At 45.3% G+C, this 137,155-nt stretch overlaps 3 protein-coding genes across 7 annotated transcripts in view; 1 reads left to right on the forward strand and 2 right to left on the reverse strand.

The window, feature by feature from the left end:
• Positions 1-11,198: 11,198 nt before the first annotated feature.
• Positions 11,199-53,369, reverse strand: LOC123029836 (unconventional myosin-Ia-like). Its single transcript, XM_044443177.1, has 27 exons — positions 53,250-53,369; positions 51,495-51,610; positions 51,301-51,395; positions 49,653-49,757; positions 47,232-47,278; positions 46,015-46,078; positions 42,927-43,025; positions 41,290-41,393; positions 39,917-40,064; positions 38,810-38,928; positions 37,332-37,418; positions 36,143-36,208; positions 35,775-35,879; positions 34,382-34,444; positions 32,565-32,765; positions 30,563-30,789; positions 27,406-27,606; positions 26,315-26,408; positions 24,455-24,604; positions 23,137-23,205; positions 18,719-18,793; positions 16,618-16,752; positions 15,333-15,439; positions 15,112-15,247; positions 13,424-13,576; positions 12,397-12,524; positions 11,199-11,322 (listed from the first exon to the last, which is right to left on the reverse strand). Exons 1-27 carry the CDS (start codon positions 53,367-53,369, stop codon positions 11,199-11,201), a joined length of 3,138 nt encoding a protein of 1,045 aa, XP_044299112.1.
• Positions 53,370-88,799: 35,430 nt separating this feature from the next.
• CSAD (cysteine sulfinic acid decarboxylase) lies at positions 88,800-107,582 on the reverse strand. Its single transcript, XM_044443261.1, has 14 exons — positions 107,454-107,582; positions 106,177-106,303; positions 105,284-105,374; positions 101,953-102,059; positions 100,509-100,624; positions 98,273-98,352; positions 97,035-97,089; positions 96,240-96,356; positions 93,259-93,323; positions 92,327-92,408; positions 90,816-91,015; positions 90,625-90,676; positions 89,827-89,916; positions 88,800-89,006 (listed from the first exon to the last, which is right to left on the reverse strand). Exons 1-14 carry the CDS (start codon positions 107,574-107,576, stop codon positions 88,833-88,835), a joined length of 1,479 nt encoding a protein of 492 aa, XP_044299196.1. The 5' UTR covers positions 107,577-107,582; the 3' UTR covers positions 88,800-88,832.
• An 8,163-nt stretch (positions 107,583-115,745) lies between these two features.
• The window catches only part of ZNF740 (zinc finger protein 740), a 29,414-nt gene continuing 8,004 nt past the window's right edge, over positions 115,746-137,155 (forward strand). Inside the window, exons 1-7 of one of the 5 annotated variants that reach the window (XM_044443135.1) lie at positions 115,756-115,832; positions 117,074-117,493; positions 123,457-123,684; positions 125,807-125,938; positions 126,122-126,208; positions 131,540-131,663; positions 133,515-133,633. In XM_044443135.1, coding sequence (XP_044299070.1) covers positions 123,667-123,684; positions 125,807-125,938; positions 126,122-126,208; positions 131,540-131,663; positions 133,515-133,633 — 480 coding nt within the window. In that variant the 5' untranslated portion in view covers positions 115,756-115,832; positions 117,074-117,493; positions 123,457-123,666. The other 4 variants (XM_044443136.1, XM_044443134.1, XM_044443138.1 and 1 more) reach the window with 4 other exon arrangements.

Below are 137,155 nucleotides of genomic sequence, written 5' to 3' on the forward strand. Positions count from 1 at the left end.
CCGGTTCAGCACAGGCACTGCCTCACCTGGATTGGTGGAAAACGAGAAGTAGGGCTGGGTATCATCAGCGTACTGATGATTCCACAGCCCACACCTCCTGATGACCTCTCCCAGCGGTTTCATGTAGATGTTGAATAGCAAGGGGGACAAAATGGACCCCTGCAGAACTCCATGGCATAACTGCCATGGCGCAGAGCCATAGTCCCCCAGCACCACCTTCTGGAATCGGCCATTGAGATAGGAGCAGAACCACTGCCACGTGGTGCCTCCAACTCCCAATTCCGCTAGCCTATCCAGAAGGATACCATGGTCGATGGTATCGAAAGCCACTGAAAGGTCCAGGAGAACTAACAGGGACACGCTCCCCCTGTCTCTCTCCCTGCACAGGTCATCGTACAGGCAGATTCAGTGCTGTACCTGGGTCTGAAGCCAGACTGAAATGGGTCCAGATAATCAGTTTCATCCAAGAGTGCTTGGAGTTGTCCCGCCACCACCTGCTCTAGCACCTTGCCCAGGAACGGGATGTTGGCCACCGGTCTATAATTGGCGGCCACCTCTGGATCCAGGGATGCCTTCTTTAGGACTGGCCAGACTACCACCTCCTTTAAAGGGGCAGGTACCTGACTGTCTCTTAAAGAGGCGTTGACCACCTCCAGGATCCAGGTCCCAATCCCGTCCTTGGCTTTCTTAAGTAGCCAGGATGGGCATGGGTCTAGTAAGCAGGTGGTAGGGCGTACTTGTCCAAGCACCTTGCCCACATCATCAGGCTGCAACAACTGAAATTTATCCATTAATTGGGGACTCGACGGCATCGTTGGCATCTCCCCAGTAGAATCTGGTTCAATAGTAGAGTCAAGCTCGTGACGAATCTGAGCGATTTTCTCCCTGAAATGCTTGGCGAAGTCATCACAGTGGGCCTTCAAGGGTGGCACGAGATCTTTCTTTGGGCCCAGATGTATCAGCCCCAGCACCACCCGAAAGAGCTCCGCCGGACGGCATTGTGAGGAGGCAATGGAAGCAGAGAAGAATTTCTTCTTCGCCATCCTCACCGCCACAGCATAGGCCTGATAGTGGGCTCTTAAGTGTGTTCAGTCAGATTCATCCCGTGATCTCCTCCACCTACGCCCTAGACGTCTCCCAACCCGCTTCATCGCCCGTAATTCAGGTGTGTACCAAGGAGATGAACGGGCTCTGCCAGGTGGGAGAGGACGCTTGGGAGCGATCGTGTCAATAGCCCTGGTCATCTCCCCATTCCACAGTTCAACCAGGGCATCGACAGGATCACCAGCCTTGTCAACCGGAAAATCCCCCAGAGCTTTCAGGAATTCATCAGGATCCATCCGGCTCCGGGGGCAGACCAGCACAATCGGGTCTGCACCCTTACAGAGGGAAAGGCCGCTCTCAAGCTCAAACCTTATGAGGAAGTGATCTGACCATTTGTGGCTATGCCCCATGCCTTGGGGAGTAATAAGCATATTCCCATGTGACATAAACAGCAAAGCCATGTTTATCAAGAATCCTGTTTTAGAGTAGTGTGTGCCTTAAGTTCAGGGTGTAGCAGTTCTTCCACCCATGTTGAGGCTACTTGCTTGAAGATTTGTTCTGAGGGGAAGATGAGCCCAAGCCAGTGGGCATGTGCCCTTCGTTTGCCTGTTTTTAAAATTTTAAAATTCTTTACAACATTCATGTTCTTGTTCAAATATTAGAAATAGTTAGAAACAGAGAGGTGATATAAAAGTGCAGTGTATACGATCCTGTGTCCTTTTGACAGAGCAATAACAACTTGAAGAAGTGGAAGGAGGACGGTAGTCCTTGCCAGCTGATAGTTCTTATCAGCTGTGGGAGGATTCAAGGAAAAGATACACCAGTAGTGCTATCTGACACTTTCATAAATAAGATGAAATTTGAGGTAATCAAGAGCCAGGCTTGCAGGTGATAATCAAATTATCCAGTCTAAGTAAACCAAGAAGAGCTCTAAGAGGCTCTCTCCCAACTGGTTTGTGGATCACAAAATATCTCTATCAACTAGTACAATGTTACATAACGTGAGGTAAAGTATAAAAGTTCTTTTACGTACAGATTGTAGATTAACTGGGAATTATGGGAACTGTAGCCTAACAAATCAGTTTTGATATTCATGGAGATGTACATAATACATTAGAATGTAAAGTTACCCTCTATGCTGATGACCTATTATCATTTATGCTGGAACTCTTGTCATCAGTTCCAGCTTAGATGCAGACAATTAATGATTTTGGACACTTACTTGGTTATTCTATTAACCGGCCAAAGTTGGAACATGCCTATTGGAGATAATACACCTAGGGGTGAGATGGCCCTTGTCGTAATCCTTCCCTGCAAGCATTCACAGGCTTCCTCTTGTGCTCGGCCCGATCTTCCAAAGTGAGCCGATTCCACGAACACTCACAGAGCCCTGGTTGTGCAAGCAGCAACCTTCTCCCACAGCAGCTGCAGCAGGAAAAATGCCAGGCCTGCAAAAGCTGGGAAAGCAGCTGTAGCTGGCGCAGAAGAGGACTGCTTGCCTGGTGAGTGGAGTCCCTCCTGACCAGTCTTCTTCAGTACAAGTCACAGCTGCACAAATGGCTTACGCAGCACGTGGGACTTGATTCCAGGCAAGGTGCATGGGGCTTGCTTGCTAGGAACTTGAGTTCTGGGCTGCTACAAAGCAGATTGGAGTCTGGGAAGCTGAACCCAGGGGATCCAGTGGATTCCCCCACCCACCCCCCAGATGAATTCCTAAATACACCCCTCAGAGTGTTAACTATCATTTTATACTTTGTGCTGAGTTTATTAATTATTTGAGAATACTTGTTCCAAGAGATATATAGTCAGTGATTAAGTACATTTGAATAAGTTGAGAATAAGGTCTCAAGAGACATTGACAGATGGGCATCTATAAAGTTAAGTCTATGGGTTAGGATAAATAGACTTAAAATGAATATTAATGCCTCAAATTGTTTATGTTTTACATGGTATTACTATATTTACACCTGGCAAGTATTTCCAGAACCTTAATGTTTTGTTTTCTTGGGAATCAGTGAACTAAAATGGAAAGGAATTGGTGAATTTATCTCAGATGACCATCATATATACTACTGCGGGCAAGAATCCCTCAGAAGCAATGGAGTAGCCTTCATAGTCAATAAAAGAGTAGGAAAAGCAGTACTGGGATACAATCTCCAAAGTGACAGAATGATCTCGGTTCGAATCCAAGGAAAACCATTCAACATCACAATAGTCCAAGTCTATGCCCCAACCACTGGTGCTGAAGAGGCTGACGTTGACCAGTTCTATGAAGGCCTACAACACCTTCTAGAATTAACACCAAAAAATGATGTCCTTATCATCATGGGGGATTGGAATGCTAAAGCTGGAAGCCAAAAGATAACTGGAATAACAGGCAACTTTGCCCTTGGAGTACAAAATGAAGCAGGGCACAGGCTGGTAGAATTTTGTCAAGAGAATACGATGGTCATAGCAAACACTCTTTTCCAACAACCCAAGAGATGACTCTACACATGGACATCACCAGATGGTCAACACAGAAATCAGATTGACTATGTGCTCTGCAGCCAAAGATGTAGAAGCTCTATATAGTCAGTAAAATCAAGACCAGGAGCTGACTGTGGCTCAGATCATGAGCTTCTTGTTACAAAATTCAGGCTTAAATTGAAGAAAGTAGGGAAAAGCACTAGGCCACTCAGGTATGACCTAAATCATATCCCTGATGAATATACAGTAGAGGTGACAAATAGATTTAAGGAATTCGATCTGATAAACAGAGTGCCTGAAAAACTATGGGTGGAGGTTTGCAACATTGTACAAGAGGTAGCAACTAAAGCCATCCCAAAGGGGAAAAAAATTCAAAAAAACAAAATGGCTCTCTGAGGAAGCTTTAAACATAGCTGAGGAAAGAAGGGAAGTGAAAAGTAAGGGAGAAAGGGAAAGATACACCCAACTGAATGAAGAATTCCAGAGAATAGCTAGAAGAGAGAAGAATGCCTTTTTAAATGCATAGTGCAAAGAAATAGAGAAAGACATTAGAATGGGAAAGACTAGAGATCTCTTCAAGAAAATGGGAGATATCAAGGGAGGAAAGATATCTTTCCTTTGCAAGATACCATGCAAAGATGGACATGCTAAAGGACAAAAATGGCAAGGACCTAACAGAGACAGAAGATATTAAGAAGAGTTTGCAAGATAACACAGAAGAACTATACAAGAAAAATTTTAATGTCCCTGATAATTACAATGGGGTGGTTGCTGACCTCGAGTCAGACATCCTGGAATGTGAAGTCAAGTGGGCCTTAGGAAGTCTGAGCAACAACAAAGCTAGTGGAGGAGACAGTATTCCAGCTGAGCTATTCAAAATCCTAAAAGACGATGCAGTTAAAGTGCTACACTCAATAGGCCAGCAAATTTGGAAAACTCTGCAGTGGCCACAGGATTGAAAAAGGTCAGTTTACATTCCAATTCCAAAGAAGGGCAATGCCAAAGAATGTTCAAACTACTGTACAATTGCACTCATTTCACATGCTAGCAAAGTTATGCTCAAAATCCTACAAGCTAGGCTCCAGCAGTATGTGGACAGAGAACTACCAGAAGTATAGGCAGGGTTTCAAAGAGGCAGGGGATCTAGAGATCAAATTGCCAGCGTACGCTGGATCATGGAGAGCTAAGGAGTTCCAGAAAAACAACTGCTTCATTGACTGTGCTAAAGCCTTTGATTGTGTGGATCACAACAAATTGTGGCAAGTTCTTAAAGAGATGGAAGTTCCAGACCATCTTATTTGTCTCTTGAGAAACCTATATGCGGGTCAAGAAGCAACAGTGAGAGTTGGACATGGAACTACTGATTGGTTCAAAATTGGGAAAGGAGTATAGCAAGACTGTATACTGTCCCCCTGCCTATTTAACTTATATGCAGAGCACATCATGAGAAAGGTGGGCCTAGATGAATCACCAGTTGGAATTAAGATTGCTGGGAGAAATATCAACAACCTCAGATATGCAGATGATACCACTCTCATGGCAGAACATGAAGAGGAACTAAAGAGCCTCTTGATGCGGGTGAAGGAGAAGAGCACAAGAGTTGGCTAAGAAAACTGAGATCCTGGCATCCGATCCTCTCACTTTCTGGCAAATAGATGGGGAAGAAATGGAAGTAGTGACAGATTTTATTTTCTTGGGCTCCAAGATCACTGCAGACACTGACTGCAGTCAAAAAATTAAAAGACATTTGCTCCTGGGGAGGAAAACTATGGCAAATCTAGACAGCACACTAAAAAGCAGAGACATCACCCAGCCAACAAAAGTTTGTATAGTCAAAGCTGTTTTCCCATTTGTAATGTACAGTATGTCTGTGAAAGTTGGACCATAAGAAAGGCTGAGCGCTGAAGAATTGACACCTTTGATTTGTGCTGGAGAAGACTCTTGAGAGTCCCTTGGACTGCAAAGAAATCAAACCAATCATTCTTAAAGGAAATCAACCTCTTCAGAAGGTCAGATACTGAAGATGAAACTTAAATACTTTGGCCATCTAATGAGAAGGAAGGACTCACTGGAGAAGAGCCTAACGCTAGGAACGATTGACGGCAAAAAGAGAAGGAAATAGCAGAGGTTGAGTTGGCTAGATGGAGTCACTGGGGTGGTGGGTGAGGGCTTGGGTGAACTCTGAGGGATGGTAGAGGACAGGAGAGCCTGGAGGAATGTTGTCCATGGAGCCGTGATGGGTTGGCCATGACTTTTGAGACTAAACAAATGTTTTGTTTGGTAAATTTTTATGGGGCTCCACACTACCTGGAATATCTGTGAAGAAAATGAAACTTTCAATCAAAGAGGATGGATTTGAACTTCCTGACTTTTCCACATAGACATGCACTAGATCTTGCTGTTTCTCATTTAGATTAGAGTCTGCCCCCTGGTCAGTTTTAGGATCTTCTTTTCTGGATCCTCTTCTCAAATGGATTGCATCAGGCTCTCATTATAGCAAAACAGATTTTGCCGCTGCTCCAGTTGAGGCAGCTTGAGAGCTGTGGCATATGTTTTCTTGGCTATTTGCAGTTTGACATATTTTCATGTGCAAAATTAACTTCATGGGGAAATCTGGATTTAAAGATTGGCAAGAAACATTAGTTTGGCAGATCTGGATGAACAGGCTGTGTTTTACTTTGCATCAGCTTGTCCATCCTGAGGACAACTGTGTGTGATTTTTTCATTGCATGTTAAACACAAATTGCCAGCAACGACTGCATGGCAATATATGCAGTGGAAACTGCTTAGAATCTGGGTCTGCTCCTGCTCTTTTTAAAGCTTCAAAGCTGCCTGGGCTATTGGGATTACTGACTGAGCCCAAGCAGCTACATCGTTCTACAATGCATGCGTAATAATGTCCACTGTTGGTGCATAAATACGAGTCACAAGATTTCATCCAGGAATTGAATAATGAACTACAGCATCCCATTTTGTCCAATCAGTAGAGTGCTTAGTTATCTCTCGGGGGATCATGGATCTTAGGCTACATTAAATTCAGCTGAACATGACATTGCAAGTATACCAGGTGCCATAATGTCTCTTCATTATGGACTTTATTAAATCAGCCAATTGTCGGAGGTGCAATGCTTCTTCTCTTCGTATGGCTTGGCCATGCCCCAGTGGCAGCTTCCTTTTGAAAGAAAATCATAAGTAAGTGAGACAAATCTTGTGGTGGAAAATTCTTCAGTAGTTAAGGATACACATGTCCTTATCTACCCACCTCTTGGAATTTAATGAGAGGTCAATTTTTATTTTATTTATTTTTATTTATTAAAACATTTTTATGCCGCCCCATTCACCGAAGCCTCGGGGCGGCTTACAACATTAAGTTGTAATTCAACTGTAATTCCACTGGATTTTCCACACCCTTTTGCTATCTAAAAGACTGATTCTACAACACAGGAAGAATGAACTGCCACCTGCAAGAGCATAATAGGTGAAGGATTTAATGAAACTTTTGATCTTTGAACATTTTGGTTTTGTATTGCACAGTGAGCTATATGCCACAGAGAGCCAGTGTAGTATAAGAACTGGGACACAGGTGATCTGGGTTCTAGTTCTTGCTCAGCCTTGGCGCTCACTGGGTGTCTCTGGGCCAGCCACAGACTCTCAGCTTGATCTACCTCACTGGGTTGTTGTTGTGAGGATAAGATGGAGACGAGGAAGAGAATTATGTAAGATGCCTTAAGTTCTTTGGGTGGAAAAAAGGGTGGGGTATTAATATAATTAATTAATTAATACACCAGGAGTCTGATCATCTGAGCCCAGTTCCATTATTGTATTAGGGTACCTTTAAGTAGTAACCCTCTGTACGATGGATGGAGCACAATAGTGTAAAGAAACAGTAAACACAGATTTTCTGGGGCTAAACAATCAAAGAGCATCTTCAGTTTATTCAGACATACAGGAAATACATGCAGCATGTAGGGACCCCCCAAAGGGGCTACAAAGATGGAGTCGGTACAGGCCACTTTTATAACTTGTCAGCTGCATACACAGGTCGGGGCAGGGTGGAGGATCACCAGGGCAGTTTGCTAGAAGAAAAGAAAGTGGTACAGGCTTGCATATCTAAAGTGTAGGTGGGGAGCAAGGCTTGCAACATGGATTCCTGATCAGAGCAAGGTTCCCACCTTAAGTCTAAGGTTCTTAGAGTGTCAGGCTTTCAGCTGCCTTATCATGGAAGAACTTTTACTCATTCAGAGAGAGAGAGAGAGAGAGAGAGAGAGAGAGAAAGGGAGGGAGAGATCTCCTGCCTGCTGGCTCCCCTGCCAGGTAGGTGGATCTGGCCAATCACTTCCCCCGCCCCTCGCTGCCACCTTCCCAACTGTGCCGGAGGTCATCAGCCCTGTTTGCACAGCCACATTAACAGAGCCTGTGAAGTGAGGGCCTCATTCCTCCTGGTGGAGTCCCCTGGAATATTGCCAGGGGAAATGAAAGGGAAATGCGAAGAGGCAGCAAAGCATCTGGGATAACACCAGGCTCATGGTGGGTGCTTGAGCAGCCCATCTTCTGAGAAGGAAGTGGAGCTCCCCAAAAGGGAACCATTAAGTCATCAAGACTAGGCCCTCTGGAGAGGTGGCACTGCCTGGAAGAGGGAGCTGTGCCTGCGGGGCAGAGGCTGAAGAACCTCCTGATTCCCGCGGGTGTTGGCGGAAGTAGCAGGCAGATGGGGCTTGGGTGAGCAAGAGTGCTCACTTGTTAAGGGGAAGGAATGCCTCAGGAGCAGGGTCCTGAAAGGGACCTCTGATGGGCAAGGGTGGCTCAGCAGGCTCGGATGGTGCAGATCTTCCATGTGTTCTTAACGAGTGCTTGAAACAGCCACCAACACTGCTCTTCAGCTCCTGGAACTGCTGCCTTGTTTCCGAAACCTTGCCTTGCTGCCAGATGCTCTGTGCTCCTGACTGTGGGATTGTCTGTACCAGACTGCTCCACTGTGTTTGTGACCTCTGCTTATGCTTGGACTGCTCCTGCCTGTCTCCTCCTTGACTGAAACTTGGTGCCTGATCATTTGCCTGCACTGTGAGCTTGCTTTCTGGACTGCCCTTTTACCCCATCTGTGGCTGTCAGTTTTGATATGGACTGATCCAGGTTTAGCAATACTACCTGGTTGTTAGACCAAGCACAGCAATTCAGGAGAGATGCGTGCAATTTTCTGCAGAGAGCAACTTTCCTCCAGGTGTGATGCAAGTGCTGACAGGGCATTTCTCTGTCTTAAACACTAGAACTTTGGTCACAATCCTGCTAATCTCAAGGTAGCCTTTTCAAGATTCCAGGTGGTCTTAACACAAGGCTGATCTCAGCCTTGTGTGGCTAGCCAAAAGCAATCTTGACTCTGCTGGAGAGTTTTCTTCCCCCTTTCACTGTTGTCATTAGATTTAGAGTCTTTCAACTCCTTTGTTGTCTTTGTTTAGCCTTTTAAAAAGTCCAGGCTTCAAGTTGCCAAGGGTTCTGGTGCTGCCAGCCGATTCCTCTTTGCTGAAATCAATTATTTGGTTCCTAGCTACCCCAAGGCAAAGCATCATTTTCCCACTGAAATTTTTGGTTGCATGACAAGTACAGTTAGTCCTGGACTATTGGCTATTGTACCCTTTGGCTCTTGCTCTGCTGAAATCACTCCAAGTCATGGAGCCCCAAGTTCTGCCTGACACTTTCGTAACCACTGCATTTGCTCTGATCTTCCAGTTCCGTACTCTGCCTGAAGCTGTGATGACCCACCCAGAGCTTCTTTAGAGATATCCTTCCTTTTGCCAAAGCCTTTGGAGTTTCACTGCACACCAGAGCCATCTGCAGAGAATATCAAATGAGATTTCAGGAAAGATGTCTTTCAAGCCCTCCTATCTTCTGGAGGTACCTCCACCTACAAATTGTAGCCTCTAGCTCAGTACCCACTTTCATATGGCATGCTTCTATGAGGTGCAGAAATTTGGGCCATTTTTGAATGAGCTTTTGTTTGTAAGACCAATTTACTACACCTTGTCCTGGTCATCCAGTGAGAAGAATCATGGCCAGACTTCCTTTCTGGAGTAGATTGTTTCCTCTACACGTGTGCATGTGCAAACACAGCTATCAGGTTAAAGCTCCCAGAGAGGCTGGCTAAATACACTGGAGCCCACTTTTTCTGCAATGGAGAGCAAAACTGGAAGGGCGAAGACAACCTGGGCTGCAGACAAGTGGCTAGAAATCAGCATGAGTGAGGAGGTCGCATATCAGCAGCACACATTCTTCCTTCCCCTTTTATTGCAAGCTGGAGGACTAGCTCTGATAACACCACTGCTGCTGAAGAGCTGAAGACCAGTTTCTGTGAGATCTTTTCTCATCACTGCTTCTCCAGTTCCATTCGGCCAACCTCCTTCCCTCCCTTCTTCTCATCAGCATTAAGGATCCAATCTGCTTATCTCTGGCCTAGGCAATTCCCTTAAAGGTGCAATCCTAGGCATGTCTGTATCACCAGGTTATCTCTGCCCAGGCATGGCTACAACCAAAGAGCAAAGTTGTCTTAGCTGGATGTGCAGTGAGATGACACAGAAAGGGAGATATTCAGCATGTTACCTGAATCTTCTACGCACATCCTTCAGGGTTGCTAAGCAGATCGGGCACACTCCACTTCCATTCTCTTTCAAAATGACTACATGGATGCGTGCAATGCATCTTATTAGTCTTCTGAGGTTTTACGATTTCAGTTCTAATCCCTGCTGAAATCCATCCAATTCCTCCTACAATGCAATTTTTTTTCATGGATCAGGAAGTACAGGGGACAAAAGCAATGGTACACACATCTTGCATTTTGTGTTGGTTCTCTTTGTATTTATTCAAATGTCATTTCTTTTTAAAGGCTTTTTTGGAAAGATTTATCTCACAGATATAGGTGTTTGGAAGGAACACTGTGGGTAGGAAAGTGTGTGTAATAGCAAGGGAGAAAGTTGCATAACAGCCTCCTGAGGGCTAACCTCCTCTTCTGGAATGCTGGAGGTCTGGCAGGTTGTACAAATTCAACCAGCAGAGGTTGTTTGAGGACTAGGGGACCTCCAAATAACTGAAATAAGCCATGGATTGCCTTACCTTTAAAGAAACCCTGCCACCTTGAGCTTGCACAGCACTGCAAGCCAGGCTTCAAGCAAAAGTGATGCCCACAGGGGCCTGGTGCAACATGGCAGCCCCCGTGGGTAAATTAAATCATAGTGGGTCATTTGTGTGGTGTGTACCAGGTCAGTGCGACTCACTCTAAGTGGAGCCCCTGAAGGCCACAGCCTTCAGGAGAGGACATACTTTTGAGATTGCTTCTCATGTGAGGAAATTACGTATGCATAAGAGGCTTTGAATGAAGCAGGCAAGGCATTTCATTTCAGTTGGCTGCTTTATTAACTCTTTCTGCACATTTCCCAATGAAGGCTTAAAGTTTCTACAGCAGAAAGGCCATTTCGGAGGATGTCTGTAATAATGCAGACACTTTTCTGTCTTCAGCAGAAGGAAAAACTGGCACGTGTTGATCGGTTTCGGAGTGTGTGTGGCTGTCCCTGAGGAAAGGACTCTGGCGGGAGCAGAGGCTAAGCAGGACTGAAGTGAGAGGTGGGCCAAATCCTCCAGCTCCGGGGTCCCAGTGCAGCTGCCTCTGGACAAGCAATGATCTTGTGCCCAGATTTGCCTCAGTGGACCAAGAGCTCCATTCTGTGGCTGCCCTTCTTCCGGCAGGTGGGCGCCGTGCCCTGCTCCCCAGCTCTTGCCATCACATTGACTGTGATCTTGCTTTGTTTAAACCTCACTGAAAACCTGTAGGAGGCAAAAGAAAAGAAAAGGCAAGGCTAAGGGAATAAGAGATCCATCCTGGCTCTAGCAACTTACCCAGAGAGGATAACAACTTACCCTCAGGCTTGTACTATCTAAACTTCTGCAATTTGCATCAACAAAACAGAAATAATTTACAGAGGCTGTAATCTTGCAACAGCTTGTCCATGACGTCACAACTTTTGTTCAAGTTTTGCTGAGAACTTACCACTGTGCTTGCCACTGAACTTTGGGGTGAACTTTGCCGTCTTGCTTAGTCTCACATGGCTGGTCTATTAGTGAAGCTTATTTGCAGTCCTTTTACCACAGAGGCAGCTGGGGACTTGAGCTGTATTATTTTGTTATTAAACATCCTGCACGTGTCCTTTACTCCAAGTCTCAAGTTTTGCCTTTCAAGTCCAATCAAGTCTTGAGTCATTGCAAGAAATTTTCAAGTCAAGTCTCATTTCAAACCTGCCCATCCCCTTGCCCCTGCCCCCTTGAAACTCCCTCCCTCCCACTGCCTCTGCTGTGTTCATGCCTGCCTTCCAGGATATTCTGCCTCACAGTACGCTCTGGAGTGACTCAGGCTCGGAAATCACAAGTTAAGTTGAGTCACTCACTCACTGCTCCCAAGTCGAGCCTGAGTCAAGTTGCTGATTTGACCTGAGTCAGACTTGGGAGTGAATTGCTCAGCTCGAGTCCCAACCCTGCACCTGTTTAATGGGGAATTATCTTGTTGCTGCTCTTGTTAAAAAGCTGGGAGTCAGAATTGCTTTGCGAGATACTGCAAATTGCCCAGGCAGCAAATCTGCAGCTACCTTCAGTCCATTCCTGCTGTACATAACCAGCGCACATTCCAAATCGGGTAAATTCACAGGTGGATTAGTTGGTGAGGACTGGCTTTAGCCCTCTGTGCATCCCTTTCCTTCCCTGCCTGAACCATTTTCCATAGCTTTTCAATTAACAAAAGGAAAGGAGGGCAACAGTCCTGAGAAAGAAAAACATCCAAAGAAAGGCCCCAGTGCTTGACCCAGACTCTCTCCTCCCTCCCTCCAGCCTTTCCCACTTTGCCCTTACTCGTCAGTCACTTGGAGCTTCAGTTTTTGCTTGGTAACCTCCAGCACGGTCTGATGGAGCCGAGTGACCAGTTCAATCAGGTGGTCGCTGAGAAACAGGAAGTCCCCTTTGGTGCCCGCTGTGGAAGACTGCCAGAGGAAACATAGAAACATAGAAATAGAGCGAGTCAGAAGGGGTCTCCCGGGTCATCTAGTCTAACCCCCGGCTCCAGCCAGCTCCGCTCATGACATGCCCACCATGGAAGAGAAGCAGCAACCTGTTTCAGGCACTTGCGTGATGCTTTTTGACTGTTGCTCAGTCTCAGCTAACCACTAAACAACTTATTTGCTTGCCCAGTCTTTTATCAGCTTGGTGCCTGCTAGATATTTTGGACAGCAACTCCCAAGATTCCTGACCATTGGCCATGCTGGCTGGGGCTGATGGGGGCTGCTCCAAAAGACATGCTTATGCTGCCTGATAAGGTCTGTTACCTCTGCACACAGCTGAAAACCGGCCCAGTCATGCCCAATAAGGGGCACAAGACCTGAAGCCCAACAGCTGTGTACACAGGCAAGTGGGGAATGCAAGTGCAAATTCTTTCCGATCCTCCTTTGTTCTCCCAGACCAAGAGGATCACACCCTCTCCATTCTATTGAAGCTTGCAGGGCAGGCACACGAATCTTATTTCTGTGCTGATGATGGAAAATATCCCTCCTCTGAGCCAGAGGAGAGCAGACGAGCTTAAGAGGCTGTGTGGTCTCTGACCTAAGGAAGCGGAGGGACAGCAGCTCAGGAGGAACTGGTGATGTGGGGTGGGGGGAGAGGCATTTGCCGTGGCCATCCTGCAGCATCTGCTGCCTGAGATGGTTGCCTCCCTCTGCCTGGTGAAGAGGCCGCCCCTGCTCAGAATGCAATCCAGTGGGGGTGCCTGTAACCTTCTGAACTGAGATGCTCTAATTTTCTGGGATGCTTCCTGCAAGCTGCCCTTCCCCACCCAGTCTGGTCATAGGTGGTGCCCCTGGCAAAGTTCTCCCCACTTGTCGGGTACCTCTTTGATATGCAGGACGAAAAACCCATCTGAATAGCGGCTCAGGGAGACACTGTCGATGTCGCTCAGGGTGATCACTCTTTTGGCCTGATCAGCCTTGTCATCCGAGAGGATGATGTGGCTCTTGGTGAGCAGGAAAGCAAGGCTGTGTGTCTGGAACAGGGAAAAAAGGGAAAGACAGCTGCCTTCCTGACTGTCCCATAGGAAGAACATTAGAACAGCCCTCATGCGAGTAAGTCACATTGCCACCATGAGCACCTTGTAGCTCTTCCAAGCAGAATATTTTCCAATTGCTTGTCGCCACACAGTCCCCGGGATTTCACAGCATGCTGCCTCTGAACAGGGAGACCCTTTTTTTTTTGGCTACCGTGGCTTGTAACATTGTATTTGGGACATATTGAAGCTAGAAGCAAGGCACTGCTTTCTTTGGTCCTTAAGAACCGCTTCGTGGGATGCTGACGTTCAGGCTATGTTGGCCTCTGCACTCAGAGAATGAGTTCTTTTTAGGATATGCTAGAATGCCTTTTTGTAAAGAACTCCAGAATAAATTATGCACAGAATTATTGTGCACTGTGCTCAAGGAAATGTGCCACCAGTTGCATGTGTCAGCGTCTGGGTTCACATGACATGGTAACACACTCATGCTGTGCAAACCGTTATTCTCACATAACTGCAGTCCTCTATCAGCTCCATTGGCTTCCCATTGAAGTCCGGACCCAATTTAAAGTGCTGGTTATGACCTATAAAGCCCTAAATGGCTTGGGACCAGGATACCTAAAGGAATGCCTTTTTTCCTATATGCCCTCCCACCCCCTGAGATCGGCAGCAGAGGCCCTCCTCCGGGAACCCTCTTTGAAAGAGGTCAGGAGACAGAGTACTCGGAGGAGGGCCATCTCTGCGGTGGCGCCCCAACTGTGGAATGTGCTCCCCAGAGAGGTCCGCCTGGCACCGTCATTTATGTGCTTTTCGGAACCAGGTCAAGACCTTTTTATTTGACCAATATTTTAAAGCTAATTAATTTTAATTGTATAGTTATTCATTTAATTCATTTTAACCATGTCATTTTATACTCAGTCATGGTGTGGCCAATTTATTTAGTTTAGGACTGGATATTGTACTTGGGCACCCAGAGAGCCCTCTGGGCTGTTGGGGTGGTATATAAATGCAATAAATAAATAAAATAAATAAATAAACCTGGGCTGATTCCCCCAAGTGGTTTGTTTGGGTGCCCACAAGCTGCCCCAGTGACAGGGTCTTGCATCCACAGTGGACTGTTGTGTCATCCAGCCCCAGGTGACGGACCCCATTGTGGCCAGTTGCTTGGCAAGAACAGCAGAAGACGCTCTCTGCCCTTGCCAAGCAGCTCCCAGGGGACTGTGGGTGGCAGCCACTCGCGGTGCACGCAAGCAGCACGTGGGGGAAGCTGGCCCAGCTTTCCCCCCTCCCTATTGCAAGCGTTTCTGTGCTCACTGCAGCTATTTCCCCTCTTAAGCTTTTTTCTCTTGAAATCCCTGTTCTGACACCCATGGGCCGTCCCCTCAGAATGCTCCATTCTCAAGAACAGCAATTTACATTTTCTCACAGGAATGAAAAGGGAAAAGTCACCCATACATCAAGCCCTGCTCTTGTTTCGAGCCCTCTCTGTTTGGAAGGGGGGGGGCAGATGGGGATAGTGAGAGGTTTTTTACCTTTCCGTTACCTCGGTTCACTTTCTTCAATCTGTCGGCCATCACCAGCTTTCCACTGACGGCGGCCTGCTGGAGCTTCCGGTATTTGGCATTATCCTTCAGACCCAAGTAGTCTGCTCGGAAAGGCTGTGGGATGCTGGAAGGCACAAAACATGGATTGCAACCTGCACCGATCCTGACCGGTTGTCCGGGAGGGTGTCACCTCCAACCTTTGCACTCACCTCACGGGGTACAAACTTTTCTTGCCCTTGAAAAGTTCGCTAGCACAGAGCTTGTCCTGTAAGGCTTCTTTTTTCTGGGGTGGCAGCTGATCCCGATATTTCTTACACTGTACCAGGAAAGGGGCCAGTATGTGTGTCGCGTGGCAGAGAGAAACAAAACAAAATCAGGCATGCAGGCCAGAAGAGATGCCTGGGAGACGCTCGGAACCGCAGGCAACAGTGTCACAGTGGCTTTGAGTCGACATCCTCCAGAGTCGATGGCTCAGTTCATTTGACATGCAGCCCACTCGGGCGCTACTGGATGAAGGGCTCTCAGAAGAGCCCTGGCAACTGAGTCTGGCAAGCCAGGTCATGATCCTGCCTTCTTGCTTAGAGGGCAAGAGGAGGGGCCAGTCCTGGAGCCCAAGGCTGGCCGAGGCGTTCTGGCGTTTGAGAGGAGACAGCTAACAGTGCCAGCCCATCCACCCGTACCTGAGGCAGGAAAAAATCTGACAAATGGCCCTCCTGGCCTCTGGCAGTAAAACTGCACCAATAATGCATTTCATGATATTCCAAATCAGCTGCCTTAGGTGGCCACCTCACTCTGCCTAATGGTAGGGCCAGCTCTGATTTTTGCAGCTGGATCACAAAGCTAGAGGGCCAGATAGGCCTGACCACATCTAGAAGGTCACAGGCTGGTTTTCATTTGCAAGGTATTCGAGGGGGTCTGGCCCCAGCAAGCCAGACAGCCAGATCTAGCCCAGGTGGATGTCTGGAGGTCCTACAAACACCTCCAACACGAATCACCCAATGATATTTGAAATATGACTTGGCTCATCCTGGGCCCACCTTGATCACCAAATGGTGAATGGACCTGCCAAGCCATACTCTTTTCAGCTGTAATCCTGCTTCCTTTTCACACTAGCCCAGCCTTTTTGAATCTTGACTGGGCTTGCAGGGCAACTCTGCTGCAGCCCGTATGCTATCCATGGTGCTGAGGGCAGTGGGAGTGGCAGCCATGAATGTGGCCATGATGCATCCCAATGGTGAAAAGTGATGGAGGTGGCCCACTGAACGTAAGGAAGTCAGTAGGCAAATGGAAGCATCGAGAATCTCCTCCCTTCTTTTGCTCCAGCTGGTCCATCCTATCACAATTTATTGGAGGCCCCCACCAGTATTCAAACACATTTAATTTAATTCCACATTTAATTCTGGAAACCCAACATACATAGGCAGCCCTGCCTCTAAGACTCCCAGATAGGTCAGGAAGGATAATAGAGGAAATGAGCAAGGATCCAACTCTAACCCTCCAGTGGTGGAAAATCTTCTTCAGCTCTTTATCTGTTTCTGCAAGAAACTTGTATGGGACAGGAGGCCAGCTCTGGTCAGTCACTCTCATAGAAGGGAGATTGCTTTTCAGGCTCAAAAAATATTTCTTCAACTATAAGACAGAAAGCAGAAATACTCAGACATCCAAGAAGGTCACTTATAGATTATGTTGTGATGATGCACTGCATTTACAATAGACAGCTGTGGCTCCTTCTTCACTGAAAGATCTATAATGAGTTCTTTCTAGCATCTTGCATTATAGCATACAGATCATGTTCCCTCATCCTGCTAGGTGTTGTCAGCTCTGTTACGGAGCCTGATGACATACAAGAGGATTAGATTATGTGACAAAATCCATAGCAAGGATGGCCATGCTTCCTTCTTCACAGAAGACAGTTCTCTGGTTGAAAGCATCCTCTCTTGGGAGGGTTTCACTGTTCAAGTCTGGTTTAAAGAACCATGAGGCCAGAGAGTCGGGAGGGAGCTTGTAGTGGCCCATCCCAGTGAACACCTGGGTAGCAGACTCAGCAGGCTGCACAGGTCACCTGGTCACAGTCTTCCCCATTATGGTGTGATATGCTGTGCTTGTATTTAGATTGCAGCAATTATTTCCTCACATGCAAACATCTATATCCATTAGCACATATAAATCATATTGCATAAATCTTATGCAAATCAGAAACTTTTTAATGATGCGCAACCTATTTGATGACCCACAGTCCAGTCTGAAAAATAGCATGACTCTCAAGCCTATATAAAGTTGTTCATCCTGTTCTAAAAGCAAAAGCCCTGTGATATTTTGGGGTTCTCTCTAACCAAGCTAGGTTCAGCACCATAGATTGTTCTTTAGACATTCAGACTGAAATCTGGAATGGATACACTATGCATTGGAACTGCTGGTAGTTACAAGAGTTACTCTTGTCCTTATCACAAATATTGTCACTTTACTCCAACATTCCTTACCCCAGGAGAATGGGAAAGGGCTTGATGGGGGGAAAAAAGGGTAAAAAAAGTAAAGATACTTGAATAATTGCAGTATCAGTCAATCTTAGTTTGCTTTCTAATGGCAAACATGACAGTGTTTTGAGGTACCTTAAAAGTCTTATGGTGCATGTCCTTTGTCCCACCCCCACCCCATCCTCTACACATGTAAGTCTCCAAAATCAGAGGCCTCCATGCATTCTATTCCCAAAATGAGGCATGGCAGCAGCCATTTCAACTAGATATAGATTTTCAAGAAGATGCAGAGTGCATACATAGGGGGGAATTGCAAACAGGTGGGAAGGGAATTAAATGCAGAAAGCAGTGACACTGAAAGTAGTCACAGTATTTAAAGTAGACACTGCATTTGGCAAAAGACCCCATTCTCTATTCCAGAAGTTATGTGGGGACAGACTTATGAAATCTTTGTTATTTTTAACTAGAACCCCATTATCCACCAGCTGGAGCTCAGTGCAAAAGATGTCAGGGGTTTCCAGACAGAGGGTTCCTAGTGTAACCAATCAAAATCCTTTGTACAGCTATTCCATTCTTTTCTCTTTCACAGTTTATGGAACGAAATGGGGGCAAGGAAGGTGAAAGCCACCCAGAGAGTTACACCAACCAGAGTGGGAGAAAAAGTGTTAGGTTATATCAAAAGGAGCCCTTGTGAAATTCTGTGAATGAGGCAGGGTGATGGCACAAAAGGAGTTTCACCTGGAAGCACCCATAAAATGCTACCAAGGGTTGAGGGAGCCATAGCCCAAACCATCTGGAGAGCCACAAATTGCCCCCCCCCCCCCGCTCCCCCAGTCTACCTATTGAGTGGCATTGGCTCTCTAGAGTTTTAAACAGGACTCTTTCCCAGGCCAGCCAGTCTTCCCATTGCCTTGCCATACCTCTGTTGATAGAGGTATTTTATATTTATATTTATTGAGCTGTATTTCTGTAAGTCATGTGGACTGGGGACAGTATCCCCTCACAGGGGATAAGTTACCACCCCTGACATCCATCATACACCCTGATTCAAAGGCTTAAAAGCTCTTTCTTTCTTCTAGCTATACTTTTTCCATCTCAAAACTGTGCAGGGAGAAACTTACCAGACTGAAGTAGATAAAATTGGTGATGCACTTTGAGGCCCCAGAGCGGAAACACTTCTGGTATTCTTTTCGTGTCTGTGAGAGGACCAAAAAAACAAATCATGCTTAGCAACATTCTATAACCTGAGTGACATACAGAAACACTGGAAGCTCTTCTCTCTTGGGATGGACGGTTGGTTCCTTTTGTTCAATCCTGTCTGATTCACTGTGCTCTCCATGGCCATGCTGGCTGAGGATGATGGGAGCTGCAGTCCAGCACATCTAGAGGGTGCCAGGCTGGGGAAAGCTGATGTAAAAGCCTGATGTAAAGGTCCGTATACATGGCTGTATGGCTCCACTTTCCACCAGGCTTTCCTTACCTAATGCTTGGGATCAATTAAGGGATAGCCTCTTACTGTAACTTCAGTTCTAGAGCCTGCTAGCATACAGCCAAACAAAAGAACACTGAACTCTAATTCTGGATGCTACTGACAGTGAAGTTTTTGGGTGTGATTAGCCTTAGATTAACAGATTAACAGAAGATTAGATTAACAGAAGATATTAAAGCTATCTTGCTACACGCCATGAGGCTTCCAGTTGAAGTAGCCAAATCCTCTGAAGAGAATAAGATGCTTCCAGGCTTCTGCTTGGAGAAATCTGTGCCACGAACTGAAATGAATGTTAATGGACATTCCCACTGGGGTGGTGATGTGCACTTTTTAAAGGCAACCTCTGAAGGGCTGGTCACTCTAAGAGTCCTGGGTGAGCACCTGCAAGGCAGACCAAGAGCAGGGAATACAGTTCACCTGGTCACAGCCTTCTCCACTCTGGTGAGACATACTGAATTTCTGTTCCAGATTTTGCATCTATATCTTAATCCTTGCTGCCCGGTGGCACAATGCAAAGAGACCAATAGCAGGAAAAGATCAGCACCCTGACTGAATCGCAACTCCAATAGCACTTGGGGAATGGCATGGCAGCACTGTAGTCCAAACAATATCAGTTTGTTGCTGTTAGTACACCCTTTGCTTCTATTCTTGAGAAAGGGAGAACATTATCTCTCTTCCCCTCTCCACTGTTCAATTTCAAACAGGGTTCAGACTCTGGAGAGGAGGCTGAAGGACGCTCTAGGCTAAAGGGATAAGAAGGCAGGAAGGGGCAAGCAGGACACATCCAGCTGTTTTTCCACAGTGGCTAAGACAATAATCGATATGTAACAGAACAGACTAGATCATAATAGAATAATAGGTACTGCAGCCTTCCCCAGCCAGTTTTGCTGGGTCATTTTGGTTGGTGATGCCGGGAACTGCAGCTGAACAAATGTGGGGGGACCAAGTGGGGGAAGGCTGAGGTATCACTGAAATTCAAGTGAAAGGTAAGAGGAAAGGTGGTACATGTATGTTTAAGCTGAAGGGTCTTTGTACATTTATCATCTCTCAATGCACCTGAAATTTATTCTATCAGTCTGTATTGTTTTTTCACAACATCACAAGCAGTGATTATTGGGCAGATGGTTGGTTTGTGGAAACTGGACTTGTTAGTTTTCAATTCACACAATTCCTGCTGTTTTCTGCCATAAAAGCAGAGCAGCCTGGGCCTGACAAGGAAACCGCCTCTCAAGATCCGGGACAGATGCCACTGCAAGATTCCTGCTTTGGCCTCAGTTCCGGGTACATTCTCTCAACATTCCAGAGAAATTATACTGATGGAGATGACAAAGACTGATTTATGGATGAATGTGGACAGCAGGCAACTGAGGCAGCACCAGTGGGAGAGATGTACATGGCGTCTGGAGTAGTATTTGTTACCTGATAACCTTTCCAGTAAGCAGAAATGACAGTGGCAGCCTGAGTGCGGCGTCTCTGCTCCTTCAGCTCCCGTAGGAGCCTACGAGACTGAAGAGGAAGGGAAGGGATAGAGAAAACACCAGAGAAACTTTTCAGAGGAAAAGAGAAGCAGAGCAAAACCATGGAAATGCATTAGAACCACAGAACCCCCAGATGCAAGGGTGGGCCGCCTGTTGACCTGCCCTTCCCATCAGCCTTAACTGGCACGGCCAATGGTGAGGGAGCATTTTGTAGGCCAAGAGGCTAGAAAGCCAGTAGTCACCCACCCCTGACATTGCGGGACAAGATTTGAAGTGATCAATCAAGCAATCAATTCAAGTTTTAAATTGACGAACCAGAGGAGCAATTTTAATCAACAAGAGCAAATTGGCACCTGTGAGGCTGAGACAGGGCACACCTTTATTTTATTTTGAGCCCATTTTGGTTCTGTGCTGTTATTCTAATGGGGGATGACAAAAGAAGTGATCAGAGCTGGCCTTTACCTTCCCCCAATGTGGAAAGTTTTATTTATTAAATTCTGTGATTGTACGCCTCTTTGGTGTCTCAAAATACACCCGTTGAGGGTGTTTTTGCAATATGCAATTTTATTTAAGTACAACGGGTCACGTTAAAAGACTGATGATTCATTCACTCAGAAATAATTGGTTGACAGCCCATCCCATCTTGGTTTTTTACATCTGCTCTGCAATGATGGCATGCCACCATTGCACAGGCAGGAGTGCTTTCCCTCATGCATCCTCCAGTGGGAGAGGGCCTTGCAATGTGACACTTATTCAGTGTTCATCTGAATGCACCCAGAAATGCATGCGCTCAGGAGAAAGCAAGCAGAAAGCAGGTCCCAGAACAAAAAGGAGAAAAACGCTACTGGCATCTTTTTAGGAAGAGGTGATGTGTGCCACCTACACTCCTTAGCACTGGCAGTTTATGAATATCTGAGTCATGCAGCTGGAGCCCTAAGTCTATCCTGTTTCTCTCTGGCATAGTAGGAGGTTGGATGGCAATGGCTGACTCTTGACTGATTTCAGCTACCATGTTTGCACACACGCATATTTTCTGAGGCCTCAAAAGAGCTTAAGCTGCCAGCTCAGCCCTGTTCTTTGCCCCCACCCTCATTCTGTGCCGCCCACTTCTGCAAGGCTGCGCCAGGGCAGAGATTAAGCCAGCACAACTTTACTGGTGCAGAGGGGCATTGCCAGGATCCTAAGGACAATAAATGTCATTGCAAGCCTACAAGTGACTCCATTCCTGGAGGGATTTCCTGCATAGCCAGAAAAAAAAGGTCCCCACTGCATTTTATATTTAGCATAATAACCCCATTAGCCTCAATCCGGTATCCATGGAATGGGCAAAAGATAGGGCAGGCTTGCTGAGGAAGAATAATTCTGTTGCTCACTCATTACTAACACCACCACTGCAGAGACCGCAGAGCAGCAAATCTAGGTTGCCGTTTGATGCACAGGTGAGGCAAATCCAGGCAACAGCCATCCGTTCATGCTCATCTGTTCACACGTAGTGTCTTAGTCCCATTTATTCACTCCTAAACTAAATGCAGTTGAGTGAACACATATTCTGAGGCTTTGAAAAGTGCATATCTTAGCAGATGGCATCACATAAATTGGTGGCTGAATATCCCCAGGGTACCACCTTTTTGTGCTGGTGGGCACATTTGGATATTTTGGGGGATATTTTGGGTTCTCTCACAAAACGGCTGCCATGTTGGTCATGGCCAGCCACTTTGGCACCAGTTTTCCAGAAGGCAAAATGGTAAAGCTAAAAGAAAAGTAGCTTGCCCAAAAACTAAAGTTCAAGGCACAAATTGCCAAAGCACAAATGACTTTTCTAAACCCACAGTTTTCTGCTCTAGCGCTTTTGCCACAGAAAGCAAAAGCCTGATGAGCACACATAACACAGCCAGGTTCTGTGCTTTATTTTGCAGCATGCCTCCATGCCTCTCATTATCAACAAAATTTTGAAAAACTTTAAAATATCAGGAGGGGCGTGGGAACTGGCAGGTGCCATGCATACTGTCTATGGGAGTTATACTGGGATCCCCCAGGATATACCACATCAGTGAGAGTCATTAGAAAGCATACTTGTTTAAACTAGTTTTTTATTTCAATTATTTAATGCAGGAGGTATCCAGCTCCAGGGGCCCTGAATGGCTCCTGGGACAGCCTCTTGTCAGATGGGACCACACGCAGGGCTCCTCAGCTGGGAGCTCCATCTGACCAAAGCCCCCAACCCCATGACTCTTGACATCATCCGTTTCCCAGCTTGGCAATCCTTTCTGTAGCACTGAGCTGGGAAAATCCACCCCTTTTCTGTAGTGCAGCACTGGAAAGCTCTTTGTTTTCCAATGGATAAGAGGTTTCTCATAGCTTGGCCCACAAAAAATGTGCTAGAGAGACACCGCCATGTGCTAGAGAAACTCCCATGAGGCAGGCCTTGAGCATGTGTTCATGCAGGTGAGAAGATGGCAGGCTGAACAAAGAACCTCCACAGGACAAAGGTTCTCCACCCCTGATCTGATCTGACCCCTCAGGTATGTATAGACCTGGCCTAAATTTTGCTTCCTGGTTTCATGCCTCTCACCTTCCAACCTCGGACATTGGCCTGGATACGAACCGCTGATGCTTTCATCTTTGTGTATTTCTTCTTTTGCTGCAAAATAACATGTTCACCTTAGTAAAGAGGCAGACCATGGACAGAAAAGGCCTCCTTTGTGTCTTACAAAAGAGTAGACAGAAGACTTGTGTGTACATGCTACAGTTTTGCAGTATTTGCCTGGTTTTATCCTGATGAAAGTCCCATCTATTCCCAAGGTTATGTTAGGAGTAAGATGCTGTTTCCCTCAGGGAATCTTCTTTCTAAAGGAGACACCAAAGCCTCGAAAATATGTAGGAGCAGTTAAGCCTCAGAGGTAATTTGCATTGCAGACCTATCTTGTTTTATACTGGTTTAACTGTTACGGCTTCATCTGAAGAATCCTGGAAATCATAGTTTGATGGAGTTGCTCAGAACTTCTATTAGGAATTACTGGGGCCTCTCCTGGTCAGAGGTCCCTGAGAAGAAAGAATAACTGTTAAACCAGTAGCAGTCTGTGGTGTAGATACGCCTTTGGTACTTGGGGGTAAAAAAGGACTGAACAACTGAGAGCTAAAATATACCCTCCATTAAATGTGTCATGAGTAGCTGATTCTTAATGTTTTATTTACCTTGGTGCAGGGGTAGGCAAACATCTTGGGCCATTTGGGAACTTGAGAAAGTGTCTTGGGCCCCACCACAAAATGGCTGCCTTAGGAAGCATGGTGAAGAACTAGTAACCTTCTTTGGTAGCTCAGTGCAAGGCAGAGGTGGAGTCCCAACATACTAAACAATTATCTTGGTGGAACTACAGTTTTCAACACCCAACAGAAATCCAGAATTTCCCAATAATCCTAGCTGCTAGTAAGAAAATTAATTAATTAAAAAGTGGGAGGGGGATACTACCTTGGTGGGTCCCCAAAAAAGTATTCAATGGGGCATTTATGCCCACAGGCCCTAAGTTTCCTACCCCTACCTTAGTGTGTGTGGGGGTCCCTGATCTGCACTGGGACCCCAGTGCACAAGTAGGGATGGTTTAAGCCTTCCCCACCAGCCTTGCTTTTCTCATAATTTGTCCCTCTGCCCCTGCAAAGTTGACACTCCCCCTTCGATTGGTGCCAAAATGGTGAGGATCAGCAGCCCTCTCTGCACTGAGCAAGCCCTAAGAGGTGGGTCTAGCCCTATTGCTCAGGAGTGCATGTTAATTTAACACTTAAGCTGCTCTGCCACGGACAGTTAAGTAAAAACACAGAGAGCCACAAAGCTTGCCTAGTCAAGAAGTGCCCAGGCCCGTGCAAGCATCTGCCTGCCACTGCCCACTTCTTACCATACCGCCCCGGAACCAGGCAGAGATGAGGATCTGGCTCTGGCGCATCTGTTGATAGCGCTTGCGGCATTTCCATGCCCGGAAGGCTGCTTGGATCATGGCGGCCAGCTGCTCGACTCGCTGCTGGCGTCTGGCCTCCAGATCAAAAAGCTGTGGGGAGAGGGTTGAAAACCACCTGTGTGGGGGCAGACCCAACCATGCAGGACAGTCCTCCTGGCAGCTCTGATGGCAGTTTTGTCAAGCTTCTGTGGTAAAGCGCAAAGGCCTGTGAGGCTGTGCATGACTGGCTTCAGGGCCACGTGCTTCTCCGGTCCTCAGGTTCTTGTGGACCAAGAATGTGTCGCATGTGGCAACAGGGTGTGTGCTCAGATCAGTTTACAAACATCCGTATAAAACATACATTCATTTTCTCAACTGCACTCTGTCTTGCTTTCCCAGCAATCACACTCAGCAAAAGCCCCTGTGACCCTAGCTGAGCTCTAATAACACGCTCTTGAATATTTTCTGTAAAACACTAGACAAAACCAAAAAAAAAAAAAAAACCAATCGGAACACGTGACTGGATCCAGTGGTTGCTTTATAGAGGAGGCTTCAATTACAGTCATGGTGGGGTTGTGAAGTTCAAAGAACATGGATACTTCCCACTACGGCATTCTGGCCAATTCCCCTGGAAATAGAGAGCCCTTGCACAGAAACACTCTGAGATGAACCATGTCTATTTTTGTTTAGAAAAGGCCTGTAAAGCAGGCATTCCACCAAGCCATTTCTGATAAACTGCCAGCCCATCACCACCCTGGATCTGCTGCTCCTTTTCCCCAGAAAAGGGAGTGGGATGCACTTTTGCATTTTCCTGCCTGAGCAGGTGGAGCATCAGGGAAAGCTGCAAAATGTCAGCTACCCAGAGGACTATCAGGACTTCAACAACAACAACAATGCCAAAAATAAAAATGTAGATGTCACTGTAAAGGATGTATAAATCCCACCACATCTTTGCTGTGAGCAAGCATCACCTGTGCCTTTGCTATCCTTTAAGAGCTTCCCTCTTGACTAGTGGACCCTCTTTGGATCGACGGGCAGGAGTGATCCCTGCTGCATTGATGGGAGGTACCCCCTGACATTGCCAGCTGAAGGCCCCAAGGTCTGCACTCAGGCAACTGCACACTTGTGCCCATTTTTTCCTTTTTTAAAAAAATGAGCTGAAGTTGCACATCTCCTGTGCAAAAGTAATAAGTAAAAAAGGTAACTGGCCCATGAAAGCCCCTCCAAAGTACCATTTGAAGGGGCTGTCAGTGGCTGCCAAAATGGAGATTGTGCAGGCCTGCTGTCTGCTGGATTTTTTGATCTTTGGGGGGAAAGGGACAAAAAGGCTTGCAATCTTGGTAAGTTGCTCCTGCTGTGGGTCCCCCAGGATACCGAAGGAAGCGCCAAAGGGGAAGGATGCGGGGAGTGGGATGGTGTAAACCGGTCACCTGCAACAGCAGGGGTTGGACCAGATGGCCTTCTTGGCCCATTCCAACTCTTCTATTCTATGATTCTATGAGGGCCAACATCCTATGGGGCCAACAACCCTATGAAGGGGACCAACAACCTATCGCCAGGGTGGATGGCTGTGGCACGTATTTGCACTGAATCACAGGAAGGAGGAGAGCTGCAATGCTGGGGTGGGGGGAATGGTATGAGATCAACAGGGTCCTGGGGAAGAAACACCACCACCACCATACAAGATTTGGGCAGGGGAGAATATCCACACAGTGTGAGCACATTCTGGGAAAGCTTCTTCCCTGTCACTCTTGGAGAGGGTAACCATGGCCTCTTGGTCTACACCCACATACTCCCACTCCCGTGACCGCAGCAGCTCACTGTGCAGGGTGTTCGAATGAAGATCTTCGTGTGTCCATATGCCAGCTCCTTGGGGTCAATAGGCAGACTGCTTAGAAGGGTTTGAACACCGTCCCTGGTGAGGGGAAAGAGATCAAAGATTAACCAGGAAGTGGTCATGTGCCCAAACTCAGGCAGCCCTGCAGCTGTCCAGCATTCATTCATTCATTCATTCCTTTTTATATCGCCCAATAGTCAACAAAAATTTAAAAAGACATACAAACAAACATTAATTTAAAACAACAAAACCATAATAGCAATTACAATTGAATCAGTACAGAGGCATGGCAGCACAGAATAAAATGCAATTTTCAAAAACAAATTGTTAAAATGTTTGAAAAATAAAAAGGTCTTCACCAAGCACTGAAATGAATGAACGCAAAGTAGGGTGAACCTCGTTGGGGAGCAAATTGCAAAACTGGGTGCCACTACCAAAAAGACTCTCCTTCTGGCAGCCACCCACCTCACTTCCTTTGGAAGGGGCTCCCAGAGAAGAACCCTCAATGATGACCTCAGGGTCCAGTTAGGTGCATATGGGAGGGGGCAATCCTTCAGATAACCTGGCCCCAAGCTGTTTAGGGCTTTAAATGTCAGCACTAGCACTCTAAATGGGGCCCAGACTTCAACCAGCAGCCAACGTAGCCAGTACAGATCTCCCCGTAGGAACCTCAACCTTATGGACAGTAAGTGTGGCTCCAGCATGTTTGTGGGATGATCCACATCACTCCCCATCATACTCCCATCGGCAACCACATGTTTGCCTTTCAAACTGTTTCACAGTCAAGCCACCAGGAATGTTCCTTCTCCCTCAACCATCCCCAGCAGCACCATTCAAGCAGGCTCCTTCATTTTTCCCTCTCACCTCCACATCCCTTTCCCCTTGCATGTTATGTCTTTTCAGATTGCAAGCATCTTTTTAGTGGAATTGTTAGTGAATCACTCAGAGTCATTTTCGGCCAAGGATCAGGATTAAAGTACCTTATTAAACAGTCAAAATAAAATAAACACAGATCTATTAAATCCCCTGCCTTTGGCAACAACATCTCTAACTTACTATAACAACCCCATCTCACCTAGCGGTTCCTTGCCACTGTGGCCAGGTCTGCTTGCAGAGCATTTTGTAGCGCTCCAGGCATGGCTCATAAGCCTGCCGATAGGCATAGCCAGCCCGCCGAACGCGCACATTTTCCAACAGGCCGAGGTAGCGCACCTGCATCCGAACCAGCTCATCTGTGAACACAGCATGCTTTTTGATGTCATTGGGCTTGATGCACCTGGCAGCAAAGGGAGCATAAAAACACCCTTATTGAGAGTGGTGAAGTCGTCTCTTAGTCATTCATTCATTTGACTTGTTTGCAGCCCCATTAGCCATAAGGCTCTCTGGGGAGCTCACAACTTCTTCTTTGTATTATTTTATTATTAGTATTATTATTAATTCAACTTATACTCCACTGTACTAGTCCAACGGCTCTCCAAGCAGATTACATTATCACCTAAAATATTTAATAAAATAACAATTAAAAAAACAACCTACAATAAAAACAAAGAAATATGCAGCCGAGGTCAGTTATCAATAAGTTAAATATATTAAATGTAAAACCAGTATAAATATTATGCAACTATAAAATCAATTATCAAAATGTCTGGAGAAAAGGATTGTTTTTTCTGGTGCTGAAAAGATTGTAAAGAAGGTGCCAGGCAAACTATTTTTGGAAGGCCATTCCAAATGGGGCGCAGCCACTGAGAAGGCTCCTCTTCTATTTGGCATCCTGTTTACCTCCTTAAAAGATGCCTCTCTCAGAAGGGTCTCCTCACCTGATGTTAGGGACCAGGTAGGTATATATGGGAGCAGGTGGTCCTTCAGGTATCCTGGTCCCAAGCTGTTATATTATGCAATAGTTAAAACAATATAATTCATAATATGCTGGAGCAACTCACAATATAAAAACCATCAATAAAGATAACATCAGTCAATAAAAATGGACATAAAATTGAACAATCAATATACTAAACTATTTAAAATAATCTTAATAACAATTAAGATAAAGTATACATAAATAAAGTAAAAATAAAAATCTGGTGCTAAAAGTAAAATAATAATATGGCAGCAGCAGAATAACAACATAAAAATGTTAAAACCATTGAACCAGACAACTCTCAAAACAGCAGCAAAAAATGTGTTTAACTGGCATCTGAAGGAATAAAGAGATGGCGCCAGATGGAAGTGAGTTCCATAACTGGGGCACGATTATGGAGAAGGCCCTTCTCCTTGCCCCCTCCCTCGAACTTTGCTGCGGGGAGGAATGTGGAGAAGTGCCTCAGAGGACAACCACAGTGATCAGGTTGGCACATATGGAGACAGGCGTTACCTCAGATAGCCCGGCCCCAAGCTGTCAGGCCTTTCTGTGTTATTGTAAGCGCCCTGAATTGGGTCTGGATGGCAACTGGCAGCCGATGCAGCCTGCGCAGGACTGGCACAATGTGTTCCTGACACAGGTCCTTGCCAGCCCCATTTAGAACAAGCTGCAATGTCCAGACCATTCCCACGAGCAGCCCCACATAGAGTGCATTGTGGGAGGTTTCCAGTGCAAGGACAACCATGGCAAGGTTCTGTTCATCCAAGAAGGGACACAGCTGACAAACCAGCTGAACCTGGTAGAAAACGCTCCTCCTTCCAACCCCACCTGTGCAACAAGTGACAACTCGGGATCCAGTTGCAAACCTTGTCCTATAGGTAGAGCGCAATCCCATCCAGGACAGGCTGAAAATTCCCCAGTTGGATAGACGGACTCCCTACTGACAATGCCTCCATCGTATCTGGATTGAGCTTCAGAATATTGGCCCACACCCAAGCTGCTACGGAGCCCAGGTACTGGTCACAAGCAGACACTGCCTCATCTGGTCAGTTCCTAAACAGGCAATCATGGGGGCAAGAGGGTGCAACCATTTCCTTCTTTCCTGGATTCCAGACATGCTGCCATTTTGAGAGCAGCAAAACCAGCTACTGTATGGTGCTTGCCATGTCTCTCTCTGCTTGACCCAGTTTGGAAATTTCTCAGAGGCTAGATCTCCCTAATTTGGTGGGCCCAAGGCCCCTCACCTTATCACTGCTTAGTCACCAGATCTACCAGAGTTGTAGATCTGTTCCCTGATGCTAGTACGGCTTTTTAAAAATGTGCAACCATGTATAGTTGTACGCAGGGCTTTTTTTGTCATCGAACACACCGGAACAGCATTCCAGCACCATTTTTTTCAGTGGATTTTACGAAGTGATTTTGAATCTCCTGTCGGCGTAGCAGGTCAGCAGCAAACATCATTAACATAGTGCCTGCGGGCTGCTTTTATGTTCGCGCCACCCGGCTTGCGATGCTGCTCGGCTTGGGATTGGTGTGTGTGGTTGCGTGCCGGCGGTGACATGAGTTCCGGCACCTTTTTTTTTTAACAAAAAAAGCACTGGTTGTACGAAATGTACTGTTCAAGGAAAAACATGCAATTCCAAAAGAACATTGCTGCAGTTCATTCAAGCCATGCAAACATGGTGTCCTTCCGATTTCAAGTCCCATCAGCCCTAGCCAATATGGCCAATCATTCAGAATCCTGAGGTTAGAGTCCAAAACATCTGAAGCACACCAGGTTGGGGAAAGATTGCTGTAGACAGTATTTGGCAATGTTTCTAAGATGAAGGAAATCATTGTAGGACAGGGTCGTCAATATTAGAATTAAGGGTCATGATGCCATAAGCTACATCCTATGATATTCTTAATACAGCTGTACCAGGTTTGTGCATTTGGGTTTTTGTTTCTCTTGTTCCTGGGTGTGTATTTTTTTAAATTGTTCCTTTTCAAAGTAAGGTTTCTGACGGAGTTCATGATGCTTCTTGAACATAACATTTTTCAGCATTAATGGTGTTCATTTCCCAGAGCCTTGTGCTACTCTGTGTAGGCTTGTAAATGTCATGGAATGTAGTGCTAAGACACAAGAAGCACACACAGAGAAACAAAGTACACAGGCGTGTTGCTAGCTATGGGCATGAATTACAACCACAGGCTGCTGTGCAGCTTTGCCGACCTCTCCTCATTAAAAATCCTGCGGGCACCCATGAATACAGCCCTGGTTTCTCTCTCTCTCACACACACACACACAGAACGTAGACTAGCCTTGTCCTTCCTCCCTGTAAAGGCATTTGGTCCAAAGGGTCATTACAGGGATGAATGAGCATGCCCACATTACCTGATGTAATTGGGGTTCTTGGAATAGAGGTTCTTCATGAGGGTGTTCACAGATGCCTTGAACTGGAAACCCGCAGTGGGTGGCCTCTTGAGGGAAGGTTCTTCAGGGTCTCCTTCAGGAAAGAGGCTGTGCAAGAGCATGTGCTTGGCCTTCCACATGGCTTGCGACAGATCTCTGAAGAGCAGATCGTTGTTCTTTTCTATGAATCCAGCCACATTGTACGTGACCTGAGGTGGAAGAGAGTCAGTGGTGAAGTAGGACTCAGACGCATCTTGTAGTGAATGCAGAGGATCGTCAGCTGATGTGTTGTGGATGGGCACATAGCAGAAAAGACCCAAGCAGAAGATGAGAGAGAGCGAGCCTTCAAATAGAAACCAAGGGCTCTGGGCCATAACCCAACACCCTCATTGCTCCCAGGAAATGACCTTTCCTTTGCTAAAATCCCCTTCAAGTTTCCTTAGGATTGCCCAACCTTCCTTTCATTCAAGGGATAAAACCCACCACCACAACTCATGGTATATTTGTTCCAGCCAGGCCTGGTTCTCATAGAGGTGACAAATCTGTGTCTGGAATGTGTCACATCAGACTACAGGGGGGGGTTCACATGCTGAATGCTTCTCCATACAAAATAATTATCTCTGCACAAAGAAGAAAGGACCTGCCCTCTCTCCAATACCTCATTTTCTAACTGGAGCTATGCTTTTTTCATGGAGAAGCATTCAGTCAGGTCAGCCCCCACCCACAATCTGAAGTGGTACAGCTCAGACACAGGTTTGTCATCGCAGTTAGGATGAGGTGGGCAAACTCCCCCCTCCAGAACCCACTGGGGCAACATGCCTGCCCCCAGCCACCAAAGCTGTTGCAGCAAACATGTGTGAAACAAGGCATGTGTGGCATACCTGCCTTATTCTGAAGAAAGATTGTTCTCCTTGCATATATTTTTGCCACTGGGGTGGGGGGGTTGCTTCCTGACCCACCCAGCCTTTTTCTGTCCCTGCAGACCCTTCCCCTTGGTTCCTTCTCTGTCCCTCAGCTCCCATCCTCTAGCCTTGCTACTTCTCGCCAATCAAATTCCTTGCACTTTCTCCCTTTTCTTCATCTTTCTTCCTCTCCCTTCCAGCCCCAAGCCTTGTTCTGCCTCTCCCACTCACCGTTTTATGTTGCCGTTTCTCTTCACTCCCAGTCTGTAGTGCAGTGATTTCTCTTCCTGTAACCCTTTTGCTTCTCCCTGCTTGGGGTCTCTAGCCCCACCTTTTCTCTCCACCTACTACTTTGCCATGCTTACTTTTCCTGCTCAGTGAACACTTGAACAACAGCAGATTTAGGAAAATGAAGGAGAACCTGGTGCCCTAACATAGTTCATTTTTTTAAGGTGGCAGGGAGTGAAGAGTTCTGGAGGTGCCCACAGGTACCCTATCAAGGACCCCTAGGTTAACAGGTACTCAGCACCTCTCAGCAACTGTAAACTCTTAGGGGGAGAGGTGGTGAAACTATTCTGCAGTTAGGAAGGGGAGTAGTGTGCAGTGCAGTGGATTCAGTGAGTTAAGTGGAGGGCAAGCTCTCGGTGGCACCTGGGCCAGGGAGCCTTCACACAGCCCAGGCTTTTCCCAGCCAGGCAAGGTATGTGTGGAGCTGTGAGGCCAAGAAGATACACCACGAGAGATTGTTCCCCCACCGGCATCTTAACTAAGGAATCCCCAACCTCGAATTGAGGCAGGGAGGGTCCCCTCTAACATCACTCATCTGTGATTGGATAATGTTGGGGATTCCACTGCCTGCTGTTGCAAAGTCCTCTCCTTCCCCAGCTCCTTGCATGAGTGAGGCTTGCAGAGCAGAGAGGGCAGGGCTGGTGGAGGAAGTTCATGTCTTCATGGGCTGGAATAGCTTTGCAGGCAGGAGGTTTTGCCCCCTGATCTAAGCCCTATCCACTTCCAAAATGGAGCCCTCCTACATCTCGCATCCTTGCTACCAAGAACCAAAAAAGGCCCCTAGCACCACTGACCTTGCCAGCATAGTGGTTAATACGAAAGCTGTTGACAGACATGGTGGCATCCATGATGTACTTGGCGTTCTGGGTGACTTTACTCTCGTAGCGTTGGTGTTTTGCAAACACTTGGTTGAGCTTGTTCAGGAATGTGGTTTCATTCACTGCCCCTGGGCGAAGGCACTCTTCATCCAACATGGCCAGGATCCCACCATTGTTCTAGGTGAGGAAGGAACAATTACAATGCAGGATTTCCAAGCCTGACCTAGAACACACAAGGCATCTGTCCTGGGCAGCACAGAAAGAGGTAGGAAAGGCTGCATGCACACTTCAACAACCAGAGAGAAAGGAGAATCAGAGTCCCCAGATTTGAAAGGAGCAATGCACTTGGGAGAGGCCAGGTCCAACTGATCTCAAGTGAACTCCTTGCCTGGCTTTGTGCTACAGATGGACAAAACTCATCAGTTTCAGTTTCTCATGTTTCTAATCTTCAGTGCAGTCCTCCTCTCAAACTTTGAAAAATTCTCCAAAAAATTGATCCATCTCTTATTATGAGACTCTAAGCATTGCAACAGATTTTGCCTAACGCATGCATTTTGTATGCATTTTATCCATTCAGGTTTGTATGAATTAGCCCTAATATTTCAACATTTTATGTATTAGCACTATATCCCACTTTTTCCTTTTTAAAGAATTCAAAGTGGCTTACAGTATTCTCTTCCTCCTGCTCTCAATCTTATCCCAACCACAACAACCCAGTGAGGTAGGTTGAGCTGACAGTCTGTGACTGGTGTTGCATCACCCAGTTGGCGCCAAGGCTGAGCAGGGACTAGGATCCAGATCACCTGAGTCCTAGTCCTGTGCTCTTAACCACTACACCACACTCCCCCCACCAATTTACAAAACTTTGTACACATTTTTGGAACAGAGAACTCTTGCAAAATCCAGATAAATGCAGATTTTGAAGGATAACTGAGTGTCAGTTCACATAGTTTAAAAAGTAAAATAGGTGCAGTCCAAACACATTTTCCCTCATCTCTGTGGCCATCTGTAATTTGGGACCTAACCATGCCAGCCAGCTTTACAGGGTTCTGATTAAGGTTCCTGAGATCAATTCCAGGAAGTGGTTTGAACACTAAGAAAGCAGATTATTACAGTTGTCTTGGAAGAAGTCCAAAAAGAAGGGCAGAGGAGTGCAGATACAAGCCCTTATCCCTGCTGCCGGAGTCCTAACTGGCAGCCCAGAGCCTGAGCTATTGCCCTGTGCTCCCACTTATGCTTCAGCTGTGCCAACCCAGCAGCTTCTGGCAGCTCTTGCCCATGTGTGGAAGGTCAACATACTGGGAAGACCTCCATGCTCTCAACTACAATTTCTGGCATCACCCATATCAGTTTGTACAGATTTTTCTCTGGTCTTTTTTCCCCCCTTCTCACACTTGGGTTCCTCCACCCATACTGAGCAATAGGCACTTTCTTTGCCATTCAAATCATGAAGAGGTCTTTCATCAAATCATCTCCAAATCCATTCTGTATTAAGAGGAGACACCTTGATTGCACCTTTTAGCTTGTGGCTGGAAACGTTCCTTTCATTAAGCTACTTAATTTATCTTAGGATCCAACTCAAGATATCTATATTAATTTGTAGATATCTACAAACTGAACCCAGGCTGCTCAAGCTAAAGCCCAACACTGTAACGGCACATACTATTGACTTCTAGTCCCAATACCCTACAAGTATTAAAAGAAAATGATGGCTATACAAGCAGAGGGATTCCTCCAGACTGAAAGAAATCCTTGCATCACCTCACCCACCACCATTCTGAAAAAAAACTTACATCCTCTATCAAGTGGCAGATGATGGTATTATCAAAAAACTCCACAGGTGTCCAAGTAATGCCCTGAGGGGGAGAAACAGTGTTATAACAGCAGTAGAAGGAAAAGTTAAAATACGGCTTTTCAAAACACCCTTGAGCAGCCTGCTCAAACCCTGCAGTAGTGCCAATGACAATGGTGTGGTGTTTCCATTCTGGATTTCAATTTGAGCATTACAGGAAGAACAAAGCCTATCTGGGGACAGGGTTCAGCACCATGGATAGCTCATTAAAGCTATCTCATCATACTGCCCAAACTGCCCACAACCAATCCCCACCACTCACGATGGACAGTTGCAGGAACTTTTACAGGGGTGGGGGTGATAAAGCAGCACTACACAGTGGCTTGTGGTTGTGATTCATACACACAGCCAGCAACACACCTTTGCACTTTGTGTGTGTGTGTGTGTGTGTGCTCTTTTGTCACTTAGCATCCCGTGCCATGACATTTGCAAGCCTACACAGAGTAGTATAAGATCCTGGGAACTGAACACCATGAATGCAGAAGTGTCTAATATCCAAGAAACTCCAACAAACCCTTATGTGGAGTGAGGGCTTAAAAAGATACAACCTCCCTCTTTCTGCCTCAGTGTTACACAGATACATTACAGCCGTCTTAAGAATATTATATCAGATAGTTTATGGCATCACTGCCCTTCACATTGCCCTCAACTTCATATAACTCACCCAGAATGATTTCCTTAATCTTAGAAACATTGGTTAAAAACTATCCAGAACAGTCTTCCCCAATTAACTTCCCCTCCAGATGTGTTGGACTACAACTCTCAGCACCCCTGACCACTGACCATGCTGGTAGAAAGTAGAAGTCATGTTTGTGGGGCCAAGAAATGGCTGAAAAGGAGTCTGGATGACTCTACTGTCTGCCTTTAGATGGCTGGGGTTTTGGCCCTGGAGTGGGTGGGAAGTTGTACACTGACAGGGCCTGACTCCTCCTCTCCTTGTCCCCTCCCCACTCCTTGTCCACCTCCAAGGCTGTTCTTGCAGCCTTGGAGGCACAGCAGACACCATGCCTTACGTGCCAGCCATGGGAAAAATGGGAGGGCGCTCCAAGTTTGGAATTCTAGCTCTGACTCCACAGCAAGTTTCTGAGATCAGAGATGGGGCTCTGAAAAATCCAATGGCTATCTAGATTCTGTCTAGAAGCCATGAGGCTGTGTTATAAAATACAAACACTATATCCTCCCTAGCTTCACACTGAATCTAAAGGTTACTGGTAGGCGCACATTTTAAATCGTTTGTATGCATATTTCATTTGTTCTTTTGCACAGAATACTAACAGTCCTGTCTATGAAAAAAGGCCTAGCTCTGGGGCAGGGGCAGGGAGGACAATGTCTACCTCCCGAACGTATTCCTCTTGTTCCTCTTTCAGGGTCAGCAGGATGAAGATCTGCTGGAGCTTCTCATTACAGTAATTGATGATGAACTGCTCGAAGCTGTTGTTCTGTGAAGAGGAGATATAAAGAGGACTGAGCAAAGGACACAGACATCTGGGCCCTGCTCTGTGCAATATCCATGAAGCCGTGCCACAGTGTACAGTCCGTCATTGCTGGTGTTCTTCCATCCAGGCATGCGTACACAGAGCTTTGTGTGCACACACGATGGAGCTCCCGTGCGTCTCATTCTATTCCCGGCCCACCTCTCAAGACCTTTAGCAAATCTTCCTTTGCCTTAAGAAGGAGAATTCTAAGAATCTCTACTGCTTACCTGAAAAATCTCAAAGCCATAAATATCCAGAACACCCATTACTTTCTTGCGCTCCGTTGTTTCCACCTAAGAAAGCAGAAAGGTGGTGAAGAGCGGTTTCATGGGATCACAGTGTCCTGAAGGCACTTCCCAATTTTCCTCATCATTTCGTTAAGCATAGCAACCACCTTGTTTCTGTTTGCCTAATCCAAAACACAGATTAAAAACACCGCATCCCACATTGAAAAGGTAATTATTGCATCCCCTCAGAGCTTTTCTAAGGTTAATTCCTATATCTGCTTTTGTGGTCATCAGTTGAAATTCAGGATCTACAGTCTTCCCTTTTCTGCTATATACCCTCTAGATGGCAATGTGCCATAGCAGAATAATCCAAACACAAGTTGGAAACTACCTTTTGTTCTGCTTTCAGAAATAATACTCTATTCCACCATCTCAAAGTCTCCAGGTGTGTTTAAAAAAAAACAGAAGCAAAACTGGAAGATAATGGCATTCCCTAAAAGTCCTGTAAACAATTGTGAGTAAGGAATCTGAAGTGATTCTCATGTAGAAAATTATGGAGTCCCAAGAAGCCTGTATGGCATCTTTCCCCAGCCTGTATCCCTCCAGAGATTGTTGCCTACAATTGTTGCCAGTGAGCAGGTAAGCCATTACCTTTGGCTGGACAAGTGTGAGAGGCAGGTGAACAAGCAGGTGGCAGAAGAAAAAGGAAGGTTCAGGTCCAGCAGGCCATGGTGCAATGTCGGCCTTCATCAGGAGCCCAACATGCCTCCCTTGGTGAGTCCACTGACAATCCTTCTTTCTTTCTTTCTGCCACATTCTTTTCATTCTCTTTTGCCCTCTTCCGTCACCCATTTTCTGTCTCTTCCTTCCTGCCCAGCCAGCTGGACAGATTACACTTACTCTTGCTTCTGAAATTGGGCTGCAAGCTGAAGATTGCCTGCCTATCCCTCCCACTGACAGAAAAATGGGCTCCATGTTCTTTGTATAAAACAGCACTGAAAAAGATGCAGAAATGTTTCTCATCACATCACAGGTGGGAATATAGTCCTGGATCTTAAGTGAGATAGGAGCAATGCAAACATCTCTCTGACTAACCCCCTCAGGAGGATCTAGCCATGCTTGTGAAGCCTAAAATGGAGATCTACAGAACACTTCCCATTGGATCAATGCATCTACTGTGTGTACTCACTTTGATGCTCTCGTTGATTCTGTTAACAAGCCAGTTAAACAGCCGGTTATACAAGTTCTTTGCTAGGGCATCCCGCACATAGTAACCCTAGGAACCAAGACAGAGGTGGTTAGACAGTGGGAAGAGCCAGTGCAGAAAGCTAGGACTGAATGCCCTAGGACCAAGTAATTGTCACTGCATTGGAAAGGCCTTAGCCTTAGAAATTTGGTAAGCGAATTCTGAAAGATAGATCTCAAGCAGGACATTCTGCTCTCCATATATAAACCAGTTTGAAAGCAGTTTTTTGTTTAATCACTTATTCCCTCTGTACTTGTGGGACTTGTAACACTTCATTATCTGAAGGAGTGTTTCCTTCCCTATGTGCCTGCTGGCCTCTTAAGATCTGGATTGCAGGTCCTTCTTTGGGAGTCCTCTTTGAAAGAGATTAGGAGAGTGGCTACCCAGAGGAAGACCTTCTCTGCGATGGCACCTCGGCTGTGGAACATCCTCCCCAGAGAGGTGTGCCTGGTGCCAACACTTCATTCTTTTCAGTCCCAGGCCAAAACCTTTTTATTTTCTCATTATTTTAAGATTCAATTTTTTATTTTAGTCAGGTTTTTATTATAGATATTATGCTGTGCCTCTGTTGTAGGACAGTCCTGAGACTTTAATGTATAGAACAGGGCACTAAAGTTTTAAATAAATAAATAAATAATCTGTTACTACACAGAAATACAATTCCCACAATTCTTTGAAAGGGAGAAGGTATGACAGAAATATACTATGTTTGTAGATAATACCACAAGCGCATCACAAAGGCCTGGATTTTTCAATCTGTTCAGCAGGAAAGGTAGGTAACCCATTTGTTCACTGGTCCCGTATTCATAGTCTTTACATTTTCTTTGTCCAGCACCTTATCAATCAACACACACACACACACACACACACTCTTGGCCAAGCAGGGTCCAAGCCAGCTTGTAATGCTTCTCATAAATCAACTGAAGTTACATTAAAATAGCAAAACAGCCACTATAAAGCAACACACGTTGACATCAAAATAGCCAATACAGATTTAGAAAACTGCACAGAAAACAGCAGCACAAAAAAGTCAATAAAACGGTTTTTACCAGCAGAAAGGCCATACTCCTTGTAACAATTAGGCCAATTGCCTGTACTTTGATAGATTAATACTGGCAAAGGGAGTTTGCTCCACTGAGTAAATGTTTGCAGTTGAGTGCCAAAGGCAGGTGCCAGCATGCAACACAATGTGCAAATGAAAGGCCTGACATGGTCCAAACAGGCTGAAATGACTGGGCACCAGCATGTGTGGCACTTTCTTGAAGAAGCCATGTGCATTTAGCTATTTGAGAGAACAGGCTCAACCCTCTGTCGTCGTTTTAAAAACTGGCATGGAAACCTCCCCCCACAACAAGCGTCTGTACACAAACAGTGGCAACAAACCAGAAAGTAGGTGCGTGTGCACCCCTCCGCACACTCACTTGTGAGACATTCAGGCTTGTCACCACCTTGTCCTGATGGGCTTTCACCGTGCGAGAGCACAAGGCCTGCTCCAGGACAGCTTCATTCAGTTTGATTAGCTGGCAGATCTCCTGTATCACTGAGGAAGTGAAATGTGGCGTTGGTGGGGGCAGCAAAGACAGTGGAATCCCTCTTAGTTCTTCTCCCTGACATTGGCAGCGCATTGCAACTCGGAGGGCCAGGGCTGAGGGCTGAGGCAACATTTCTCAACAAGGGTGGGCAGCTTTTGTGCCTCAAAGGCTGCGTGGCAAAAGGCAAGGCCGCAGCACGAGCTGACGGACCAGGGCCACGTCACGTGAGCAGCCTCCCCACCCGCCCCACTTCATCCACAGCCTTGGGGCAGAGAGAGCAGCGTTCTGCCTCTTCAGTGGTGCCTCATGCACTGTGAAAGGGCTGTTTGGTGGGCTTCCATTTGGTGTTAGTGGGAGGAGAACATGTTCTACCACCTCATGTTGACACCCAATCTACCAAGAGCTGCTTCTGAGCTGGCCCCATTCACATGGATAACAGTGTCTGGTGGATTACAGTCTGAGGAACTATGAAATCAGGAATATGCCAAAAACTAGGAAAGGCTTTCCCTTACCACCACCACCACCACCACCACCATCACCTCTATACCACCTACAGCCAAAGTTTTCTGGGCGGTTTACAACAAGATGTAAAAACAATATAATACAATAGATAAAAACAATTAACAAGAAATAAAAATTAAAATAGCACAAAAAATTAAAACCATAAAAAGACAATTAAAGCAAAAAGATCTGGCCAAGAGTAAAAGGCACATGGCTAATTGTGCCAAATAGAAATGTCAGAGTTCTTCTGCCATTTCATTTTCACTGTTGTAAAAGTATCGTGGGAAGTAGTCCCAAGAGCGGAAGGGTGCTTCCAGATTGTGGGATAATGACATGCAAATGAGAATGTGGAGCCAGCCAATGGGGTCCATGCTGTGGGCAGCCTCAGAAAAAAATAAATCAGATTCTCAAAACGTGGGCTGTGCTGCAACTGAACTTGCCTTGAGCTCCCCACCATCACCCAAGAGATGATCCCTGTTCCGCCCCGTTCCTGACCTTTTTCATTCTGGATTTCACAAGACTCTGCCCCACTGGCCTGAAATTGCTCTGTGAACTGCACATTTCCCAGTTTGAGGACCACAGCAGTCACTTCCAGCACGGCCATCACTTCTTCTGGAGAAAAGCCAATGGCTTTCATGGCATCCTTCAAGAAAATGGGTATTGGAGAACAGCATTAAACATGGGAAAAACCTCAAATGTCCCTCCCTCCAGACCCAAGTAGCGCTGTATATACATAGAGTGTTAGGGACTTTTTGGAGAATGCTGAAATGGAATTTTCCAGCTGGAAAACTTGTGGGCAACTTGTGGCTTTCCAGATGTTTTGGCCTACAACTCCTGACAGCCCTAACAGCAAAGCCAAGGGAGAGGGATGAAAGGATTTCAAGGCCAAATTTCTGGAAGACCACAAAACGTCCACCCCTCCCCTAGCAAGTGATCTAGTTTAGCATGTATTAATAAGCAGCCAAACTAAAAGCAAAGGTACTCCATGTTCATTTCTTGATTCCATAGCACTAAAAGTATTTCATCTGAACTATTTGAGTTAAAACAAGCTTTATTTAGTGTTCATTTTACATTATATACATGGTTCATAACTGGAATAAAGAATCACCAGAAAAAAATGTTAATTACAATTTTGGAACTGCCTAACACTATATCTGCATTTGGCATCTGTCCCTTGTAGCTTTTTTCCTTGCAATGGAAAAAAATAAAGCACTGGAAAAATTTGCATTTCTGCCCAGCATCAGTGCATACCTACTGAGAACTGAAGCAAAATCAAATGGTGTTTCTATGGCAAAACTAGGGCCATGGGGAAGAGCCTCTGGGTAACAGGAAATACAGAACTGAGTTGCACAATTGTACTGACTCTAACGTGCCACAGGACTGGTCCCTGGTCTCAGAGAATTCTACCTTTAAAAGGGGGACCTGCAAATAAATGTTGCATTGTACTTTGCTCCACCCCTAGCAGGAGCACTTCTGTTTAAGGAACCAGCCTGATGTGCTTGGCTCCAGGATGTTCCACTCCATTCCTCTTCTCCATGGCTTTTCCCTTCCACTCTTCTTCCCCAACAGTTATTCCATGATTAGCAGATCTACTCAGTCTGCATTGGATTGCTAGGTGGTGTTTCCCTCTTAGGACATTTTTTTCCCACTGAAGGAAACTTTTTTCTTTTGTTCTGTACTTTTGCAATCCATAAAAATGTCCTGTGTCTGATGATGTGTTCTCCTTGTAGGTGGATAGTGCTGTTTTGATCATATAAAGATCCACAGTTGGAGAATGAGGTCTCCATTGGCATGGATGCAAGTTGACTTCCGCATCTCCTGGGCTGTCATGATTTAGCTTCCAGACCTATCCATAGCACAGCCCATACCTGAACGATTCTGAAGTTGGCTGCATCGTCCACACCCTGCAGACTTGAAGCTTCCTTGTTGAGGTAGTCATAGCGGCTGCAGTCTCGCTCCAGCCTCAGTTGCTCTGTTGAAGAGAAGGAACAGTTTTCACTTCCTGTTCCCAGCTTTTATCTCAGATGCTCTTTTGCATCAGGGTGCTCACATCTGACCCTATTATGAGCTTTATAGGAGCTATCAATGGTGTTCCTCGAAGATGAACCAACTTTAGGGATGGAGTTCAACACCATCAATAGCTCAGAATAAAATCTGCAATGAATATGGAGCCCCACTGGCATAGGGGGTCACCTGCCTCCCCAATTCTCAAGTCCCAGCCACCCCCGTCCAAAGGTCAAATGTCCCAGTCCCCTGCTCTTATATGTTCAGATCCCTTTGGGCTAGCATACAACCCTGGGAGGCAAGGGTACACATGCTGTTAGTGGCACACGTGATACAGAATGTGGACTGCACACATCACACACACACACAAGCAGTCTTTTTAGACTGCAAAATAGGAGATCTTGTGCTTTTTGTATGAGCATTTCTCATATTGCATTGTTTTTAGATGGTGTTTTATGGTGTTCAGTTTAATTCATCTTATGCTGATGGTTTATATTGATTGGAGGTTTTCTGTTATATGAATTAGGGATTTCTGCATGTGTGTGCCTAAGCCATCTGAAGGGTGGCTTTTTGCAGTGGAAAGCAACACGCAAATGTAAGAATAATATATGCACATATGTGCATGTGTGTGCATGTGCGCACACACACCGGTGCTGTTGTTACAGATTGTTCTTTCCTTGTTACTTGCCGCAACAGAGAAAAGGCATCAGTGTGAGCACTGCTGGGAAGGGAGTGCTGAACCTTCTCTCCATCTCTCCTCTAGCAATCCCCTCGTGCATAGCAATGGCAAGAAAAATAGGATCTCTCAAAGGGCACTGGAAAGAACACCACCCCGTGCATGTTTTCCACTAAGGCTCATGGGGAGGGCCTGTGGGTTGCACCCCCAGTCTAAGCCCTACCACTGCATATTTGTGTAGTAGGTGATTTAGTTCTGCTTTTTTGAAATGTGATCTGGCTTTGCTGAAATTACAGTGCAACCTTATTCATGTCAACTCAGAAAGAATTCCCATTGAGTTTGATGGGATTTACTCCCTGGAAAGTGCAGAAGTAGGACTGCAGCTTTAAGAAGAGTGAGCTGGTGTTGCTTCTTTAAGTCACTGGTTTGATATGGTAATTCAAGCAATATCAGTCCTCTTTCTCAGAGTTATTAAGGTGCAGGAGTCCAGTCCCCTTTTGCAGCTGGCTGGCCCTTTATTTAATACAAACTTACTATTTCCAATCTCCCTGAAAAAATATTTTGGAAAGATGCCTGCTAAAAGACCTTCAGCTAGGTCCTGGATCCAGCCCTCTGCAAGCTGCCAGACCCTTTTAACCCTCCAATTCTGCCCACCACCCTTGACTAGCCACACCTCACTGAGCTGACACCCATGTCTTCCAAATTCTACCAAGGGATTCTTCTGCTGAATTTCCCCCAGTTCTGACAGTTTCCAATGGGTCTCCCTCCCTGCCTCCCTTGGGACAATCCCAGGCAACCATCAGATCCCACATACGGAGGACGTACTGAGGAGCTGGTCAGAGCCTCCAGCCAGGAGCTGATAGAAGATGTGGAAATTCCTCTCGCCTTTCACATGGTGCACCACCCGGGATTTCTCGAGCAGGTCTGAGAAAAAGAAGGGTGGGGAAGAGAGTGAATGAAGACAGAAAGACTGGAAGGGCCTAAGGTAGGACTGGATTGCTGCATGTAACAGGGACTCTGCTGGTTGATGCTTTGTATTTCCCCTTCACCAAGCCATGGAAGAACACTGAGGCCTCAAGTCCTGTCTGGGCAGCCCCTTCTACCATTAACAATGTCCAGGGTCAGCCATTCCATTGGGCAAGGAGAGGCAGTCGGCTCAGGTGGCAGATGCTGGGAGGCAGCAGCAAAGAGTTACAGGAGAGAGCTCTGGGCCGCACAGACTGCTTTGCCTTCTCTGAGCCAGCCTGCAGCATGTAGCAGAACATCCTGCCCCCTTGCCTTTATTAAAGAAAGATTCAGCTTCGATTCCAGCCGACTTCTGTACGTGGAATAGGAGAATGGGGCGGGGAGGGGGTATCTTGCCATTCAGCTCAGGCAATGAAATGCCTTGAGCTGGCCCTGCCTTTAGCACAACTGTGAGGTCCCTGCAGTGTTTTGATCTCTCATTATGCCCTCAGTCATCCAATGATTTGTTACTCTAGGCCTCTCTGAAAAAGTGTATGGACGTTTACAAACCCATGTCCCTGATGCTGGGAGCCCAAGGCAGTGCTGATGGGGCACTGGGATCCTGGCCACTGCCCTAGTATTCCAGGTAACACACTAGGCCTGAGCGGAGCTCACTGGAGCCAGGAGTCGGACAAGATGGCCTGGGAGGCCCCTTTTGACTTGCTGTATTTCTATGTTTCTTTGTTTCCACTTTCTTCATTGCCTGGGTCTCTGAAAAGTATTCAGAGTCGCTAGTATTCTCTTTCCAAAATTCTGGCAGCATGCTCCCAAGCATGCTCAGGGTGCCATTTCCTTGTGGAAAGAACCAAATTTTGTTTTCAGTGGCTCCAACAGCATCTCTGGAAGCTCTTCCCTTTTTGAATGGAACCAAATTCTAAATTTTATGTAATAGAGCTAAGGGCTGAATTTAAAAATTCAATGGCTGAAAAGCAGCAGGGGGTAGCACAGTCCGAGTGCTCTGCTACGGAACCAGGGATTCTGTCTATTTTTCTGTCTGTCTATCTGATTCTCTCTCTCAACCTAGAAAGAAATTAAGTTGTGGGGGAGGAGAAATAACTATACGAAAAGCTGCCCAACCCTTTTCATTTTCCCCCTTCTCCAATGCACGTTTCTTCTCCCAAGCTACTGCCTCCTGTCCAATAGCCCCTGTTGCCAGTTCACTTTTCTACTGTTTGATGATAATGCAGCTCAGGTAGCAGCCCAAATCTGTCATCAAGTGTTTTCTCCAGCCCAGTCCCTCCCTCACCCCACAAAGCACCATGTCTGGGCCAAATGGCATGGTCTATGACCACCTTCCCTTTCGTTTTATGGACAACCCACCACATTTATTTTAATTTTAAAATCCACTTTGAAAGTGTGCAAGCGATAATGGAAAGTAGGTTGCAGTTGGGCCACTCTCCACCCGAACCTTCCACCTGTCTGTCCTGAAAAAAGGACTCTCTGTGTCTGTCTGTCTAATTTTTTTCCCCGATTTATATCCTGCCTTTTTCCTACAAAGGGCTCAAGGCAGCTTACATCTCCTCCTCCATCTTATTCCTACAGCAACAACCCTGTGAGGTAGGTTGGGCTGAGAGTCTGTGACTGGCCTAAAGTCACCCAGTTGGCTCCATGGCCGAGCAGGAACTCGAACCCAGATCGCCTGAGTCCCAGTCCCATGCTCTTAACCACTACGCCACACTGGCTCTCTTCCCAGAAAACAGTAGCTATTGGGCAGTGAACAAATAAATAAGCAATATTCTGGCCAGGGTGACTTCTTTTATATTGTCATTTATTTTATATTGTTAAATTTATATTGTTATTTTTGTATTTTATTGTATTTTATTTTGTGTTGTGAGCCGCCCCGAGGCTTCGGCAAGGGGCGGCATAGAAATGTTTTAATAATAATAAATATAAATAAATATTCCCCAAAAAAGCAGAAGCTAGATATGAATCAATAGCATAACAAATCCTCCAAGATCTCTCCACTAAAAAACATGTCATGATATTATTCCTCAGTTAAAAACAATAAAGGCAGAAAGAAAGGGACTAAATCACTGAAGCTTCCCAAGACAGGGAGGGTCCGTATATATATATGCGCTTTAATATAACATCAAGGTTTCTGCTTTAAAAAAGAATTTGGAATGTATGGAAATACATCATGTACAATGACCCAATGCTCCATTCTGTGCAATTCCTAAAAGCTGCTGCCCCTAACTGGAGCCCTGCAGATGTCTTGGACCATAGCCTCCATCATCTCCCAAGCTGTGGAAGATAGCACTTGTAATCTACCCAGATTCTACCATCCTTATCTGGAGCCTTCCTCCAACTTCCACCTCCAAGGGAGGTCCAAGAAGAGGCAAGAAGGAGAAGGGCCTTTTCAATGGTGGCACCCCGGTTATGGAACGTCTCCCTGCTGAGGGCTCCCTGAATCCAATATTGCCATCTTTTTGGCAGCAGGGTAAAACTGTCCTCTATTTCCAGACATTTTATCTGGGTTTTAATCAACTGTTTTAATTAGGTCTGGTTGTTAATAGAAATGTTTTAGAGATTAAACTCTTTTGTACATTGAACGTTTTAGCTGTTTTAAATTTGCACACTAAAATGTCATGTTTTATTATATTTGTATTTTTATTGTATCATTTGTATTTGATTAATTGTTGAGAATTGCCCAGAGAGCTTTGGCTATTGTGTGGTAAAGAAACGACATACATAAATAAAGTAATCCAGCACATGTAAAGGGCATCAGGTTAGGGAAAGCCAACTTAAAGGGCTCCTGATCCACGTTAAGCAGAGCAGCACACGTGTTCCTTTTCTGGCTTTGCTTTATAACCTGCAGTTCCAGCAACTGGCCAGGAGAGATTTCTGCCTCTGCCTGGGCCCCCTCTTATGGCTGGGAGTGAAGCATGGCAGTCCGCTATGTCTTACTCACAGTTGCTGATGACACCACCCAGTGGATCACCCTTGAAGTCAAACTCAATATCCATGTATTTGCCCTAAGAAGAAAATCAGAGTCAGAGGGAAAGCAGATGGAGCAAAATGAGATTCTTGTTGTAATCCCTTAAAAAAAAATGCTTGGGTCCACCTATTGTTGAGCGCTTTGTTCTTATTTTTAGTTTTATCTTTGGTTTATGTTGATGACCATCACTACTTCTTGTGGTAATGAATTCCACAATTTAACCATGCACCAATTTATCTTTCCAGAATCTTATTTCCAACATTCAGCTTCATGGGATGAGTCCCAAAGAGGGAGAAAAACAATTCCTTGTCTACTTTTTTACACACCATGCATAATTTAATACACCTCTGCCATGTTCCTTTACTTTCTTCCTATGCTCTTTTCTGTGTACCTTTTCCATCCATATGAAATCCGTTTTTAGGTGTGGGGGCTAGAACTGTACACAGTATATTCCAGGTGTGGTTGGTCATACCGCAGATTTGTATGAAGGCATTGTGGTGTCAGCACTGCCGTTTTATTTTCACTTCATTTCCTAGTGATTGCTAGTATGGAATTTGGTTTTGTTTTGTTTTTTTTCATAGGGGTTGGATGCTTTTGTTGAATCATCCTCTGTGACCCAGTATCTTTCTCATGATCAATCAGTTCCAGCTTATATCATGTATATGGGATTAGAATTTTTTGCCCTCAAGTGCATCACTTTAGTCTTTTTTAACATGCAAGCACATTTGCCATTTTGATGCCCATTTTTCGTTTTGGTGTACTTCACTGCCTTTTTTTTTTTTTTTTTTTTACAATCCTAAATGTGGTTTGTCAACAGACTCAACCACCTCACAGCTCACTACAGATCAGTTATGAACAAGATAAAAACACTGGTGCCAATACAGAGCCTTGAGGGAAGAAGCAAGGTCACATCTCTCCACTGCAAGAACAAAATTATTCTTCCCTACTTTCTGTTTTTTAGCCAGTTACTCATCCTCAATCCAAAGGACCTACAATATAATGTCTCACTGGCAGGCATTGAGCTTTTCTTCATTCAGCTTTTCCTCAGCACATGAGTTAGGTTACAGGATGCTAACGCTGAGGGCAGAGTGCAGCGTAGCATCCTTGCTCACCTTCCCCTCCCCAGCCCAGGTGTTCCAACAGATCCTACAAGATGCCTGACAGAGAATTCTTCCCCAGCAATTACTTACAAATCTTGAGGAGTTGTCATTGCGGATGGTTTTGGCATTCCCAAAGGCTGCAAGAGGAAAAGAGGAGGATGGTTAGGAATGTGCACACTTTCCTAGGAATGCTTGGCCAAGCTGGCCTAGCCCAGCATTTCATTGCAGGTCCCCTGAGCTACTTTCTGGAGGCAGTATAGTGAGATCATGGCCCAGAAAGGTCAACAGCATTACTTAAAGCTGGAGCAAGCTACCTGGCACACTCCAAACACTTTGGGCTACAGCTCCCATCATCCCTGACCATTGCCCATGCTGGGTTTATGGGAGTTGTAGTCCAAAATATCAGAAAGACACCAAGCTACCTGTCTGTGAATTAAGAACTGACTGGACTTAGCATCTGACTATTCTGGGACTCACAATAACCTAAACCAAGATGAGGGGCAGCACTGCAACTGTTTGTACTCCGCATTTTGCAGTGTGTCCCTCTTTCCCAGTGCTCCTGATACATATGACTCTAACTCCATGTTTTTCTTTTTAAATGGCTGGAGACGGGAGAAATGCTTCAGCACTGAGGTAGGAATGTACCGACATTGTTAAAGCTATTTCACCTGCATTTCATAAGTGTGCAAATTCACACTTCCAAGAATGTGCAGATGCTCCCAAAATATGCAAATTCCCCCCAAATATATGCTTTAGTCTATGAGGAAAATACTCATTTTCAGGTGGTGTTTTTTTAATTTGTCATATTTTTGCATAACTAAAATTGTTTAAAGTTAAAAAAACCAGGGAGGTCTGCAAGTCCATGGCATCTGCATCACTCAGAAAAAGACAGAGCGCTGTGAAATCCACAGGTCTGATTTACAGAAATCTTAACTCATCTGAATCCATAACAGATTTTTTCCAACATCCTTTTTTGAGGGTATGAAGAACGATGGGCATTATAACAAGATGAACAGGGCTAGCGGACCAAAGAGTGAATCTGCCATAGAACTGTGTTATGTCTGGGCTTGGAATTATATCAAATATTTTGTTCACTATAGCTGAAACACAAGGTCATCTTCAAGTTACTAAACTGCAGGACACTTTTATTTTATTTTATTTTCAGTATTATTGCCCTGTCCTTAACAATGTTTCAAGATGGCTTACAACATAATTAAACAAACAATAAACAGAAGTAATACAACCAACATAATGAACCAAAATGAGGTAAAATGTGACTAAGCATGACACTAAAAACTAGTTTAAAATTTAAATATTAAAATGCTGGGCAAATAAAAAGGTTTTTACCTGGTGCCGAAAAGAATATAACGTTGGCTCCAGGCAAACCTCTCTGGGGAGCACATGCTGTAGCTCAGTGAAAAAAGCCCATGCTTACCATTCAGAAGACCCTGGGTTCAGTCCCTGACAGTTCTAGGTATAGTGCAGAGAGATTCAAGGAGCAGTATATATAATGACCAGCTTCGGGCAATACAATAATCCACACTCAAGGATTGTGTTTGGGTTGCCAGGGAACCCTGGTTTACCATTTGTCCAAACTCAGCCGTGCTAACAAGCCATGACTTGTTAACCACAAAAAATAAAGAAATGCCATAGTTTGTTACTGGGTTGTGAACCCTGGGTTGTTTGCTGTGGTTTGTTATCTCAGCTGCATTCAGACAATAGCCCATGTTTTAACAACACCCCAACAACAACAATGCACATTTAAATCTTGACAGTAGGTTATTGCGGTGTCTGAAGCCAGTCGCTGTTTCTGAGATAGATGGACCAATGCCCTGCTTTGATATAAGATAGCTTCTTATGTTCCCTCTACCTCTGCTAGTATCTCATGTAACCAGCAGCATTAGTGCAATATTTTGCCTGTGTTTTAGGGAGCTTAGCAACATAAAATTGCTGCAGGCTAGTTTGCTTATTGGTTGTAATTAACAGAAGATGTGGACTTCACCACTGGAAGGATGACACATCTCTTGAAGAAAACTTTCTTGTCAGGGAAGATCCTTGTCATTGCAGAGTGGGAAGGGGACAAGTTTCACCTTTTATCTGTTTTCATTTTGAAGGATCATTTGGATACTCTGTGGCTATAATGGAGTGTTCAGCCTCAAAAGAAGCAAAATACATTGAAATAAGCACTTTTTTAAAATGGTTGTAGACATGCGGGGATGAAAGGGACAGAGCATGTCATTCCTCATTGGTAACATCACAGGCAGTGTCCAATACATGCCTGCAACATTCACACAGCAAGTGTAAGAACGGATGGGGAAGCATGGCTTTTTCCCAGCATAACCTTTGCAACAAAAGGCTTGGCCTGAATTAGGACTCCTGGACCCCATGCAAGTTAGGAGGAGCCACTGCTCAGCTTGTATGCTTAAGACTCGGCTCTGCCCAGAAAAGCCTTGATCCAACTCCTTCCCTATCCCATGCCTTAAGCTAAAGTGGGAGGTAGCAGGTACCTACCTTCTAACACAGGATTTGACTGTAGCAGCTGTTCCTTCACACGATTCACCTCCTCCCCTTTTCCACATACAGCTGCCACGTAGGACATGATCAGCTTGCTGGCCTCTGGTGGAAAACCCAGTATCGGGATCAAGGACTAGATTAAGCATTTAGAACTGAGATAAGGCTGAACGCAGCTCATGTTTCCAGCACTCATCCTGCATGCCATGGACTTCCACTTCTGTTGCAAAATGTGTGTGGCGTTGTTCATGAGTGCCTGGTGTGATTCCAGAGGAGTAAATTCAGCTGGGAGCAACCTTTCCATGCTATTCTACATGGATGAGGAGGTATGCTGGAGGGGGAGAGAACGGTGGAGCACAGCCCCTGGCGATCTGCAGACAGCATGTAGCAGAAGCAGAATGGACCTCCTGATCAGCTTTCCCAACCTGGCACTCGCCAGATGTTTTGACATACAATTCCCATTTTGACTTACAACTGGCCATCCTGGCTGCGGCTGATAGAAGCTGCAGGCCAAAACATCTGGAGGCAGCTTCTGGAACCAGAGGCAGCTCTATATCTGGGGCAAATGGGGTGGTAACCTCTCCCCTACCCACCTGTGGCAGAATCCCCTCACAACCAGGCACTTTTGTTCCAACACGCAGCGTGTACCTGCAGACTGTCATGTATGATCTTCTCCTGCCCCTCTCTGGCAATCGCCATAAACTATTCTGTGTTTTCCCTACCCTTTGCTCCACAAGTCCCAGTGAGCACCAGCCACCACTGGCTGTAGAGTTGCCATTTTATTTATCTTTTTTTTAAATTAGATTTATATGCCACTCGTTTCTTACAAATCTGACTGGCTTACATCATTCTCCTCCTGCTGCTCTCTTTCTGATCCCACTTCTTATCTCAGGTTGGAGTGGGAGTCTGCGAGTGGCCCAAAGTCACCCAGTTGGTGCCATGGCCAAGCGAGGACCAGAACCCAGGTCGCCCGAGTCCTACGCTCTTAACAACTACACCACTCTGATTTTGAAATCAGCCGCTACTTCTAAACAGGTGGTTTATTTCAGTCCCTTCACACACCCTTTTCCTCTGTGGCTTCTACAAAGTAGAAGCACATATTTGAGCAGCCTGTTTTTATTTCAACTGGGGTGAGCAAAACGCACCGATGATCTGTAGCCGAGCAGCAAGAGGTCCTGCATTGCAATGGTCTAACAATTGCAACAACTAAAATGTTTTTGCATCCCAGGGTTAGGTTACCAAATAGAAATACTTGTGGGGTGGAGAATGAGAACTTGATTTTTGTGCAAAAGGATTTTTGTGCTTGATTCTGCACAGATTGGAAATGACAGCTCCTTGCCTGTCAGCTGATGTCTGCCTGCCCAAGTGGTTGCAGTTGGGGGATCTCACACTGTTATTCCAAAGCACAGTCATTCCTCCAGCCTGACGTCTGCCCACCTTGGACTCAAGCAGCCACCCACAAAAAATCTGGCCCACCAAATCCATGCCATTTAGGCACAGAGCAATCCAACACAGTCCCTTTCCCCACATTTGCCACTGCATTGTATCCTCTGCCTTTCCCCCAGACGCTTAGATTCTCTCCTCCGTGCCAAGTGCTTCCTTTCAGAATTCCCCCTGCCTTTGAAGAACGCAGGCCGTCCTGGCTCACCTGTCTTCCCAGCCCCGCTCTCACCAGTGATGAGCACGCACTGGTCTTTGTCCCGATCTCGCAGTGAGCGATAGGCGTCATCCGCGATGGCATAACTGTGCAAACAAGAGCAGAGGAGTGTTTGGAGGACCGACTCACTCTCTCCTCCAGGGTAATGGGGAGTGTTTCGCCCTCTTTCTCACCATCTCACTTACATGTGGGGTTTCACAGCAAAGAAGTTGCAGTTCTTATACTTCTCTATGATCTCTGGTGAATAAATAGGTAGTGGTTCATACGGGTTCACGGAGATCACCACATTCCCAATGTAAGTCTGTAAGGTAAGAATGATATTCTCATTCTGAACAAGACAACAACAAAATACTGGCAGTGTTCACATTATGGGAGGGGTGGGAGGGACTTAGCGAGATTCACAAGCCCCGTTGGTTGATTCCCCTCCCAATTTCAGCTGTATACAATGTTGCAATTGCATCCAATTGCAGTCTAATTTGAGTCCCATTCATTTCAGTGGGTCCCTTTGAGATAGGACCAGTACTAGATGCATCTCTAATGCCTCCCTCCTGCCCCTCTCATTCCATTCCACATCATCGTAGAAGCCTCTAGTTTGCCACCCAAAATCATCCACCTCTAGAACACTCTTCCATCCATGTGTGACAATTTCTAGAGGTGTGGCAGTGATCACCTGAGGATTGTGACAACTGGTGGAACATCTCTCCTGACCTCAGTCTACCCAGACACGGCAATCAGCACCTGAAGCTTCCTCCAGGCTGTCACTCGCAAGACTCAGAGGGAGGCAACAAGCCAGAGGCCCTTCTCAGTTGTGGCTGCCAATTACAGAATCATCCCTGTACTGAGGCCTGCTTGGCACCGACGTTGCCATCTTTTTGGCACCAGGTTAAACCTGTCCTTTGCTCCCAGGTTTTTGATGGCATGTGATGGGAGAAGTCATGCCTATGTTTTATTGTTTTAATTGCTTAAATGTTGCATCCTGGAATGTTATGCTGTTTTATTGTATCTGTACTGCCATCCATTTTTTATTATTGTGCTTATGTTTATGAACTTTTGTGAAATGTCCAAAGAGCTTTGGATATCGGGCAGTATTGAAGTGAAATTGATGACGACAACGATGCCGTAAAAAGAGAGTCCTGTAGCACTGAAGACTGACAAATGTATTCAGGCATAAGCTTTCCTAGACTATAGTCTACTTCATCAGATGCCATAGCAGATTAAATGTGTTAGAATTCAAGCTGCCACAAGACTCTTGGCCATTTCTCCCATGCAAACACCTCTTTAAAACATACTTGTTCACACAGGCTTTCCCTAACCTGTAATGCCACTGCCCTGTTTTATTGTATTTTTTCTGTAAAATTTTAAGGTACTATTTTACATTGGTTTTATATAGATGTTTAATTAGATGTTTTAAATGGGAAGGTGAGGAAGCTGTATTGCTCAATACCTGCCTCCAGCACCTGCTCTGTTTCCATGTGGCCTAGAGGCATTCTTGAAAAAAAAAAAGGGAAGTAAATGGGCAAGATTGGAAAAAAATCTCATCTGGAACAGGAAATGGTGGTTTCAAAAGAACCATTGGTTTTAATGTTTGAAGCCCAAGGTCTGCTTTGCCCTTGGAAACTTGCTGAGAAAAGCTACTTTTCCTTTAATCTCACCAGTTTGCCTTCTGGGTACTGAAGGTACTGAAGTAATGGGTACTGGGTGCCTGGCAACAGTCGCCACAGCATTCATTGTGTGGACAGATGGGATAGGTAGGGCAGCCATTTTGTGCAAGTGCCAAAGAGATTCGCTCAGTATTCCAAATGTGTCCATCAGCCCCCCAAAAGTTGGGGATACCAGGTTTAGGTTTTGTTTTTTTAAGAAGCAATAGAAAAGTACAACTAAATAGCCAATTCAATACAAGTCTCCATCTCTGTTCTTCCCCTGCCCTGCATCCCTCTTACATAGATTTCCTTATGTCGGAAGCGTTCCTCCAGGTTCTTCAACAGAGTATCTTCGCTCAGTGGGTCCAACAGTACCAGGTCTCCAACCCCCACGGTGTCGAGTACTGCCATGGTCTCCATGGCTGTGGGATGAAAGGAATTCCAAATGCAAAGGCCAGCCTGGAAGGCAGTGGGACAACCAGATTAGATCCAGCGGAATCTCCCACAGAAACAGAGACATTCCCATTGTGGAAGGTGAAAAAGCTGCTGTAGGTGCTGGAAATGTACAAAACCAGAGACAAAGGGTGAATATTGTTCAAGCCACAAAGTCTCACATGAGGGTTTTTTTTTTTACTCTATTTAGTTAGTTTGTTTATTATTTAGAGAGCCCTGTCAGGCTATTCAGCAGCCTATAAATCTGAAAATAAAGTTTGACATAAATAAATGAGAGAATAACTATACAAGTAAGATTTCATTTTCTTTGCAGAGCTTGTTTAAACTACATACATAAATTTGTATGTATCCATTGCAAGGAACTCATATGAAATGCATGTGAAAATACAACTAACTAGCACTTACTAACATAGACTACTAAGATGACCCATAGTGTGGCCTAAAAGATCACTTTCCAAGTCCTGGCACAGAAATGGATCCTTTCCCACAATTCCTCTTTGCAACTTTTAAATCCTTCCAGAGTTTTTTTTTAATTATTCTGTTAAATAAGAGGAAGCTTCCATACATCAAACAGAAAACAAAATGTAAGCAACAGTTTAATCTGATGCATATCTCATGGACTTGCTACTCTTTTATGTGCAACCGCATTATTTATGTTCATCCCATAAGCTGCCGTGAGCCCTTTGTAGGAAAAAGGCAGGATATAAATCGAATAAATAAATAAATAAAGTGTTCTCTCTGTTCCTAGTTTGTGAGTTTGCAGCCTGACTTCCGCAAATGAGTCTTGACCATGCCTCCACCCAAAGCTGCTCTGGATGGTTGGTGTCCTTTATCAGTAATGGGCAATTCTGCAGCTTTATGACCTTTGAACCTTTTCTATCTGAGGCAAAGAGCAAGGTGGCAACCACACCCTCATTCCATGTATAGCATCCACCTGGGCAGCTGGACAGCAACCTGTCAGGGATGCTTTAACTTGGAGCCCTGCTTTGAACAGGGGCTGGGCTCAATGGCTCCTTCCAATTCCACTATGTTTCTAGACAGGCAACTGAAATTAGAATCAAACTGTAACAGTTTGCACTATCCTATGTGTTTTTAGACAAAAGTCTTACAAAGCCCAGCATAACACAGCCAGGGAGTTGTAGGACTTTTTTCTGTCTAAGCATGCATTGGATTTCACCTTAAATTATGTGGTGTGCAGTTCATGGCCCAAGTCTGGACTGGGGCCCCCAGACAGTGTGAGGGGATGTTAACCCCACACCAGTTACCTGCTTCCCATTGTTCTCCAATTCCTATGCACAAGGATTTATTAAAGAAACAAACCTCTACGGGCATCAAGAGAGTCCTTGTTTTCCTTTTTAAATTCCCTTTTCTTTTCCAAAAAGGAAGGAAGTGGCTGGGGCAGGTTAAACCTGCCTTCCCGGTGTTTGGCGTTTCAGGGCTGCTTACTTTTCCTTTATAGTTAGAGAACAGAAGTGGCATCACATCCTCATCGTAACTTGCCTTTTGATACTTCGACACTGGTGATGGCACAGCTTCCTCACTTGAAGCTGGCTTGCACAGGGGATGCTGGGAAAATAGAAGGAGACTGCATCCCTGCCCCCCAAAGCTGCCACTTGAGGCATCTGCCTCACCCTGCCTCAAGACTCTGCTGGCCTTGGGAACTTCTCGCCACGCAGAAAGAGGATGCAGTGATGCCACCAATGTTTTCACAAGCAAGGAATGGAGAGAGAGGCACTTGTCAGCTGCCCCGCGCCTGTGGGACCACCTTCCTTCAAAATCCAGAGCTGAGCCAATGTGAGCCACTTTGTTCAGACCTTTAATGTGAAAGGTAACAGGCTTGGCAGGCATGGAAAATCTCTGAGCCCTTGGGAATGGGACAGTTGCATCCAGATAAATATCTCTGTACGTGGACGTATGGCTAGCAAAAGTGCATTGAGAGATCTTTTATTATGGCATTGCATTGATAACCTACTGTGTTACCTCTTGTGGGGAACCCAAGCTGGCTTGCTTAGCTCCATTTTATCCTCAGAACAACAAGCCTATGAGATAAACTAGACTGAGAGGGAGTGACCAGCCGAAGGTCACCCAGTGAGCATCATGACAAGTGGGAACAAGAATCTCCCAGATACCCTGACCATCACACCACGCTGGCTCTCACCTCTTGAAACACATCCTGAGAGAGTGTGAATTCCACCCCCTCATCTAAACCAGACCAGAACTATTTATTTTCAATTACGTCTGTTGCACGAAACATTACAAAGAGCTTTACAGCAACTTAAGAGATAGACAGAACAATCCGCTGGTGCCTAGAAAGCTTCCATATTCCCAGTTCCAAGATGGGTAAACAGGTGCAGCCTCCAACCCTCTCCTCTCCTTGCAGGCAGCACAGAAAGAACCAGGTCAGCTGTATCTCCAAAGTCATAAAAGTGACCCTGGAAAAGGCAAAATGGGTGCAGACATGAGAGGAGAACAGCACTGCCAAGGGATGATGCTATCCTGACGGCACTCCAGCCTCCTTCCTTCTCCCTAAGAAGCACCACAGTTAAACGGCTGAAATCAGCTCTCAAGCAGGGCAGGACGTGCTTGGGGACTCTGCACTTTCTGCACAGTTTATTAAAGCTTTTGCCATGCCATGGTCTCAAAGAGGCCACAGGACTAATGACTGGTGAATTTACACTGCTGAATTTGTTATTTCTTCAAAAAATAACACAGTCACCCATGTTAGCTCGAATTTAAACCAGACTTTTGCTCCATGGCATGAGTTTTGTGCATGCACCAAATATCGATGTTTTTCTTGGGAGCTGCAGTTTGGAAATGTGTTCTGTGGCATGGGCATACACATTGCCACAATACATGCCACCTTCCTGATTCATTGTTTGGCATCTAGGCCAACCAAATCAACGCATGTGCAGAAATGTTATCATTTAGAGACAGATCGCATTTGCTGCAGAGCTCGCAATCAATCCTGAACCAATCAATTCTGAATGGATAGTGAATTCAGAAACCCCCAGTCCAGGTGTGTTACAAAGGTAAGGCTTGTGAATGGACACATTTCAGTGAGCCTTCTAATGACAAAATTCAGCTGCGCCACTTTGCAAGACTGTATGTCGTGTCCATTCAGAAACAACGCAGAGCAGCGACATCCGGTCTGTGTTTAGTAATGAAAGATGGATGGAGCAAGTTAGCATCATTACAAATGCTGCCTTTCCATCCTGGGGAAGCAGTGGCTATGCGGAACAAACCCAGGGAGGGCCAAAAGGTTGCCAGCTCAGGAGTGCTTTGTTAAGACTGCCAAGCAGCAGCCTCCCCACACCCGGCTCGCAGTGATTCCTAGGCCAGCTGACAGCTGTTGGCGGCCTAGCTTCCTGCTCTGAAACACCAACATCCGTGCAAGCCTGGGGAGGTTCTTCCTAGTGGCATTAACCCTTTCCTGCTCCTTCTGAAGCCTAGTTTATTTTATTTATTATATTTATATCCCACTTTTTTTCCTTCCAAGGAATTCAAGGAGGCTTCCCTAATTCCCCTCCTCATCTCAGTCTGATCCTCACAACAATGACTTTGAGTTGTAAGCCATCCAGAGACTCACAGCGTATTGGACGGGGTAAAAATACCCAAATAAATAAACAAACAGCCCTTTGAGGTAGGCTGGGCTGAGAGTCTGTGACTGGCCCAAAGGCACCCAGTGAGCTTCATTGCTGAGTGGGGACTAGAACCCAGATCACCTGAGTCCCACACCTGTGCTCTTAACCACTCCACCACACTGGCTCTCTTATTGCAGGAAGCACCCTTGGAACAGCTTCCTGGGCTACACAGCTATAGTGTCAGGCTCAGAGTCAAACCAGAAGAGCCATTAGCACTCAGGATGATGAGGAGGAGGAGGAGGAGAACTGCAGGTAGAGCATAGGTTCAAGCAAAACTCATTCTGCAGTGACTTAAGTGCACTTAAGACAATAAGTGCCATTAAAATCAGCAGGACTTCTTCTTGGTAAACATGAATCTGATGGAGGTGCACAAACCCTACTAATTTCTGGAGTCCAAACTCTGCACAGCACACAGTTTGCCTGTGAGAGGAAGTGACTCGAAAGAGTGATGTCAGTTAGCCATTTGGCCGCACTTCTGCATAACTAGGGTGGATGTCTTGCTCTAACCTGCCGATGGGAACAGTCTCAGGGGTCACACTGCATCTGTGCCAATGATGGAGTGGGCAGGGACAAATGTTTTTATAGCCATTGTAAGCATGTCTACTCAGAAGTAAGCAAGCCTGAATCACTGAGCAACATTTCCAAATAGCTCACCAGGTACCTTGGCCCAGTCACACATGGTCATCCTAAACAACCTCATAAGGTTGTTGGGAGGAGAAAATGGAATGACTCCCCCAAGCAACTTGGAGGAAGTCCTGCATAGGAAATAAACAATTTATGTCTGCAGTAAATTCCTGTTGTACACGCAAATATGTTTTGATGCAGCATTTTTCATAACAATGTTGTTGTAGCAGCCCTGTAGTCACACAATAATCCACATTATAGCTACTACTGCCTTCCACATGTTCTTATGGAAACTGATCAGGATATAAATATGGTAAATAAATAATATAAATTATTTTGAAAGTCTAACCCAGAGGCAGGCATTCTATGGATCTCCAGATGTTTTGGGCTGCACCTTCCATCATACCTCCCCATTTGCAGTGCTGGCTAGGATGGATGGAAATTGTAGGTCAAGGCATCTGGAGAGCCACAAGTTGCCCACAGCAGGGATAGATGCCCAATGCCTTCCTTGCATCCAGTCACCCAAGATGCATAGCTAAGTGACTATCTAAAGCTGACTTTCACAGTTCCTGACCCATCACATTATCTGGTGATTGTTAAATGGTCGTCTAATGCATGGTATACTTGTGTGGCACTACCAGGCAGTTCTCAAGAAAATAGGGTTGCCAGATTCTTCTCTGGATAATATTTAGTATATAAAACATGTTCATCAGATAAGATTCCAGGGCTGTACATGCAGCACACATAAACCACAATACAATGACATACAATAATCTCAATATAACAAAAGAAACTGCAAGTAAAACTAACACAAAAAAAATGGACTGTGTTAGCACATAATGATAAACCATGGTTTATGTTAACCAGGGTTCTTCCTTTAGCTATTGTCTTGCAGGCAAGAAAAGAAGCCTTGATTTTTCCCCCTCCTGTTTCTGGTGTGTTCCTTTCCTGAACTCAGAGAGGTTAATTTTCAGGATGCTTTTGATGGCAAACTTTGTTTCAGGGCAGTCAGCAAGCACACCAGGGATAAGCCATGGCTCTGAGTTCAGTAACCATGGCAAGCCATGGTTTATACAAGCCATACTTCATGAGCCAAAGGCTTGGTTCATACATCACTGCAGCAAACTTAGAGCTATTTAACCAACCAATCCACTGTCTGTGAGCTGCAATTGTTTACTGTAAGCAGTTGCCAGTCAGCCTGATCAAAGGTTGCCAGCATGACATGAGAACCTGTGGTTTGTCCTTGAACTTACTTACAGCTGGATTGCTAGGCCCCTAAATAACCCAGATGTCCAGCTTCACACATCTTACAATTTCTGATCAGGCTTATCAAATGTTCTTTATAGAAATCTGGCTCACAGAATGATTGTTGCAGTGAAGTGTGGGATAAGCCGTACTTTGCTGCCATGGCATCTAAAGAGACTCATTAACAAACTATTGAATATTTGTGGTTAAATCATGATTTATTTGCAGGGATGGGCTTAGGCATAACAATAAAGAAGTTTTCAACAAGCCACACCAGGGCTTAGGCTTATGGGCAAACCAGGCCATTATATACATTTTCAAATGCTGGATGAATAGGCACGCCTCAATAATAAATAGATTAAATAGTAAATAAAAATAAATAAGCTTGCAGAGCAGGTGTCAGGAGCATCTCCTTGGGGTGGGCATTCCAGAGCTGCGGCAACCATACCCCAAAGTCTTCTTTCTCATTACACAGCCACCAATGAGGAAGGCATCTGAAACAGGGCTTCCAAGGAAATTTATGTTAAAATTGAAAGGTAAAATTCAGCGAAGAGAGGAAGAGGTGTTCCATCAGATAAATGGGTCCCAGGCTGGTTAGGACCTTAAAGGTAGGAATCTACCTTTGAATTGGTTCAGAAGCAAACAGGCAACCAGTTTACTGAGACTGGAGGGCTTTGGAACAACAGGATCATGCCCTTGTAATTCTAGCAGGCTGCTGGTCTTCTGGAGCTCCATGATCATCAGAGCGCACAACAGACATTTTTCTCCCTTCTCATGTATTTCCATGTCAGGATCAGTTCAAAAGGGTATCATGCTCTGCTTAGTCTGAAGCTATCGAGTGCACAGATAAAATGCTTATTGAGCTATGCTAGTATTTTTATCCCGACTTTCCTCCAAGGTGCTCAAGGCAGTCAGCTCTCCTTCATTTTATTTTCATAGCAACTCTGTGAGGTAGGGTGGGTAAAGCCAGGTGAAAACATTTTGGTGCCTGGAAACAGAGCCCAGATCTTCCCTTCTCCTATCTGAGGGCCAGTGCTTTAAAAAGCCCCTCTACCCTATTCAGACACTATTCCTAGCTTTACTGGCACCTTCCCCCATCTCCAGTGATGCTGCCTGCAGAGCTAAGAGTCTGTGACTTGATCCAAGGGCACCCAGTAGGCTATTTACTATTAATTTACTCTTACTACTAATTTGCTATTCATTTTTACACAGCTCCATCGCAAAAGCTCTCTGATTTGCTCCCCAAGTTTCACTGCTCCTAATTTAAAACTCTCACTGCTATACCAAACCAGGTCTTCAATTAGACACCCCTAAATGACAAAAATCAAATTTCACTTAATTTCATGTCAGTGACCTCTTGGACTGCATGGTATACATCTTACTGGAGCTTCTACAGTTTTGAGTAACCTCCAAGCATTTTAAAGCAATGTAATCCTCTCAACACCTCCTTTCATCTTTCTACCAGTTCTTCCATTTTGGAGAATTTTCCTCTTTTGAAGTCAAATGTGACTTTTTGTCAACTTTCTGCTTAAATATATATGAGAACAGATAGAACCATTGTCACTGTTCCCAACTGGGCTAATGATACTCATAACTCTTCCTACGTCCTTGGGGCCACCACTTTGAATAAACCCAGAGTCATCATCCCTCCGGTGGGTTCATGACTAACTGTTCTGCAGCAGCACAGTCGCTCAGCACTTTGAGACACTTAATCTCTGTGTCATGACGGGAACATGCATTTATCCAGTCAACGTGAGCATAATTGAAGTTATCCGTTATTGCCACAAAGCCTTATTTGGAGACTGAAGCACCCAGCTGTGCAATTGCCCTTCTTCCCAGCATGTTGTGATAGCAGCTTCATTGGGTAGGGGTGGAGAGGGCAAAGACAGAAGCTGAGCTTTAATTTAGAAGCTTCTTGTTTGTCTTCCCTTTTGAAGTGAAATACAAACACATGGGTGTCCCTGACAAATCAGAAAAACAGAAGTCCTTAACAGCACAAAGTGCTCTGTCCCTTCACCCCATTTTTAGTAAGAGAGGATTCAAGTACAGACAGGTAATGAAAGAGTTCTATTATTATGATTATGATTGCGATTGTGATTATCACAATTACATTACTTTTCTATACTGCCAGTAGCTAAAACTTTCCAGGCGATACACAGCATTTTAAGGCACCCATCCAGATTTCAACCAGGCCCGCCTCTGTTTAGCTTCCAAGATTGGGCATATATGGCTATATGGCTATATGGAAGCTATGGAAGTTCTAGGTTAGTGTTCTCCCAATGTAGCCTCTGCTCTGAGTTTGCCTTCTTATAATCCATGCAGCTCATAGCCGCTGGCTATATGCTTCTTCCGTCTATGCTAGAATGGGATTCTGCCACAGGTAGAACAGCTCTTCTCTCCTGGGAATCACGCAATCTATAAATGAGAACTCCCAGCATCCAATCCATTTCCTTGCTTTCTGGCCTTAAAGTTGTTGTTGTTTTTTTAAATAGCCAGGCGAACGAGTGTGCTACGAAGGAAGCTCTCAATTAGTGCTGCTGATGCAGCTTTATCGGGAGTTTCTTGCTGAGTCTTCTCTGGAGTAAATAGCAATCTACTAACTCAGCAGCTAAAGGCTTCGTCAGCAGACGTGCATGGGAGGTAGCCAGGCAGTGCCAGGAAAAAGAGCCGTCACTGTCTCTCCATTCCCCATCATGGCCTCAGCCAGCGGCCGGAGCAGCAGATGTGCCTCGCTCTGCTATGAGGCTCCATGCGGTTCTTCCTCTCGCACAGCAGCTGCTGAAGCTGCAATCCGAATGGGAAGATGAGTGCCGGGAGGAAGCGCTTGGCGGCATTAACATTGCTTTTATTGTGATCATAGCTGAGCTTACTCTTCTCAGGGTTTTTAAGCCTGATACAATATTGCTATAAGGAAACAATGTGATTTGCCCTCCATCAGCTGATTGATTCAGCTCATGTTGAATATATCCAAAGATGAAAATCAGGTTCTTCCACTTTCCAGGTATTGTTATGGGTAGGAAGCCTTGCTACTCTGCAACCCAGGCCTTTGCTCTTCCTTGAGTTCCAGCCGGTTGTGCTCTGGCTCAGTGTTAACATAAAACACTGAGAGACTGTGGCTCCAACTCCTGCGTTTGAAAAATCAACTTCCCCCTAACTGGAATATCCTCGGCTTCTTCTGAATTGTCGAAGGGTTTTGTCATGCCAAGCTTGGTTGTCAGTCCTCTGCACTGTCCAATGACAGAGTGGACACTGCATGTTTCTACTTGCTTGGTTTAATTTGTAAAATGGGAGGTGGCCTATGGTGGGGGCAGCCCTACCTAGACAGGGTTTGATTTCCTTATGTAGAGCACTTCCGAGTCATCTTTCCCAGGAAGTGCTCACAGTGCATTCTTGCAATCCCCGTGCCACTCAGTGGGACTTATCCCCACAGTAACTCTGCATGGGATTGCAGCTGGAAGGTCATTTGGCAGTACAACTGCAATCCGCAACAAATGCAAACTCATCCAACTTTCCATAAAATGTTTCTGTATATTCTCACCCTGTTCGGGATTTCAGCCAGCCAAGTCCTCCTCTAAGGTAGTCCATCTCTCCCTTAGGGCAACCCTAAGCCTTGCATTGGGGTCCTTCATGTATGCATCTCCGTGCATGTGCAGGGAGAAGCCGTTGTTGCCGTCTGATTTTGTTTTGATGTTTTGTACTTCTCCAAATGGTGGGGTTCCCCTGAGCATATTAATATCTTCCTCTTGTTTCTCAGTGATTCCATTTTGGCTCCATCACCAATGGCCCTCATCCCATGAGTTTGCTATTAGAGGGAGCAATGAAAAAAATAGCCCAGGGCTTTTCTGCATGAAGTATTCACTGTGTCCTCTTTATTCCCTACTCACAGTTCTTTACAAATTCTTCAGGCAATGTTGCAGTCCTCCAGTTTCACTTCTATGTCTTTAGAGCAGGGGAAATGTGGTATTTAATCATGAAAAGGAAAGAAAGCCTATTTTTCAGTACTTAGTTATGCTATTACCCTATACCACAGCGCCATCTAGCGTTAATGGAACAGAAAAGGAACGGTAACTCTACAGAGTGTTCAAAACTCTGGGATGAAATGGAAGGCAGATACAGTGGATTTGGAGGTGATCACAGCCTCATGTTAGAGAAATGCCCAATCTATGTGAAGCTGCCTCATAAATTGAGTCAGATCACTTGCCCCTGTAGCCCAGTGCTGTCTACTTTAACTGGGGGCTGATCTCAGGGAATCTTTCCAAGTCCCACATCCTGCAAATCCTTTAGCAGAAGATGCCAGGAATAAACTTAAAATTTTCAATATGAAAATCATCTTTGCTCATGTTTGCTCTTCTCTGTTTCCCTTCTCCAATAGTAACAGGAAGACACAAACAGACTTAAATAGGAATAGAAGGACAGGAGAGAGAAACCAAACAATGCTAAACTGAAACAGAGTATATAGACTAACTAAAACAGAGATGTGCTAGGCAGGAGCAGTAGAATGGCCTCTTCACGGAATTTCTGTATGGAAAGCAATTCTGAGCAAGAATGGCATGCAGCCCACCTACATTGATCATCGTACAGAAAACTGCACAGGCCTGGATTTACATGCACAATCATAGCAGTAAACTATCACACATGCATGCTTTCCATGTGAAAATATTGTAGAATATTCAACAACTTGATGAGTCAAGTCATTGTTCAGAAGAAACATTATCTTCCCCTCTGGATTTGTGCCAGATTCTGCATTTCTATATAATAACAGGATCTGTAACCAAATAGCCTCTGTTGCTAAGGCCAGGAAAGCAACACATCAGTCTTTAAAAGCAACCAGCTGGAAAAAAGAAAGAAAGATGCACTACCTACCTTTATAGCACTTCATAAAAGAGCCAGCCTTCACCTTTGATTTATATGGGTGCCCATGGACTCTGCACCTCCACCATAAAATCCCAATCGCTGTATCAGTTTATCTTGAATGAAGTGGCTGTAAGAACTTTGAAACAAAGCACCCTAGCATTGCTTCCCCACCCTCTTCCCTCCCAACTCCTTTTCCTCTTATGCCATGCCTTTTAGATAGTATTTATCATTCATCTATGGAAGATGCTTTAGCAGCCTTTCTAACAGAAGAATGGGGTAAAATGCTTGTGCCCATATATGCCCTCCCGCCCCTTGAGATCAGCAGGAGAGGCCCTTCTCCGGGAAGCCTCCGGGAAGGATATTAGGAGGGTGAGTACCCGGAGGAGGGCTTTCTCTGCGGTGGCACCCAATCTATGGAATGCGCTCCCCAGAGAGGTCCGCCTGGTGCCGTCATTATTTGTTTTTCGGCGCCAGGCGAAGACCTTTTTATTTAAAACTTATTTTAATTGTTAAATTATTGTATTTATTAGGATATTAAATTAGCCAAGAATGCACCGGGGGGGGGGGGTTAAATGTTTATACACACACACACACACACAGTGAGCCGCCCCGAGGCTTTGTTGCAATGGGGGCGGCATAGAAATGTTTTAATAAATAAATAAATAAATAAATAAATCTGCTGCAAATAAATTATAAATGTGAGCAGTTCCCTTGGTCTGTTAGAGTTGGCTCAGAAGAGGCTCTAGCAGCCAAAGGTGAGGAATGAGGAAGTCAAGATTCAGCTTGCAACAGAAGCACCTGTGGCTGCACAAGCGGCATTCCGGCACAGCTGGGTTTTCCAGGCAAGGACATTGTTTCTTGCACCATCGCCCTGCCTCCTTCACAGATGTTCACTAGGGTCCAGGCAGCATCACTTTCCTCTTACAGCCCTCCCATGCTCTCCCACTGTGCCTTCCGCTTCTTCTTAGCACAAAAAATCCACTCAGGGGGAAAAGGAGCAGGAAAGCTGCCCGATGCCTCCTCAGTGGCACTGGTAAGAATCCCTCACCGGGAAGCGTCCTATTAGTGCACCACAATCCCAGTCACAAGGTAAGAGGCAGCATCGCTCGACAGGGTTGGCGCAGTGCACGTGCCCACCTCCGCCTCGCCTCTGCCTCCGCCTCCTCCTCCAGGAGGCCTTGCTGATTCTGCTGACCCCGGGGGTCAGCAAGGGGGAAAAGGGAAGAGGAGAGGGAGCAGGCTCACTTCTCGGGCAACACAGCCCAGAGCCAGGCTCCTGGTCCTAATACTAGCTTTCTCAGCTGACAGCTTTTCCTGGCCCTGCAGACTGCGGGACTAACAGACTCCCCAGCTGCTGCCTCCAGATGTCTTGAACATCAGAATCCACTGGCCCCAGCCGACATGAGCAATGGCCAGGGGTGCTGGCAGCTGTGGTTCAAGGCACTGTGAGGAAAGCCCAGAAGGGGAAAGCTGTCTGGGACCCGTGTACATGTGCAAACTGCAAAATGCATATCTCTGACCAAGGCCATCCCAGGTATGATCCCGTGGGAAATGTGCATCTCTCCAGACAGTCATCCTTCCTCACCACTGGCTATGCTGGTTGGGGATAATGGGAATTGCCATACAACCACTTCTGCGAGCCCCGAGGTTCCTTCCCTGCTTCGGGAGCCATTTACACACATTCCTGCATTGAGCCATGGACTCCTGTGACTCTCCAGCACCAACCTAAGTGTGCTTCCTATTGCTGCAGCCATGGACTGACTACTCACACGCCGGGGCCCACAGCTTGTCTCGGGCAGCGCTGTTTGCCACTGCTTCCACTAGGGGCTCTTCTACTGGGATCACAGAAAGCAGCCACAACGGCCGCCATCCCCAGGTACCTGGGAGTGATGGATGCTGTCCACTAATGCCTCTGGAGGTCTGAATGCCCATCAAGTATGTTGGGCTACAGCTCCTGCCATGTCCCAGTTGTAGGCACCCGGCTGGAGAAGGCTGCCCACAGCCAAGGTAAGCCTCTCCAAGCCTCCTGAGTAGAACGGGCCTCTGTGTCCGGGGCAGGGGGCAGGCGGCAACTGCCCAACGGGGCGAGGGCACCTCCTCCACAACCCCGTCTCCAGGACTGGTAAGAGAGGCATGGTCTGGAGGGGAGAGACGTGGCCAGGGGAGGGGGAGAAGAGGGAGAGATGTGGATGTAGGGCAAGCTGGCAGAGGAAGAAGCGGATGTGCTTCAGACCTCCCCTTATGACATGTTCTTCCAGCAACAGTGTGTGTGCGTGTGGGAGACGGAGGGAGGAAGGGAGACAGGGGAAATCGGGATCGCCAGTTGCCAGGTTCCCACAAGAAGTGCCGTGTGGGCTCTACACACAAAGACCCCTTGCAAGTGCCAGGCGTGCTTGAGGGGAAGCTTTCTGCTTTGAACAGCACAAATGGAGATGAAGCACGCTGACCGACTGTGCTCCTCCGTCCGGAAGCCTTGTGGCCGATTCGTCAGGTCGCAGACAATGGGGACCGAGGGAATTGAAATACTTAGCAAGAGGCTGGGAGGCAGCGGGGGCGAGGGACTTCCTGCCCAGAGAAGTGGCGAGACTGATCAAAAAATTGAAGTCCACTGAGAGACAGATTTATCCCACTCAGATTCAACAAATTCTTTACCTGGGGATAGGTGAGTGGGTGGGCTGCTAACATCATTCTATCCTGACTGCTTCCATTTATCAATATCACCACCATAGAGTCAATGTGGAAATAAAGCATTCTTGTTCTTGGACACAGGCGAGACTGCACTGCTGAGTTTTGCCTCGCCTTTTAACTTTGCCTCCCATTGCACTGAACTGAGCCCTATTTATTTATTTATTTATTTATTTGATTTATATCCTGCGTTTTTCTTTTTTAAAGCACTCAGAGCAGTTCACACCTTTCTCTTCCTGCTCTCAGTGTTATCTCCACAACAACCACCCTGTGAGGTTGGCTGGGTTAAGAGTCTGAGACTGGCCCAAAGTCACCTGGTTGGCTGTATGGCTAAGCGAGGACTAGAACATGGATTTCCCAAGTCCCAGATCCACACCCTTAACCACACCACCACACTGGCTCTCTGGAAAAAGTGGCTTGCAAGAAGCACTTCCTTCCTCACCCACACCGTTCTCCATGCAGAGTGCTACACGCTCCTATGAACTGATGGATTTAATTAAATCTACTCTGCCTGTGTGTTGCAGATTATCAAGTATCTTTTGTTGTCATCCACTCATTGATGGAATCAGATTTATTTTTTACCATGCTAGCAGGCATTAGCAGTAACCTCTTAACCAATTTATATTAGTGCACATGTATATCAGAACAAATCTGAACCTCAGACTGGGAGGGAAAAAAAATCAGTCCTCAAGTCCATGGAATCTACATGACTTGGAAAAAGTTGGTCCACCATGGAATCTGCATGTCAGATTCACAGCTCTCACAGCTCATTTAGATCTGCTGTAAATTTCTCCAACATCCTTCTTTGTACCTTTGTCAAACTTGCCCCTTCCTTCCCTAGGAACTCACATCAACTCCCAACAGTGGGAGACAAAAAGACCTTTCTCCACATTCAACTGGCAGCATCTAGTACAAGTGCTTAAGATTCAGTATTGGACAATGTGGTTGATATTGCATGTTCCCCATTTCTCAGATAGGTGAGCAGATCCAGGGGTTGTGTGACTTCAGTTTTGTGCTGAGAGACTGCTGACAGCTGGAGCATTTCTTCTAATTACTTACATTATTTGCACTTATACAAGCAGAGCATACACAGAAATAAACCAACATACCAGACCCCTACAGAGAGATTTTCTGCAAGCCAAAATGCTTTCAGCCAAACCTCAGCACACTAGAGTCTCTGTCCCTCTCTCTTCCAAACTGCAAACTTCTGTTTCTTTGCATGCACACATTCCTGATTTCTGCACCTCTTAGGAGACCAGCTCATCCTAGCCTCTCAGCCAATCATCTGTCCAACAAAAAAACCCCTCACCAACAGCTGCCATAGCACTAATCAAGAAAGGGTCTCTGGGAACACACAGAGTGCTTTCCCCCACACCAATATGTCACCACAGTCTGTCCTGATTCAGGGAAACTATGCAAGTTGGAGCCTCTACAAGACACCTTTAAGAAATTAAGCACAACCCAGTTTCAAGAACAAACCTGTTCTTTCCCCCAGAAAAGATACGAGCTCTTTTCCTCCTTCCTTCCCAGCAATGCTTGTTTCTTTTTTAAATTTCCCTGTCCTCAGACATCGAATAGTTTGTCTTTGTCTTACCAATCTCCCTCCATATAAGGCTCTTGACTCCTTCCCAGGAAGTGTCTCAGATGAGGAGTGGGGGTAGGAAGGGGGGGGGGAAATAATGTTCAACACTTCCTCTAAAAACAAGCTAGGCAAACTTTACATGGGGATTTCCCATAGACAAAAGCGGTCTCCCTGAAGGGGCAGAGGATTGTTTTTGTAATAACACAGAGAGGATGCCTGCCCAGAAAACAAACAACCTTTCAAAGATGCAGATTTCCTATTTGATAAAGGAGGGGAGAGGAGGTATCAGGCGCGACCGTGCTGGGTGTCCTGACTGGCAATCAGGAACAAAGTTTGCGATGGGAGAGCCGTGCTCTAGGAAGAAAACGGCCGAGGCCGGTTCACACTCACCGCCACCAAACCTGAGGAAGCAGCAGTCCGAGAGCAACCCAGTCCCGGACCGAAGGCCTCCCCCACACAGCTAGCCTGGGTCCGATCCCGGAGAGCGAGGAGGCGACTGCGGCTCAGCAGGAGCTGTCCATGGTGAGTGACTTCTGAACCGGCCTGCCTTCCGCACAGCTGCTCCTGCCACACCTACTTCCTCCCCGCACTGCTTGCCTGCCTGCCTGCCTGCCACCGCTGGCCTCCTCCTCCTCTCAGAGCACAGGGCTGCAAAGTCAACACAGTTAATGATTACATCCCAGCAAAGGGCCCATCCATATGACAGATGGGGCGCGTGTGTGCGCGTGTGCATGCAAAAGGAGGGCTGGTTTATCCCACGGCTCTGGTGGGGGTGCAAGCACGCACTCTGCACATGAAGATTCACTGCAGACCTGCCAAGTTCCTTCGCCATTGCCAAGTGGTTGAGAGCAGACTTTGGCCTCCTCATCATGGCGTCGCCAAGTGTCACACTTTACTTTTCTCCAGTCACTTACATGTTGTTGTTGTTGTTAGTCGGGAAGGTGTGTCCAACCATTGCGACCCCATGGACAACATTCCTCCAGGCCTTCCTGTCCTCCACCATCCCCCAGAGTCCACTTAAGCTCACGCCGACTGCTCCAGTGACTCCATCTAGCTACCTCATCCTCTGCCATCACTTACATAGAAGGATGCAAAAGGATGCACTAGGAGAAAGTGTTCGCGATAGCTTTGCTCCTTGCTCCTCTATGTCCCAATAACGGAGTTTATCCTTACCTGAGTAGTCCTGTATTTACAGAGCCCCATCTAAGTGACTGATCACTGACATTTATGGGCTTCTTGAGGTTTAACCCAATGCTTGACTGAAGTTTCTTCTTCCATTTTCAGTCCGTGCCCTTTCCAAAGTTTGCATTTCTCTGCCTTTCCATATATTCTATTAACCAAGCACAAGGTGGCGCTGTCCTACAGCAGCACCTTAGCTGCTTTATGACTTTTCACAAGGCATGTCTGCAGTCTCTTCCAGCTTGCAATTTAATACCAGCCTGTCTTCATTCTATACCACCCCTCTGCAAAACTGTCTGAAAAACACAAGAGAGACCCTGGAAAACAACCACCACATGAAAAGGGCTCAGAAGCTTCCATGAGCGAAGGAACACAGAGCACAGCACAAGCTTGGAGCAGAATTGCTTGTTTACTTATTTAAATAAAGAGTTGCCCTACCTCCCACCTTCTCTCCCCCTTGAAGACATCCAAGGCAAGTTGCGTGGTTCTTTCCACTGTTTTTTGCCTACACCACAACCCTGTGCAGTAGGTTAGACTAAGAGTCAGTGACTGGTTCAAGTCGCCCCCTGAGCTTTCCTGGCCAAGGAAGGACTAGAAGCCCTGAAGGCCAGCCCCAGTGCTACCCACTGTGGTACCTGCCTTTGGGTCCCTGTGTCAGTCAGGTTCTCTCAGGGGTGGTCAGCCAAACAGGCCCCTGCAAGTTAGCAGTCCTCAGACCGCTGGGCACAGCCATCTGCATCTCCACTACCAGGCCACTCTGTGGGGAGGACATCAGAGAGAGAAGGGGCTGTCAGAAAGAGGAGGGTGGCCTCACTCACTCCTGGCTCTTGTCCTGCCAACCACTGGCCTTTCTCTCACCAGTAGCATCTCCCTTCCATCCGCAAAGATTATCCCCAAGGGGATGCAACCCTTGATGGAGCTGGCAGGGGTGGGGGGTCTTCACCCCATCTAGAAGACAAGGCTGTTAGCCCTGGGTGTAAATCAGAGGCCTGAAGCAACTTTATCTCTCCTCTGGGGGTCTTGAGTGTTGGCCATGCTGTCTAGGGCTGATGGGAGTTGTAATCCCATAACATGTGGGACATAAGGATGGGGACTACTGGAACAGAATCCCTTTGGCCCAAGATTTCTTCCCAACCTTGTATGGTGCCTTGGCTCGCTCTCTTTGTAATGAGGTCAGTTCTGCTAAGTATGAAAACCTCTCTCTCTTCCAAGGAAGGGCAGATATTTGGGAGCTTCAGCTGTCAGAAACCCCTGCCAGGACTCAGGAATGTTGCGAGTTGAAGACCAAAATGTCCAGAGATCTACTTTCTGCCCACACCTGCAGTAGAAAACCATGGTGAGAAAGTGCCACCACTTCATGTTTTTTTAAGGGATACATATAAAGGCATTTTGTGTTATGAAAACTTGAAAAAGCAGTTACTTAAGTTCCTCTGCAATGCTTGAATCTCAACTTTTGAGAAAAGATCAAATGAGGGACATTCTGTAGAAAGCGTATACACTGAAGGTCTCAATGGGAATTACGGCAAAAGAAGTTAATTGCATTTCGCAGGTGGAGAAGGAATGCAATGTTACATTAGATGAAAATTTCGCTTTGCAAAAAGAGCTGCTGTTTTCCTGTTTGTGTAGCTCAGAGAGAGGCATGTTTTAAACTGCTTGCCAGATGGAATATCAGCCCTTGGTGACAGGAAAAGAATTACTCATCGAGGCCAGGATTGATGTTGTGGGCGGGGGGGGGGGGGACAACACAAAAAGTCCATATTTACACACCAATGAGCTAATTTATTATTTTTATCCTGCTTTTTTGTCTGGGCATATGCCACGTGCCTTATAGGATTGAAAACAATAAAATGTTAAAACATAATTAACAATGGTCATAAAAAACAACTTGCAAGAACAACAGGGCTTTAAAAAATCCAAACCAACATATTAAATAGGCAGGCACAGTAAGTGATGAAAACACAAGAATGTGAAAGTCTTACCAGAGCAAAACAGAATGCAATGACGGTCAGAATGCTAAAACAAACGATGCAATATTAAATGTCAAGGGGAAGAACTTCCATAGCCTTGGCACCACCACTGAAAAGCTCCTGTAGGGTCACATACCCATTTGATTTCACACAGGGACAAGTTCATGAGTAGAACCTAAGATGCTCCCCTTATACAGGAGCAGACATGTGGTTTGATTGCCCTAAAGTTCAATCTTTCTTATTTGCGATATTAACTGATTATTAGAATGACTAGTTCCATGATACTTTAGGAAGACAATTACTTTGATTAGGAATTTTAAACATTGTGTTCATCAAAACCACTATAAATTACTTTCATGTGTATTAACAGTTACTGGGACATGTATAGCATGGAAACACTCTGGAAATGATCAACAATTCCCTGTGATTCGATGGGTGGAAAATATATGGCACCTAATTTTAGTAGAACTCTTATGACACTCTTTGGACTAAAGCATGGTCATTGTTTGTTTTCTTTTAGAAGAATCACAATCATGAGTATAAATTTGTAAATACAGATGCAGAAAAAAATTGATATGAGGGTATTTATAGAGGGCTTTGCATAAATTCTTTACCTTTTGAGCAATGCTATGTAATTCATCTTCATCTTCACACAAAATTATTTATGTTATACCCTGGTAAAACATATGAATCTATATATTTTCCAAAGGAGCAGAAAATAAGGCAAAACACACTTCTTCTGTGAGATTTTTCGACTTTTTCTTTCCTATACTGGCCAATAGCCAAAGTTCTATAAAAACAACAGGGGCTTGTATTTGTTGCCCTCATCACATCACTCGTCCTCTCCAAGAGGCTGGAGGCAACATTTTACCCTAGTATCATTTTATCCCCAGAACATTTTATCCCATGTTATCATCACAGCAACCCTGTGAGGTAGGCTAGCTGAAAGATAATGACAAATCCAAGGTCATCCAGTGGGCCTCAGGGTTGATTTAAATTTGAGCCTCTTCTATCCTAGTCTGAAATTTCACCACCCTCACCCCTTCACACAGCTGCAGTTAGTGCTATTTGTTACTCTGTGCGTGTGCGTGTGCGCGCGCGCGCGCGTGTGTGTGTGTGTGTGAATCAGAAGCTTTTCCAAAAGTATTTTTAAAAAGAATGACACACACATGTGCTAGCCAAAGACAGGAAAACGATTTACTGAAGATATCGCATAAGCACATTTAGAAACCGATGCCAACAACGGCAGTGTAAGTATGAGCTCACTTTTCACAGAGGGAGCAAAGAATAAGCGATTGACATCCGAAAACAAAGAACCAGGAAGTAGTGACAAAATGCTGCATTAATGCACAAAAGGATCCATTAAATTTAACAGCTTTGTAGCCACTAAACAAGACAGTACATAGAAGTGAAAAAACAGCCATGGAATAGGGAAAAGCAAGCAAGCAGCCAGTCTTGGTTGTCTTTGGTATATTAATAAACATAAACAAGAAATGAGCGAACATCTGCATATTTTCCATATAATAAGAGGGTTGCTTGTTGCTGTATTTAAATGTGCATGTATATGCAGAATGCACATAACAATCGGTCATTGTGCACATTCACCATCCCTCTTGGAGAATGTGCAACATCTATTCATGAAGAGGGAATTTTGCACATCCTCTAGTCATGGGTCCATAATTCTTAACAGGCTCGCCTTTCTGACTGCATTTCGTATGCATATGCTCATTGAGGAACCCAGATGTATAGTTTCCAACAGTCTCTGAGGCTTATCTATATCTTTACAGTGTTTGCATATTAACCATTTGACTCCTATAACCCCTAACATATATACAAACGTCAGATTTCTGGGTGGTCTGGAAGAATCTGAACCATTCTGAAATAAACTTTAGCCCCCTCCATACATTAACTTCATTGCATGGAAGAAACAGAGGGACACATTTCTAGCCCTGCCCCCAAAGCTGCATCATGCCCTGACCCACACCTCTGCTGATGTTCACATAGTCAGGGAAGGTTGCTTCGAACGACACTAAATTAGTGCTGCGCCTGGATTTGCATCCCAGAGGTTATGACCATCTTGGACCTTTTATATAGAAGCTATTGATCCTCTGTCAAGGATAGTGTCTATGCCCGGTTTGGAACATTTTGTGATTTTGGTTCCATCTAGTGGTCAAATGGCAGATTACTCTGGCTAGCATGCTCCTGGAGTTCAGTCAGATGTCAGGCGGGCGATGCACTCAGAATAAAGAAAACCCCCATTACTGCTTGAGATTTCTGGCATGATCACCATACATTAAACGAGCATATGAGAATTCTCACATGCACAGGATGTCTCATATATACCTCTGAAGGAAAACCTCTTTTCTATACTAATTTATTTTTTTTAATATGAGCTTTATCATCTTCTCTTTTTTGACAGTGCATAAATGGCTGCCTTAATCTGGCCTTGCAAATCTGTAAATTGTTAAAAGAGAGAATCCTTCTCTCCATGTAGCTTAGGGCTTGTTTTCCTCAAGCCCTGAATAATGAAGTTGTCCTTCTTTGTATGCACTCTCCAGTACCGGATCTTTTTCTCAGGAGTAAATATATTACTAATTTTATTTGAATGGGGGCAGGAGAGAGAAAGTTTCTTGCCTGCCAGAAGTCCTGGGAGACACAGATCTCTTATAACCCTTCACCAAAGAAAGCTCCCCCAAAGTTAGAGGCAGGCAACTGTCTAGCAGAGTGCAGAGGTCACCTCTGTGGTCCAGGAGCCACCAGACTGATAAGGGTTATCTTATCACTGTGCTAATTCACTGTAAAGCTCTAATTCCAAGTGGGGACTTTACTCTTTATTTGTCAGTGAGTCATCTGAGCGAAACTGCTGAATTGAAACTCATTGATTGTGGCATTAAATGCAATCCCCACAGGGAACCTAGGAGGTGGGTACTGGAAGCCTGTGGGACAGCCCTGAAACATCAGGTCAAAAGGAAAAGGTGAAAGTGTCACCTGGCCAATGACTGCAATTGCAAGCATGCACAATAAAAGCTCCCCCAGCTGGGTTTTCTAGGATGCAAGGTGACAGCATGGGACAGTGCTTTGCAAGAGGCAGAACTTTGGTTGCAGCAGTTTTCAGGGGGAAATTAGTGGATGCGCAATTTTGACTGAGAAATGGCTGGGCTGGCAGCAAGGGTGAAGCAGCCAGAGTGAAGATGCGGGGTCTGAACAGGAGAGGGCGATGGTGGCCACTGACTTGGCAGGCCTGGGGAGTAATGTGGGCTAGTTAGCAGCCCTGATGTGCAGCCATGTGTGGTTCATGAAGGAGGGGAGGTGAAGGCGGAAGATCAGGGAGGCACCAAAGAGAGCAGCTGTCCTGCCCCACACAGGGAGAGGGAAGGGATCAGAAAGAAACATGCTTGTAGAATAGGTTCTTGATATTTGACCTGGGGTGTTAAAATGCTACCCTGAAGAGAGCAGGGGCAGGCACTGGCCTGGAGTGGTAAGACAAAAGTGGCCACATGAGCATTGCCAAGAGAGAAGAAATACATTACCCAAAAGAGAGGACACAGATTGGCATAGAAGCTGTGTGTGCCAAATTATATTTGTGGATGCATATTTGGAAATAATAGCTATAATATACAAGGGGGACCCAAAAAACAGGAATTTATTTATTAAAAATTCATGTGTTTATTTTTACATGTCTAAACTTCAGTCACCTTCAAAGTATTCTCTGTTTGATGCAATACATCTATCGAGACAGTTTTTCCACTGCTCAAAACAGGTTTTAGACGCCTCGATTTTGATGCCTTTCAGTGCTTCTGCCATTTTTGGTTTCACCTCTTCCACATCAGCAAAATGTTTCCCTTTGAGGACTGTTTTCATCTGGGAAAACAAAAAAAGTTGCACAGGGTGAGATCAGGTGAATAGGGAGGGTGGGGCACAAGGGTCATGCCATTTTCCGTCAAAAACTGCTGAGCACTCAAAATTCCACCACCTCACATTGTTCATGTAAATCAGCCATCACAAAACAGGCAAACGCGTTGAAAGAGTTTCCAAAAAAACCTTCACTGAAGTCAAACGCAGCCTCTCGCAACCCAGCTAGGTGCACGGAGGTAGATGGGTTCCTAGAACACTCACCTAGCAGGGGAAGCCTGTACTACAAGGGGGGCACCTGCAGAAGATAATTCCTGTTTTTTTGGGGTCTACCCTCATAAATAGCAATGCAGTACCTCTCACCCTAGCGGGATAGACTGAGTGGCCAGTGTGCCTGCTTACTCTAAGTTGTTGGGCAACTTCAAGAGCCCTTCCTGCTCTCTCTTCTTTGGGTGTTGTGTCCTTGAATTGGAGCTACAGCAGAAAATCCTTCAAGCAGAGGACTGCTCCCTGTAAAGGAGGTCACAAGATCACTCAAGGAGGGTGGATTTCTCAAGATACAAGGATGAAGGGATTCTTGTTATCCTGCACTTGGAAGGTAACATCCAAAGAAGGTATCCTGCACTTCCTGGCTTGGAAGGTAACAGCCAAAGAACGTCAGCTTTTTCTTTTTAGGCCTAATTCTGGAAGCAGGCAAAAGAGATTGGGATCACCAATGACAGCCTGGACTGGCACACCTTTCCCTTGAACGCAGTGGGTGTGAGTGTGGAGCAAGAACCACAGGCATGGCGGGGAGATCGGACTGCCTTCCCCCTGCCCTGGATGAAGAAGTACCGTAAGTGGCAGACAATCTTACTCCCCCACCCAAAAAATTAGGATTGCTCTGTGCAGCTGCCAGGGTAACATTCTTCTGAGGACTGTGCTATCAGTCGGTTGTCTTTTCACGCATGCAAAAAATGGGAATGGCCAGTTCCTGAGAGTCACGTGATCCCCATTAGCACCCAGCAATTTCTCCGCTTGGAAAGCAGAAATAGTTGTGCCTTCCCATCCCTGCTGCCTCCAATGTTCCTTTGGAAATAGCAACGTCTAGCTGCTGACAACTCCTGCCATAGCCTCTGTCCCATGCAGACCCTCCAGCAGCTGGGACCTCCCTGGCTGGGATTGCAGCAGTGAGCTGCCAGGGTGTATTTGCCCAGTGTTAAATTATGGTCTTGAGCATGTGCCTTTGCTGTCACGACTTCTCTAGGGGAGGCCAAACACCAGGACATCATGTGTGGCAGAGGCACATGGAACTAACAGCAGAAGCCAGTAAGACCCATGGCATTCCTTATGTTGTTGGATTCCAACTCCCATTGGTCCCAAGCAGGATGGCTGCCTGAGTTGATAGGAGTTAGAGTCCATCAACATTTGAGAGGCTGCAGATGCCCAGCAGCTTAGTGGAGTCACAGCCCCCAGGCCCTCAGGGCTGCACTGTTTTATTATCCTCAGCTTACACCTTTGTGGACCTTCTTTCTTTGGTGAATTTTCCAGCAAGGGCCTATTGATCCCTGTTGCAATGTAAAGTCTTTGGAGATCTTGAATGGGCAAGAAGGACTTCCCAAGGACCTGTTCCTGGTGGAGGTGAAAACTGCTAGAACTGGATTGTGGGCACAAATTAACACAGCTGCCTGACATTGGTGTGGAGGGATGCATGGATGCAATGAGGAGCTCTCCTGTTAAGAATTCACCCCTGCACCACTGCAGGACACTTCCCATTCATGCTCTGCAAAGGAATGAGGTGAGATTCACTGATGAAGCAGGAAAAGGACAGGAGGGAGAACGCCAGCCTCCTGAAGACATGGACCCGAGGGTTCATCGCCACAGTTGCAGGCTGCCCCAGTTAGGCACACCTCTCTGGGGAGCTGATAAAATCACCTACCACCAGTGACGAGTAGGCAGTCTCTCCTTCTGGGAGAGGCATGTCCAGTGCATACCACTCCCCTTTATACAATGGGAGTGGAGGGTGGTGGCAGCTGGGGATAAGCTGAGCAGCTGGAGCTTGCAGCAGTGGGTGCATCTGGAAAGAAGGGTAAAGGACTCCCAGGGGATAATAGAGCTGGAAAATGCGAGTCCTCATCCAGACTTCTGAAGGTCACCAGCTTGCCTTCCACTGGTACAAAAAGATCTAGCCAATCAAAGAGAGACCAAAATGTGAAGAACTTGCCCTTTCCTCAAATGCATGCAGGGAAGCTCTGCATGAGGGTGGGCCGGGCCGGGCCGGGCCGGGCCAGAGCATTACAAAGCAGTCCTCTTGTGTTTTATTGGCAGGTGGTGAAGACAGAGGTGCTGCAGCAGGCAAACGCACAACTTGGCAAGCTCCGGGGGAAAACTGTGGAAGAAGCAACATGCACATTCCCCCAGTGTCTGAGGAAGTGCCCAGGAAAGAATCAGAGAAAGCAGAACAGCTTCCCAAGAGTTATTTTCTGCCACCCTCTGTATCATCTCCCTGGGGTGGGCAGGCCAAACAGGTCTTCCCAAAACTTTTCCAGCTTGGTGTCCTCCAGAAGTTTTTGACTAAAATTCCTGTTACCACAAAAGCTGACTGGGAATGGCAGTTCAAAATATCAGCAGGGTACCAGGTTGGAGGAGTGGCAATTGGTGCCAATTGGTGCAGAGGCCAATTGGTTTGGATGTCACACATGCAGATAATACAATGCAGAAAGCTTCTTCGCTTCAAATTAGGTGGCTGTGAAAGGTACAAGAGAAGGAAAAGGAAGAGGGGGCATATTTATTTTTAAAATATTATTGATTTGATTTGGGGAAAAATGCTGTGCTGCTGTCCTCCCACATCCTAAAAGTCCAACATTCCAAAAATAAACAAGCAATCCTCTGACTGAAAAGGACAAGCAAACAACAGTGGAAGGATGACAAAAAGGATGCTTTTCTTTTTCTGCAGAAGGTTTCCAATATTACAGACTATTACCAACAGTGTAGCAGCCTTTTTCACTGAATCCCTGTGAGGGTGAAAGAGATAAGGAAATGTATTCATTCATCTGAGGGACAGGTGGGCTACATCCTCTAAAAGCACAACACAATGCTACTATGATTTCTAGCTATTCCTAAGATCATGGTGCAGGTTGAGGAGGAGCATGTAATATGTCAATATTATGTTAATGTTACATATTATGTTAATATGTAACATAAAGCATGTAATATGTACCAGAGGTCACACATTTTACAAACAAGACAGTCTATGCCCACAGACTTACAATATATAAAGTACAACATGAAAGGAAATAGCAAAGGGGAAGGAAGAGGACAGCAGGCAAACTCAAGCACCAATTCTTCAACTTTCATAGCAGTTTCAATAATATGCAGCTTGAATGGAAACTGCCCTGGGAGGGGAAGGACCACCTGGGAGGAGGTCTCTCGGTGGAGAAGATGGAGTGGGTCCTGCTGTCCCATCTCCTTGTCTGCTGCAGCCAGGGGATCCTCTAGTTAAGCAAGGGGGTCAGGATGTACTGCAGCAATTCTTTGATGTACTTCCCTTGTTTGGCTGCTTCCACCCCTTGCTCAGAAGGGACCTGCTGCTAGTGCTAATCATAGCTTGCCTTTGAATTTTGCCAAAAGGAGAAGCTACTGGAGAAGCAGAAAATCTTTGTTGACTGGTAGACATTGCTAGAGTGAGCAGGCATTGCTGCCTTGCCCAGCCTTCTGTCCTTCCAAATAAAAGTCTGGTCATCTTGGAAACCCAGAGCTTTATTAATTTCAACATGGCAAGGAGAGGGAGTTACTCTATTGCTGTTGCTAAACACTGGGGAGCCAAAGAGCTTTGTCAGTGTACTTGGAAGCTCTCAGATATCTACTGGTAAATTCTGATCTACCTTCTTTCCACCCCGATCGTAACTGTTGGTGAATCATTTGGCTTCCTGTAAATGGGTTGCATCTAATGATTGTCCTACTTAATTGACTAGGGCTTCAGCTAGTCACTCACTTAAGAAGACTCATTCATTTCAACAGGTCTTCTCTAAGAAGAACTAACATTGGAAGCAAAGTAGTGTCAATTTCCACATTTCGCAAAGAAGTGTCAAACCTTTTCATAGTTGCAAATGAAAGAAAAAGAAGCAAAGCCCAAATCTGAACGTGCAGAAGGCTCTAAAATTATTGACCACTGTGCCCAATTCTATGAGAAGTTCCCCAATCACAAGTAGCATTTCTGTAATTTAACTACTAGTGTTTGCTTGACACAACACACACCAATAATATTCAATTTTGAAATACAGTAGGACAGTGATGGCACACCTTTTAGAGACTGAGTGCCTAAACTGCTACCCAAAACCCACTTATTTATCACAAAGTGCCACCATTGCAATAAAACCTGAATACTGAGATTTTAGCTTAGAAAAAACACCTCACAGCCAGTCCAAGCAAATATATGTATATCCTTGGCAGCGCACTGACCAGCCATGCGAAAGCTTGGATGAGTCGCAGCTAATTAGTTGAGGCTCATGACATCATCACCTGGTGCCGCTACTCCTTTCCAAGCATGCGCATGGCCCCTATGCGCACTGTTATCCGATGCTCGGCTGCTGGGGTGATGCTGGGGCAACTTGGCTCGCATGCTGACAGAGAGGGCTCTGCATGCCCACTGTGGCACATGTGCCATAGGTTCGCCACCATTGCAGTAGGACCTCCTTATGTATATCACATGGAGGCCATGCATGGGGATAGGTTTCAAGCTTATACTAGCCTAACTCACTCATGTGTTTTGTTTCTTAGTAGTCATGAAGACTCTGGAGATATTTGTGGGGGTTTTTCCAGAAATTTGCAGTATTTCTCTAGATATATTTAGAGATGTTTGTGGTTTTCCACTTTCACGGGGGTCCTGTGCCCCTAACCTGTGGTCAACCGTGGTTAAGTCAAACCACAGTCACTGAGACAGGCGTACTCCTGTGGTCTTGCACAGCCTGCTGGCAAAGCGGCATGACCATTTGCTGTCAGCAGAGTGTGAACTCTTTCCTGTCAGCCCTAGAAGCCCCTCTTTTGAATCCTGGGAATGTGGGGGGACAGGGTAGGGTTCCCTGATGGTGATGAATTCTTTGTCCACATGCTCTGAGGTGCTCTTATTTATTATGAGTTCACCAATTCCCATTTTCTGTCCAACTTAGCTTCCATGCCTTACCTGCAGGACATATTCAGCCTCAGAGGACAAGGGCAGTGTTTATAGAAGGATCTGGCACTTCCAAACACAGTTGTAAAGCTAAGATGCAATCCTCTCACTATCAGAGCATGTAAGGAAGAAAAAAATAGGGAAAAATGGATAAGGCACAGGTCTGCACCCTCTCCTGTTGAGACTCACAGCATGCCCCCACACCCACACTTGAGTCCAAAAGGTCCCGTTTGGCAGAAGCACCTTGCATCACCTCTTTTTCTGCAAGTACATCTTTTCCACGAAAATTCTTCAAGTGTTCCTGCAGCCACCTCCAGTTCCTTGATAGCAAGAGAACTAAGCCCCAGTTTGCAGCCTGCTAGAAAGTCTCTGGCTGGCTGCACATCCCTGCCTTCCCAACAACCAGCAACCTTCTGGGACAAGTTCGGCAACAATTTACTTCTCCAGGACAAACAGCCCAACATATTTTCATTTTGCTGTGAGAACAGAAGCCAGGTCAGCTAGCAGGCAGAAAAGTAAGGCCCAAGGCAGAGCCATTCAAGTAGCAGTCTGGAGTAGTGGTTGATTTCCCAGGGTAAACGCTGAAGGAGTTACGTAGATCTCCGTGCGGAAGGTATGAAGGTTTGTCCCAAGGGCATCAGGGTTTTCCCACCTGTAGCGCTCAGGCACCTGTCCCTGGAGCAGGACAGCAAGGGCAACCCAGGATCACCGATCCAGATGTGTTTGTGATGCAGTCACTCACTAGGACCAAACCACTGGAAGGGAGATTCAGGGGGAATTTCTTCCTGAGCTGTCTCGGGTGAGGGTGGGAGCCCTTGACTTGGTACACCTCTTCACAGAGTCAGGACCCATTCTTCACTAGCTTTCCCAGGAAGGAGGCTGTGGGGGAAGAGACTGAAGATGTGCTTGCGCCTGAGGAAGTTCAGTCTGAGGAGCAGCCAGCAAACAGCCCAGAGGCCTGAGGAATGATCCACTGTGGGAGGAACAACCATTTGCCAATGCTAAACAAGCGGCACATCTCTGTAGCAAATGGAAAGCCAACCAAGGCAACTCACAAAGGATTGGCCAGAGCCGTTGCAGTGGTGGGGTGAGGACAGGGTCACATATAGCCTTTCCAAGGAAATGAGTGAGCAGGAACATAGAGGGCTAGTGGAGAGCCCCTGGCCAGCTCAGGTAGTAGCTCACAGCATCCATGTATTGGGGAGCTGATGGCAGCCTCAGGTGTTGTCTTTGATTGTGCACTGAGGGAGCAAGCAGCACCCACTGACAGGCAGACAGACATGAGGACCAGTGCTGCATGGACATCCATTCTGAACATCCAGTCTGGGATGATGCCACATTTTGTAGAGCCGAACACATGTTCTCTGGACCACTTTTTAAAACAAAGTGTTGGAAACCAGGCCTATCTCCCATTGTTAGACTGAGCAATGCAGACATTCATATGCAAAATCTTCAGAGAGACAGTATGGGTTTGGAACAAACTCAGTCTCACTAACATTATAAAAATGGGGGGTGAGAATTAGAATATGTGGACTTTCCCTGAAGTGGGCTGGGGTTCCTTCTGGCAGCTGGGGCCCAGGATCCTGTATATGTGCACATGTTAGTTCCTCCCAGATGGGATGAGAAGTAACACCCGTAACTGCTTGAGCACCACAGCTCTCCAGGCACTCGTGAACCCCAAAGGACGATTGATGTAGGTTTCAGGGGTCAGCCTGCCATGGCTATTTTGTGGACTTTGTCTGTGGTAGAAAAGCCAGCCATGGGACATTCTTCACCATCAACCAGTCCGCATCCCCCCACCTATAAAAAGCAGCTTTCTCCATCTTTTCAAAGACCAAGTTTAGTCTATCTGGAGCATTGCCCACATGAGTACCATCACTAAGAACTAACAACTGCAAAAGTATCTTTCCCTGTGCCTAAACCTTTTTATTTTCCCAGTATTTTAAGGTTTAAATTGCTATTTTAATTGGGATTTATGATGCTGTGCTTTACTTTGCTTTCTCGTAAAACTGTCCCGAGACTATTTGGTAAGAGGACGGTATAGAAAAATCTTAAATAAATGCATACATAAGTCTGCCTATGTTACATGCACTAAAACAGTGTGGAATAATGTGACCTCTCCCAGCATATAAGCATCTCTTCCTTAAGCAGCTGTGGAGTACAGCATTCCATGTGTAAGCATCCTCACGTCTCAGAATCTTGTTTCCTGTACTCGCACCCATCCCACAAGCCAGTGGTGCAGTTCATTACATTTCCCATTTAGAATCAGCAGCCCATCAGTGATGCCTAACAGTGCCTTTCAAAGGCTTTTAGCTGTTCTTAAAGCAGCCACAGAAGCAGCCAAAAGCTCCTGCTTCTCAATAAAGGACCTACTGGGAATTGCAACACATTTGGGTCTTCTTGGGAGAAAAACAGAATGGAATGGCAGTAGGCTGGCAGTTTTCCATGTCTCCAAAATGCAGAATTTTATTAAAAATGCAACATGTTAAATATGTGTTGGATTTTTTTCACAGCAGGTAGAATCTGCACTAATTTAAGACATACACTAATTATGACATTGGGAGAATGGTGAATGGCCTAGTACAACACTGGCAAATCAGTTTAGATAATAAAACCATTGAACCAATATCTCAGCAATTAAAGACAACAGTGGCAAGATATTTAGCTATTTTAAAGATACAAATCTTCCATTTTTATATGTTATTCACAATTGTATAGTAATTACTGAAATTGAACTTTCTTAACCTTGATTAATTTTCACAGTCTACGTATGTTTCAAGGGAAGTTTTTAATTTTGCCTTTGAGAACTGATGAAATTACCAAAGCAAAAACTAATATAGAAGTGGGGAAAGCACCTGGTCTAGATGGATTTTCAACTGAGTGGTATAAAGCATTTTCAAGTTTTCTAGTTCCTAAACATTGGTTACATAATTCTATTTCTGGATCTGATTTTATTTCATCAGCATTTCATAATGCTTATATGACAGTAATTCCTAAACCAGAATTACTCTCTGTGCTAATTATCAGCCTATTTCATTGATTAATGTTGACATTAAAACTGCAAAAACTTTAGTCTGACTGGAACAACTTAGACTAATTAAAAGCAGGCAGGGCTAGACTGGTTGCTGATCCGAATTCCTTTCCGCGGTGGCCTAAAGGGGCCTTTCGCAAGCGCCTGCTCCTCCAATGTGTTGTCCGCAACACCAGCCCAGCATCCTCGAGGAGGCATCTGGAGAGCACCAGGTTGGGTGAAGCTAATCCAGGGTTCGGAAATGGAAGGCACATAGCAAGAATTAGCTAAGTGGGCGCTAAACTAACGCTGAAGCTACAGCGAAGGAACTTTACCCCATCCAAATCAGTGGGACGTCCTCTAGAGGAAATATACTTAGGATGGACGCGTTAGGATGGCTTTTTCGGGCTGGATTCCTTCTCCTTTCGGGTGCTAGTGTGGGTGTTCATCCACAGAACTGCAGGAGCTTGGCGTTAAACTGGGGCCGACGGCAGAAGCAAAAGGTAGCAAATCTTCGAGCCCTCAAATCCGGTCTGGGGCCATCCAGACCTTCCGGGCTTCCATTTAAACCAGCCCCAGTCGACAGGCTCAGCGGTCAATAAGGCTGGCAGCTGTGGCCCGGAGCATCTGGGCAGCCACCAACAAGGGAGAAAGCTGCTCCGCGCAGCCTTGGCGCCTCTCCTACCTCCCGGCCAGGCAACGTCTCTTCCGCTTTTCCTTTCCCGCGAAACGCGAAAGAAAGAGAAAGCGAAATCCGTCCTGAGGGAGGAAGCGGCAGAGAGCATCGTCGCGCGCGCGCCTTTTGTGCGCCTTTCGAGCAGCCAGCGAGCTTTCCCGCCCTGGTCGTCGACACCGAGAGAAATTCGAGCGGTGGGCTCCATCTTGCTGGGGTTAGCGGCCCCGCGCTCCCTGCTGCTCGGGGCCCCTTCTGAGCAAGTGAGAAGCCCTCGCCTCCGGCATGGAGGAGAGGGCGCGCCTGCTGAGGACCCTCGATGAACTAACGCAGGACCAGTTCAACGCGTTTCTTTTCCATCTGTGCGATATCCCGCGCGGGAGGCGTGAGAACCTCACCCGGGTCGGGCTAGCGGAGCTTCTTTTGCAACATTACCCCAACGAGCCACTCGAGTTCACGGCCAAAATCCTTGAGAAGATTCCCCGAATGGATCTCGTGCACGAGCTCCGAAGGGAGACTGCGAAGTCCCGTGGCGCCGACAACGGGAAGGGAGCGGAAGCAGCAGCTGGCGCGGCCCCACCCGCTGGTGAGTCGAGCTGGGCTCGCTAGGCCTCGTCGTTTATCTAAGGCTCGGTCCCAGAAACTTTACTTGATGGCGTGGCGGCCTTTCTCTTCCTGTGCCCCCCGTGTAAGGTCCTGGCACTTGGCAAAGTAGGCGCGCGCAGAGTCCGAACGGGGCGAGAAAGGGCGCCAAGGCATTCTTAAGACCAACTGAAAAGCCACGAAATAGCGCTCAGACTTTGTCATTGGACAGGATCTTCATCAGAAAGGATGGGTGGGATACAGCAGGATGGGGTGTAGAAGTGTGTCAAGGGGAAACAAAGTTAGAAAATCCGTCAAAATGTTCCAGAGCCCAGGGTCTTTTCACCTCATGAGTGTGGAAAAAGATCAGTTTTAGATTTGTATCACGTCCATGCAAAGAGGGCCTAACTGAGCCTGCTGTAAAAATGATGATTGCAATGGTACCTCAGTGTGGCCCTTATTTAGGCGACCAAATGTTCAGGAGATGGGTTGCCCGGGATGCTTCTTACTGGTTCACACACCTGGCTGCCAGGGCCATGCATGACTTGGCTTCCTCTTTGAAGCTGATTTGAAATCTTAGTAGTGCTTTGAGTTTGGCTATAAATTTTATTTACTTAAAATAGTTTTCAGACTGCTTCTCAGCTGAAAACGCTCCCAAAGCTGCTTGCATGTAATCAGTGAACCAAGGAAAAGATGGCTTCACATACGACAACACGGCCAGTTTTACACAGGGACAACTGCCAGTAAGGTATCCTGCAAAAAAAAAAAAAAGTCTTGGGAGGCCTTGTAGCAGCTGCTTAAAAATTGCAGCTTATCCAGAAACAGGCCTATCCTAAGCACGCCACTTTCATGTCTCACACTGCTCTTGGCTGACCATTAATTCCAATGGTGCAACTGCCCCACTGAACATAAACAGGACGAAGTTGAAGTGATATAACAGCAAAGTCAGGCAGGAATGGGCAGATGTTTGGGGAATACAGGCTATGGGTTGCAGTCCTAGCGTTCTTAAAAGAGCCATCATCTAGCGTGCACCCAGCAGCAACGGCATAAGTAGGCATCTGGGTCACTTCTGAAACCAGTGGACAGGTACTTTCTGAGAAGTAGGAGACCTGGCCATCTCAGGGACCAAAAGTAAGTCAGCCTGTGACAATGCCACACTGCCTCCTTGGTAAAGTTATGGGATAGTACTCCTCAGAAATGAGCATCAGGAGTTCTGGGGAAACAGTATATAATGAAACAAAGAATTAAAACATTCTAACAAAGACTTGAATCTGGTGATAGTCCCAGTTAGAACATACCCTTGAAATGAATGGGACTTAAATGATCTAATGCCGAATGCAACCCCAACATTCCTTCTGTAAAGCTTTGTTGGCTGCATTCTTCCTTTCAGTGACCAGGCAAGTGGTTCACTATTTATTTATGTTTATCTTCAAGTCTGGGCTATAGCAAAGAAAAGATTTGACAAGTCCCATCTTACCCACATGTAAAGCAACCACACTAGTGCACTGTTAACACAACCCATGTGCTCTCCAGAGTCCTGTCCTTCCTGGCTAATTAAAGTGTGTGGGTGGGGGGAGATAACTGAGTGAATCCAGGGAATGGTAAGTGTAACTTGGCATGAAGGAGTGGTTCCTGTTGTTCTTAAGGAGACCACAGTGTGGCACTCCTGCAAAAACCCCTTCTGGATCCAGTGGTATTCAGTAACTACTGCCCAGTAGCAAATAACTTGTTTTTGAGCAAGGTACTTGAGAAAATACTGATTATCTAGACCCATTTCAGTTTGTGTTTCAAGCTGGTTGTGGACTGAATTAGCCTTGGTAGCTCTCTTGAATGACTTTTAGTAGGAGACAAATGGGGGATTACAGCTCTCCTTATTCTATTCAATATCTTACTGGCTTTTGATACTCTCGATCATGGTATACTACTGGATTGACTCTACTGGCTGGGTATTTGAGGCACCATGTTACTACAGTTCCAGTCTTACCTGCAGGTTTTATTCCAGCAAACAACATTGGGTAATTGTTCTTTGAACACCTGGCAATTGAGCTTTGAGATTCCATAGGGTACCAACTGTATGATGCCACTGGGAGCAGTCATTAGGGGATGTGGAGCCAAGTGCCGTCAGCACTCGGATGACACACAGCTCTGCCTCTTTTTGGCAACTGAATCAGGAGGGGCTGTGCAAGTCCAGGATCCATGTCAAGACCCAGCATCTTCTGAGGGAGCTCCTACAGGGACTGCTGCCATGCAGTCCCAAGTGAGCTGAGGGTACATTTTGCTATCTCTGAATGCTTTGTCGGCTCCAGCCTCTCCTTGGCAGGAATTTTCTATTTCTATTTTCTATAACTTTCTCAATTATGAGAAAGTCTCATAACTGTACTCTCTTCTACCCCTTCCAATTTCGCAGGGCAGCCCAAGGTAGTGACAGACCAGGAGCTGATACGGCTGGCCAGAAACATGGGCAAGACATGGAAAGAGATTGCAATCAGGTTCCTGGGAGTAGAATGCTCAGTTCTGGAACAGATCGAAGAGGACAATCCCAACAACACGACCATGCGAGTCTTCTCCATGCTTAGGGATTGGAAGAAGCGTGAAAAAAGGGGAGCCACTGCAGCCCGGCTCTATGCCATCCTCAACCAGGAAGAGGTACAGCTCGACCATGATGTATATGCATTCCTGAGCAAGAATGCCTGAAAACAACTGTGTAGACTGGAAAGCCTGCCTGACAACCTTGCAAGAGATGGAGTTCAGCAGCACACAGGATGTGTCATTATCTATCTCAACACGTGTCAACATTGCCCTTGAATGCTTAAGTGGCCATTGAGTATGAGGCCTCCTCACAAAAAAGAGAGGAAAATAACAAAAATAACAGGCAGAAAATACCAACACATTTGCAAGCAACCTATCAACGCACATCCTGTAGCCCCAGATATATAGTGTTGCCTGGGAGGAAAGGATTTGATTCTTCCTTGCTCAGTTCTCACTTTCCCAAAGCAAATGTTGGCACTGATGTCCTCTTCCTTGGGCATCCCTGCCTATATGATTCAATGACAGGTGTCAATCATGTCATCTCCAGCCAAACGGGACATAAAGCAACTTTTTCAATAATGCATATATGTGGACAGGTGTCCAATTTAAAACAAAAGAGTGTTTCTATTTAATAAAAATCAAATAAAAACCCACAGCCTAAGGGAATGGGGCAGTATATCAAAATCAAGTATTTTTGATGTACTGTCTTAACAGCTGACAGGTGGCAAAATTTTCAGCACATATCATAGAACTAGAATTGTCTGTTTGCATGTAAATACAGCATGCAAATACACTTTCTTGTCCCTCACCTTTACTAATGCAAAACACTCTCAGAAACATCAACAAGGGTCCAACAATTTATATCTAGCTATTGTCCTAAGTAGCTTTTAGACCGTCCAAACAAATAATTGATTTCCTGTTTTATTGTGAATCCTCACAATTGTCTTTGCCTTATCTCACTGTTTTAATTGTTGTTGCTAGTCACGAAGTCATATCCGACCCATTGCGACCCCATGAACAACACTCCTCCAGGCCTTCCTGTCCTCCACCATCCCCTAGAGTCAGCATTGAGCACCTGTCCACATAGATGCATTATTGATTTGATTTTGGTGAGATAATACGAAAAATTCTTAACTATCCTTCTGACCAAGTTTAGAAAGATACAGCATCACACCCTTTGTTGTTTCTTTCCCTGTGGTGTTTTCACCATTGTCTATTTTTAATTTTAAGTTCTTAGCAGTCATGAATGCTTCACCCTACCTCCCCACTGTACCATGATGTAGCATACAACGTACACCCTGAGGTAATTGTATAATAAAGAACAGGTTAATAAGAGTTCATTAATCAATTCAAGGTCTGTAGTACATCACTTTGTCTTGTCCTTTTATGTTCTGTCCACTAAAAAAATATTAAGGACATAAAACAGGAAAACAGATTTCAGTAAACCTTTATTTAAAAATTAAGGGCAGAGGAAAAAGAAAGCACGGCAAAGAACAGGACTTCGTTGTCTTAGTTCTCTATAGCAGGGCTGGGACGCTGATTGGTGCTACCTTACTACCTTGTCCTCCACTTTTGCTAGTTCCTTGCAGCCACCTCATTGATTTCCCTTTCTGGCGTTGCTTCTTCTACTCAGTGGAAGTTACTCCAGATACTCTTGGAAGAAATGTGGTGCTGACTCAGGAAGAGTGAGTTATAAGGACTAGAGAGCTGCAGCTTTCCCTGGATTTCTGCAAGGTTTGCAAGAGAAGGAAGCGGAGAGAACACATTGTGAAGTTTCCTCAATTTCAGAGATAGTCTATCCCATCGTCATTACAGAAATGTGCTAGAGGGAGACAGGAGAAGCAGCATGGCAGAACTGTTACAGGTCTCTGCCAAGTCTCTCAATCTCATCTAGGAAGAAGTTCAAGTCCTCTCTGGTGACTGCTGGATTGGTGACCACCTGGCGGAAGAAGTTGACCCTATCACCATGTGGCTGGTAGCCCACCATCATGGACCCTTTCTTCATCATCTGTTCCTTAATTACAGGAGCCACCTAATACAGGAAAAACAGAATTGGATTGAATGTTTAATGTTATGGGAAGAGAGGGGTTCTGATTTTTCCATCGCCTCTTTGAGCTTTACCTCTGAGATATGCACAAAATGTAAAATAGAGGCTTTCAAACATGCACAATCACAAAAAAAATCAATCGCTAAAACCGTCTCTTTGTGGTCCCTCTGCTCTGTTCCCATCAATGCTGAATTTCTGCTAGCAAACAAGGACCATGGGGAGTGTGCCCCTTGCTTTCAAGAAGCATGATCCTGGAAAACTCGAGCACCATTTGGGTACCAACACCCATCTTTTCAGTCTCACATTCAGATTGGCCTCGACTCCCAGGGATTTGGTGGCATGTGACAGGGCATTTATGACTTCTGTTGTCTCTATCTGGTCCATTATCAGCAGTTTCAGCTGTTAAAACTGTTTTAAATTTTGTATTTTAGAAAACTGATTACAAGCCATTCTGCTTGATCCCCACAAAAATTACTGCTATTTGCTATATCCACTGGACCAATTTCAGGGGAGGCAAAATATTTATTATTTATTTATTTATTTATTTATTAAATTTGTATGCCATCCATTACTTGCATCTCTGGATGGCTACACCATATGACCTTTGGGGTGACAGTGGGGGCTCCAGGAAGTCGATGATTCAGAAGAATCCACTTCTGATTAGAGGAAGCTAAGCCGTTCTTGAGCCCAACAGTGTTGCAGTAAGAGCATGTGTATAACTCCAATGACCTCTTGGTTTCACAGGGTGGAATGGTGATATACCAGGATTTTTTATCCCTTCCAGTGCAGGCTTCTCAATACTTGCCTTCCCCAGTCTTAGAGAGTAATCTGTGCAACCCTCCTGCCCTCGTAGGCTGGGTGGCACATACCAGAAACACAGATTGATGAACTCTGGCTAGAAGGAAATAAAAGAAGATCAAGATATCCCAAGGGAAGTATTTGAGACCATATTTTTCTGCCTCATGTCCCCACTCTTATTATGTAGTGTGATGTTTTTGCACGCAAATGAACATTTTAGTAAACTTATGTCTGCAACTACAAAATCACTCCATCTGTCTGTGTACAGTTAAGCATTAATCACTCTGTGCACCATCGCTTAACAAAGTTAATTTTTTACTAGCCAAGAGGCTGATCAGGAAAAAAGGCAAATGTTGGGGAAAAGCCAAAGAAAGACACTAGTGCTCAAATGTGTTTGGAAGCCTTGATCCCTAATTGGGGATGATGTGTTTTGGAGCTGGTGTGTTTTGCCTGCAGAACATTCCAGGTTCAATTCCTATCAGTGGAGCTATGAAAGGACCCTGCTGAAAGCAGCCATGCAGTCAGAGCTGAGAATTACCAGGCTATAGATGGAAGGGTGGTCCCTAGATAAGACAGCTGCTTATGAATAAAAGCAGTCTGAAATCAGATGAAAGGGTGGTCCCTAGATAAGACAGCTGCTTATGAATAAAAGCAGTCTGAAATCGCTCCCTGGTGAGAGAACTCTGGATATTCCCAGAGGCCATCTTTTTCATGTCCTTTCATATGTTTTAGGGCTGAGCCCGATTGCTGATCGTGGATTCCCTGGCCGCCGTAAGTTAAGTTCAGGAGGTCAGGCAGGCCTTACCTCTATCACGAGTTGAAAACCTTCTCTCTTCCTAATTTCATCAGCCAGATACCTAGAAAAAAGGAGAATGTCAAGAAGTTATACGGACCTGCAAGAAATTCACCTGCTGAACGACATACCATTCACTGGCTGCTGACAAAGCAGTGGAGGTTTTGACTCCATTTGCTCCACTCTTGCATCCCAGTGCACACCTGGTGAAGGAAAAGGCCCTGTCCACTCTCTGCTCCAAGCCCTTGGTGCCGTTGGCCTTCCACATCAGCCACAGCTTGAAGCAGTCAACTTTGCGCCCACACTGGATGGTTTGGTCCCCCTTGTCGTAAGCCATGTCATAGAACTTGTCTGTCTGGAAGAGATAGGTGGCCTTGGCACAGTGGCACCTCTGCAGCAAGCCCTGCCAGGAAGGAGGAGTCAAGTTAGAGTGCTTGAAGTATTTCTATATTTTAGTTAAATACAGGTATACCCTGTACCTGCCCATTAAAAGGCTAGAGGCAGCAACAACTTGAATAGCAGTTACAACAACAGTTCAAATAAATACCCACAAGAGTTTGGCAAAACTAGATAACTTTTACCTTTGATGGGGTTTCTACTTTACTCCATCCTAGCAAAAGTGTTAAGTAGTGACACTTTACAGATTTGTTTATATTTCTAATTAAAAGTTAAAGGCTTAATCTGAGCAGGTAGAATGTATTTTGTTAGAGCTCAAATGTGTTTTGCAAGTTGAAACTTCTAAAAGATTCAGAAGTAAGAATCACTGAATTCAATAGAGGTTATTTCCATATGTGTAAGACTGCAGTTGCATCCTGTAAAATTAATTGTGATTTATTATGTTGTTATCAACACAATGCATTTATATCCCATTTTTGCCTCTTGCAGTGAGTCTCAGAGCTTACATAGCTTTCCTCCACTAATCCCCACAACAGCAACTGCAACAACAACCCTGTGAGGTAGATTAGGCTGAGAGTTTATGACTGGTCCAAGGTCACTCAGTGAACTTCATGAATGAGTGGGGACTAGAACCCAAATCTCCCAGGTCCCCAGTCCAACACTGTACCCACCACACCACACTGACTCTTAGTTTTAGACTAGTTTTAGAGGTCTTTTCTTCAAAGCAGTTTTTCATCAGACTGTAAACCTCATTAAATTTAAAAACCAGAAAAGCAGGATGTGAATATATATTTAGTGGGCTGTTGACGATGAATGCTCCTTGGCAGATAGCTATGTGACCTGCAGTGAAGAGCTCTGGCTCTGGCACTTCAAAATTTACATCTCATCATGGCCAATTAATTCAACCCTTATGAAGACCTGCTTTGATTTATTTTTAGGTTTCTAGTCCTTATGACTTTAAATATAAATTAAACCAGGTTTAAATATATGTGGCCAATACCTAGTAAAACTTCAGATAAGGAGAGCAGGTAGGTGAATTTGCCTTGGAGGTAGGGAGGGGGCTTCCAGTGAACAGCTCATTTCCTAGAATAGCTAGCAGAAGAAATTATGCAAATAAACAAGCAAGGCCATATACCTCATGCACAGAGTACTGGCCATCACCCTGCCTTTTGGACAGAGGGTTGGACTAGGCAGCTTTTTGGTTTCTTTCAGTCATATACATTGGATGGGGAGGCTTCTTAAATTGGAACAGTCCCGGCCAATTCATTCCTAAAAGACTGCCTTCCTGTCCAGGATGGGGGAGTTGCTGAATACCTACGGAGCTGTCTTGGAGGAGAAACGCAGAACACTGCAGCCCAGTCATAAGCATTTTGTGAGGGTTCCAAGCCACGGAATCTGCCCTGTGAGGAAAACAGAAAAACAGGCGTGCCACTTGTTTTTGTTATATCCTGCAAGGAACCCAAGGCAGCTTACATTATCCTCTCTGCTTTATCCTCAGAACAACAACCCTGTGAGGTTGGTTAGGCTGAGAGGTAGTGACTGACCCAAAGACACCCAGTCAACTTCATGGCCCAGTGGAAACAAAAACCAGGACCTTGTAAGTCCCTGTCCAGCACTTCAACCACTGAATTATGTTGGCTCTCACACTGGCATGGCTGATTCAGCAATAAGCACACTCACCAAATGTCCTAAGCATGAAAGAGCAATGCAACTGTGTGTGGTGAGCAGAAGAAGCTGCAGGATTTGAAATAAAACTCAGGAAGCAGCAGAAAGGTTAATTTCAACATTTACATGCCAGTGCAGACAATCCTGGTGAATTTTGTGAATGCCCTGATTTCTCCACCATCAGGACAGATACAGGTACCTGTTGACAATGCAATCAATGTGATGGTCAGCATTGACTGTGTGTCTGAGTTTGTTTTGATGCTCATTCACATTTGCCTGGGCCTGTAAACGGGCACGTGTGATGGTCCATGCTGAAAGGGGGCTTGAACAAGGACCCTCTTGCAACACCAGCATTCAGGCCCCTCAGACTGGTTCTGCAGGTCAAGAACATCCCCTAAGCTTCAGCAGTGAGTTCACAGCCTGAAGCCAATCATCTGACTTCACAAGCCAAGGAAAGCATAGAAGGCCTTATGACACATTTTCACCTGAGCCAGCCGTTCAGTCTCAGTGTGTTGCCCCCCTGAGTTACAGTCCTGGTGGTGCCTTCCACTGACAGCCCATTCCCCCACAAGAAATGGTGTCTACCTCTCAATCCCATGCAGAAGATGCCGGTGTCTTTGGGAGAGGAGGGCACTGCCACCCCACGCAGCCTACAGGGGGGTAAGAGAGGCATATGAGTCTTTAAGGATCATAGAATCAGAGCGAGTAAGAAGGGGTCTCCCGGGCCATCTAGTCTGACCCCCAGCTCCAGCCGGCTCTGCTCACAACATGCCCACCATGTGCATGTCCAGCCTATCTTTGAACACCCTCACCGATAGGGCCTCAACAACCCCCCGTGGAAGCCCATTCCACACCCTCGGGGTCCTGACTGTCAGGAAGTGCTTCCTGGCATCCAAATGGAACCTTGGCTCCTTGAGCTTTGCTCCGCTGGATCACGTCCTGCCTTTCTCTGCAGGGGAGAACAGGTCTCTACCCATCTCCATGTGACATCCCCTCACATACCTGTATGTCGCCAACGTATCCCTTCTGAGTCTCCTCCAGGCTGTAAAGATCCAGTTCCCTCAGTCTCGCCTCATCCCCTATCCCCTGCAAACCAGCCACCAACCTTGTGGCCCTACGCTGCACTGACTCCAACCTGGCTATATCCTTTCTGTAATGAGGGGCCCAAAACTGAGCATAATACTCCAGTTGCGGGTGCACCAGAGTCATATAGAGTGGTAGTAATACCTCTCTCGATCTAGAAGCCACACTTCTGGGTATGCAACCAAAGGTGGTGTTTGCCCTCTTGACCACTGCATCACACTGCTGACTCATGTTTAGCCTGCAGTCAACCAGCACCCCGAGGTCCCTTTCACAAGTGCTGCTCTCCAGCCACTTGTCCCCTAACCTGTACTTATGACACCTGTTTCTATGCCCCAAGTGCAAGACCTTGCACTTATCCACATGGAACGCCATCCTGTTGTCTCCTGCCCACTTCCATAGTCTGTCCAGATCCTTTTGGATCTGGAGTACCTGCTCCTCAGTTGTGGCCACTGCTCCAATTTTAGTGTCGTCTGCGAATTTGATCAGTAGATTGTTCACCCCTTCTTCCATGTCATTGATGAAAAGATTAAACAGGATTGGCCCCAGGACAGAGCCCTGGGGGACCCCGCTTTTCACTGGCCGCCATCCCGATGATTCCCCACTAATGGTTACCCTCTGCTTCACGGAAAAGAATTGTCTTTGAGATGACATAGGGCAATTAGGAAAGTTTTATCCTGTGTCAGCTCATTCACACATGCAAGTTAGACATGCACACCATCACTTATCAACAAGCTCTTTGTGAATCCATCTTTCAGTATCACTTTGAATCTTGTTTTGCAGTATGTTTTCAAGATCTAGACCTAGCAGAGTTTTGTCTAAGGATATAGAAATAGTGAGTGAGGGGATGTTCACACAGCACTGCTGCTTTGGACAGCTGCCCTGGGACAGCTGCTGCATGTGAAGGCCATAACGGCACACTTGGCCATGCGGATTATCTGTGTAGCATGGAGAGATTCCACTTCACCCAAAATTTGGGGGAGGTGACTGACAATGATGACCTGGGAACACTGGACTGATGGAACGAACAACAGCGAGACACTCTAGTTAGAACTACTGAATGGAGAGGCTTGTGTGTGGAGGATGTTTGACTAGCTGCTGTATTGTGGCAGAATGCCTATGTGCCCCAGTTGCTGGGGAACATGGGTGGGTGGGTGCTGATGTATCCCTGACCTCCTTGAGGGCTTCCCATGGACAACTGATCGGCTACCGTGTGAACAGAATGCTGGACTAGATGGTCTTACATTCCTATGATGCAGCTTCTATGGTTGAAGAGGATGCCTTTTGGGGAGTATAGTTAAAATGTAACATGGGAATGGATCCATCTGGGCTAAAGCAGGTGGGAAAGGAGTTTGTGTGATCAGAAATCACAGTATGAAAATACCCAAAGCATGTTTGCATAACTCCAATATAATGCAACGCTAGCTTACCAGTAACAATGGAAGCCCCACCATGTCACAGGGAGAGTGGCTAGTGACCAAGAAGGGCTGGTTGTGGGCCAGAGCCCACTGAGACTGACAGCATGAATAGGTTTTCCTAAGGAGAGCATCACTTATCTCCATAACTATGAGGGTTAAAGAGTTGGCTGCATTTTTTCTTTAGGTAAGGAAAACATCTCAAGACACTGAATTCTGCACAAAACACCAAAACCTGGATTTACGAAGCATGACTACACATGGGAAGTGTACACACTACAAAACCCTGCTTCTCTCAAGTCTTTTCCTGCCTTAATATGTGTGCTTTGGCACCCCCTCTTACATTGTTTGCATCTCCTCCACAAAGGCAAGCTGGCCAGTAAGGAAATAATTCACATCTCCCAGAGGAGGCTGCCTGCTGCATCTCTGCATGAGGTGTGAATGCAGCACACAAGCAAACAGCTGCCTGCACGCTGCTGCATATGATCCAAGCCTGAGAGGACTGGGACCATGAGATCAGCAGTGGACCAAAGGGGAGGGGAGGGGAGATGAAGCCAGACATCGCTTTCCCTTGAGAAACAGTACAACTGTTTTTGGTTTTGCTCTCTGTAAGCCGCCCAGAGACTTTTTTAGTAATTGGGATGGCACACAAAAACCTTAAACAAACAAACAAACAAACTGGGATGGCATCAAAATATACTTCTGTGGACATAAAACACTGGCCAAGATCCAAGGAGACCTGGGTTTTGGCAAAAGCTTCTCTGTGAGAGCTGATTTTACCCACTGGCCACAGCCCCTCACGCTACACTGAATGCGACTTCTAGAGAGCGGGCAGGCACAGAAAACATTATAGGAAAGGGACCAGAAAAGCATTTAGCGGGCATGTGCAACACTGTGCATGGCCCTTTGGATCCTGGCCAATATGTCAGAAAAGCATCCTCTTGGTCTGTTGGCATCCAGGTTGCAGAGATAGAGAGGTTCCTCCCCCAACCCTGTGCCCCCTACAGCAGGTACCTCCCCGCACTCCCAAGGATCTGTAGGGGGTTCCCACCTTGGTGTTGCTGTACTTACATCCACATGGAGCCAGACCCTGTGCCTCGCACACACCTCTGCAATCTTGGCCACAGGGTCAAAGGCTCCCAGGACAGTGGTGCCACAGGTGGCGTTGACAAAGAATGGGAGAGCCCCCTGGAAGGGAAGAACCACAAGAACAGGCATTGGTGGAGAAAAAATATTTTCATAGTGGGCCAAAAGAACTATTACTGGGGCCATGTGGCTGCCACCAACCCACACCCTCTCTCACCCCATGAACTTTTCTGTATGAGGCTTCCAATCCACCCGTTTACTGAGGCTTCTGCTTTCAGATTCTTTGTGAGATTGAGATCAGCTCCTTTACATATGTTTATCCTCCAGGGTTTCATGTTTTCTTCCATTCCATTATACAGGCACTAGGTAGCACTGTAGTACAGCAGCACTGACTAAATACTTATCTCATCATTTTCCAAATAATACTATACTTTTGCTGCCCACAAAAATGGTTGCAAATAATGGGAGAGATCCTGGAGGATGACAACATTGTGAAAAGCACCCACAAAGTACTGTGAGGGAGGAATCACTAGAGCACAATAAATGCTATCATTAAAAAATCTCTTTGTGACTCTTTGATAATATTCGTTAAATGCATGCTTGCTATATGACATCATTGAATTCAGTATGTGGCAGATAAAGAATTGGAGTTGTAGCAGGAAGAAAATTACTGTAATGATGTCATGACACTTAATCTCTTTTATCAAAATTACATGGATTGGGGTGAGTGAGAAGGGGGAAATACACTTATGTCACATATCAATACATATCAAAACCTACCTCAGCCTTGGCACAATTGATCTGCTTCTCCAGCTCAGCAGGGATCATTTTTCCCCTGGGGAAGAAAGAAATGACTAAAGTGACATGGGCATGAAGGTCATTTCCTAAATATCTCCTTGCTTCAGTTACTTTGGCCAACAGCTAATCTACAGAAAAAACAGAATCAAACAATGTTTTTTCTTCTAGATTTTACTATTTCAGCCTCCAGATATAGAATATCATATTTGAATGCTTCCTTGTGAGAAACTCCCCATGCATAGAAAACTAGCATAACAGGAGAAATAGACTTCATCTTAAAATGCTAGTTTTCTACATGCAAGACAAATATTTTTCCTATAAGGAAGCATTAAAAAAGATCCCATACTTATTTGCTGTCTGAAAAGTTTGCTCTATTTTATTCTGCTGCTTGTGAAGATCAACATTTAGCATACAGAGCCATACAGAACTAAAGTCTATAGCTGGAGACAAGTACAACCACTTCAAGGGCTTATTAAAAAGCTGAACTAATTTTGTTTTACTCCACAATAAAAGGCTATATGTGAAATGACACAGAGGTCTAAGTATTCCTCAGTGTAACTCTAGGTTCTGACTAAATGTGCCACTTTAACTATTTTGAAATGTTTCTGATGGGAGATAATTTGAAGAAAATTATATCTGCAGTCTTAAGAGCTAGAAATTTGAGTTGTAGTTGTTTTTAAAAAGGAAGTTCAGATTCTCAACATTCCCTTTGTCCATTTACTTTATTTATTTATTAGATTTCTATCCTGCTTTTTTCTTACAATGAATGCAAAGCAGCTTACATACTTCTGTTCCTCCTGCTTTCAAGCTTGTCCCCACAACAATGCGGTGAGGTAGGCTGGACTGAGCGTTTGTGACTGGCCCAAAGTCACTCAGTTGGCTCCATGACTGAGTGGGCACTAGAACTCAGATCTCCTGGTTCCAAGTCCCATGCTCTTAACTACTACACCACACGGGCTCTCATTAGTTGGGGTATGGAAGATTCATAAATTCAAAAGGTAGATCAGCAATGGAATATGCAGCCTATAGTGGTAGCTGGATCTCTGTCTTCAGAGATTTCCCAGGAAAGGTGCAAAGGCATCTGTCAAGGATGTTTTTGCTAGAGCAGTATCTTTCCTTAGAGCAGATGCCTGCTGGATTAGATGATCCACTAGTACAGCTGGGAACCTTGGGTCTGGTTAGGTATACATCCAAGGATTTCCAGTTATGGAAACTCTTACTTTTCATCAACTGCAACAAGGTAGACATTGTCTGTCCCAATGCCCAAGAAAGCTGCTCCCTTCTGGATGGAGTAGTGGCACTGAAAGGGAATCAAAAGAAGAAAAAAGGGGAATAGGGATTACCTCAACTCAAGACCCTCTTATAAGCTTTCTTGTAATTGTGGACAATTAAACTGATTCTCCTTAACTCAATCTGTTTTTTTAATTATGTCCAAATAATGATTAATGCTATTGATTGTAAATTGCTGTGTGGGTTTGTGTCTTTAATAGAAAAACAATTAATATATTAATTGCTTATAAACAATTAATTATAATTGCTTTATAACAAAATTAAGCCATTAATTAAGTAAAATCAATTGCTTATAAACAACAGCACGATTTGGTAGAGACATGGCTTATATCCAGTTACATAAATCCAATCTGTGTAATCTTCATTATACTCTTAGCAAGAGCATTCCAGAAGCGGGCATCAGAGCTAAAAAGGACCAGGATCTGCTCTCCACTCATCTAGCTCTGGAAGATCGGGACACCCAGAGATTCTTACACACCAACAGGCACATATGGGAATGGATGTTCTTTCATAGGCTGCCTGCGACATGAGGCTTTAAAAACAAGGACTTTTGTGGTCTTAGGCAAGACACTTTCTCTTAGCCTCAATCCCTTCTTTACAATACATGGGAATAATAATATCGATCTACTTGATGAAGGTATGCAGATAGAGAAAATTGACAGGGTTTTTTCAGCTGTGGTCCCCTGACTCTGGAATTCCCTCCTCAGGGAGGCTTTCCTGGCACTTAGTCCTACATCTTTTGACATGTAGGGGGGGTTTTTTTTAATTATTATTTTCCTTTGGCCAGGTCCTTCTAAAAATCTGATGAATCGGTTGATGGGGAAGACAGAAAGACAACTCGACAAAGTGGTGTTGTTCTAGTCCTATAAACTCTATTGATTGCTTTGATTTTTATCCCACCCCGTTAGCTCTAAGGTATATTCATTCTATTCTTACATAAAAAGAATATTTACCTTGCCCTCCAATAGCCTTCCTCTTGGGGAAGATTGCATTCATACAACAATGATCAGAGCACTCAAACATGTACAGCAGTGGAAACAGCAATCAAAGAATGCACAGACTTCAGAGGAACGGACTAAAGAAATGCACAACCTATGCATATCATTCCACTCAATGGGAATTACTCCTGAATGAACATGCCTAGATCATGTCCTCAGTCGATGTTTTTAAGGGGCTTGGAAAATTTTAAAGATGGTTGCTTCTGCTCTGGGCCCTTACAGGCCAGGGGAAAGAGGGGTTTTGGGGAGGGGAAGTGGGGGGAGTTCTGCACAGTCGAAGCAAGCTGTCTCACGAATGTCATGCCATCACCTTGCCTCATTCACTGAATTTTACAGGGGTGCCTGGATAAGGTTTTCTGTCATTTGTAGCTTTCTTCTTCTCACCACCTCTTCCATCTTTTCTCTTATCAGAAAAAGAACATTAAGGGTGGGGTGGAGGGAGGTGAAATAGCTTCACAGTGTCTTCTGACAGCAAGCACTAGGAGCCTTCCATCTTGAAAGACCCTTGATCTCCTTGAGCTAAAAAGTTCCCATCTTAAAAAACAGGATGGAAATTGCAGGCATAGAATGACTAGGTTGGAGGAGAGAAGAGAGAGAGAGGGTACAGCAGTGAACATCCCAGAGAAAAGAGAAGTTCCCCCCGCTTCAACCTCTTACAGGCTTGAATGAGGTTGACAAAAGCGGCTATGCTGACCCTAAATGATAGAGCTTGTCCTCAGCTCTCCCACTCACAGGAGTGTACAAACACGTGGAGAAATGGGCACTAGGGACCTCTCACCAGGAAGGATAGTTATTCCTACAGCCAAAATCTGTAGGAAGAACCTCTTCCTCCTCAATGAAGCAGGCTAACATGAACCAGGATCTGAGCTGGCCCCAGACATTTTACCACCTGAAGTGAGGGTCCTGGTGCCCATTCCGCATGCAGACTCCAGTCAGCCACAGTTACTTCAGTGCTGGTCATGGAGGCCACAGACTAGCTTAGTGGGTGCCAGACAGGCTTGCTAGCATGCATGGTTCTGCCTTTCAGTACTCTGCTCCCACCCTTCCACCCATCTGCTTCCCCAGGTGGCTGGCTCACTGTTACTAAGAGCAGGACTGGCCCTGACCTAACGTAAAGACTCCAGTCCCCTCGACATTAAAAAAGAGTTGCCTTGAAAGGAGAACATACCTCCTGTGAAGTAAAAGCTGCCAGTTTTGGGATTGCCCAATTACCCTTCTGCTTGCAGTCTGGGAAGCAGTGGAACCGTGCCACATTCATGGCATACATGTTGGAGATGGAGCCCCCTGCAGAGAAAAATAATCCTCATGATCAACATAATTCCATTTTATTCTGCACAGAAATATGTATCGCAAGAGCTATGTGTATGCCCTCATTCTGTAGTAATGCAGCAACGGCACAGAATGTGATGTTCAGGCACAATACATTTTCCTGAAAGTATCAGTTTTAACTGAAAGCAAGCTCTGAGCCTTCATGACTATGAAGATACAGTTCAGTAGCTAGTAATAATGCCAGCTAACATCTCAGAAGCCAGAGGCCTGATTAAGTGAAATTTCAGGTGGCTGGGGAAGCAGCGAAGCCTTGCATAGTCCCTTCACCAGGACTCTAGCTAGCTAAACCAGAAAACACGGTGCAAATAATAAAGAATCGATGTAAACATTTTGTAGATAAGGAATATTATAGAAATTTGCCCATATTGCAGAATGAAGAACATTTGGTGCTGAACTTGGATTACCCCCAACTAGCTTTTTTGGTTTAGTTTGACAGCTGTCAAAGGGCAAGCTGTCAACTCAATCCAAAGACTTGAGTGATTTACACCCCTTTGTGGCAAGATCCTTGTTTGTTAGTGATGGGGTGTGTGTGTTATTTAGCTGCTTGACCAGTTTTTGAAGGGGCTAACTGTCAAAATGGAGATTGTGAAAACTGGCTTTCAAACCAGAGCTCATGATCTATAGAAAACAAAACATTAAAATGGGGGAAACCCTTTGCAATCCTGGTGTGGGGGAATAACACTGCTCCTGCTATAGTGTCCCATGGGACACCCAGGGAAGTATCGAGGGGGAAGGTGGGGAAGGAAAGGGACAAACAACCTGTGGTAATCCTGATCATCTACTGGGTACTCTGTGGATTGTTTGGGAAACACCCACTCATTGTGGCTTATTGGCAGGGTAAGTTAGTGTGATGTGCAAGTGTGACCAATGTTTAAATGGATGGGCAAAAAGCCTGCCCGGGTGTGAGGCTGTTCCCTTTGCCAAAAGATGACATTGTGCTGCAAGGAAAAGAACCATAAGAGTTCCAAGGCAAGGGAAGAGATCCAAGCTTTGAAGGGCATTCAAATTCAAGGCTAGAGGTCATAAACTACTTGAAGGCCATGGAGAAGAAGAGAGACCACACAGGTAGGTTGTTGCCACCTACCCACATGTGAGAAGCGACCTACCAAATCTCAAGATTACCATAGTATTTCTGTGGTGAAATTCCCAGACGTATTCAGTCCAAGTGGATGAAATTGGCTTGAGCTGAGCACTGAGCAACCCACAGAAAATTACTGGTATACATGAGCCCTAAAACAAGTAATGGTAAATATCACCCTGTGGCAGCAGGAGGCTTCACACACCAGGGCAGAAGATGCCATCTCCTTTCTTCCAGCCAATCAGCTCCCGCAGCTTCTTCAGCACCACCTCTTCCATCAACACAAATACTGGGGCAATCTCATATGTGTACCTAGAAAAGGAGGAACAGGTGGTGCATATGTTTACCCAGGTCACCCATGTACAATTGCAGACAGGTCAACTCTCAAGCTTCGCTCAGCAACAGCACTTCTGAGCCAGGTCAAAACCACTCTGTGAATGTTTGGAGGGAAATTGGGAGTGCAAAACCATGCAGCTAGATGAGAATGCCACCACCTAAGTTGCTCGGCAGGGAAAGCAGAGCCACTCAGCAATGTACTAAAATGTGCAATAAAATAAAATTTGTAAAAAGAGTTTGCAAAATGGGTGGGAGAGAGTTGGGTCACTCATTATTCACTAAGTCACAGGGAGCATCCAAGAGCTGTTCTGACACTTGTGCTACCACTTCTTGCACAAACAAACATGGTATTGATGCATTCTCTGGGGGAAGAATCTTGTATTCCCAGGCATAAAAATACTGATTTCTGAGTACTCTGAAAAAAATGTGTTGGGCTTCCAGACACAGGGCTCTGGTGGTTACTCGTTAGAAGTCATTATGAGCAAGTCCATCTTTTGCTTGTTAACAAATTTTCAGTGGTAAGGAAAAAGATGGAAGAAGCAATGAGGAAACACTGGATTGCTATGAGTGCAAGATGATGTCATCTGGACACCCCCCCCCCTGCCCCCACATACAATTCCATGAAGATGGAGTGTGATGGCTTCATAGAAGCCTCATCTGGAAGCACTCTAAATTAGTTGAATGTAGCACCCAGTGAAATCAGTGGGACTTGCTTTAAGTAAGTTGGTCCATTTATTTCAATAGAATTCAAGTTCAACTAACTTTGGTTAGATCAAACCCAATACCATAACCTAGAGGGAACAATGCAATCTGAGGCACACTTATATGGAATGCCCCCATCATTATCATCATCATCTGTATCCCACCCTTCCACACAAGTGCTCAGGATGGCTTACATAGTATAAAATTCCAAAAGTACAATAATAAACCCACACTTATTAAAATATCTAAAACTGAACATTATAAACTAAAAAATAAGAAAGGAAAAAATAAAATAGGAAGTACAACTGTGAAAACAAAAAGAAAACAAAAAATCTAAAACCCTTAATTGTTAAAATGATGGTTACATAGAAAGGTCTTTACCCGGCACCGGAAAGAGTATAACGTTGGCACCAGGTGGACCACTCCGAGGAGCGCATTCCGTAGCCTGGGCGCCACTGCAGAGAAGGCTCTCCTCTGGGTAGACACCCTCCATACTTCCTTCAAGGAGGGTTCCGAGAGCAAGGCCTCCCCACCGATCTTAAGGGGTGTGAGGGCATATAGGGATTTCAATCAGATTTAACTCTTACTAAGCAGGCAATGTAAGCTCACTGAAAGCTGTAAGGAAAGAGTGCCACAAATGACAAACAAATGTGTTTTTTTCCCATCCACCAATTCTACAAGCTGAGGCCTTTTCTACACAGGGTTTTAATCGTGAGTGCATCATTCCCTTAATCATGGCTGTTTACGGATTCTTTAGATGATGCCATCTAGTTTGCTGCTCTGTCTCGTAACTCAGCAGGGGAAATGCAGTTTTTATTTAGGAAAGTAAATGAAAGTGCATTTTATTTGTGTATTTGTGCTACTCTGTTATATCACAGTGCTTAGAGGCTATCCAACAGAAAAGCAGGAAAGGAAACACTCTGTTGTGCTCAGTTCTCAATTATACAATGAAATGAAAAGGTGATATAGTGAATTAACAGCCAATTAATAGCCTTGGGTTGAAAACCTTGTACAGTGGAATAACCTACCTTGGGAACTGCAATTCTATGAGGTGGACTGGGAATCTCTAACAGAATTTTCAGCATCCTGCCAAACCACCATCCCTAAACCCCAGATTAATCTTTCAGCTGTGAAACTCAAGCTTGCAAAAGATCCAGCCTGCCCTGTCCCCATCAATAGACTCCTGTAACACAGCTATGGAGGCTTAAATTGTCTTTAAGTCCCCAGCTATAACTCTAAACTATGTCATAACTTCTCCCTCAAGTTCTTCTTCAGGCAGGGCTTTTGCCACCACCACAGAAGAAACAGAGGGGTTATTAGCTCTCCAGTGGCTTTCCTTGCTGTCATCAGGACAAAGAGCCCAAAACAACACTACATCCTTGACAAAGAAGGAAAGCATAGTTTATCACAAGTGAGAAAATTTGACAATTATCAGGATAATGAGGCACAGGAGGCTGGAGCAAGCTCAAAACATGACCAACTATGTGGCCATTTTAACTGGGTGCATTCCTAGTTTTCTTTTGGAGGAAGACATGACAGTTAAGTTGGTATAAAGTGTTGTTCACCACTCAGGGAGCTCCAGCTATTGGGCAGTATTGAAATAAAATCAAATGAAAATAAATCTGAAGCAATGGTATAGTGCAAACAAGCCCAGATTGGAGAAGGCCTTTAGGTCCTCCTGACTACCGGGTACTAGGTGTCTTGGGGCAACCAAGCTGTGGTTCTGCAGGAATATGTAAGAGGAGAAAAGGTGTGATGAGACAATGCCACATTAGTATTCACTCACTGGTTGAGAGCCAATAAGATGTAACAGTTAAAACGTCAAACTAGGATGACTAGAATGTCACCTCTGCTCACTCAGTCATGAAGCCCACTGGGTGAGCTTGGACCAGTCACTATTTCTCCACCGAAGTAACTCAGAGGGAATTGATTTATGGGAGTAAAGTGGAGAAGGCAAACTATGTACAGTTTCATGGAGAAAAAACAGGTATATAGATGATTAGTAAACAAACAGATGCATAAATAAACTACCTTCTGCTTTGCTTCATTGGCTGCAGCTTGTGGTAGATGGGAAAATACTCATAAAATACATGACATCACTATTTTTTTCTCTAGTAGGGAAAAACAGATTGAATGGCTGCATAGAGTAGGTGCTTAATTTCTAGATGAATACTCTTCCTGGATCAAGGATAAAGACAAATTATCCATTGACAGGATATTGTTGAAAGTGGTTTTTAAAAAGGATTGGTGTCCATGGCATTAATCCCATTCTCACCTTGAGGTTTGGATATTGTTTCAAAACCTTGCAAAACCTGTTTGATCATATGCAACAGCACAGCATGAAAGAAATAGGAAGCAATGCCTTTTGCCAAATAATTTTCCACTCCCATTAAAACATTACCCTTGCCTTAAGTCCAGGAAAGTCACAGCAGACTTAAGAGCAGACCCCTGTAACCTAATTTTTGAGGCCAATGTTCTTCAAAATGGCAAACACATACTGGCTGGTGTTGAGCATCTCTGTGATCAGCCGTCCAGCCAAAGCATGGTGATCAAGGCCTGAAAACAGCTGGTTGAAAAAACGTGGGTGACCTGGGAAAGAGAGGAAGAGAAAGAATATGTTTAGTTTGGCAAAATTAAGGAAACTTTGGTTCTGTGCTGATGTGTCTTTGCCATCATTTTATGCAATGCAAACTTATTTTGTGGTGGGTGGAGGGAATAAAGAACTCCTGTACAAAGCAAGTTAGGAAAATGTACTGCTGGAAGGGGCTTGCTGCCTGCAATAACTCCCACAAAAGCTTCCATGGAATGCCTCCATTCATGTGAATGCTGGGGGCGGTGGGTGGGGAATGACAAAATATGCTGCTTCACTAAGCACTTATTTACATGTGTATTTCTATATCATTTATATTTGCAGGAATGTTCATAATGGTTTCTTTAGGGCTTCCTGAATCCTAGCCTTATGTTTTCAAGGACAGAAAATTCCAGGTTGCTTTAGCCACACACATTGGCTTACAATTGCAGTCACCTTTCAATCACTGTGCAGATAGCATATATTAAATCCACTTGTCTTTATGTATGATGTGATACCCATGTTACTTATTGCATGGTCACTTAACCTGAGAAAAAAGGGATATAGCCTGAACCCTATATTAGCTTGGAACCTTCTTCATTACTTTAAAGTAACTTCTTGGTACCTCTTGAATTCATGAATGAATGAATGAATAAAATCACAGACTGAACTAAGGAGTCATGATCACAAGGTAAGATGGAAACAAGACCTAAACTTTACTAATTGCTAATGAACAAAAACTGGTACAGCAACAATAGTCCTACAGACACTGGTGAGGAACTATACCCCTTTGCATGTTAGTTATCAGTGCAAAACACTCACATGTTTTCACGCTGTATCGAATAACATTCCTACAACGCTTCAACAACTTCTCCTGTGGCTCCCCACAGTCTTTTAGATCCAGGTCCAAAATCTGCTGCAATTCCTCAGGCTCTTTCCATTCGCACACCTGCAAATAGGATGGTTGGTTCCTTTCCTATGATTCTAAACCTCTCAACAGCACAGTGCTATCTCATGTTATAGCAACTGAATGAGGAGAGGATTGCTACCAAGCTGTGTGTGCTAGCACAACCCCAGATGATGCAGGCATCTGATGTCATAAGGATGTTGTTATGCTGTTACAGCTTTATGCCAGCAACAGCTCAACACCATCGTAACTGCAGTGGTGCATGGGAGCAGGGAGTGAGTGGAAATGAGGGGAGGAATGTGTGCTGAAGCTTATTTGTTTCAAAGTAAGTTGTGAATCACATTTCCTCTACCAAGATGCTGCACATAAAGATAAGAATAATAAATGCAATAACAAAAATATGAAACTATTTGTTGCATCAATAAAATTGCAAACAACATTCAGGGGGCTTATGTAAGAGAAAGTACCAAACTTGATGTGTTTTCCATCTGAGGGGTGAGGTCAAATGAAACCATGGGACATTCATTACAGGATCTCCGACAGAGTCTTTCAAGAGTTCAGAGCAGCCATATAAGTACTCTTGCTAGTCCAGACACACTAGAATAAGAAGTTTAGGGTGCAAACCTTTCATCCCTGGGAGGATTCCATTGACATCCCCCTCTGAGGGGACAAAGGGAGGTCTTCTGCAAAGGACTACCTTGACCAGCATTGCCAAGCTCCACTGCTGTCACCGCTCCTCTCCACCACTGCTCCTCCAATGACAGCAAAGGCAGAAGGGGAGGGACATTATGTGGGGAGAGGCACGGAATGGGGCAGAATATGCCCCCACCAGATCCAAAGCATCCTCCTTTCCTGGGCATGCTCCCTAAAATGGGAGGAAACTGTCCCAGTTCAGGATAGTTATTTCCCTTCCCATTGGAATCTATGGGGCAGTCGGAAATAAAAACAGGATAGAAAAACAAAGAAGAAACTGTCCCCTTACTCCATTTTGCTAAAATCTGTAGCTCCTCTGGAAACGTCAGTCCTGTGAATTGGTCTGTGTGTGCAAATACATTTTAGACCCCTGGTCCATACCATTGTCTGAAATATACAGCAGTATAATAATACTGTAATAGAGAGGCTGGCCATCTGTGTCCCAGAAGAATGAGAAACCCAAAGGTCCTACCGTAAAAATATGCTCAGAAAGCCTTACCTTTTCAGAGGCATCCATCCCTTTTCTGACGCCTTCCTCAAGCATGATCTGGAATGCTGCCTGCAGGAACTCTTCGCCAGCCACTTTATCCAAGCCAGGATATAATAACTCATCTTCTGCCATGGTCAGTCCCACCTCTTCAGCAAGCCCCTGCAGATTCAGACAATATGATATGTCTTCAAACAATACTGAGATATTTCCGCATATCCCAGAACACACTGCCAACATTTATTGCAATCCGGAACACATCCTGAATTGGGTTTCTGATCAGAATGTCATTCTTGTGTTTTACCCTGGGGAAGTAAGAACTTTTTCAAGAAGAACTAGCATTCCCCCAGTTTCCTTTGCAATGTCTATGCCAATTTAGAGGTTTGGCAAACTCCTTTTTATACTAATGTATAAATTTTCTGATCCAAAATGCAGTCAACCAACCGGTAAGCTTTTACTAATACAGTATAAAGCTATCCTTATTGCAAGGACAAATGTAGTAGCTAGTTTTGTAGATCATTTGCTACTCGTAAGATCACATCAGAATACATAAAGCGATAGTGTCCACATCAGGGCCAAAGTCAAGAATTGGCATGGTTGGCAGCTGCCAAGGATTGATAAACTAGCAAGTACCCACTGACTAGAGTCCCCCAGAGTTACTTCTCCTCTTCTCTACTGCAACATGCTTATTCACCTGCCACTTATTCTTCTGCTGCCAAACAACCATCTAGTAAGAAAGAGAAACAGTAGCTGCCATGTGCTCTTGCCTGTTGTGGAAGTAAGCAGTGGCAATGATGAGAGAGAGGGTAAGGAGGAAGAAATGCTGGTCTAAGTGGTGGAATGAAAGGAGACTCTGTGAGGGAGGGATCCACTGAGGGCATTTGGCCTCAGAACCCTCCAAAACCTGGAACTGTATTCTTTTGCAGCTCAGGAGACTCATCTAGGTCAGGACAGCCAGTGTGGCATGCTGGTTACTGCGTTGGATAGGGGACTTGAGAGGCCCACGTTCTGCTGCCCACTCAGCCACGAAGCTCACTGGGTGACTCTGGGCCAGTCACTCACTCTCAGTCTTACCTACCTCACAGAGTGGTTGTAGTGAGGATAAAAAGGAGAGGTGGATAACCTTGCATGCCACCCTGGGTTCCTTACAAGGGAAAGATGAGCTATAAATATAATTTAATAATACTGTGATTAAAAGCAGCAGAGACTAGCAACAATGCATTAACGTGCCTCTTGATAACAATGTCTTACAACTTCATGATTCTCTTGTGTTCTTAAAACATTTTGTTTGCATTTATTGGTTTGGTTCTTTGAGAGATGTGTCTGGCCCCTTCTCTAGCACTGGAATGGATATATACACTTTGTGGTATATGATTTGGGTTTTTAAGCAAGTGTTTGTCTTTCGAACAGCAAATATCCCTCCCTAAAGCAAGCTGCCTCTATTGTTCATGCAGGAAAGTGATATCACGGTATTAGCACTAGCAGGATCAAGTTGCACTGTGCTAATCAGGTCTAAGTGCTCTTAACACTAAGAATTCTGTGCTAAGAAAAACAGAATTCCATGAACCATATAAATTAGGTATATTAAGCAAATTTACACACACACACTCATTACTTCATTGATTCTACCTCTGAAGATCAGGTATTGGACAAGAAGCAGCTTGTAAAATCTAGTATCACATTCATACAGCCAAAAACTGAAAAGATTCAATTGAACTTTTGTCTCTTAATTTTCCATCAACCCCTGCTCTAAAACGACAGCATAATTTAACAATGGTAAAGATGTTCTATTTTTATAAAAATGAACACTGTAATACAATGCAATGCTTGTATATTCAAATGCTCCACTAAGTTTAAGAACAGCCACCCATATATAGCCACCAGAAACATTTGTAACAAGTGATATGCAGATGAGATTACTTTCCTGTTCCCTTTCTCTACCTTTCCCTCCCCATTTGCCAGTAGAAGGGTGCAATAGGACCTTCAATGAATCATTTCTGTGCAGGATTTCAGCCAGCCAGTCATGCCCTCTTAGTGATTAATGCATTCCATTTCCTCTTCCACCCAACAATCAGTATGTGGCCACTGAGCATGTTCAGTCCTCCTTGGACTGCTGGGGTAAGGGTGATCCTTAGGTCTTTTTCTTTTGTTAGAGGGATGTTGTAGTTGTTGTTTTATAAATAAGTTTGTAGTTATGCAAAACTTGGGTTTCCCCAGCCTACTGATACTCTTCTTTTGTGCATGGATGGTGCTATTTTGGGTTCATGACAATTAGTACTTACCCTCCAAAACTGCATGTGGAGAAAATGATGCCTTTATGTTAAAAAACAAATTAACTTGAGTGATCAAGCAGAATGGAGGGCTCTTCATTCCGCACTTTTTAAAACTCTATTTATTAAGAATTTCAAAAACAAATCACATAACTTTTCTACATAGTCACCTTCCTTTGAGATGCATTTTTCCCAGCATTGTACCAACTTTTTAATGCCATCAGCAAAAAATATATAAGATATATTTATAAAATATAAAAGTGTGGAAACTTTTTGAAGACCCCTCATATACAAGTGTAATAACTAAGTCCACAAAGAAGCACTCCCCACCAGTTTTCTGACATGGGAAATATTACTCAGTACTCCTAACAGCCACCCACAACGCTTTAAAGCTCTTATTCCTAGCCATATTCCATATTTCCAACTTTTCTGGGGATCTGATTTTTTTTTTTTTTTTGGTTAACGTAGCTTGAGATTTTCAGAATGATGAATTCTGGTTAGGTATCACATCCCAAACAACTGCACAACTGCAGTACATCCTAATGATTACAAACTTCACCTCCTTATAGCCTTGGCTGTATCTCTACGATTTCTTTATACTAAGAGTGCTAATCATTCAGCAGAACCTCTTTGCTGTTTCTCTCTGTGGGGATCACTTCTTTGGCGTCCAGCAACCTTCCTCTGTCTTGTCGAACAGGTCTTAGGTGCTCCCTGTCATCAAAACGTCATTGCTCCTCGCAAAAGGGATAATTCCATTCAAAGCATTCGCCCACGCTTTCGGTGATCTAAATCTCTTCTAGCACGAAGCTCCATTCAGCACGGAAAACGCCTTCAGTCTGCCGAGATATTGCTTTGTAGGGATTATTCTCCCACGTCAGAATAGGGTGGGGGAAAGAATATTGTGCCCAATTGCTATGGTTACCTGCTCAATCCTGAGCAGATCTCCACTGTTTTCTGAGACAAAGTACAAAGGGTAACCTCTGTTACTGACAAGTATCATTCTACACAGTGGGAGTAGAGATATTTTCATGAGAACCATGCGCTTGATTGCTACACCAGCGAAGTCCCTTATTTCATGTGCTGATGTTTGTTTATTTTTAACTCTGAAGATTAAGGATGGAACACACTGTGCGCCTTTTGAAATGCTCAAAGAAGCATTTGTAATTGATTGTGCCAAAACAGCTCTGTGTTCCAGTGGTTCTAAGTCTTCCAAATCTGTAACTCTGTCTAATGGCAATAGGAGGTTTTTACATACACATAGAACATATATATTTCAAGTCAACATGCTGTTTAATGCTGGAATGCACACGTGTATGGAGTTCCTTTTCCAAGGAGGTAGCATTGTGTGTTTGCAGTAAAGTCCTATTCGTGCAGTGTTCTCCTAAACATGCTTTTTCAGATATAAGTCCCATTGACTTCAGTGATGCCTAAAATTTAAGTGTGCTTAAAATTGCAGCTTCAGACCATTTTTAGTTCTTGTTTGATTTACTGTTTTTGCATTTTTGGCTGCTACTATTTATTCAGTTACTGTTAAATACTGTTAAAATGTATTGTCTTAGCAAATATTATGAATATTGAAGCCACATTGGCCACATTGCTGGAAAAATGCAGTATAAATACAATTATAATTATTATAACTGTAGGGTGCATAAATAGGACATTGGTTAGGACTGTTGATCCTTTCACTTGTGAATTGAGATGAGTGCATCCTACACCACACCAAGGACACTCCTGCATTGCTGAAGAAGATCAATAACTGTGGAAAATCTGTCTTTCAAATAAGCTTCTCAGCTATTAAGATCACCACCTAATGAGAAGGAAGGACTCCCTGGAGAAGAGCCTAATGCTGGGAACAATTGATGGCAAAAGAAGAAGGGGACGGCAGAGAATGAGGTGGCTAGAAGGAGTCACTGAAGCAGTCGGCATGAGCTTAAGTGGACTCCAGGGGATGGTGGAGCACAGGAAGGCCTGGAGGAATGTTGTCCATGGGGTCGCGATGGGTTGGTCGGACAACTAACAACAACAATAGACCTCAGAGAAATCCCTTGCACACAACCCCCACCTATGTGAAATACTGAAATGCACTGGCATATTTGCAGTTCTTTTCTGAACACTTGTAAGTGACCAACTCAGTCTTTTAGCACAGGATGTCCTCAGCCTTATCTGACTTGAAGAGCTGTAAACAATTGTAATTGGCTGCTACAATTGCTAGCCCTCCGGGCTTGAGTTGTATCAACAGGTGCAGTAACTGTCCTTTCACAAAGTTCACTTAAGGCTCAAGTTAATACAAAGTTTCCCAGAGTTTTAATAGGTGGGACAAAGGTTTTCCAACCCTGTAAAAAAACCTGAACTTATTCTTAAACCCCAAAAGATATGCTTGTTTCTTAATCAGTTCCCCACACAATAGGCAGACATTGTCTTTTTACACCTGAACAGCAACTCAGTTAAGAGTTAGACATTAAAGATGGGGGTAGTGCTGGTCTGGATGGACCTTTGATCTGTTCCATCATGGCTTTTATGTTCTTACATAGTGCACAGCAGTAAAAGAATACATATGAATAATAAGAGCTGGAAAAATTGATGATTTGGATCCCCCATAGTGTTTCCTTTGAAAATTGAAGAAGTGATGCTTTGTTAAAAGGGTGTTTAGCCCTTATCTCTGACGTTAATTCTGTTAGATGGGATTGAGAGGGAGAGACACTTAAGTTTCTCTCAGAGAAAGTCACCATCTTAATAAACATGTATTAAAACTCATTCAATGGCTGTACAGTGTATAGTTAACATTCATTTCGACTTTAGGCTCACACATTTTAGAAACTAAATTTTGTGCAATTGTGAACTTTTTTTCTAGTGGGCTGTTTCATCTAAAGGCCAGAAAGCTCCTTTGCATTTACATCAGTTCAGGAAGAGCTAATATTGCAGATAAACATCAGAAAAACTGACACAAAGGCAGCCAATGGCTTATATTTATACATGTGATATTGGAGGTACTGTTCTTTTTTAAAGGTGGGATAAATTGTTCCACTGTCCACCAGCAGTTCCAAGCATAAGAAATCAGTGAATCTGTTTGCATGGAAGGACTGATGCCTTCTTCCTCACCAACAGATCTACATGCACCCATGCAAGGAAGAGCTGCAGCCTTAATAGTGTTTCTATACTGTCATTTGCCAGGGTCTCAGGATGGTAATACAATGCAATATGAAACAGATTATTTACTTGTGAGTAGCATGCATCCCAGTGTAGCTCAGTTCATACACTTAGGACACAAGCCTATGCCTGTTTAGACAGAAAAAAGAGGCCAGAACTCCCAGCATGCCCAGTCAGCAGCAAGCTGTCAGTCCTAGACCTTTCCCCCCTGTCTACCCAAGCATAGGGTTGGATCCTGAGGCTTTGGGAGGTTTTAGCTGGTACGAGTAAACATGTTTAATGTGCAAATAGGATCAGGTGATCATGCTTATCTCCAGGCTGTGAGAAGTTTTACCTGCTATGGTGCAGTGGTTAAGAGCATGTGACTGGGACTCAAGCCATCTGGGTCTAGTCCCTGCTCAGCCATGGAGGCAACTGGGTGACTTTGGAGCAGGCACAGACTCAGCCTAACTCGCAGGAGTGTTGTTGTGGGGATAAAATTGGGAGCAGAGGGAAGAGAAAGTTGCTAAGTTCATTTTTTCATTAATTCATTCACTTAGGGCTTTTATAGCCTGTCCATCTACTGGTGTCTTGGTTTACAACAAAGCAACAGATAGAATAGAGCAGTGGTACTTCTCTTTTTAAAAAGAGAAAGAAGGGTTATAAATCTAATAAATAAAGAAATGGATGAGGCTGCTGCTCAAGACAGCAGAGCATACCGGGACAATTTTTCAGCTCCTTTAGCAACCTTGCTTTCTCTACTTAACTATGTAGAGTTGCATAGAAACCTTCAACTGCAGATAACCCCCAGTAAGTGACTGTGCACATGCTAAGGAGGATGGGAATTCTATGCCCTTAATGGTTCAGAAAGGGAGGAGACTTTGACAGGTGCAGCCTTTTCTCACACCTCTGTAACAAATTGTATCTACTGAAATACACTGGGAAACACACTTGCTTGGTATGGATATTGTTGGGAAAATCCAGAATAAATCCTGGTAGGAAAAGGTTCCTTATATGTGCCTTTGTGTTATAAAATCAAACCTGTGCACCTTTCTCAGAAAGCAGCAGAATTCCAAGCCAGGTTACTGTTCAGCATTTCTGTTACTTTAAGAAGATGGAATTCTTAGCTGGACTGAGAAATTGCTGTAGGCTAACATTATCAGTGGGGAAATATTGTTGTTCCCATCAACTGCAGAGAGCTGAGACAAAGGTACTCATTTGTTTCTGAATGGACCCATTTAATCATCTAGTTCAACAAAGGCAAGCCCCTGCACAGTGTAGTTGTCAAGCCAGTTTTCCTGAATGGTTCCTCAATCAGACATTTTGTATGTTTAAGCAGACACAGAGGCTGATCCAAACTGTCAGGAAATCACTGAATTGACTTGTCAGTAAGGCTCAGTCAGGGAAATTTTCTATTCTATTGTCACTGGCATTGTAGTGGCTAAGAGCATGGGACTGGGACTCAGATGATCCGGGTTCTAGTCCCCACTCGGCCATGGAGCCAACTGGGTGACTTTGGGCCAGTCACAGACTCTCAGCCCAACCTACCTCACAGGGTTGTTGCTGTAGGAATAAGATGGAGGAGATGTAAGCTGCCTTGAGCCCTTTGTAGGAAAAAGGCAGGATATAAATTGAAAAATAAATAAATAAATTTCTGATCAGTTTATAGTACTGTTTTGTGTATGAAGACATCAAGATGTTATTATGTTAACATTATCTGGAAACCTAATACTGTGTATGTGATTGGAAAGTTATAAAAATGTCTATACACGGGCTGTGATTTTGTAGTTGGCAGTAAGACCCACTACCCAGTAGCATGCTGTTGTAAGTAACTGCAGGGTGCCTGAGTGATGTTTAATAAACTGCTGAGGCTCAAGGTAAAAGGGGTCTTTCCTTACTGAACCCAGTTATCCTAAGTCACAGCTGCTATCGAGGCATCCCGATAATATCGCTAATACTGTGCTGTTATTGGATTATTAGCTTAAATTACTGTAACTGTTTTCCTGTATATATATTATACATCAACAATGTGCTTAATGATCTAAAAGGTAAGACATAAATTAAAGAGATCCAGTGTGGTGTAGTGGTTAAGAGCATGGGCCTGGAACTCAGACAATCTGGGTTCTAGTCCCCACTCGGCCATGGAGCCAACTGGGTGACTTTGGGCCAGCCACAGACGCTCAGCCCAACCCACCTCACAGCGTTGTTGTTGTAGGGATAAGATGGAGGAGGAGATATAAGCTGCCTTGAGCCCTTTGTAGGAAAAATGCATGATATAAATCAATCAATCAATCAAATATTGAAAATATTAAAACTACAAGAACAAGGCCTGGATTCCTTTGCATCAGGTCCTTGTAGACTATTTACATGGCGTCAGTGTGAATCTAAACTGAGTTCTGGAACATGCAATAAGAAAGAGTTCCTATAGGTTTGCACAGAGTGCCTTTCCCTTGGCACTAGGTGACCCTAAGTTAACTTGTCCTTGCTCATTGTGGGCTAGAAGGCTCAGACTATGAAGCTGTCTGAATTACAACAACGAAATTTACAATTAACCAATGTTCAAGGAGCTTATCGTGCAACATGCTGCATCTTACAGAGTAGTTCAGCCTCTCGCGTGAAAAAATGTGGGGGGGGGGCGAAGCACGATGACACCTCCCGCTGGTTCATCTGCCTCCCTGGGCCTGGTAACCTTGGTAACACCCGCCCCTCTCCCTTTCTCTGCTCCCTACCAAGATGGCGGCAGCAGCACCCACAGATCACAGGGAACCCGCCGAGCACGCGCGTGCGCATGGCTAACAGCCAAGCGGAAGCGGTTGCACTTGCCGTGTGTACCGGGCTCCCACCTTTCCGCTTCCGGGACGGCGGTGACGGCGACGGTGGTGGCGGGGGTCGGGAGGGCTCGGCGGCGGCGGCGGCGGGGACGGCAGCAGTGGCGCCTGGGCTTGCACTGGTCTCCCCGGGAGCTGGGGAGCTGGAGCGACGGGAGCGGAGTCAGGTGCGGCTTCTGCACACGCGTGCGCGCCGGTTTCCCGGGAGCGGTGCGCGCCTCTGGCCTGGCGCGCTCGTGCTGTCCGTTCATTGTGAGCTCTGGCAGGGATCGAGCTTCCCCTGCGCCGCGCCGGCCTGGCCTCAAGTGCACTTCCTACCCCGGAGCTTACCCGGAGGGTCCGCCCAGGGCACCTGCTCGCGCACACCTGCTGCGGAGCCTTGCACTGCTTGTGCATGAGGCCCCGCCGGGTGCACGGAAGCCGCGCTCCTGCAGGAACGGAGCTGGGGAATGGTGTTTGCGGAGACAGTGCTTGCATGAAGTAGATTTAGGGCGATTGACTGGAATACCGGGAGTTCTTTGCTTCGAATTTTGCTTCTGCCGCGTATTCAGTCTTTCCCATCCCCGGGCTTCCCTGATTTTAGGACTGAGATTCCCATCAGCACCTGCCAGCATGGCCAATTATCAGGGATTATGGGATGGATAGTTCAAAACATCTAGAGGATGCCAACCTAGGAAAAGGCTGTAATACGTGATCCTATGTAAACCACCTCAGACATGCACCTGCAGGGTAGATCCTAACATAAATACACCTCGTTCTACAGTTCAACTTCTGTAAATACTAAACATTGCCATGATTAATCCTCACCTTTTATCTGTTTTTTTCAAAGAAGTCGGAGTGCCATATGTAAATAAGGGTTTGCAACTCTCCTGACTTCCAGAGATGGTGCAGCTTCTGGCCCTCCAGATTCTGTTGGACTGCAACTCCTATCATCTTTCATCATTGGCTCTGTTGTATAATGCTCTTAGGAGCTGCACTCCACCAGTGTCTGGACCCACAAGCTGCCCATTCCTGCCTTATTTTCTCAATAATTCTGAAAATGTGAGTAGCAGGCTATCATTGTTAGAGCTGCTTCATACCATTCCTACATGGAACAGCATTTTTGTCTGGAATACATGTAAAATCAATATGATTTTATTTAGAGAGCCAATGTGGTGTAATGGTTAAGAGCACAGGGCTGGGACTCAGGTGATCTGGGTTCTAGTCCCTACTCAGCCACTGAGCCAACTGGGTGACGTTGGGCCAGTCACAGACTCTCAGCCCAACCTACCTCACAGGATTGTTGTGGGGATGAGACTGAGAGCAGGAGGAGGAGTATTATGTAAGCTGCTTTGAGTTCTGTGTAAGAAAAAATGTGGGATATAGGTCTAATAAATAGGCTGAAAAACTATTTATAAAATTATGGCAGGATGCAGCTCAAATAAACAAAGAAACCACAGGATGATGCTGCATGCAAGAGACGGCTACAGGTGAAAAGCAAAGTGGATGTGACACCAAAAGGTCCACGTGTCCGACTGTTTGCTCGTTTTCTCTTATACCTTGAATGGCCTCCTGACACATCTGCTTGAATCATCTTCTCTTTGTTCAAGGCCTATCTCAAAACCTATTTTTGTTATGGAGCAAAGGAAAAAGGCCCACAATGGCTAGTATCCTTTAGCTAGCCATGTGGACTCAAGAAGACCAGGAACTGTTTTGGTTTTTTCCCCCCTATGAAAACATGCAAGGAGTTGCACCTAAAGTTTTCAGCCCCAGATGCAACTGAGACTTCAATCCTGCAACCATTTACTCAGGAGTTCATCCTCTGAACTCAGGGATGATTTCTGTCTAGGTAAGCATAGGTTGGCACTGTAGCTATGCTAAACTGTCTTTGCAGATATTATGTGCCCCTTTGAATTTTTTTGTTTTCTTTCATTGATTTTCTCTTCTCTCTTCCTCTGGAAGACTTCTAATGCTATTTTAATAGCATTTAGAGTGTATGCTCCTTGGGGCAGGGACCTGTTTGTTTTCCTGGTGTTGCAAAGCAGCATGCATCTTGATGATGCTCTGTATGTTGTAACTGTCATTAGGCAATACAGTAAATTGAATGAGTGCATAAACATACTAAACAGAGATAGTCTGATAAAAACATATGACTTGTTTCTAATTCTGCATGCTCCTCTTGGAGGAGACAATTGGCTTTTATTAGCTGCCCTTACCTGGATGATTGGAGCCATTGAGTGCCAGATGCCTGCTGTCACCTCAGACATACTAATTCACCCTGAACAAATTATATAGGCAATCCTGGACCCCAAAGCTATTCCATTTAGGGAGAGCACTGCCCATGTTGGATAAAGACACAAATATCTTCATGTAGCTTCTTATGGCATGGCAGAAATTCACTCAGTAATAGACTTAGAAAGGCCTTTGGTTGAAACTATTTACCTATCCATTCATCCATCCATCCTTACAGTATATTTCTACTGCTCCACATTGGAAGATTCTGTAGCAGTGAACTGCACATGATTAAAACAAAAGAATAAAAAAATAACTAGACTATTTAAAAATAAAATTACATTAAAAACATGGCTGGTCAGCAAGAACAGTATTCCAGAAATAAGATTGCTTTTAGCAGGCATCGAAAATAGCACAGTATTGTGCCTGCCTGACCTCCCAAAGCAGGGAATTCCTTAGAAATGGGGCCACTACACTGAAGGCTAGTGGTCTCCAATCAGGCCCATGGGTTCAGGTGGAATCACCAGGAGAATGCCTCAGTGACCAGGTAAGGAAGGAAGAAGTGCTTTTTCAAGTACCACGATCCCAAGTTGTTCAGGGCTTGTATCGTAGGGCTAAAAATTTTAAACCTGACCTGATAGTGGAGATGGCCAGCAGAGGAACTAGACATTGAAAAGGCATCTCTCAACATCACCCAAGCCAATGCGTTCTACACTAACTCCAGCTTCCAGCATAGCCTTGAGGGCAGCCCCAGATAGACATATTGCAGTAATCCACTCTGGAGCTTACTAGCCTGTATCACTATAGCCAAGCTGTCCCAGTCCACTAGATGCTGTAAATCATGGGTCCTCAAACTACAGCCCACGGGCTGGATCCGGCCCGCCATGCCCATTTATCTGGCCCGCCGTAGAGGTTTTGGACTCCCTGCACCCACCTGCCCTCCTGCGGGCGCACACGCACAGGGCAAGGCGGCAGCTTGCTCATGTGGAGCTGCACGAGCAAGCCACCACCTCACCATGTGTGCACCCAGCGGTGGCTTGCTCGTGTGGAAATAGTTTTGGAATCGCTTGGAGAAAATGATCTCTGTGTGCCCACTTCCACCTCACCTCGCCCCGTGCGCCCACTCCCTGTCTCGCCATGCATATGCGCACACCCCGCCCCAGCCCTCACCCCCTCACCAGCCCTTGCCCCCTCACCGGCCCGTGCCCCCCACCAGCTCCTTTCAACTGGTCCCCTGTTGAAAAAGTTTGAGGACCCCTGCTACAAATGCTGAATGACTTGGAGATGGTAAAAGGCACTCTGAGCCATCACAGTCATGTCACTTGGGAATCCAGTGACTGCAATGGATGTAGAAATACCCCCAGATTATGACCCTGATCCTTTCAGGGAGGATGTAGCCCCTTCCAAGACACATAATTCTGCATTCCAGACTCAGGAACCATCACTCCACAAGACGTATACCTTTCCAGGATACAGTTTCATTTATTGGCCCCCATCCAGCCCATCATTGGGTTCAGCCACTGATCTCTGATTTGCACACCCTCGCCTGATTCAATTATCACAGGGAGATAGATATACATTGGTTCAAAATGCCTAGTGATGGTTCCCAGGAGTATCATACAGAGGTTAAATAATATTGGGGACAGGATGTTCCCCTGTGGAATCCTGTAACTCAATTGTCAAGGGCTTGAGGAATGCTCACCCTGTTACTTTCTGAAATCAACCCTGCAGGTAACACTGGGACCACTATGAAACAATGCCTCCAGTATCTAGCATGTGGAGGAGGATACTGTGGCCAATACAGTGGCCAAAAGCCAGTGCGAGACTCAGTAAAGTTAACAGGGTCACACTCCTTCCTCTTCCAATAAAGGTTATCCATCAGGGCAACCTAGTCTGATTCAGTCCCAGTACCAGGTCACAGCTGAAACAGAAATAGGTCTACATAATCAGTATCTTCCAAGAACGCATGCAGTTGCTTTACCACTACCCCCAGAATGGGGTATTTGCTACTGGATAGTATTTATCAAATACCATTGGATTCAGACTAGCGTTTTTCCATTGGATTCAGACTAGCGTTATTCTATTACTGCCCTTTGAGGACAGCAGGAACCACTCTTTTGTGCAAATATGCATTTACCACTCCTTGGACCTGCCCAGTTAAATCCCTATCGCCAGGAAGGGCCAGGATCAAGACAGTCTGTGATGGACTGTGGCTGCAAGCACCTTGTCCAAGCCAGGCTCTAATAACTGAAAAGGATTCCACAGAATCAGGCAGGTGGTGGCATCAGAAACTTGGCTGGAGCTCTGCTAACAACACCAAGTGCACTGTGGAGACCGGTGATTTTTTCCTCAAAGTGCCATGCAAAGAGGTCACAGCATGACTTTGAGGGGGCTAGGGTCCCATTCATTGGGAAGAGGGTCAACATCCCCTGGGCCACACAGAAAAACTCACACTGCTGTGCAATAAGCAGGATGTTTGGTCATCTTATACTGTTTGCATTCTAGGGAATGTTGAGTCTCTTTCCTGCAACTACACCTTCCTAGTATACTAGGGAGCAGAGTGGCCTTTAATAAAACCTCCCTCATCTATGATATGATTATTGATGAGGGTGCCAACCTGGTTTGTATCACTGAGACATTGGGTGGGGGGGAGTTCCCCTGTCTCAGTTGTGCCCAACTGTGTACTTGGCGCAGCACCAGCATCACCTGAAGGGCTGTGGGGGTGACGATAGTCTATAAAAATACACTTTCTCTCATCAGACTTCCTGTCCAATTGGGGGCCAGGTTTGAGCATTTGTACCTAAGATATGTGAGACCAGTTAGGGATTCTGTTGTTGTACTATACACCTTGTCTGAGCTGAGAGGCAGCTCCAGACACCCATATTACTTTGATATTACATCACTTGCATTGTCTATCAGTTAAGCGCTGGGCCCAGTTAAAGGTGCTTGTCTTAGCATATAAACTCCTAAACAGCTTGGGAGCAGGATCCCTGAAGGACTGCCCACTCTAATATGTACTACTTGGTCCCTAAGATTGGGTGAGGAGGCTCTCCTGAGGGAGCCATCCTCCAAGGAGGTAAGGAGGATGGCTAACAGAAGAGGGGTCTTCTCAGTGGCTGCACCCTATCTATGGAATGGCCTTCCAAGAGTAGTTCACCTGGCAACATCATTGCAATATTTCCAGTGCCAGGCAAAAAATTGACTCTCTTCTCCAGACAGTTTAATAACTGATTTTATACTGTTCCATTTTTAAGGTAAAGAGTTGTATATTGTTTAGTTTTAATATACTATTTTAACCTATTTATATCTTCTCCTTCAGTTGCATATTGTATATTTTATTGTGTGATGCTGTTTGTATTGCTTCTTTGAAATCTGCTTAGAGAGTCTTTTTGACCGATTACTGTGGGATATAAGTTGAATAAATAAATAAATATAACACTGGATAGGTAACTTTGGGTGTGATCAAATCTACAACACTACATTTCACTGTTCCACAGCGATACTAGAACCTTAGCAGGATCAACGGCTCTGTCCACTGGGGAAAACCCTAAGACCATTCAGAAATCTATGAGATTTGATTCGTCTCCCAGGGTGGACCATCTGAAAGGCCCTCACATCCCTACAGGAGGAAAGTAATCTTGTGAGTTCAAATCTCATCAGCAAATGGGCTGCCCACAATGCAGTTATTTGCCCCTTCCCCAATGTTCAGATTACTGATTTCACAGCTTGGAAAAAGACTAAATCAAGGCGATGCCCCACTTTATGTATTGGGCCAACAACAAATTGAAGTCACAGTCATCTGAGCTGGGGCTTCAGAGGCAGCCTCAGTGTGGAAACTGAACCCACCCAGGACTACTGTCCTGGGCTCCTTCGGCACCACTGCCATCTCAGTCAGGGAGGATGCTGGTCAGCAAGGTGGGCAGCACACCAGCAGCATCCTCATCTGTCTCTGTGGCCCAACACCAAGTACAACCCTCAAGACCTGCTCCATGGCAGAGCGGTGCCCTGGTAACCACAAAGAGGAGAGCTCAGTGGGTGAGTTATCAGACATGAGAGCTCGAGCTACACTATACGCATGTCACCCATTCTGGTCTGATGCCATGGCCCCTCCTGCCATATCTCCTCCTGCCCCAAGTCACTGGGATGGCAGCACTGAGCATTTTTCACAGAATAAGTGATTATCTTGTAGCACCAGCCACTCTTGGCTCTTCAAAAATGTTGGAGACAAGAACCCTTTAGCCCTCTACTGATACATCTTGTGCCACCTGAGCAGTATTCTGAAAAGGATCCTGCCTTGGGGCCCATCACTTTGGGGTTGTTTTCTTTGTCCACACTGTGCAGGTTTACAGATTTGTAGTCATTAAAACTCACTCTGTTTTTGTGTACGCAGCATTTGGTCCCCACATGAGTATCTGTGGCTTTTTAGTGTTATAAATGAATAGGTAAGGTAATTTTCAATGATTGCACTGGGTTCTCCATTCTTAAGCAAGCATTAGATGTTTCAATCAACTGATGTTGTTGTTGTTATATTCAGGGCTTGCACTTTGTAAGATTAAAAATGCTTTGAACTTCGGGCATGCTCCCTCCAGTTTGTTTGTTTGTTTGTTTGTTTATTAGATTTATATCCTGCCTTTTTCCTAGAAAGGATGCAAGGCAGCTTGCATCTCCTCCTCCATCTTATCCTCACAACAACAACCCTGTGAGGTAGGTTGGACTGAGAGTCTGTGACTGGCCCAAAGTCACCCAGTTGGCTCCATGGTTGAGCGGGGACTAAAACCCAGATTGTCTGAGTCCCAGTCCCATTCTCTTAACCACTACACCACACTGGCAGTTATACTTTGATGATCCACAGGTCATTCTGTAACTTGTCTGTGCGCATCCAGTATTTAGGGTTGTTAACATTGCATAGAAGCTAAAAAAATGTCTAGATGCTAGACTGAATTTGTGTGTTGTTTAGATACATGTGGGAACTTAGCATTCTCTACATAAACTGTTTTTCTATGACTCTTAAAGCTTAGTCCTTTGTGCTTCTCGTGCTGGGAATTATAGGCCTTTTTGCTGTCTAAACTTGCACCAAATTGTGTCACTGATATTGTAATCTGATCTAAAGAGCCATCATTTATAGGGCTGTGTGTACAATGTGCTCACATGTGCTTCTGGAGATATTCTGAAATAGAAGTTGCTCAAAGGAGTCCTCTCTTGACTGGAAAGAGTAGCATGTAGGTTGGCTGCCAGTACTTAAGCCTGGACAATTACTTAAATACTCTACCTCTCTGTTCCCTTTTTTCATTGACACTGAAAAGCTTCTTGGTTTCCAGCATGGACCTAAAGTCTGCTGTGTTGTATACACATAGCCATATTTTTAACATGCATAGGCTCATGTGCAAAGGCTTTTGAAAAAGCGACATGTTGTGGATCATGGTTTGTGATAGTATGGAGAATTATCCAGGTTGTTTGACTGGCACAGATACTGCGCAAGCCATGATAACAGTCGGATGTCATCAAAAACTGGTTTATCCATGAGCAAGTCTGGGGAGCAGAATCAAAGTCAATAAATCTTTCTTTTGGCTTCACCCACAGGTGGACAGTGGAAGAGGAGACACAGCGATACCGTGGCAGCTGTGCAAGGAGGACTTCAGCATCCTTTCTCCAGAGAGGGCCATCCTGAAGGGGGATTTAGGTTTGGGGTGACTCATCCACAAGAACAGCACAGTCTGTAACTTTCCTCAGCTTTTAACAAGGCTGAGGAAACTTGCTGCACACCATTCTGGGCTCTCCAACTCCAGAAAGATGTCAACAAAGTGGAAGGTATTGGACGGGACCAGCGCAGAAACGATTTACTGAAAAATCTTTGTAGTCGTAAAATTCTTTCCTGGGCAAGAGAGAGAGAGAAAGCGTAAGGACTTGGCGTAATCTACGTGTTGAGGACTGTCAGACTAACGCGATGGCTCAGGTAACAGGCCCCGGTTCTCCCATCCTGTCCAACAGGAATTCACCATTACAGGAGGTGGCTGCGAAGGCCCTCAGTGACAATCGGTTCTGTGTAACTCTCAGCTCTCAATACTCTGCTGCAGCGGAAAGTGTTCCAAAGCCTGGATGGCTGGACCCTTCCTGGGCAAGGTGCTTGAGGTCCAGGTCATCTTTACAGCCATGATCAGGGATTATGGGAATTGCAGTGTCTAAAATGTCGGGAGGACACCACATTGTATAAGGTAGCTTAGTCTGAGAGAGAGGGAGCAACTGACTTAAGGTTACCCATTGAGTTTCATGACCAAGCAGGGTTTCTATAGTTCTAATAGAGCACGCTGTCCAGAGCACCACACTGGTTCTCTTCAACACTGAAGCAACTAGCATGAGTCTGGCCCAGTGCTAATTGTCTTATTTCAGTATGCACATAACCAGGTAAGCAGAGATAGATTTCCTTTCCCTCATATCCCTTCCCCAATTATCATGATGTCCTAGAATCCCACAACCTTAGGAAAAGAGCACCACAGAAAGGTAGAAAAGAGAAATTCTAAGTAGATAGTCTTGCCATTAATTCTTATACTGCTTGGCTGAGTTAACTGAATCCAGGGCTGGATCCCCATCAGCCTGCCCAGTGCAATATGGTACTTTTGTCTATATATCTTTTGTCATCAGTTACTGTGTGTGATGCCTTTATTGAGTGTGCTAATATTTGGTACAAAATGGCCTAGCTGCTGCACCATAAGGCCTACGACCCTGCTACAATTGGTCATAACTCAGATGGCCGTTGCATTCCTCTACTTTTGCCTCTTTTAAGCTCCTGAAGGTCACCATCCCATGTTTGGCAGCTTTCTCTGAATCACTCAGTGCATCCTGTTTTAATTTGTTGGCTGTTCTTTGTACTTCCCATCTTTGGAAAATTTGGACAGGGAAGGAACTACAAGGCAGCCCAGGTGGTACTTCATATGTAACAATGATTTTTCAGTTTGATTCTTGAATGTTTGCTTGGTTCAAGTATCATACTTCTGATATCCAAAAGATGCAGAACTTTCACTTTTCTCTGACCACATCTCCCCATTTTTTAAAACAGAAGAGAGGAAGCATTGGAAGCAACAACTAAAGCTGCCTCTAGGCTCCAGTGGAAAGTAGATGCTGTTATTTGACCTCATTATTTTTGTTTGCTTCATGTGGTTGAGCTATGAGGGTGCCTCTGCCTTAGGAATTCTTGCTAGGATATGTAAAAGCAAAGCAAAGCCAACAAGCCCCCTCCCATGGCCTTTTTCAGGCCACTGCCCCCTTTCCTCTTGGGTGACAACCCTAGTGCCCCCACGCCTGTTTTGTTGTGTTTTGTCTGTTGCTCTCCTGCAAATTTAAAACAACCAATCACTGCCTTTCAGGATCTTCCCTCCACCTCCAGGGGGGCAGTAGTGCCCACTTTGGGAATCATCGGCCCGGATGGTACATAATGATACCATTCCAGGCCAGCAGGCATGTGGTTCTGCTCTTATTTGTAAGCCAGCAGTAGACTACAGCTTGTAAACAGGCACTTGTCTGGTTGCCTGTGGTGAGAAAGCTTTGCCTGCATGTGGCAAAGCAAGACTGTTCGAAAAGAGCTGCTCCTTTCATCTCAAGTAGGGAGACTTACTTTGAAGGCTGTGTTACCTGGAACAGTTTGGATCTGTAACATTTCCTGAGAGCTGGAAAAGAAGACAAGCATGTGTACAAAGCTGGTCCAGGTTTTCTGTTTCGAGAAACTGACAAGATGACCTCATGTTCCTGACCTAACTGGAGAGCTGCTCTCTATCAGATGCCAGTGGTATTAATCCATATCCACTCACCTGGCACAATATGGTTATGTGTCAGATTGAAACCCACAGCTTAGCAGTCTCGTCCACATTCTCATAAGGGCACCTTAGCTTGAATTGTATTTGCTTTCACTCCTTAGTTTGCGTTTGTTTCTCTGTAGGCAAGTCTCCTGGCCTGTGAGGGACTCTCCGGGGTTTGTCTTGTGCCAACGGTTGCCAGCAAGAAGATGATGCCAAAGCAAAGCTCTAAACAGGTGGAGAACGGAGAGAGAGGGGCTGCACCAGACATGCTGGTACGGGCCAGCCTATTTTCAGCTCTCTGCTGCTCTGCTGCACAAGATCTTCTTGGTGGGCTTTTCCAGTGGTGTCAGTGGGTGACCAAGCAGATGAGCCAAGTCAGAGACCTTGACATGTAGAGTCACGGGTTAAGTTGCAAGCACTTTTCGGTAACCTGTGCCCTGCTTTCTTTCTGCCAGGGTCATCGCAAGGAAAATGAGAAGTCACGCAGCAGGAAAGAAGAGGAAGCAACAGAAGGTTCGCAACCCAAAAAGTCCCTTAAAAAGGCAGGTAATCTTACATTATATGGTCTAGCAAAGCACTAGCCCTGCTCAGAATGCTCTTCCTGTGCTCGTAAAGCCATCAGTCAATATTCCTTTCACATTTGGAGCGGCGGGGAGGGGGGCTGCATACTGTCTCTGCTCATTGTAACAGGCCCGGTCCTCCACACAAGTGGAATCTCTTGTGTGGGAAAGCAATAGTGTAATTTATTTTTAGAATGGTTTTATGATCTCCACATCTTAAGGCATCTTAAGACTTCACTTGGAGTAGGGAGTGGCATACAAATCAATAATTCAATCTTAAAAATAGCAAATAAAGCATGAAAATAACAGCATGGGGGGTACAAAAAAGAAAAGGACAGTTTAATGCTGTAAGAAGTTGAAACAGGTTAAAAGCATCAGGGACAAAAAGTCCCTGCTGCTCTCCAAAAGGTTGAGGGGGCTGACCGCATCTCGTGGGAGGGAGATTGCAGTCTGGGTGCCATTGCTCATAAGGGCTGTACTCATGTCCCCACCAGATGCAGGGGGAAGTGGTCCATCATGAGACCTCATCCCAAGCAGTTTAAGGCTTTACTCTGAATTGTGCCTGGGCATAATTGAAAGCCAGTGCAAATGGGGAAAAAACTGGCGCAAGCTATTCCAGGAAGCAGATGCGGGAAACCTTTAGCCATTGCACTTTGCACCAGCTGAAGTTTCCACACCCACTTCCGAGGCAGCTCCATGTGGATGTTAGCCGAGGCACTGGTGATGGTGGCTGGAGCCATACAATCCAGGGTATGCAGCTGTTGCATGTGCTGAAATGAAATCACTCTTGGCCAGAGATGCTCCCTGGACGTTTGGGGCTGGGTCCAGGAGTGCTGCTGAACTGAAAACCTGATCTTTGAAGGTGAGCACAAGCTCACCTAGCAAAAGCTGTAATTCCAATAGTTAATGTATCTGCTAGATTGGTTACTTTAAAATGCTCTCTTTAAGAAAGCCCCATCCTATTTGACCTTGAGTCACAGGAGAACTTGGCATGCTGCATGTCAGCACTAAATTAGAAGCACAGGAAGTGGTACCCAAAGAAAGCAGCACTACATTGATTTCTGCAGTATCCTCCTCTATGGAAGATTGACTGTGTTGCTGACTGTGTGATTCTCTCTCCTCTCCATACCCCACCCTTCACAATCTGTTGTGTTTCAATCTAGTGGCAATCAGAATAATCCTACAACTCATCATGATATTTGAATTGAACATAATCGTTACGCAGACATGTCTTAAGAATGCAGCATGTGAATCTTCAGGCTGAAGCCAGGTCAGGTGCAGGTTGTATCAACTTTGACCAGGGAATCCATCATTCTTTGTCACAGCAAACATTAGGCAGCAGCCTGTTAAGATGAGATGCTATGGAACTTTAGTCATTTAAAGTCATTTCTAGGCCACTTTTAAGGGAATTGCCTGCCCCATGAAATCCAAGGACCCTTGGTGTCCTATGGAGCTGTATTTTAGGCCCATCAGATAGCCTCAGATAAGTCAAAAGGTACCCCAGTTGTCTCCATTGAACAGATGTACAGGATTGGGATACACTGTATCTTATCAGGGTTAACATTACTGGGCTGTTTGTTTTCCTGTCACTTCTGCTGTGCTCCATGCATGGCAGAGGGTTCTTGTTGGTTTCAGATGGCAAGACAGGAGCCCTGAGACTCTATCAAAGACTTAAAAGCAGAGTTATTGCCTCTCATTTACTCCTCAGCAAATAGAATTACAGCATTACAGTAAATGGTTGGAGACAAAGCAGGCATTTCTAAGTACTGGTGGAGATGAAGAAAGTAATCCAACTTCCTCTCTGTTTGTAATAATACTTTTCTGCAACTCACTTTGAAAGCTTGAGTTACTTGTCACAACATTCTACCTTCAGGCTTTGGTGATTGGGCTTATTTTTCTCCTTTTCTTCTGGAAATTAAACTCTGGAGGATGTCCAAAGTTTAATTCTCAAATGTAATGGTGAAGGGCAGGAAAGCTACAGCTCTAGCTTCATAGGTAATAACGAGCAAGTTTCTTCACTTTGGTAGCCTTATACTGTCTCCAAAATAACCCTGATATTTCTCCCTTGAATTAAGGATGGTAAAGTGTAGAAAGTAGTTACCACAGATGAAATGTTAAAAACTTCAAATCCTGGGTCTAATAATGATTTGGTGGAAAAATGGATCACTTTCCCAACTGAAGATTTGATTCTGTAGATTGGAAATACAAAAAGTCATGCTGGTTTCCCTCAGCTGTTTGTTGATCTTGACCATGCTATGGGTGAGTTCACCCAACAAGACAACCCACCCTGTGAATGAGCTATTTGTGGAAAAACCTATGGTGTGCCATGCAAACAGTCAGCTCATTGTAGATTGTCCTTCCTGCCTTCCCCCTCGGTCTTACAGGAAACTGCCTTGTCTCCTCTCTGCTTGAATTGTGAGCCCTTTGGACCACACTGGAGTTTTTTCTCCCCTTTCTTCCTGGAGTATCTTTTTTCCCTTTTCCAGATGGGCAACTTCTGACCATTCCTTCAGAGTCCCCAAATGGCACATTGGAGGGACTTTCAGCAGTTTGTCTACTTAAAACACACGCACACGCACGACTGAATGTGTACAAATTCTTTCATTTTTTGAGCAATTTTCTGAACTTTTTATTTGCTTCAATCCATCATTGATCTGACAACGTTTAGAACAAAGTCACAGCTTGGAAGGGTGGGTTGTTGCTCACAGAGAAGTAACTCTGAGGGAATCTGCCCAGAATCACACAAAATCCCACTGTTTTGGGTTGTTTGGTGTTTGAATCCAGTCTGTGATTCGGTTAGTTTTATAAGCATACTCTCATGAGCTGTATCTTAATTTACTGAGTCCTTCCCATCTTTCATCCCCTGAGTTTGGTTCACTTTTTGGTATTTAATGTTTTGGTAAAGAAAGGAGTGCCCTGTTAAATTTTCTTTAAGTAGATGTATTTTAAAAATTTAACAGACACAGACCTAATTAGTAGGACTATTGATATTAGTAGGACGACTAAGTCTGAGCCCTTCTTAAAATTTAATTTAATTTAATTTTAATTAAAACATTTCTATGCTGTCCTTTGGAACAAGCCTCAGGGCGGCTTACAAAAGACAGTAAATAAAAGTGTGAGTCCAAATATCCTGCATCATGTAAAATTAATTCTGCAGCTTTTGTAAATTACTCAAATTTAACATATTTGCATGTGTTTTTTTTAATTAGTGTTGTATGATTTTGCTTTTTCTAGTTAGTGGGAATAGTTGAATCTATGTGAAAGCTAAAATATAAACACTAACAAACTGTATTCAGAAAACCCTCTATTTTGAGGGACATTAAATGTACTTTGTATTTCACATGCAGGGCTAAAAAATGTACCAACTGGGAGGGTTATTAATGATTAAGATTTTCCCTCAAAGCAAATATGACTTCACTGGTTAGGGTGATTTTTATCGGGGAGAAGAAGTTAACCCCCCTCCCTTCCTGCTACAGTTCTGATAATTATCAGCCCCTCTGTCTGTCTGTCTGTCTGTCTGTCTTTCTTTTTCCCTTTTGGTTTTTGCCTTTGGGGAAATAAACGCTTCAGGTTAAATGCAAAAACATTTGACATCAGATCTGGTTTGGTGCCCTCATTTCATCAGATGTCATCTGTGCATTTTCAAATGGCTCTTCACAGCCATAAAGAAACCCCTGTTGTGTGGTTGATGGAATTTTGGCATGATCTGAAGAGGCCTGGGCTCAGTTCTTTAATTCATAGGGTGATTTGTGTCAATCACCGTCCCTCAACCTCACCATCCCTTTGCCGTCTATTGAAGTTAGATCTTCTGTTTCACTCTGAACATTTCTGTCACTTAAAAACATAGCTTTAGGGCTGGGGAGGTATTTCAGATTCAGATTCTTTGGTGCCATCATCAATTTGTTAGAGGCCTCCTGAGAACTTGCAGCATTTGCTAGGGCAGGAAACTGCTGAACATTGAGTCAAAAAACTGTGAGCAGAAGGCACAGCTGTATTTTTGAGTACTCTCCCGTGAACTCTAGTGCAAGCAGAAGACTTGCAGCAGTGTAGCACCACAGTGTCTCAGAGGTGGCTGGCTTTACTGTGAAAGAAACATAGTAAAGAGGGAGAATCTGGGCTTTAGCATGCAACCCTAGCAGCCCACAGAAAGTTTTGCACAACAGCTTGCATAGATGGATTAAGCCTCACTTTTCTGATGCAGTGCTTATTTCATGGAAGCATCCTTTCCATGAGCAGGAAAGCCTCTTTGGATCCAGAGCTTTGATTCCTTAGTTGCCTTCTGGAGGCAGGGGCAAACTAGAACTTGAAGGATCTTACAGCATCAAGTTCCATACCTCAGTTTAGCTGTCTGTACAGAAGAAGAAAGGTAGGGCTAGTGGGAGAGCACTGGTTAGTATGCAGGGAACTATAAAACTATTTCCATGAGCTCAAGGAGACTTCAGTTTGTTTGTTTGTTTGTTTGTTTGTTTGTTTGTTTTTTGAACAAGTGGTCTTCCCGCATGCCAAATGCAAAACCACTTTTGGAATATAGAAAGGCTCCAAAAGCTGCTGGCAGGGTCATGTGAATCAGCTGTTCTAGCCCAAGCAGGCCTCTGGATCTGACCTTGGTTCATAACCATTTTTTCTATGCCATAGGCGTGCTTGGGCCACAAGATGCCCTTCAATTTTCATGTTATGCAAGGGTGGAAGAGCTGTTTCCATTGGCTCTGTTCAAGGGGAGGCAACCTGGTGCTCCTCAGAAATGTTGGACTGCAGCTCCCACAAATTATAGCCAAGGTGGCCAGTGCTCGGGGGAGTTCTAGCCCAAAACATTTGGAGGGCACCAGACCTTTGTTAGTCCAGTCTGGCCATAATTTTCAGCAACTCTGTTTCTGTGTCTGGAGAATCAACATAGCCATGAAAATCAGTGTGAATAGGGCAGTGGGGTGTTAAATCCTGCTAACTGTATTTGAGACAAGGCTTTGGGTTTTTACTGGGAGCTTTTGCAGTTCAAACCAAGGTTGAGGATGATTTGCACTACAGAGAAAAGCCCCCAGAGACAAAGATTTCTTGTTCTTCCCAGACCCCATGGCTCTGAGGAATCATGCAGGCAAAATGTGGCAGTGGGACTGCAGGGCCGTGGCCCATGAATGCAGCAGCAGAGAGCCATAGGATCCATGGCCAGAGAGAGAGCAGAGCCTTGGCAGGCCAAACGGAGGGCCCCCGCTGCCCTGCTGTGTCGCCCACCAGCACATCCTTGGGAGGCGGTGGCACTGAGGGCTTGCTGTGTGTCAGTCAAGAAGGCGGGTGTGACAGTCCATGCCTTGATTGCAGGTAGTGGTGATTGAACAGAATGGATCCTTCCAGCTCCGGATCCCCAAGAACTTTATTTGTGAGCACTGCTATGGTGCCTTCCGAAGCAGCTACCACCTCAAGAGGCACATCCTGATCCATACGGGTAAGTCAGGGGGATGCTGCTTCCCGGGCTGCATCCTTCATTTGAACCATAAATGGGGGCAAGGACGGGCAAGCCAGGGTCTCCCACGAAGCTGGTGATGGAGGACTTTTATGGGGGACAGGTTCTCATTGCCAGCCTCGAGCGTGTAACTGCAGCGGCTGCTCAGGTTGCCACTGTTTGCAGAAAGCCTTCGCCGCCCGTGGATAGCCTTGGAAAGCCATCAGAAGGGGAAGACTCTGGATCGGCCCTCATTTCGGTGCTACGCTTGAGAGCCCCCCCAGCAAGTGTGTGCACTCACCGAGCCACTCATTCTCAGATGGCCAAAGCCAGGCCAGGCTTGGGAGGGCCCTTGGGCCGCGATTCCCCCTTCTCCCCACCTGCGCCACCAGCCCCTCTTGCTCTGTCTCAGCACTGCCATCACATGCTTGCCTGGCAGGCAGTGAGCCCGGGAGGCCAGGGCAGCTCCTGCTGCTCCCCACCAGCAGTCAAAGGGAAAGGTGGGTGGACAAGCAGGTGGCAGCGGTGAAGAGGAGGAGAAGCTTGGCGGGCGGGGCTTGTCAGTGGGTTCCTGCTGGGCTGTGGGCCCTTGGGAGACACCCAGACCTGGCCACAGCATAAGCCGGAGAATGGGGCTTCTGCAATCGCCCGGCTCCGCGTGCTGGTGAATGTGCTTTCTGACAGTGACTGCACTGACTTAAAGACTAATTGAAGCCAGATGGCTGAAGTCTGGGCAAGTGCGATGCTCCGAAAGGGTCATCTGCACCTGCTGGATAGGCTCTGGCTGCCCATATTGTTTTCCATTCCTTGGGGAAAGCCCCACTCTCGCATTCAGGTGTTTCCAGTGAACGAGAAGGTGGTATAATTTTAAAGCCCTGTTGGGATCGCTTGCCATGTCCTGATTCGACCACTAGGTGGCCCCACCTCCCTCTGAAATGCCTCTAGAGGAGGCCTAACAGGCTGCTTGACAGCTCTGTCTAACTTGGAAGGCTCATGTTAGTCCCTCTTAAAAGGGAGGGAGAGTTCTTTCCCAGCCCTCTTTCGGATTAGGCACTGACCTGGGCAGGAGGGCGTGCTTCCGTGGGTTGGCTTCATTGTGTGATACAGGTATGGTCCATTCTAGGAGCAGCCCCCTTTCTTGGTTTGTAGCACAATGGTCTGGATTTTGTGGCTGCGTGAGTTTCCAGCTATGAGGAATTGGGAGCGATCTGGGCCTTTCCACCTCTGAGGTGCTGGGCTGGGAAAAGGAGGGGCACAAAGAAGCAGAAGATGTTCCTGCTTTTTTTTTGATGGACATCTGCCAGCTCTGAATTGTGTAGTGGACTGTGTTAGCAAGGGCTTGCCTGGGCACGCCAGTTCATGCACTCTGCCTCAGTTGTGCATCCTCACAACCAAGCAAACTGAGCAGAGGAGGAGCCCAAGGTCTTCCCTCAGCAAACCAACGGAGTCCACTAGTGCAAGGAAGAGCAGCCTCTGGCCAACTCTCTGATGCGAGCAGCAGCTTTCCCCTTGAAATAAATTGTTTGAGAAAAGGTAGTGTACATTCTTAGGATCTGGAGCTTTTGTCTCCAGAGCAGTGGTCCCCTCTGCCACTAAAACAAGAATGAGAGACATGTCAGTGGGAGTGTTCCCGACCTTTCCATTTGGGCTGCAGCATCTGCCTAGGGCACAATCCAGTGAAATGGACGGGAGAAACACAAGTGCCTGGCCTTCATGCAGCGTTCCTGTTTCTTTTGGGCTTTTGTAAAAGGGAGCCCCAATTTGTTGGACCCTTGATTGAAAAGGACACAAAGTTGTGGAAATAGGGGCTCTTTCCTCCCTACCCCCTAAACGCTTACTTGTTCCCTCTTGCAGGTGAGAAGCCATTTGAGTGCGATGTATGTGACATGCGCTTCATCCAGAAATACCACCTGGAGCGCCACAAGCGTGTGCACAGTGGGGAGAAGCCATACCAGTGTGAGCGCTGCCTGCAGGTGATGCCTCTGCCCCTTGATTGCCACTGGAAGGGGATATGTGGATAGTCTTGCCTCATGTTCCGTGGAGCCCCCTGCATCAGCCATGGTGCCTGCCTCCTCTTAGAGGAGCCTTTGTTGGGTGAGGCCAGCAATGGTCCTCAGCAAGGGAAGCTCCTGGAAATACCAGATGATCCCATTGCGGTGGTAGGAACGGATTCCTAGCTCCATGAAGCTGATTAGTCAGAATTGCCTTTTGATGGGCAATTCATAGGTTCTCGGGCTTAACGGTTCATGACTTGCTTGTGCTTTGACCTGTGTGCATCCTGCACATCCATGAAATTCCTGAGCAAGCATATGAGATGGAATCCTCCACAGAATTCTGAGGATCTATCATTTCAGGAATTATTTTAAAGCAAGCGTCTAGTCCTTATGGCCACAGAATAAATGTGTGAGCAGTGTTTTCTTACAAGAAGGGGACTGAGCTTCAGCTAGCCAGGTCTTTTGTCAGGCCACATGGATTTTCCATATACTCAACCCTGGGTTTAAGGCTCTGGATGGCTTCTGCTGCTTGCCCCCATGACTATCACTCACTCACTATCCGTAGAGTCCACCTTTTTTCTAGACGGACTTTTCCTGGTTTTTGTATGTTAGTATAATAGCTTTGCAATCAGAGGCCATGCCCCATGCAGATCAAACTCTTAGCCCCGCTTAGCTCTAACGGGTTTGTGCCAAGTACATGGTGCAACCACAGGCTCCTGAAATACTTGCTTAGAGAAACTCTGGTTGGGCCTCCTTGTCACTTTGCAGACAGTAAAAGGTAAGAGAGACAGACAAACTACCTTAACTGTGGTTTCCTTTGAGCAATAGAATTCTTAACCATGGTTCAAACACTAGTTTTGAAGCCCACTTCAATCATGTCACGTAGTTCCTTAGCACTAATCATATGTCTGTATGGGCAGGGCAATGCTCAGCCCTCCAGCTGTCATTGGACTGCAGCTCCCATCAACCCAAGTCAGCATAGCTAATGGGGAAAGGTGGGGGTTGCAGGCCAATAACATCTGGAGCACCACTGGTGCCCATCCTGTTCTGTATTGCACTGTGCCTTTGGTGGCAACGCCACAGATTAAGTCAGCTAGTGCTGAGTTGGACTTGGGGGCCTCATTCCAGTGGTGAACAGGGAGGCCAAGGAGAGGGTCCAAAATACAAAAAATGCAGTGTTTTTCACTTAAAACTCTCCTGCCACATCATGGGGTAAATTGACATCCCCTGAGCTCATATTCTGTACTGTAATGTACATGTAAATAGACCTACCAACTCCTTCATGGATCACTGCCTTGTCGTGGCGAAGGGGCTTGCGTAGCTCAATGAAGCTATGAGCTATGCCGTGCAGGGCCACCCAAGACGGACAGGTCATAGCAGAGAGCTCTGACAAAACGTGATCCACTGGAGAAGGAAATGGCAACCCACTCCAGTATCTTTGCCATGAAAACCCCATGGACATTACCAAAAAGCAAAAAGATATGATGCCAGAAGATGAGCCCCTCAGGTCAGAAGGTGTCCAATATGCTACTGGGGAAGAGCAGAGGGCTAGTACTAGTAGCGCCAGAAAGAATGAAGCGACTGGGTCAAAGCCAAAAGGACACTCGGTTGCCGATGTATCTGGTGGTGAAAGGAAAGTCCGATGCTGCAAAGATCTATACTCCATAGGAACCTGGAATGTAAGATCCATGAATCAAGGCAAGCTGGATGTGGTCAAACGAGGTGACAGGACTGAACATTGACATCTTAGGAATCAGTGAACTAAAATGGACAGGAATGGGTGAATTTAATTCAGATGACCATCAGGTATGCTACTGCGGGCAAGAATCCCTCAGAAGCAATGGAGTAGCCTTCATAGTCAATAAAAGAGTAGGAAAAGCAGTACTGGGATACAATCTCCAAAATGACAGAATGATCTCGGTTCGAATCCAAGGCAAACCAATGAACATCACAGTAGTCCAAGTCTATGCCCCAACCACTGGTGCTGAAGAGGCTGAAGTTGACCGGTTCTATGAAGGCCTACAACACCTCCTAGAATTAGCACCAAAAAATGATGTCCTTACCATCATGGGGTATTGGAATGCTAAAGCAGGAAGCCAAAAGATAACTGGAATAACAGGCAAGTTTGCCCGTGGAGTACAAAATGAAGCAGGGCACAGGCTGGTAGAATTTTGTCAAGAGAATACGATGGTCATAACAAACACTCTTTTCAAACAACCCAAGAGACAACTCTACACATGATCATCACCAGACAGTCAACACAGAAATCAGATTGCCTATGTGCTCTGCAGCCAAAGATGGAGAAGCTCTATACAGTCAGTAAAAACTAGATTAGGACCTGACTATGGCTCAGATCACTTGCTTCTTGTTGCAAAATTTAGGCTTAAATTGAAGAAAGTAGGGAAAAGCACTAGGCCACTCAGGTATGGCCTAAATCATATCCCTGATGAATATACAGTAGAGGTGACAAATAGATTTAAGGAATTAGATCTGATAGACAAGAGTGCCTGAAGAACTATGGACGGAGGTTCGCAACATTGTACAAGAGGTAGCAACTAAAACCATCCCATAGAAAAAGAAATGCAAGAAAGCAAAATGGCTGGCTGAGGAAACTTTACAAATAGCTGAGGAAGGAAGGGAAGCGAAAGGCAAGGGAGAAAGGTACACCCAACTGAATGCAGAATTCCAGAGAATAGCTAGAAGAGATAAGAATGCCTTCTTAAATGAACAGTGCAAAGAAATAGAAGAAAACAATAGAATAGGGAGGACCAGAGATCTCTTCAAGAAAATTGGAGATATGAAAGGAACATTTCATGCAAAGATGGGCATGATAAAGGGCCAAAATGTCAGGGACCTAACAGAGGCAGAAGAGGTTAAGAAGAGGTGGCAAGATTGCACAGAAGAACTGTACAAGAAAGAGCTTAACGACCCTGATAACCACGATGGGGTGATCCCTGACCTCGAGCCAAACATCCTGGAATGTGAAGTCAAATGGTCCCTAAGAAGTCTGAGCAACAACAAAGCTAGTGGAGGTGACAGCATTCCAGCTGAGCTATTCAAATCTTAAAAGATGATGCAGTAAAAGTGCTACACTCAATATGCCAGCAAATTTGGAAAACTCAACAGTGGCCACAGGATTGGAAAAGATCAGTTTACATTCCCATCCTAAAGAAGGGCAATGCCAAAGAATGTTCAAACTACCCCACCATTGCACTCATTTCGCATGCCAGCAAAGTGATGCTCAAAATCCTACAAGCTAGGCTCCAACAGTACGTGGACCGAGAACTACCAGAAGTACAGGCAGGATTTCGAAGAGGGAGAGGAACTAGAGATCAAATTGCCAACATAGGCTGGATCATGGAGAAAGCTAGGGAGTTCCAGAAAAAACATCTACTTCTGCTTCATTGACTATGCTAAAGCCTTTGATTTTGTGGATCACAACAAATTGTGGCAAGTTCTTAAAGAGATGGGAGTACCAGACCATCTTATTTGTCTCTTGAG

Source organism: Varanus komodoensis, unplaced genomic scaffold (genome assembly GCF_004798865.1).
Source record: "Varanus komodoensis strain SLA01 unplaced genomic scaffold, ASM479886v1 scaffold41, whole genome shotgun sequence".
In the NCBI taxonomy this organism is placed as follows: domain Eukaryota; kingdom Metazoa; phylum Chordata; class Lepidosauria; order Squamata; family Varanidae; genus Varanus; species Varanus komodoensis.

What these genes read in the sequence shown, in the direction of transcription:
- LOC123029836 (XM_044443177.1), bottom strand. Translation starts at nt 53,369, where the DNA reads ATGGAGACCATGGCAGTACTCGACACCGTGGGGGTTGGAGACCTGGTA. An exon ending in CCAACTTCAGAATCGTTCAG is followed by an intron (nt 40,065 to 41,289) that starts GTATGGGCTGTG and finishes ATTTTCTTGAAG; the next exon opens with GATGCCATGAAAGCCATTGG. An exon ending in AAGAACCCCAATTACATCAG is followed by an intron (nt 27,607 to 30,562) that starts GTAATGTGGGCA and finishes CTTTGCTGCCAG; the next exon opens with GTGCATCAAGCCCAATGACA.
- CSAD (XM_044443261.1), bottom strand. Translation starts at nt 107,576, where the DNA reads ATGGCAGAAGATGAGTTATTATATCCTGGCTTGGATAAAGTGGCTGGC. An exon ending in AGGGCCTTTTCCTTCACCAG is followed by an intron (nt 90,677 to 90,815) that starts GTGTGCACTGGG and finishes CCTTTTTTCTAG; the next exon opens with GTATCTGGCTGATGAAATTA. An exon ending in ACTCTCTAAGACTGGGGAAG is followed by an intron (nt 89,007 to 89,826) that starts GCAAGTATTGAG and finishes TTCCTGTATTAG; the next exon opens with GTGGCTCCTGTAATTAAGGA.